The sequence below is a fragment of the Mytilus galloprovincialis genome, chromosome 4 (assembly GCF_965363235.1).
Source record: "Mytilus galloprovincialis chromosome 4, xbMytGall1.hap1.1, whole genome shotgun sequence".
Taxonomy (NCBI): Eukaryota; Metazoa; Mollusca; class Bivalvia; order Mytilida; family Mytilidae; genus Mytilus; species Mytilus galloprovincialis.
In genome coordinates this window covers 84,315,897-84,459,861 of record NC_134841.1, presented here as the reverse complement: position 1 = coordinate 84,459,861, position 143,965 = coordinate 84,315,897, and the positions used below count along the sequence as shown (strand labels likewise).

At 32.0% G+C, this 143,965-nt stretch overlaps 1 protein-coding gene and 2 long non-coding RNA genes across 4 annotated transcripts; 1 reads left to right on the top strand and 2 right to left on the bottom strand.

Annotated features, from left to right (window-relative positions):
- Positions 1-32,186: 32,186 nt before the first annotated feature.
- LOC143073198 (zwei Ig domain protein zig-8-like) lies at positions 32,187-119,632 on the bottom strand. Of its 2 annotated transcripts, XR_012977425.1 has the most exons (10): positions 119,455-119,632; positions 88,160-89,133; positions 67,445-67,569; positions 61,541-61,751; positions 44,315-44,338; positions 42,707-43,009; positions 42,337-42,360; positions 39,620-39,776; positions 34,168-34,233; positions 32,187-33,596 (listed from the first exon to the last, which is right to left on the bottom strand). XR_012977425.1 is itself a non-coding variant. In XM_076248552.1 (9 exons), exons 2-8 carry the CDS (start codon positions 88,254-88,256, stop codon positions 39,631-39,633), a joined length of 930 nt encoding a protein of 309 aa, XP_076104667.1. In that variant the 5' UTR covers positions 88,257-89,133; positions 119,455-119,632; the 3' UTR covers positions 34,242-37,101; positions 39,620-39,630. The 2 variants fall into 2 exon arrangements, 1 of the variants encoding a protein (XP_076104667.1); XM_076248552.1 differs by lacking the exons at positions 32,187-33,596; positions 34,168-34,233 and adding an exon at positions 34,242-37,101.
- Positions 46,730-48,857, bottom strand: LOC143070800 (uncharacterized). Its single transcript, XR_012976710.1, has 2 exons — positions 48,727-48,857; positions 46,730-47,335 (listed from the first exon to the last, which is right to left on the bottom strand). It is a non-coding gene; the product is annotated as an uncharacterized LOC143070800 (long non-coding RNA).
- On the top strand, positions 55,718-58,815 carry LOC143073197 (uncharacterized). Its single transcript, XR_012977424.1, has 3 exons — positions 55,718-55,838; positions 57,931-58,018; positions 58,653-58,815. It is a non-coding gene; the product is annotated as an uncharacterized LOC143073197 (long non-coding RNA).
- Positions 119,633-143,965: the final 24,333 nt, after the last annotated feature.

The window sequence follows — 143,965 nt, the reverse complement described above, 5'->3', positions numbered from 1 at the left end:
CAAAATAAAAAAAAAACATTTTAGATTAAGGATTAATACTCCCTTTTTGCAAAACTTTAATTCCTTGACTAGTTTTTGCTATACTTTTAAACTTTTTGGAGTTGTTAGCTCCTGAATATTTAGATAAGATTAGGAATTTTAAAATATTTTAAAATAGAAGCATTTTGTTTGTCGACATGCACATCTAGGTACCTTTCAAACAAATTTCAATTATCTTCATTCTCGTAATTAATTAGGCCTTTCAAATATTTATAATTCATCTACATTGATGACTACGTTGATAATTACATTATACATGCAAGCCTAAAATCTTCAAAATGTCTCACATCGAAAAAGATGAAATCACAAAAATACTGAACTCCAAGGGAAATTTGAAACGGATAGTCCCTAATCAAATAGTAAAATCAAAAGCTGAATCACATCAATCGAATGGACAGCACATGTCACATTCCTGACTCTGTATAGACCTTTTCTTATGCAGAAAATGGTGGATTAAACCTGGTTTTAAAGCTAGCTAATCCTTTCACTTGTATGACAATCGCAAAAATTCCATTATGTTGACAACAATGTGTGAACAAAACAAGCAAAAATAAAAGGTAAAAATATCAAAAAAATGGATACATCACTATAAAACCTGGTTCAATCTAAAAAGCCTGTACCATGTCAGGAATATGACAGTTGTTGTCCGTTCGTTTGTGATGTGTTTTGTCATTTGATTTTGTCATGTGATAAGGGACATTCCGATTGAATTTTCCTCTTTTGTGACTTTATTTTTTTTATAATCTGAGCCTCTTTAAAGACAAACAAATATATTAACAAACATTCACCATGGCACAATAACACAATATCTCTGATTCTAAACATTGTTATTTAAATGATTAAAATAACAAGTGACTGTCCCAATTATGGCTTGCCAGAAGTGTACACTTTTACAAAAGTGAAAGATTTAGCTATCTATAGAACCAGAATTCATCTACTGTTTTTCTACTTTAGGAAATGACTGTACAGAGTCAGTTATTTTTCCTTCGTTTGATGTGTTTGAGAATTTTCGATTGAAATTTCCTTGGAGTTCGGTATCATTTTTATTTTACTCTTTGCTTGAACTGTGCACTGCCCTCTAAAACCAGAATTAATCTTCTGTTTTCTACTTTAGGAAAAGACTGTAGAGTCAGTTATATGACAGTTGTTTTTCATTCGTTTGATGTGTTTGAGAATTTCCGATTTAAATTTCCTTGGAATTCGATATTTTTGTTATTTTACCCTTTGCTTGAACTGTGCACTGCCCTCTAAAACCAGCTTGCAATATAAAGTGATTGAAAGTATTTAAAGAACATAACATAATAGTCTGAATTATACATTCTTTGATAAGATTTTATGTATCTATTATATACATATTTATAAATTCAATTTGAAAATATCTTTGAAAAATCATTTAATCGGTTATGATTCCATCATATTAATGCCATAGAAAATTTTCTAAATGCATTTTGAATGAATATGCGTTATCAAAAATATATCTTATGTATGATGTTGATTAGTAAGCTTGTACTCCAGTGTCTATTTTAGATTTCACAGAACGTTCACATTGAATTATGCGATACATCTTAATAAAATCAACGGTACCAATTTTGTTGCACCAGATGCGCATTTCGACAATACATGTCTCTTCAGTGATGCTCGTGGCCAAAATATTTGAAATCCAAAGCTTATATAAAAGATGAAGAGCTATAATCCAAAAGGTCCAAAAAGTATAGCCAAATTCGTGAAAGGAATCAGAGCTTTGCATGAGGGAGATACATTCCTTAATTTATAATAATTTTTAATATTGTGTAACAGCAAATTTTAATAACACAAAAAATCCGTATTTTCATGCCAGTACCGAAGTACTGGCTACTGGGCTGGTGATACCCTCGGGGACTAATAGTCCACCAGCAGAGGCATCGACCCAGTGGTAGTAATAAAATCAACGGTACCAATTTTGTTGCACCAGATGCGCATTTCGACAATACATGTCTCTTCAGTGATGCTCGTGGCCAAAATATTTGAAATCCAAAGCTTATATAAAAGATGAAGAGCTATAATCCAAAAGGTCCAAAAAGTATAGCCAAATTCGTGAAAGGAATCAGAGCTTTGCATGAGGGAGATACATTCCTTAATTTATAATAATTTTTAATATTGTGTAACAGCAAATTTTAATAACACAAAAAATCCGTATTTTCATGCCAGTACCGAAGTACTGGCTACTGGGCTGGTGATACCCTCGGGGACTAATAGTCCACCAGCAGAGGCATCGACCCAGTGGTAGTAATAAAATCAACGGTACCAATTTTGTTGCACCAGATGCGCATTTCGACAATACATGTCTCTTCAGTGATGCTCGTGGCCAAAATATTTGAAATCCAAAGCTTATATAAAAGATGAAGAGCTATAATCCAAAAGGTCCAAAAAGTATAGCCAAATTCGTGAAAGGAATCAGAGCTTTGCATGAGGGAGATACATTCCTTAATTTATAATAATTTTTAATATTGTGTAACAGCAAATTTTAATAACACAAAAAATCCGTATTTTCATGCCAGTACCGAAGTACTGGCTACTGGGCTGGTGATACCCTCGGGGACTAATAGTCCACCAGCAGAGGCATCGACCCAGTGGTAGTAATAAAATCAACGGTACCAATTTTGTTGCACCAGATGCGCATTTCGACAATACATGTCTCTTCAGTGATGCTCGTGGCCAAAATATTTGAAATCCAAAGCTTATATAAAAGATGAAGAGCTATAATCCAAAAGGTCCAAAAAGTATAGCCAAATTCGTGAAAGGAATCAGAGCTTTGCATGAGGGAGATACATTCCTTAATTTATAATAATTTTTAATATTGTGTAACAGCAAATTTTAATAACACAAAAAATCCGTATTTTCATGCCAGTACCGAAGTACTGGCTACTGGGCTGGTGATACCCTCGGGGACTAATAGTCCACCAGCAGAGGCATCGACCCAGTGGTAGTAATAAAATCAACGGTACCAATTTTGTTGCACCAGATGCGCATTTCGACAATACATGTCTCTTCAGTGATGCTCGTGGCCAAAATATTTGAAATCCAAAGCTTATATAAAAGATGAAGAGCTATAATCCAAAAGGTCCAAAAAGTATAGCCAAATTCGTGAAAGGAATCAGAGCTTTGCATGAGGGAGATACATTCCTTAATTTATAATAATTTTTAATATTGTGTAACAGCAAATTTTAATAACACAAAAAATCCGTATTTTCATGCCAGTACCGAAGTACTGGCTACTGGGCTGGTGATACCCTCGGGGACTAATAGTCCACCAGCAGAGGCATCGACCCAGTGGTAGTAATAAAATCAACGGTACCAATTTTGTTGCACCAGATGCGCATTTCGACAATACATGTCTCTTCAGTGATGCTCGTGGCCAAAATATTTGAAATCCAAAGCTTATATAAAAGATGAAGAGCTATAATCCAAAAGGTCCAAAAAGTATAGCCAAATTCGTGAAAGGAATCAGAGCTTTGCATGAGGGAGATACATTCCTTAATTTATAATAATTTTTAATATTGTGTAACAGCAAATTTTAATAACACAAAAAATCCGTATTTTCATGCCAGTACCGAAGTACTGGCTACTGGGCTGGTGATACCCTCGGGGACTAATAGTCCACCAGCAGAGGCATCGACCCAGTGGTAGTAATAAAATCAACGGTACCAATTTTGTTGCACCAGATGCGCATTTCGACAATACATGTCTCTTCAGTGATGCTCGTGGCCAAAATATTTGAAATCCAAAGCTTATATAAAAGATGAAGAGCTATAATCCAAAAGGTCCAAAAAGTATAGCCAAATTCGTGAAAGGAATCAGAGCTTTGCATGAGGGAGATACATTCCTTAATTTATAATAATTTTTAATATTGTGTAACAGCAAATTTTAATAACACAAAAAATCCGTATTTTCATGCCAGTACCGAAGTACTGGCTACTGGGCTGGTGATACCCTCGGGGACTAATAGTCCACCAGCAGAGGCATCGACCCAGTGGTAGTAATAAAATCAACGGTACCAATTTTGTTGCACCAGATGCGCATTTCGACAATACATGTCTCTTCAGTGATGCTCGTGGCCAAAATATTTGAAATCCAAAGCTTATATAAAAGATGAAGAGCTATAATCCAAAAGGTCCAAAAAGTATAGCCAAATTCGTGAAAGGAATCAGAGCTTTGCATGAGGGAGATACATTCCTTAATTTATAATAATTTTTAATATTGTGTAACAGCAAATTTTAATAACACAAAAAATCCGTATTTTCATGCCAGTACCGAAGTACTGGCTACTGGGCTGGTGATACCCTCGGGGACTAATAGTCCACCAGCAGAGGCATCGACCCAGTGGTAGTAATAAAATCAACGGTACCAATTTTGTTGCACCAGATGCGCATTTCGACAATACATGTCTCTTCAGTGATGCTCGTGGCCAAAATATTTGAAATCCAAAGCTTATATAAAAGATGAAGAGCTATAATCCAAAAGGTCCAAAAAGTATAGCCAAATTCGTGAAAGGAATCAGAGCTTTGCATGAGGGAGATACATTCCTTAATTTATAATAATTTTTAATATTGTGTAACAGCAAATTTTAATAACACAAAAAATCCGTATTTTCATGCCAGTACCGAAGTACTGGCTACTGGGCTGGTGATACCCTCGGGGACTAATAGTCCACCAGCAGAGGCATCGACCCAGTGGTAGTAATAAAATCAACGGTACCAATTTTGTTGCACCAGATGCGCATTTCGACAATACATGTCTCTTCAGTGATGCTCGTGGCCAAAATATTTGAAATCCAAAGCTTATATAAAAGATGAAGAGCTATAATCCAAAAGGTCCAAAAAGTATAGCCAAATTCGTGAAAGGAATCAGAGCTTTGCATGAGGGAGATACATTCCTTAATTTATAATAATTTTTAATATTGTGTAACAGCAAATTTTAATAACACAAAAAATCCGTATTTTCATGCCAGTACCGAAGTACTGGCTACTGGGCTGGTGATACCCTCGGGGACTAATAGTCCACCAGCAGAGGCATCGACCCAGTGGTAGTAATAAAATCAACGGTACCAATTTTGTTGCACCAGATGCGCATTTCGACAATACATGTCTCTTCAGTGATGCTCGTGGCCAAAATATTTGAAATCCAAAGCTTATATAAAAGATGAAGAGCTATAATCCAAAAGGTCCAAAAAGTATAGCCAAATTCGTGAAAGGAATCAGAGCTTTGCATGAGGGAGATACATTCCTTAATTTATAATAATTTTTAATATTGTGTAACAGCAAATTTTAATAACACAAAAAATCCGTATTTTCATGCCAGTACCGAAGTACTGGCTACTGGGCTGGTGATACCCTCGGGGACTAATAGTCCACCAGCAGAGGCATCGACCCAGTGGTAGTAATAAAATCAACGGTACCAATTTTGTTGCACCAGATGCGCATTTCGACAATACATGTCTCTTCAGTGATGCTCGTGGCCAAAATATTTGAAATCCAAAGCTTATATAAAAGATGAAGAGCTATAATCCAAAAGGTCCAAAAAGTATAGCCAAATTCGTGAAAGGAATCAGAGCTTTGCATGAGGGAGATACATTCCTTAATTTATAATAATTTTTAATATTGTGTAACAGCAAATTTTAATAACACAAAAAATCCGTATTTTCATGCCAGTACCGAAGTACTGGCTACTGGGCTGGTGATACCCTCGGGGACTAATAGTCCACCAGCAGAGGCATCGACCCAGTGGTAGTAATAAAATCAACGGTACCAATTTTGTTGCACCAGATGCGCATTTCGACAATACATGTCTCTTCAGTGATGCTCGTGGCCAAAATATTTGAAATCCAAAGCTTATATAAAAGATGAAGAGCTATAATCCAAAAGGTCCAAAAAGTATAGCCAAATTCGTGAAAGGAATCAGAGCTTTGCATGAGGGAGATACATTCCTTAATTTATAATAATTTTTAATATTGTGTAACAGCAAATTTTAATAACACAAAAAATCCGTATTTTCATGCCAGTACCGAAGTACTGGCTACTGGGCTGGTGATACCCTCGGGGACTAATAGTCCACCAGCAGAGGCATCGACTTAAGATATGTCATATACATTTGTACATCAATACAACCAAAATTCCATTTCATTTGATATTTAAATTGATATTTAGATTTTAAAACAAATTAAACACTCGGGTAGATATCATTCAAAGTGAGGAAATTGGTAATTGCCCAAAATAAAAACTATAACATGTACATAGAGCAGGAAAACATTTCTAAATTACAACGACAGAATGACTTCCTGGATTTATTACACAAGGGGTATTTGGAACCATTATTCTAATTTTTCACATATTAGTATATATGTTACATGCATTTTCTAAATTTTAGAAATTTGTAAAGCCACAAACATATTGGAACAGACATATCTGTAAATGAAATATTAGCCACTAGAAAAAAATCGACCAAAATTCAATTCTGTAAACATAACGTGTGGCGCAGGATCTGCTTATCAGAGGCACATTGGAACAGTCATATCTGTAAATGAAATATTAGCCACTAGAAATAAATCAACCAAAATTCAATTCTGTAAAAATAACGTGTGGCGCAGGATCTGCTTATCCTTCCGGGGCACCTGAGACCACCCCTAGTTTTTGGTTGGGTTCATGTTGCTTATTCTTAAGTTTTCTATGTTTGGTCATGTGTACTATTGTCTGTCTGTTTGTCTTTTTCATTTTTAGCCATGGCGTTGTCAGTTTATTTTCGATTTATGAGTTTGACTGTCCACTGGTATCTTCCGTCCCTCTTTTAAAAACAGACTTACAAAAATGCGTTTGATTTACTCATACGTTTTTAAATTTTATACTATATGTTTAATGATGTTTCGCGCCATTCTGTACAAGTAGCATTTTTTAATATTGAAAATAATAGGTATATTCGAGACACAATTTTTTCTGTGCAAAAACTTGTACAACCCTTTTTTAAATACACATTTGATTAAATAAAGTTTTGTAAGTAGGTCCTCAAGTATGAAACCTTACATCTGTAAAATACATTTTAGGGTTGTTGACTTTTCGCTTGTGTAAATTGGTCGTTTCTAATGTTATTTTAAACATGATGATGTAGACACCATCTACTGCTTGACATTATTAATTATCGACGAGTTATTTGGTATAATGGCATGTGTTTACTGGTGTTTTAATATTTTTTATAATATATGTTATGTTAAACTTCAACTTAACTGGCCAGTAACTGGTACATTATATATATATACATACATACATTTTCAGATGTAAACACTTTGATGATTGAATAAATTAATAATTTGGTTCTAATTGAAATCATTCGAGATACTTTTTAATTAAAAAATGTCCGAAGATTTTGGCAAATACTGGAGCTTCAATGAAAGTTAGTAGTTTTGCTTATCGTAATCTAGTACAACGAAGGATAACTCAAATTAATTTCAATTGTTTGCAACTGATCTTCTAAGAAATATCATAATAACAAATATAATTAAAAACCAATTGTTCAAAGAACAATTGAAGGTCTTTCCACAAGTAAAGATCTATTTTATTATCAAAATATTAAAAATCAATCTAAAATGTCAGTTCCTATGACTTTATAATGTATAAATATGAATTTAAAGCAAAGGTCAAAATCTAGAACGTCCTATTAACCTTTAACCTTGACCTCAATTTCAAAGTCTCCATCCAAGAACCTCAAATAAAAAGACCCTAGGTCTGTAATATGTATGGTAAATGAGTTATATCATTTTAGGCATGATTTTAAATATAAGATGGGCGAAAACTCTTATTTATTGTTTACGCACCCTTCCAACCAAAATTTATAAGTAACAACATGTCGCAACTCACAATTTAGTAAAAATAATTTGTCAATATCTTTCATGGTTGTTGAAAATAAGTGAAAATAAGCCAAAATCAAAATTTAGAATATGACCTTGACCTTTGACCTTGACCTTATTTTCATTTTTTTGGACCAAGGAACTTAAATCCAAAGACCCTAGGCCTATATCACTGATGGTTTACCAGTTAGAAACGCATATCACTTATATCAAATGCATAAGGGGAAATAACTCTCATATGGAGTCTCCGTATAACTTCAGTCCAAATGAATATCCTAATCCTGAAGAAGTAACGAGCAATTTGGTAAAATAAATTTGTCGTAATCTTTTACGGTTGCGAAGGAGTAGTGGCCACAAGAAAAACAGTGTTTGGGGAGATAACTCTTACAACGTAAAGTATTTTGTTACGCAGTTGTAAATTTTTAAAGCGTATAAACTATACGACATCATTTTCCAAATATCTAAGCGACATCTTTTAAAACATCAATACTACGCAAGAAAAAAATTTAGGCGGAAGAAAAAAAAAAAATAATAATAATCAGAACAAATTCAATAGGTCTTTCCACGGAAAAGTGGAAAGACCTAATAAAACCAACAGAAATATGAGAGTATATTATCTAGACGAGCGTACAAAACACTGGGTCGTTTAACGATGTATGAATTTAATTTCATAAGATCATAACCGTTATAATTAGCAAAGTATCAAATAAAGCGGATAAAATTTCTTAATAAACTTGAGAAAACGTATATATTTATTAGATTTATGGACAGATTTATACTCTAGAAAGCACAGACTTCCTGTAAAATGATATATTTGTATCTGTTTTACTGTCGTTATGTAAATAAAGTATTTCAAATGATTGCGCATATTAGACAGAAAATAATAATCATTATGTAATCAATCCTGATGATACATCAGGTTACAATTCTAATAAAGCAAATACAAAATTTGAAGAAACGTCAATATGTCTTCTTTAATTATTTGTTATTACATACTAATAAGGAAATTTGAAGCAAGAATTCCCCATTGTTAATAAAGGCTAATTAAAATTAAAAACCAATTGTTCAGAGAACAATTGTAGGTCTTTCCACTAGAAAAGATCTTTTTTGATATTGAAATATTAAAAATCAGTTTAAAATGTTAGTTCCTATGGCTGTATGATGTATTTATATGAATTTAAAGCAAAGGTCAAAATCTAGAACGTCATATTAACCTATGACCTTGACCTCAATTTCAAGTTCAGCAAAAAATTATGTTTTTTTCTACATTCATGAACATTTGATAAACATGAGTTATTTCTGAATAAAAAATGTATAAATATTAAGGATACTTATAAAATACAAAAATTACAAATTATTTAACAAAAAAAAAACAATTTGTGTTTATCTTTTAAGAGAAAAAGTTATGTCTTTCTTTCGAAAGGGAAAATGCGGCCACAAATCCGAATTTCGAGCAAATATACAAAATTTCTACCTCATTTTACTCAAAAGGTAGCACATGAAGGTATATTTTTTATTACATATTTGATTTAATCAAGTAAAAAATAGTCTATATGGAATTTTTTTTTATCAAAATGTAAATACGGGATCAAAACTGTATCGTATGCCCTTAAACTAATAATTCGTGCTCGCGAAAATAGCATAGGCAAAATCCATAAAACGTCATGTTTCCATTTACATGTGTAACAAAATGTTGATAATTTAGCAAGAGGTACGGTAGTCTTAATCGAAGTAAAAGATAGTGGACACAGGACATGGTTTTACTTCAGAATTACTTTGCTGTTTCATTGCGAGATAGCAAATGTTCTTTGGAATTCTTCAGATTAATTGTTAACTGCAACGAATGGCGGATAGTAAGTTATCAACTATATTCATCATAATGAATGGAATAATCTAGAAGCTATTTCCCACATAGCAAGAAATGATATTTTGAGGGTTGTCATAGTGATTGGTTTTCATAATGGTCGTGTTTTACAATATTGAGATAGACAGTAACCGACCTGTATGGAGCGTATGCCAAACTATTGTTTTAATGGATCCCATGTATCCTTGGTTATTCCTACACGTCATTACAAACATATCAAACTAAATCAGTAAGAGTTTTACAAAAAAAAAAAAACACCAAAAAAAATGGAGAGATCTTAGCGATCTCAAAATATGATAGTTAGCTTACACTTTGAAATTGCAATTATGGCCTGCATATAATGTGTATGCAAAAAGTGATTTTGAACACTAGTACTGATTTACTAATTTCAATCCTTGTATCTATGGTGAGTTTATTTGCTACAAATATAGAAACCTTTACTTTTTTCTCAACTTATTATATCTACTTGCAAAAAAACCTTGAATCTATTTTTCGGAGTGGATATTTTCAAAATATCAGCCCGTTATTTAGGCAAATATCAGCGGAGCGGATCTAAACGTCAACTCGATTGTAGATCATCATTGTAGATTCGCACACTAAAAATCAGTTCAATATGTTTAGGCGTAGTTACAAAAAAAAAAAAACAACAACAACGTTTAAATGTTATCTTCACGAAATTTCAAAATAAGTGGAGCAGAACCACACCCAACTCAATCTGAACTCATCAGAGTAGCACAAAAATGTCGGTATTCACATCAAAACTAACCAAACCTTTAAAAAGATTTACGATACTGTTGTTATTTATTTTGATTCCTTCATAGAGTTTTTGCATTGTAAATACACACATTTACTAAAAACAAGTTGTTTGCTTTTGTTTTTCTCATATACATTTGTATTTCATGATAGTATAATATAACATTCATAACGGTTCGGATTGTGCTTGATTTTGATATGATGAAAACGTAATCTTTCAATCAGTTTAATTGAGACCATGAGCAGCCATCTCAGTAAGGCTAGTAGTCCTTTGTTATTTTTGTATCTTTGAAATTTTGTTACGTATCAATATTTTGAATAAAAGGAGGATACGCTGGCACCCTAAATTTATGCGAACAAACATTTGTTGTTATTGTATTGCAATATTTCTGTCCATTGTATTGTACATTGCATCCTAACACAAAAATATGGCTGATTTACTATGCGGGTATACATGGTATAAAAGATTAACAAATTAAAGTGCCAATATGGTCAGTTTTAGTCAATGCGGTCAAATCATTTTGTAGTACAAGTCAACATGAGGTATCAAAACTACTGAAATTTTGTTAAGTATCAATATTTTGAATAAAAGGAGGATATGCTGGCACCCTAAATTTATGCGAACAAAAATTTGTTGTTATTGTATTGCAATATTGCTGTCCATTGTATTGTACATTGAATCCTAACACAAAAATATGGCTGATTTACTATGTGGGTATACATGGTATATAGATTAACAAATTAAAGTGCACATATGGTCAGTTTTGGTCAATGCGGTCAAATCATTTTGTTGTACAAGTCAACATGAGGTATCAAAACTTCTGAAATTTTGTTACTTATCAATATTTTGAATAAAAGGAGGACATGCTGGCACCCTAAATTTATGCAAAACAAAAATTTGTTGCTATTGTAGAACATGTATTGCAAATTTGCTGTCCATAGTATTATACATTGAATCCTGACATGAAAAATATGGTTGAATTACTATGCGGGTATACTGATTAACAAATTAAAGTGCACATATGGTCAGCTTTGTTCAATGCGGTCAAATCATTTTTGTTGTACAAGTCAGCTTGAGGTATCAAAACTACTGAAATTTTGTTACGTATCAATATTTTGAATAAAAGGAGGACATTCTAGCACCCTAAATGTATGCGAACAAAAATTTGTTGTTATTGTTTTGCAATATTGTTGTCCATTGCATTGTACATTGAATCCTAACACAAAAAAAATATGACTGATTTACTATGCGGGTATACATGGTATATAGATTTACAAATTAAATTGCACATTTGGTCAGTTTTTGTCAATGCGGTCAAATCATTTTGTTGTACAAGTTAACATGAGGTATCAAAACTACTGAAATTTTGCTACGTATCAATATTTTGAATAAAAGGAGGACATGCTGGCACCCTAAATGTATGCGAACAAATATGTGTTGTTCATGTTGTTATTGTATTGCAATATAGCTGTCCATTGTATATACATTGAATCCTGGCATAAAAAATATGGCTGATTTACTATGCAGGTATACATGGTATATAGATTGTACAAAAGAAGGACATACTGGGACTTTCAATTTGTGCAGACAAAATTTTGTAGTCATGTGTTTTAATGATGCTTTCATTTTGTATAATAATTTTTCTCCTGAAATTAAAATATTGTTGATTGTGACTAGTACATAGATCAAGGACGTATAACAAACGTCTAATATACGTCGTTGCATAGATATACATACTATTAAGTGCAAATATGGTTGAATATAATAGGTATTGGAATATATATTCAGTGCCCGTTATCATTGTAACCAAGATCGTTTTTTTTTAATCTATAGATTGGCAGATCACAGATAAATAATTTAATTTGTGTATAAACAAGCAACGTTTTATGCGTAGTTTATTTTCAAATATTTGTATTTAATCCTGTTTATATAACAGAAGTATTAATTTTACTTTATTTTCGATGTTTATCCTACGAAACAAAGATATTAAAAAATATTTTTTAAAAAGTCGATGTAGAGCGGTCCTGACTACAAGTTAACTCAGTGTTGAGCAGAACAGGCAAAAGTTAACTTGGGAACAGGTCTGGTTTTGATCGGATTTGTCAAAGCAAAAGTTAACTTATGTTAACTTTGTGGCAGGACTGGTTTCGAAGTTAACTTATGTTAACTTTACGGCAGAACTGGTTTCTAAGTTACCTTCTGTTAACTTATGACAGGACTGGTTCGAAGTTAACTTATATCAATAGCGGACCTGTTTCCAAGTTAACTTTTTGGCAGATATAAAAACAGTCATAGGACCAAGTCTGCTTTTCAAGTTAACTAGATTTTGGTCCTAGGACTGGTCAGAGCAGTCCTAAATCCGGTCACAGGTTAACTTTGACCAGTCCAAATGACTGGTTATCAAGTTAACTTGCTATACAGGTTAGGACATCACCCATCTGTAGTTTCTTTGTCACCTATTCTGACATCCAACTCGGACTTCTATTAAACAGCTTTTTACTGTGTGTATTGCTGATTGTTTTTGGTGTTTTTGCATTTTTGCTCCTGTCAAAACTCAGGAGTCTCGGACTTTGTTTGTCATGTATGATAATTAATTTTAGTTCATTTATTTGTTTTGGCGTTTATTATGACGTCCATTTTTAATGAACTAGTGCACATTTTTGTTTAGGGCCTATCAGATTCGGTTCGGGATTTACTCGCTGAGTTGAAGACCAATTGGTTGCCTTCGTTCGGGTTGTTGTCTCTTTGACACATTCTCAATTTCGTTTTTCAATTTTTTAGTTGAACGTTCAACAAAGCACAACATGATAAACTACTGTAGCAGACTGAGCTATAATTATCAACTCAACAAAATTCGAGTTGAAACCAGGTGCTTTGGAAGGTTACACAGATCCTGCTCTACATACGGCATCCGTCGAGTTGTTCATGGTAAATACAATCTAGGTATTAATTCTCATTCGGGGATGTTACATTCGAAAACAAAGACCCGAAAATGGCTAGCGATATAGACTATGGATAGTCGGAGTATATCCATGGTAATAAGTGACAAAAATATTTTAATTTACAAATGTCATATAAATCACTAAATAAATATCTGAAAACGTTATAGAACAATGTATATACTATTTTCAATTTGAAAAGGTTAACTTTCCTAAGGACTAACTATATGATGGTACAAATACAAATACAAATACAAATACAAAATACAAATAATTTTATTTTGCAATGAGCGCTCCAAAGGAGCAGAAATATAAATTCCAATAATCGTTTTTCATTTATTTTCATGAACAAAACTCCTTGTGAATAATTGCGAAATTTTCTGTCTTCATCAAAATTTGTTTATATGATGGTGGTTATTTTTATTAATATAAATAAATTAAACAAGCTGTCCGATTAACAAACAAACGATACAAATGAAACTTAGAGTTCATCATTTATATATTCAACTTTCTGGACCTTTATATTATCATCTCCTAATTCTATACATTCATAAATTTCATGAAGGCAAGATTTATTGATGGAGAAAAAGAGGCCATACCGCACAAAACCCATGATACCTTATCACGTTCCCCTTTGTTACTTTCAATATTCTTATTCATCATTATTTTTAGCTCTTAATAAAATGTTCTTTTTGCATTTGAAAATAAATAAATTTGAATAGAAAAAAGTCATTAGTTTCATAATGTTACGTCTTATGCATTGCAAAACGAGCTGCACATAACAATCACCAAGGGTTGAATACATGTTAAGTTACTTTATGTCTGACTAGATTGAAGTGATTAGTTTTAGATACTACTTGTACTTTCTGCTGATGGAAAGTTTAGGTATTGGATATAATTTAAATCAATTCAGCGCTTTCATTGACTGACTTGATGTTCTGAATGCCGATAGTCATTTCAAATTATTTTGTAATGTTACTGTAAATAAAATATTCATTAGCAGCAAGATGATTTCTGATTTAGATTCGATTTTATTATTGCCTTAGGTTTTATGATTATAAGCTATAACGCCATAGAATTTGATGTTATGACAGTCTAGTACAAGACCATAGTTAGATCATAAAATATCTTTAATGGAAGCACGATTAACGTGTAGTAAAAGTTATTCTCTGTCTAGAAGAAAATTATAATTGATTACAAAATTTATATTCACGTAAAATAAGATGAACAGCAAGCTTCCATAGTGCCGTAAAAAGTGACAAAATTATATTAAACCTATAAAACAATAGAACATGACAAACCCACAATTGCCTTAATGGAAGTTGAACACTTTTGGATAATAGTTTGCGTGCAGTACAATGTATAAAGCTGGCTAATCAATGACCTTAAGCTTTGTATCTTTAGAAACAACGTCTTTAAGGAAATATTACTCTTTTTCTTTAAAAAAAAACAAACATCATCCACTTAAAGAAACTAAATTACATTTGTAACGAGTAGACAATGCGTGAAAGCAATTAGAAATTCAATTAAAAATGGATCACTGACCTAAAGCTTTGATTACGTTATTTCACATGGAAACTTTATTTTCAGCTGAGGAAAAATATTTTTAACAGAACGAACAGTCACATTTCAAATTCACCTGTTGTTGTGTTTGTATTATTGTAAACAATTTAATAAGAACGGAACTAGCGTGATTTATTTTATGTAGTCCCAGCGATTAATTTCATGTTATTGATATTGTAGTTATAATAACTGTTATATCAGCAACAATTACTTGGTTATTTTTCTTTCACAGGAGAATGAACCTGTATACTGGATGTTGTGAGCTGTTAATTTGTACGGAAACAAGGACAATCAAAAGATTTAGATAATCTATATCCCTAAAACAGAGTAACGACGAGAAACAGAAAATATTCAAACGCCTCAAGACATTGCCTAGTGTCAGGTACTTCATGATAGTTTAACGGCAGATAATACCTCGCACTTGTCTAATTATATCTATGAGGCACAAATAAATCCAGTATCTCTTTAAGCATACGCATTGTGAGGAAATACACATTGTATCACAAAAGGTTTTCCGTGAGATCATGTCTTCACAACGAAAATCTACTTTACCAACGTGTGTCATAGTTATCATTCCTAATAAGTTTACAAATAGCGATTCATTTCTACACGAGCGGTGCCGACGGATATGTAATAACGTCATATCAAAGGTCAGGGTGATGGTTGTCAATTTCTGATGATCGTGTCAGATTCAGTATTTTATTAACTAGTTGCGGACGCCTAGATTTCATTAAATTATTTTTTTTTACAATGAAAAGACTTCTTATGGTGTTTCAATTACAACCGTATAAGCTCAGCGAAATTGGATATTGATTGTTAACCCTCTCTTTCAGTTGATAGTTGTTATCGTAAATCAAATTGATAGCGATATTATTCACATTTTGTGGACTTCTTCTTGTTTTTCTGTGAAAATTTAATTTTTTAGACTTCATTTTAATTTGAGTGTTTCTGTGTCTATATATATCCAAATACTGATATTTGCACAACTTTCCTGCACAGTGTAGACTTCTATAAAGTAAACATTCCTCTGTTGTAGAAATCATAATGGTTGTATGGTTATTAGAAGTGACTATGCCCCATTTGTAACCAATCATTCATTAACGTCTTCATTTTCTTTCCAATTTCTCTTATGTACATTTATAGAACAGTTGCATGTATGTCCATGACATTTCTACACTGATCCTGATTAAGTTTGTATATGATGAACTGTATAAGAATATAACTTCAGTTAAGTATAAATCTAGTAATTGAGGAGGTAGAAGTGGCCAATGATGAGATTTATCTAAACTCTTGACGAGTTAAAACAGGACTCATTTCCTAGAAAAAGGTCAATTATATGATAGCAGCTAGATTTTTTAGTTGGGTGTCTGATCAATTAAACCCGAGGTTTGGAACGTGTATGAAAAAACAATACACTTGTTTAACTAATGCATAATATAATGTAGACATAAGAATTGGTCATATGAGAGTTATGAAAAAAAACAGAGAACACGAGTACATCCGAAATAGAATGAAATTCAAAACAGTGTAGCTGTGGCCATTGATTGACACATTAAAATCATCCATTGACTGGGACAATTTAGGTGAACGTTTGTATGTAACGACCAATGCTCACTATGTACTTTTTAAAGACACTTAAACTATAGGGTCACCAAAGGTTCTCAACACCTAAATAAAGTAATTCGAAAAATTAATCAGAAATAACACGATATTTTGATTTATATCAATTATATAAATCAAAACACAAAGGTTATTCCTGATTAATTTTTCGAATTATTTTATAATTAAGGCCTTAAGAAACCTTTGGTGACCCCACAGTTTAAATGTCTATCGTAGGTACGTCGTGAACAGTGGTCGTTACAGACAAACGTTCACGTAAATTGTCCCAGTCAATGGATGATTTTAATGTGTCAATCAATGGCCACAGCTACACTGTTTTGAATTTCATTCTATCAGATCTAAATTGATAAAATAACAATAGGAAATGTTGTCAGATGATTTGGACGGAACATTTTTCACTTATAGTTTTATATAATAGATTGTATGAAGTAAATTTCAGAAGCATAAAAGAGGAACGAAATATAGAAGAGGGATAGCCTAACTCATAAATCGAAAATAAACTGACAACGTCATGCCAAAAAATGAAAAAGACAAACCGAAAAACAATAGTACACAACACGCAACATAGAAAATTAAAGAATTAGCAACACAAATCCCACCAAACCCTACGGGTGATATCAGGTGCTCCGGAAGGGTAGGCAGATCCTGCTCCACATGTGGCACCCGTTGTGTTGCTCAGTTAGCACTCCACAGTTATGTGTGTAGTTTCGCATTTTAGCCCCTGTGGATATTTCGAATATGAGAGCTAGTGTGCAAAAAAAAAATTTTTTTTGATAGCTGAGTATTAAAATAGCCTTCGTATTGGGTTTATATGAACATCAAGATTATGTAATGTATGTAATATAGGCTGTTTTCTGTATGACAGTCCCTATTTGCATGTCCATACCATACATTGGTCCGGCTATTATTGTAATGTTTTTTTCCAACTTTTTATCGCACGAACTTTGTGATTAGATTTTACGAAAAAATGAGGCGAAAGACACCCATTTTTTATTTGATCATTAGGAAGATTGAGTTCAACAGTTTCTAAAAAGGTATCACTCAAAGCCAATGAAATTCTAGTTTGATCACAATTTTGGGGTATATGTGACATGTTTACCCCCCTTTTTGCTATATTTTATGGTAAATAAATGCAGAAGGTTGCCATTGATACACATACAAGGAATTATTTTTCACCCGTACTGATAACATACATATGCACATTTACAACACAAACAGTAGTGTTAATGTATTAGAAATCCAGGAATAGGAAGTGATAAAACATTTTGTGGCTCATTTTTAATTTTATTTTCTAACTGTGGAGTGCTACCTTATGACACATGAGAAAGCACAGAAATGCACTTTTTAAGATAAAATTTACCACAAATCTTTAGTCTTTAATGTTCTTGTTTTAGTTCTTAAGGTAAAATATCTGCTAGGATTGCAATTCATGTTTTTTTTTATTGTTTACTGTCCCTAGCAACCAAATATACACATTTTGACACTCAGATATGTTGCGGTCTTAAATTTGTACTCCATTAGCTTCGCCCTTGTATAACCAAAGAATGCGCTTTATATGATATCCTCAGAATGTATCGCTTTATATTTTTAAATGCAAAAAAATTATATAAACATTTTAGCAAGATTTTATATTATAATTTTGTATTAATTAAATTTAATGATGCCAGTACTGTTAGAAAGTTATACCCTGCTTGAGATCTTCTAAAACACGGTTAGGTATGCTTATTGATATGTTACTCTATAGCTAGCTCAAAGTACGTTGATTTTGTTGAACGAGGAATACTGCGTTCTCAAAAGTTGCTAAGACAGGGCTATGAATCAATCGAATTAAGGTCATCACTCAAGAAATTTTACGGTCGCCATCATGAGCTGATTGGCCATTATGACAAAAGTGTGTCAGAAATCATATCTGATATTCTTCCTCAGTCATAATAACCGTCCATCATTACCGAACTGAACAGAGAAATAACACGACGGGTGCAGTATACGGTTCAGGAAATGCTTACCCTTCCGGAGCACCTAATTTCACTCCCGGTTTTTAGTGGAGTTCGTGTTGTTTCTTAATTATTATTTATAACTGTTGATGTAAATGTCCTTTGGTTTTTTGGGTCTTTGTTTTACTCCTTGGTTTTGATTGTTATTGTCTTACAGCACAATTGACCTATGAGTGCTTTCAAAATACTAAAAATTGTATATTGTTTCCTCTTTTAAAGGTAATTTTATGATTTTAAACAGAAAAAAGGGATTTTTTTTAGAAATTTACCCCAAAAATGAGACAGACTTGAAGCTTTTCACTATGATCCAGAATTTATTTTTAAATCACTTTTTGTCGCCCTCAACATCAACTTCTAACCTTCATAAAATCTTTATTACTGAACCAATTTTAAAAACTGTGGTACCATTTTAATCGTAACAGCTAGTAAAACACATAATGTATACTGAAAATAGAGACAGGAGTGGGAAAATTTCACCTTAAGGCACATCAGAAAGCACAGAAATGCACTTTATAAGATAAATTTTACCACAAATCTTTAGTCTTTTATGTTCTTGTTTGAGTTCTAAAGGTAAAATATCGGCTAGGATTGCAATTCATGTTTATTTTATTTGTAACTGTCCTTACCAACCAAATATACACATTTTGACACTCAGACATGTTGCGGTCATAAATTTGTACTCCATTAGCTTCGCCTTACCAAAGATTGCGCTTTATATGATATCCTCAGAATGTATTGCTTTATATTTTTGAATGCGAATAAGTTTTGTAACTTTTGTTACGCTATTTTTTGAATGCGAATAAATAAACATTTTTAGCAGGATTTTATATTATAATTTGGTATTAATTAAATTTAATGATGCCAGTACTGTTAGAAAGTTATATCCTGCTTGAAATCTTCTAAATCAGGTTAGGTATGCTATTGGCAAAATTAACCTATAAGTGCTTTCAAATACCTTAAAATTGTATATGTTTTTCTTCTTTTAAATGTAATTTTATGATTTTAAACAGAAAAAAGGGATTTTTTTAAAAAATTTACCCCAAAAATGAGACAGACTTGAAGTTTTTCACTATGATCCAGAATTTATTTTTAAATCACTTTTTGTCGCGTTCAACCTCAACTGCTACCTTCATTAAATCTTTATTACTGAACCAATTTTAAAAACTGTGGTGCCATTTAAATCGTAGTAGCTAGTAGAACACAGATAATATACTAGAAATTGAGGCAGGAGAGAAATATTTCACCTCAAGATAGCACTCCATAGTTTGGTGTGTAGTTTCGCATTTTGGCCCCTGTGGATTTTTCAAATATGAGAGCTAGTGTGCAATACAATTTATTTTTGGATAGCTGAGTATTAAAATAGCCGTCATTAAAGTTTGCATATTTTGGCGTTGATATTGATTCACTTATAGGGTTTTTGCATCGAAACTAAACACATTTATTTAAAAACCAGTTGTTGGCATGACACGGGTTATGTTCTTCTTATATATGTTATGATGGTATGATACTAAACCCCTAACAAGAAGGATTGGGCCTGATATTCATATGATGAAGACATAATCTTTCAATCAGTTTAATTGCAGTCTGGAGCTGGCATGTCAGATAACTGTTAGTAGTCTGTTGTTATTTATGTATTATTGTCATTTTGTTTATTTTCTATGGTTACATTTTCTAACATCAGACTCGGACAAGTCACAAGTAAGGAGCCTCTGGCCTTTGTCGGTCTTGTATTATTTTTAATTTTAGTTTCTTGTGTACAATTTGGAGTTTAGTATGGCGTTCATTATCACTAAACTAGTATATATACTTGTTTAGGGGCCAGCTGAAGGACGCCTGCGGGTGCGGGAATTTCTCGCTGCATTAAAGACCTGTTGACGACCTTCTGATGTTGTCTGTTCTATGGTAGGGCTGTTGTCTTTTTGAATCATTCCCCATTTCATTCTCAATTTTATTCGTATTGGATTTATATGAATATCAAGATTATGTAATGTATGTAATATAGGCTGTTTTCTTTATGACAGTCCGTATTTGAATGTCCATACCATACATTGATTCGGCAATTATTGTAATGTTTTTTCCAACTTTTTACAAAACATGAGGCGAAATACACCCATTTTTTATTTGATCATTAGGAAGATAGAGTTCAACAGTTTCTAAAAAGGTATCACTCAAATAAACTTATCATAGATACCAGGATTGCAATTTTACATTAACGCCAGACGCAGCCATTAAAATACAGTTTGATCCAAATTTTGAGGGATATGTGACATGTTAAACCCCATTTTTGCTATATTTTATGGTAAATAAATGCAGAATGTTGCCATGGATACACATAAAAGGAATTATGTTTCACCCTTTTGACTTTTTAAAATCAAATCTATGGAAGATACTGATTGCACACATATGCACATGTCCAACACAAACAGTAGGGTTAATGTATTAGAAATCCAGGAAAAGGAGATAATTAAACCTTTTGTGGCTCATTTTTAATTTTATTTTCTAAATGTTGAGTGCTACCTCATGTTATAACAAATCTGGTAAAAAGTCTAATTCGGTAGGTCACATTCATGAAAGGGAATGAGATTGTAGTGCAAAAGCTGGTCGAAGTTAAAGAAACAAATATTTGCCTTGGTTTCCATGTTTACTACTTTACTACTTTTTGGTAGAGTTCATGTTGTTTATTCTTTATTTTTCTATGTTGTGTCATGTGTACTATTGTTCGTCTGTTTGTCTTTTTCAATTTTAGCTATGTCGTTGTCACTTTATTTTCGATTTATGAGTTTGACTGTCCCTTTGGTATCTTTCGTCCCTCTTTTATAGTATGCTGACAGTTTTACTTTCTAAAACATAGACAGCGGTCCTGTTATTTCCAAGTGGTATTCTCAAGCATGGTGAGTGTTACATATAATTCAAAAAATATAACCCGTACATCAATGTTTGCTCAAACCTAGCCTACTACTTGACTTTGATATAAAGATTTCAAGTCTATTTCACGGGGTATTCTCGAAGCCAGTTAGTAAAAACTTGACATATGATTCAAGAGATAACTGAAGGCTTAAGCAAATCAAACTTTTGCCCAAGTTTTCAGTTTATCAATAACAACTGCGAGCTTGACCTTTGACCTATAATTGATCCAAACATCAAAGGTTAAAGGTAAACATATAGTTCATAGATAAAATCTGGTGACATAAATTTTCCTAAGTTTCATTGAATTTCTTTCAATATGTCCAACGTCGTCGCAACTCGGTTAAAAAATGAAAACATTATAATTCAAGTCAGGTATATGACAGTTCTTGTCCATTCGTTTTTTATGTGTTTTGTCATTTGATTTTGCCATGTGATTATGGACTTTGCGATTAGATTTTCCTATGAGTTAAGTATTTTTGTGATTTTACTTTTTTTCACACTTTGTTTGATTTTTTTCATAATGACTATGTTAAAAACTTTACTGGTTTTTTTTTTCGAGTTGCTTTTGCCTGGCCTAACGAACTTAAGTAGGTAGCGGGATCACAATTAACTAATGTATCAATGTTGTAATACAAATTATTTATCCTTAAACGTATCTTTGCTATAGACATCATTTATTTATAGAGTTACTACTTCTAATTTCTTGGATCTAATATAGATTTTGATGAAGGTTTGCAATTCTCAGAGTACATATGGTATAAACTAATTTAATCAAGTTAAAATGCTAATATCACTAAAGTACAATATATTGCTTAATTTCAAGTTAAAACACTCATATCACTAAAGTACAAAAAAGGGCTTTTGTTCAAATCATTTTAATATTAAGAGATTTTTTTTTAAATGTTTAATTTTTCATAGGATGCGTAACTCTGATAATAATGCGACCTTTGTCTCATTAAAAGCCAGAAAATACAAATGTACACATTAAGTAATGATTTAAAGTGCTTGTGATAAGATTAATTCTTACGTTTTAAAAGCAAAAATATTGTTTGAAAAAACTTGAATGGGGAAATAATTTGCCAAACTCCCTTTACTTTTTTCAGAAAAAAGGAGAAAAGTGCTCTATATTTTAATGTACAAAATAGGAAATCTTAGCATTGTAAAAGCGACATTAGTGCTTTGACAAAATCAAACCGATTACGTGTCTAACCTACAAGGTGGCAGAAGACATTATAAATGAAGTGTGTTCAAAATACTTTACTGCATTTGATTATGGATAAAAACGTATTCTTACAGCAGCAAGATAAGATAAACAAACTTTCGGGTTTTTTTTTCTTTGGTTAAAGCTATTCCATTTTCAGGTTAGATAAACGTTTTAAAAACACTAACCTCGTTTGTTTTGTTTACAGCCTTTCACAATTAATGTAAACTTATTTAAGTCATTGAATAGAGTAATAGAACCAGGTTCATATGATTTAACATACAATTTATTTTCTATGCAGAATTTAAGTCTTTTTTTAAAATTAAGTGAATTGCACTCTGACATCGTTACGATATTAGGTTTATATTTATAGCATTAGTTGTCAGGTTATTAAGGATAACGTTAAAATGGAATTCGTTTTTGTTGTAATTATAAAATGTTTAAAAATAAATCGTTATTACTGAAAATAATAGATTTATGTTGATTCTTAAAGGGCAATAATGGATATACATTGTGTCTGTAAGATGTAAACGAATTTTAGGAAGACTGTCTAATTTCCTAGGTTTTTTTTAACTTTGTTTTTAACCATTTACGACATGGTTTTCAATACAAAGTTCCACCAACAAGTTACATCGGAAAGCTGAACTCATGCTAATATACCTTGTCTACATGTGTAGTGAACAATACATTAAGTTTGATCTTTATGCTTAGTGTGGTTTTGCAAATGTTCTTTTTCTAATCAGGATTGGCGAAAGATACCAACATTGTTTTCAAATTCATAAGTCGAAAAACGAAACTAGCGAATACATAAACAGTTCACGAAACACAACAGAGAAAACTTAAGACTGAGCAATACACACTTCCAAAACCCCAGGGCTTATCTCAGGTGCGCAGGAAGGATTGGCTGATCCTGCTCTTCATAAGGCACTCGTTGTGTTGCTAGACGTCTCCTGTACACAGATTTCTAGAACCAGGTCAAGAATATGACAATTGTTCTCAATTCGATTGATGTGTTTGAGCTTTTGAATAGGCCTTTTGATAATGGACTTTCCGTTAAAATTTTCCTTAGTGTTCAGTATTTTTATGCCCCACCTACGATAGTAGAGGGGCATTATGTTTTCTGGACTGTGGCTCCGTTCGTCCGTCCGTCTGTGGTTCAGGTTAAAGTTTTTGGTCAAGGTAGTTTTTGATGAAGCTGAAGTCCAATCAACTTGAAACTTAATACACTTGTTGCTTATGAGATGATCTTTCTAATTTTTAAGCCAAATTAGACTTTTGACCCCAATTTCACGGTCCACTGAACATAGAAAATGGAAGTGGGAGTTACAGGTTAAAGTTTTTGGTCAAGGTAGTTTTTGATGAAGCTGAAGTCCAATCAACTTGAAACTTAGTACACTTGTTGCTTATGATATGATCTTTCTAATTTAAATGCCAAATTAGATAATTACCCAATTTCACGGTCCATGGAACATGGAAAAGGATAGTGCGAGTGGGGCATCCGTGTACTTTGGACACATTCTTGTTGTTATTTTATTTCCTCCGCTTGAAACGTTTGCTTTTTACAGCTGTTTTCAAAGCAGTAACCCTCTATTAAGGAAGTTATGATTAAACAAAGTTGCCATTTTTTAAAATTATTTACTGAGAAGGAATACTCTATACTGCAGAATATATGATTGAAGCTAAAAGCCAGCTACTTTTCATTCGTCCTTAGACGCTCCTCTATGAAGTCAGCATCATATGAATAAACGAACAAGTCGACAAAAAGAGGAGCAAAGCTAGTTCCCTTTGGAATGCAGAATCGCATGTCTTTCGATTGTGTTTTATTTCGATACCTCTTTTCTTATGTAAACGCATGCAAGATGCAAGACGAATGATATGACAAAACCTTCAAATATATTCAATCAATGCATCGAAGGACAAAAGTTCCAGAAAAAGAAACATCAACCATTCGAGTGACAAAAAGTATAACGACGGGTATTTTTGTATTGTTTAACGCATAAGGTATAAGAAAATTTAAACTTCGTTACTATCAGATATATAGTAGCCATTTAGTTAATATCCATTCGTTTGATGTGTTTGAACTTTTGGTTAGGGATTTTACGTTTTGAATTTTCCTCGAAGTTCAGTATTTTTTGTGATTTTACTTTTTACATGTATATGTCTTGGGTTTCCAAGGATACAGGACGAAAAATTAGTCTAAAAACATAAACAAAAAGTAATAATAAACAGAATATGGCAAATACAGTGTGACGAAATATATCACTTATTTTTCAAACATAAGTAATTACTGCATAAACTTTAGCAGTAGTCAATGTGCATTTAGAAAAATAGACATTGTAAGCCAAACGGGAGTCTATTCGGGGTATGGAATTTTCTCACTGTGTTGCAGATCCATTGTTGGCATTGGGCTTTACTGATCGTTGGTAGGGTGTTTGTCTCGTTGACAAATTTTTATTTCCATTCTCAATTTTATTTTATATTGTAATGTCTACCACACTAGGCAAAACTCATAACGTATTGTTACCTATAAAAGCTCTGACAGAATGTAAAATATTTCATACGAGTAAACAAATAGCCTTGTTGATACGGAAAATAATAAGCGAAAAACAAATATGATAGACTTGTCAACGACAACAATTGGATTACTTACAGGCTTCTGACTTATGACATGCACTACCTGCCTTACCAGAGCAAAAGTTATATTACTTTTAAGTTACAACTCAGTATATTCCAATTTGTTTTATTTGTGTCTGAAGAATGAAAAGAGTATTCCCGAGTCTAGTTTTAATATTTTCAGCTCGAAGCGCTTTCAACTGGCGTGATTGTTATACCTTTCATACATTGTATAACTGTTTACAAGAATATTCAAAATTAATTGAGAATCACTTTAGGCTACCGACAGTATTATTTACAAGTAACAATATCGTTTTGAGATGTATTGAAAAAATTTTTAAAAGCCAAAAATAAGGCTACAGACAAAATTATTTACAAGTACAATGTCTTTCTCAAATGTATTGGAGTAATTTTTTAAAACACAAATGAGGTAAGTAATACGGCTTTCTCTGAAAAGGAAGTTGGTTCAAGTAATGTCTAACAAATCGAAATGTATATAATGAACCTACAATAACAACCCTTGAAGGAAATTCATATCTGGTTTCTGATTAATAATGACTAAGAGTGAAATAAGAATAAGATGAATGAAGACATATAAAAAAAATTAAAGATTTCAAAAATAAAGTATCATAATTCTGATGAGTAGTAACCATAGCTTTCAACGTTTTTGTTAAAAATGTTCCTGATGAAGGTGAATCCAGACAACTGAATCGAACGCACCTAATTTATAATGTGTTATCTGTATTTTCGAGCACAAGGAAGATATAACACCTTATGGACTGGTACGTATAGTCGCCGGGGCTCCAGGTGGACTGTCACATATAGTCCATGGGTTATCTGAGGCTTCTTATGGACTGTTACATATAGTCCCCGGGGCTCCTGGTACACTGTTACACAAGAATGTCCAAGGTTATTGTCAGAAAAAAAATGTCAAAATTATGGCATTTCCATGATTTATAACATACCTTTGAATTCCTAACTTCTCCCTTTAAAAAAATAAATATTTTGTTGAAAATGCGTTTTTACACGTGAAAATTGAAATCCTAAATTTTATGGTAATATTGTACTTAAAGCGAGGAAATCACTATGTGATCCGTGTAAACTCATCGAAGATTTAAACAAACTTATAAGTAAAGGTTATCGTACCAATATTGTGATTAGATCTCTGAATATAGTTTACATTGGCACTAATATCGATTTTGTCATTAGCAAATTAAAACATAACTAAATTGTATCTTCTTTTGAGGCAGGATGTATAGAGACACAGACACGTTATTTGTTATCTCTATAGAAGTCGCTCCTCCCTATGCTACTACCTGTCGATACATTTATTTTTGGCATTGCACAAGTCATGTCTTCTCTGACTGTTCATGACGTTAAAATACTAAATCCCTGGGATGTGTTTTAGTTGATTTTAGTCTCTGATGTATGATTTTTTTTATTATTAATTGTTTTTGGCTTTTAACTAGCAGTCTGTCAGTAACTGCGAGTACTCTCAAATCGTATTTTCTTGTTAATTCGACCTGTTGATACTGTTTATAATGCTTTTTGTCATTTTATATTTATATGGATCTTGTCTATATACCATCTTTTATTATTTGGAATATATTCTAAGTTTCACTTCTTCTTACTACATTTGTATAAACTTCAAGATTTACCTGTATTTTTTTAAAACGGTTTTTTTTTAAAGTGAATATTTTCGAAGGGTTAAATATTTCGCAGTGGTGACTTGCCATGGCTTTCTATGGACTTGTTTGTTTGTTTTTCGACCTTGAATGTTTGTCCCTAATATTTTATTAACTGTGCATTTGCATTGAGATATCGCAGATCAAATTTATTCGTATAAAAATAGTGTATTAATGTACGTGTTTTAATTGATTTAAGCCTGTCAATTGATATTTTACCGTGTGTTGTTCTATGTTGTGATGTTATGCTATTGTTTCAGAAAAAGGGAGAAGGTTTGGATCCATTAAAACGTTTAATCCCGCTGCAAATGTTTGCACCTGTCCTAAGTCAGGAATGTTGTCGTTTGTTTATGTAATTTATACGTGTTTCTCGTTTCTCGTTTTTTAAATTTTATATAGATTAGACCGTTGGTTTTCCCGTTTGAATGGTTTTACACTAGTAATTTGGGGGCCCTTTATAGCTTGTTGTTTGGTGCGAGCCAAGGCTCCGTGTTGAAGGCCGTACATTAACCTATGATAGTTTACTTTTTTTAAATTGTTATTTGGATGGAGAGTTGTCTCATTGGCACTCACGTCACATCTTCCTATATCTATTTGATGATTAATTTGCATAATGAGGTATCTTTGATCAGATCACCATTCAAGTATTTATGTATACATCCTTTGCTTTTATATGTTATAGTTTGCATGTTCCTGAAAAAGAAAAGAAAAAAAAAGGCTTTGACGCAACAATTTATGAAGTTTTTTTATTTTTATTTATTTTCAATATGCTGTAAATTATTGGAATTTTTTTTATTGTAAAGTACAGTCATATATTTCCGTTTGAACTAGATGTTTAATTGTGCCAATTTTTAATTTTTATATACACGTATCGCCAAATTTTCGGGACAGTGGTTGGTTACAACATTGCTTCAATGGTAAGGTTCCGATTATATTTCCATAAAGCGTCTTGAGCGCTATTTTCAACTAATTTTATATGGGTTTTTAAAATTTGTTATATATTCTTATATTTAGTAGCAAGCCGTGTGAACATATCAGGGTTTTGAATGTAGAAATATGTCGCCACAGATGATGTAATGTTAATTTAAAACAATGTTTAAAATACCAAAAGTAATTGACTGTTATTGTATGGTAAAAGTACAGACTTAAGTCTGCTTCATGCACTCTTTTCAATGTACTGTAATTCATAGAATTCCATTCCAGTAGCTAAACTGATAATATATAACCTGTAATTGCTTATGTAACTATAATTAAACGAACACAACTGAAATGTACTTTGTCTTTTAAACTTTCAACATCTTTCAGAAAGATCAAATAGACCATATTCCAACGTCTTCAATAGAACTTCCTTTAAAAAGACAAAAGGGTCAGATAATATAAGTTATATGGTTCGCTACTGACCCCATACGGATCCATAGAGGGTTAGTAAAATCCATAGGGGGTGAGGCCGTAGGCCGAGTCCCCTATGAATTTTATTCACCCTCTATGGATCCGTAGGGGGTCAGTAGTTAACCGTACAACGAATTTATCGGACGCTGGACTTTTTCTGCGGCGTTTTGTCGAAAAATAAACAATGAAACACAACAACATTAATAGATGACGTCGCCATTAACGCGTCATGAACCCCATATGAAACTTACTAACCCCATACGGTCTCATAGGGGGTCACCACGTGACGGCATTTAACCAATCACAACGTGATAATTCATCTGTGGTCCGATAAAGTGGCTGGTATGGTACTTGGAACAATAGTTATACGTCTGGCACCCATTATTAATGCACTGAAGCATTACATTGTAAAGATACAAGTAATAACATGATTAATACATATGGAACACATATATGATGCTTTGCCGATACCGAATACTAATAAATTGAAGGGTACCGAAAGACCTTAAACAATGAGAAAAAAACATAACTATTTTACTGTCAGCTATAAAAGGCCCATATATGTAAAATGCAAAAGAATTTAAACTGAAAAACTAGAGGCCTAATTTGTAATTAGTATATGATTGGTTTACAACAAGTTTACAAAGTCAAATGTATTTGAAGGTTTGATAATCTAATCAAGAATTGAATTGTTGACTGTTCTAAATAGTTGGTTTTATAATAAAAAAAAAAGTAATATCACAAAAATACTGAGGAAAATCAATTTGGAAAGAAATTATCTCTGATCGATGGACTACCTTGTGTCATATTTTAAAACATAAACTTTTCGTCAAAAGTACAGCTTACCATCTGTGCAGTTTTATCGCATGCACAAATAGAAGCCTGTCAAATGTACAGTAAACTACTTCCACGTCGGTTCATCAGAGTTATCTTTTACATAATTTTATCTTAACTGAAGGTGATATTTCCAATCATTGATGTGAGACTCTATTGAAAACTTAATTTTAGTTGCTGAAAAGTGCTGTTACATAAGTGTATGTATTCACTTATATAGGATAATAAATGCATGAATCAATTTTGCATTTGCCTTCAAATAGCAAAACATATCCTCTTGTTATATAATACATTTAATAAAATCGATGGAAACTAGAAAGATCATAATGAACATAATGCATGTTCTTGCGTGATTTATTTCTGCCAAATATGTTGATTTAAGAAGCATGTTTAATTTAAAATTATCTTTAATAGAAATGATAGTTTTTGGAAATGTATGACCACAGATAATGCTTTCCCAAGGTATCTGTTTTTCAATTATTTGTCTGAATGAGTTTGCTTTAAACGCGGTACACGTTATGTCATAGATGTTTGGTTTGTCCTGTAATGAAACAGAGATAGTTTGGAATGAAATAAGTCGAATTACTGAAGCGAAATTACTATCCTGGGGAAAAATAAATGTTTCCATTCAAAATGGAGCATCATTAACCGCAAATGTCACGCCCATTATACATGCAAATTCATATCAAGTTTGTTACTACTACATTTGCATCACAATATTGATTTTAAAGACAAAATATAAGTTTTGGCCAAAACATCAGTGAAGAGACTATAATTGTCACATATAAGCATCTGGTACTTAAATAAGTCCAGTTAATGTTATAACTGTATGTCAAGAGTTTTGCGACTGACCATTGATATGTATATGATCGAAACTCAAGTTTTGAAAATAACCGTATGTTATTGATTTCAGTTCAAAGGAAGTCTTTGTGTAATGCCTTTTCCCGGTTCACTGTAAACCAAGCTTTTAGTATTGGAACTTTAAACATCCATGCAATACCGAAGCACCTGAGGTAGCTCCCGGTACCGAAGAACCTGAGGTAACTTCCGGTACCGAAGAACGTGAGGTAACTTCCGGTTTTTGATGTGGTTGGTGTTGCCCAACATTTAGTTTTGTAAACTGTTTTTTTGTGTTTTTTTCGTTTTTCTATTTTCGTAATTACATTGCTAGTTCGAGTTCGGCTTTAGAGTTTTACTTATCCAAATGTATAGTTAAATTCTGAAGCAATAGCTACTTTGCTGATGAATCAAAATTGAAAAAGAAATTAAATTGATTCAAATGTTCTTAATTGGATTTAACTAAACAAATAGCACGTAAACATATATCAGCGTATTCGTTATTGTTAATCATGGCATATTTGAAAGGTAGAAAACTCGATATATGTATTACAAAAAATCAGATTCACATAAAGATACACATATAAAATAGTATGAAATTCAAAACAGTGTAGCTGTGGCCATTGATTGACCCATCAAAATCATCCATTGACTGGGACAATTTACGTGAACGTTTGTCTGTAACAACCACTGTTCATGACGTACCTACGATAGACATTTAAACTGTGGGGTCACCAAAGGTTTCTTAACGTGTTTAATTATAAAATAATTCGAAAAATTAATCAGGAATAACCTTTGTGTTTTGATTTATATAATTGATATAAATCAAAATATCGTGTTATTTCTGATTAATTTTTCGAATTACTTAATTAGGTGTTGAGAACCTTTGGTGACCCCATAGTTTAAGTGTCTTTAAAAGTACATAGTGAGCATTGGTCGTTACATACAAACGTTCACCTAAATTGTCCCAGTCAATGAATGATTTTAATCTGTCAATCAATGGCCACAGCTACACTGTTTTGAATTTCATACTATGATATTTCTGAAGTTTGCCAAAAACAAAAAACTGCCTTATGAAGTCAATGTATTATTTATATCAACTAATATTGCTCAATCTTTAATTTCAAGTAATATATAATACATGTGGATAAATGCTGTTCTTATCGGAAATGTCCATCGTTTTCAGATAGAAAACAAACAAGTGACAGAAAACATAAACACTTACATAAGTAATGGTTGACCAGATTAATCTACTACTAAGACCTAATAATGGTATAGGATACCGGAACAACTATGAAAAGTACATATTATGAGATAAGTTAGCAATATCCTTTTTGACAAAGTAGCCGTAATACAAAACTGTATCCTGAGCTACAATAGTATATCTTACTTTCCACAAATAAAAAATGGCAGTTATGGTTATCAACTCATTATATTTCTTTTATAGATGACAAATACTTCAAGTTAATTCCAGCACGAAATTAAAAAGCCCCATCAAATAGCCATGAAAAGGTTAACAGACAAAACAAATGAGCACAAATTCTTCTTCCAACAGACCAGAGAAACAGTAAAGGACGTTAGAAGAACAGATTATTCCTCCCGCCATAACCACATTATGATGTTGTCTTTATATTGCTCCTCTTATTTCACCATTGTATGTTAACCTCTACCATATAGTTCCTATGTATAAATTGTTTATCTTGTTTTGCATGACAAGCAATGTTTCATGCTTTTCTTTTTAGAATAAAGATTATGTATTATCATTGTAGTATACCTTGTGTACAGAGACAGTTTATACTTAAATGAAGTCAAGAGACATAATATTTTGAATTTAACGCCAATGTATAATCAATGAACATGATGAATGAGTAGACATAATTGCCTTGTTGTACCCTAATTTGCAGACAGCTTTTTTGTAAACTTTAACATACCATATTTTGACAATATAATGACATAAATTATATATGAAATCATTTCATTGTCATTTTAGTGAACACATTTTTCAAAGTCAATCACAATTGTGGGTCACTGTGAGATTTTAAAACAAGTTTCAAACTATGCTAATGTACATATCAAAAATCAGAATAGTCTATTATAAGTTATCAAGTATGTTTTACCAACTTTTATTTCAAAAATAATCATAGAAAAATATAACATAATAATTTTAATTCGTTTGACAATATGCATAGACAATTACGGTAATTATGACATCAGTTTATATGCAAAGCACCTATACAAGGGACACATTTGGTTAAATGTAAGCAAGTGTAATAACGTATGCCATTGGATACATCTATAAAAATTCCTGTTTCAACAATTTGTATAACCTTAGTTATAAACATTTAAAAATTGAAGGTTTATTACAAAATGTAGTCAGGCTATTTATATTGTAATATAAAAATTTATAAAAGGTACCCTAATGTAAAGTTGAGTTTAGGAATGAGGAGATGTGAAGTGATTTCAGTTGAATTTGTGACCCTTGTGAACTTTTTCAACGATTTAAAAGGTATGAACTGTACACGTATTATCTTCGTGATATGTTTGAAATGGACTTGTTATGATCTACAAAAAATTATATTGTTTTGTGTAGGACGAGGTCTCCTCAAAATAAATTTATTACAAAACGGTCTGGAAGGAATTTTATTTGAAGTTTAGAACTTATCGCTTTGATATTACATGAAGCAAGATAAAATATATCAGAATATCTTGTGAATTTTAGCCTAGACGCAATGTAGTTTACCATTGAGATGACCTCCGGAGACTGGCGACTGTCGTATAATTCGATAGAAACATTTATATCTATACCAATATATATATCGAACACGTACAATACAATTGTATAGGTCTGTTTGCTTGCATGTCATATGATAAAAAATCTTTAACAGATATCACTTTAGCTGTATAAGAATGAGTTTTTAATGATCGCATTAGTTAACCATATGGTTTATCGTTTTAACTTTCAGTGCTGACATTGGGTTCCTTTAATATTTTATGCGTAACCAATCTTTAGGTGAACGTTTAAATTAAAGTCACATGAATATTGGTGTCAATTAGGCCAAATTATGCACTTGCAAGTGAATATTCCATAAGCGATGTTTCTTAGCTTATTTCGAGGTGATTGAACCAGACTAGCTTTCAAGGGAACGAGTATTTTACTATTTAACTTTCATTAATATTCAAAAAGAAAAACAATCATGATTCAACATTTGTATAACTCGTGGCGGATGCCCCTTTAATTCAAATCAATTGCAATTTATGTTTCATGTTTCCTTTTTATAAGACATTTTTACAGATACTGTGATACATGTTTATACACAATACATTATAATGTAATACATGGTACATGTTAATGATAAATATATACATGTGTTTGTTATTCAACCGTTTGCCAGCTATTCTGTAATATAATTTATATATACATGTATATATATATACTGATTCAACTGTCAAAGGCAATGTAATGCTTTCATGGAACTAAATGTTTCTGCAATAAATGGAAAAATAATAAGCAAATTGCAATTAGTGAGCAAACTGAGAAACTTGATTTTCTATATAAGAAAGTGACTTCCAAGTCAGGAATGTGACATCTCTTTTTCGTTTGTTTGATGTGTTTGGTATGTTTAAGATTTGGATGTTGCCATTTTATAAACGACTCTCCGTTTTGAATTTTCCTTAAAGTTAGATAATTTTGCTATTTTAAATTTTAATGCTTGGCCATAACTGTAATACTAATTACACTATTACTTCTCTCAAAATACGTGTTTTCATATATATGTTACAATTGGGTTAATTGCTTTGAGAATTGTTTGATAGTTTAACATTTACGTTTATTACTTCATAAAATACTAAATGCTTAGTTCGATATCTATATGCACATCGTAGAATATATCAACTTTCAAATTTGAAAACAGACTAATGACACGAACAATTTTTTGACATTAATGTCTATTGCATAAGTTCTGTAATTTGCCTGCCTTAAAGGGATTGCGAAAACAGATTCTTTAATTATAACATACCATTGTCTGGTATATATTTGTCATATTTATCATACTTACCAATTTAAATGTATACTGTATTTAGTCAAACACTGATGTAATTTAATGTTCCAGTAAACAACGAATCTGCAAAAGTGAACAAAATTTATGTAATTAAGACAATGCACTGAAGGAATTGGACTCTTGATAGAACTTCAACACTTCAGAAAGTACATTCCGATAGTGATGTCTCGTTTCAATATGTAAAAGGTGACATTTGAGTTAATGAACCAATAACTTAGTTTTTTTACGTCTGCAGTTAGTACTTCGGTATTAAAATGATTTATTACAAACCCGTCTTAATGATATTTGAATTTTATATAAAGGAACTACGGTTTAAATTTCATCAAGCAAAGTTTATCTTATATCAATTTGGCTATGATTTTTTGTTTTATTTTGGTCTGATAGCTTTTCAACTGGTTTGATTTTTGTACATCCTTGGGTTTAATATATATTCGGCTTTGAGAGTCCCTAAATTTCAAAAAATGGCATCTGACGAATGAAATTAAAACAAAATCATTCTAATTGTTTTATAGCTATATAGATAAGGGCCTTTTCTACAACGTTTGTGTTGTATGTAATAATGAAATTCCACCGATGAATACAAAAAAAATATAAGAGGACTGAATACATAAATCTAAAAACAAAAATCAAACACAAACACAAATACCAAAACACCAGTATCAAGCGACCAAACGTGAACGCTCAGACCTGAAATCAAAAATCTTGTAATATTTTATAATATATAAACTTTACAATATCTTCAATAACTAGTTTGGATGTTGGGAAAGTTATATTTTAATATGCTGACGTTTTTGTTGAACCAACGAAAAATTAGGAAGGGCAATTTGGTGGAACATTCTATTATTACAGAAACTGATATACCTGTGAAAGTAATACATCGCCGACTACCAATATGCTAACGTACGGAAACAGCGGCCGAGATAGACTAAATGTTGAAAAATTACATAATCGATACCAGTCATTCACTATCTTCAGAACCGAAAGTTTTAGTAGAAAAGTCGGATTCGACGATGCAATACGGTGACGACTATTGTCGCCTAAAGTCAAAACAATTTTCGATAATTTACTGATGACTACTTTACACTTCTCACAAGGAGGATATCTGTTATGAGATGGTTGCAATTACAATGACATGTTACCTAAATATATTTACTTATAATGGTGACCTAGAATGGTTTCTTTTTTAAAATTGTTATTTGGATGGAGAGTTGTCTCAATGGCACTCACACCACATCTTCCCATATCTATTATTTGTATAACGAACGATCATTTTAGAGAACACATATATTTGGAAAAAAAAGAGCCAGGATCGAACCTTTACCACAGTCTTCAGCTATACAGATTTTTTTTCTGGAGAAATGAATTAACAAAAAGGAAAAGAATCAGAAGATACGAAATTGACAATCTTAAATCATGAATTGAAAAAGGCGACCATATTGTAACAAAAGAAAAGAACGATTAAAATACAAATTTAACATTAGTCTAGTTAGAATAGTAAAACACGTCTATTAGCTCACACAGTGTTGAATATGACAAGTACAAAAGAGGGGATATGTCTCATTCGGTGATTGTGTAATAGAGGAAAATATGACATGATTCCGGATACGAAATAAATCCTAAACCTAAATCATAATTGCGGTACGAAAAAAAAATCAAAAGGGGACTTCATTTGTACAACAAGAAACCCCTGATTCAATAGCTTCCTTATGAGCAGCAACCCTTGTAGACCATATATATCTAACTTGATGAGCTGCATGAAAATAGAGTAAATAGATATATATATATATAAAGTATAATTGGCGTAGGTTATTATAAGTACTTTCATTGATTTCGACCTTTCAGAGAACAATACAAACCATCATTTGGTCACTGGTAGGTAATTGTCTCATTGACAATCATAACACTACTTTTTTTCTGTAAGCATGCTGTTCAAATCAACACATTTCATCTCTGATAATTTTTTGGTAAAGTGCCCCACATTCTTGAACGGTGATGACTAAAGTAGCTATAAAAGCTTTTGCACCTGCGTTGACTGTTGTGTCATACACTCATATGCTTCATATTAATGTAAAGTAGCAACATCTCAAATTGTCCTTTAGATTGATGCCTATGACATTTCGAATCAACACAAACTCAAAAAACATTTTATGTTGAAGTGCACAATAATATCGCAATGTAACGTCGAGTTATAATATGAGAACATATTTCATCACCGACGAATAATACTGAACAATGGACTATTTTGTTGAAAAGTCTTTTTATATATCTTGTTTTTCGGACGCATTAAATTAATGAAGTTTGATTTTTAAAGTGTTCAGTAAATACTAGTATCGTATTTCAAGAAAATTTACACTCAAGAGACTGTTATCCAACGATTTATGTTTTCAGTTTTTTACAAGTTATATTAAAGTCAATAATGGATAGTTTTAGACAAAGTTGTACAATGGAAAATCCATTGGTATTTGTACTTGACTCAACATTTTAGAAATTATGTTTTATCCAGTTAACAAGATCAAAGGACATGAATTTTATTAATAAACATATAAATGGTCCAGTAACAGTAACAATCGGTATATCTCCAACAAATAAATTTTTATATCATCTAAAGCCTTTAAACAGGAATTCTACATGATTGTGGAATCAACAAAGTTTCTTAGAGATTGATTAATGATCTGTTAAGGTATCTGACGTAATAGATGCTGTGCCTTGTAATCAAGACAAATATAATGAGACTTTTCCTTTACAGATATAGGTTCGAACTACATACACTAGTGATATATGTACATGTTAGCGTCTATCTTATTAAGGCTAAATTAAAGCTCACACTGTTAATGAATTTTATCTATTTGACCGACTAATTAGCGCGTTCTTACGGAAATGTATTATTAAGCTCCATGAAAAACTTTTATGTCAGCCTCTTCCAACATTTTCCTGAAGAAGAAATAAAAGATAGTTGTTGGGAATATTTCAATAAGACAGCAACTGAAAAACAAAACTGAAGACATGAAAAGGGCAACATATAGTCCACATCAAGAGAACGAGGTAAAAAATAAAACATCACGATTTTGTATCTTAAGTTTATACACAAATTGCACATCAAATCTCTCTCCACTTTAAAGACTTTTATTCAAGGATTTATTTTTCAGTTATAAATGGATAGTTTTTAGACAAAGTTTTACAATGTGAATTTAAGTCTGTTGTAAGTCACACTTGGTCCATAATATCGAATATAATGGGTATCCGGTTATCAAGATCAAAGAAAATTAAGGTTATTAATAAAAACATGAATGGTTCTGTAACATTAACCATCAATAAATGAAGAAACAATAATTTTCAAAAAAAAGTAATGCCTTTTGAGAAAAAATGATATTTCATAGTCGAATCAATATCGTTTCTTAGAAATTGATTAATGAGGTGTAAATGTATCTGACGTAATAAATGTGAAATGTAATCAAGACAATTATAATGAACCTACAGATACAGAGAAAAAAAATATCCTAAGAAGTAATATAAAGGCGCCTTTCATGTTAAAACTCTATAAGTGGTCACAATCTCAATGCGTTTTATTAACCTGGCTGATTAATCTGTGCATTCATCAGTAATGTTATTATAAAACGCGATGACAAACTCTGTTTTACTGTTTTATTTCTTCCAGATAAATTAATACATATGTTTAGGGTAATGTGTCAATTAGACAACAACCCAACAGTAGAAAAAAGACACATATAGGGCAACATACCTTGTTCTGTCAAAATAAACCAGACCGACAATTATCAAGGAAATACTCTTTTCAAGACAATCATCACTTTAAAGAAGGTTGGCTGAAGTTATTTTTATTAGTTTTATAATGAATGATTCTGGACAAAGATTTGGAAGCTTTACCATGAAAAGTATATCGTCAATCATATTTGGCTCATAATATCGGATATTATGGTTAACCCAGTGAACACGATCAAACGAAAATACGGTAATTAATACATACATAAATGGTTCACTTGCATTAACCATCGGTAAATTCTAAACAAAGTATTTTTTAAAGGTTTTAATGCCGTTCAAAAGAGAATTTTGCTTTACTGGGTAATCAATAACGTTTCTTTGAGATTGAACAATGATGTGTAAAGGTATCTGACGTAATAGATGCTGTTTAAAGTAATCAAGACAAATAGTACAGGAAGAACACTACCTAGAATATAAGTCATATATTTATGCGTCTTGTTAAAGCTCTATTACGGTCCAACATGTCAATGTATTTTAATTTTTTGGCTTCGGGTCAACTGGGAATGTTATTATGAAAGATTTTCCTTTTGTGTGGTGTTTGTTTTTTGGTATGCTATTTATTTTATTTTTTTTAAATATTTTGACATTTGAACACAAGTTCAAAATGTATATTGGTTGTACGTCAATTAGACAGAAACCATCAAAAAGACATTACAAGATCAACATGTAGTCTCGAGTTTACAAAAGTAGTGATTCGATAAACAAACAAAAATTAAAAAAAATAATAACACCAAATTTTCAAAATGACAAAATACATGTACATATATGACCTGACTGCTTTCGTACAAAATAATAAACCTGGTGTCTTTGGTGATGCTTTTTCATACAGACCTATCATTCTACGAAGAATCCCACAAATATGTTTACAAAACGACATGACAGATATTTGCAAATTTTGAAAGTATTATGTTTTGTCTGAACGTTTGTTGTTTAAACACTGCAACCATGTATTAAAATGAACATAGCTCTGTCACGTGTCACGGTACTTATCTATCCCAAATTCATGTATTTGGTTTTGATGTTATATTTGTTATTCTCATCGGATTTTATCTAATGCTTAGTCCGTTTCAGTGTGTGTTACATTTTAATGTTGTGTCGTTGTTCTCCTCCTATATTTAATGCGTTTCCTTCAGTTTTTATTTTTTGTCCATCGATTTACGAGTTTTGAACAGTGGTATACTACTGCTGCCTTTATTTATACAACTGATTACAAGGGAAAAGATGATTTTTCCATTAATTCATTAGTACATACCGTCTACGTGGTAAAATGTTGTGCATAATACCATCTCCACCATAACTGGGAACGTTAAAAAAAATAACTGTATTTTTCTTTTAATTAATTAACTACAACGAACCTTAACCGTAATACCAATGAATAACACTGAATAAAAACGGCTATTGCAAAACTTAATTTATTCATGATATTCAATTAAAAAAGAAGTATAACCACAATGTGAGTGTTGTTATCTAACAACTGCCCTAGCGAATATTTTCTTCAAGATTGTCTTCGTCTTATTTTCAAAATGATAACTTTTTGTATAAATTGTTGACCTAGTGCAGAAATCAATGGACACATATTTTAAAAAGTAGGAACTGAAATTCTTATATTAGAATAAAAATTAGTCTTTTTTTATTTTCTGAGAATCTCGATTACTCAAATATAATGTGTTACCTTCTACAAAATTATTGTGCAAAGCACCATGCCACCAAAAACGTGAAAAGATAAGGCATAAAAGCTATTTCTAATCTCCTAGAGGTATTTTCTGTATTCCGAGATGAAGGTCGTCTATTGTCTTTGACTGAATTAACAGAACCATCTGCCATTGTTCCTGAAATAGAAAAAAAAATACAATAATTTAAGATGGGAGAAAAAACTAGTTCTTGCATTGCAAACAAAGTAGACTTAAATAATATCTATAAACTATTGAGTACATTCAGACTTAAAATTGTCACCAGCGAATATTATGTATTTAGACATTGAGATTTTAGAGCACACACATTTGATGTCTTGTCTTGCGATAGTATTTAGTCTGTCAATGCATCGATTTAAACATTTAGTCTTTCTGGGCAATAAACTGAAATTAAATTTAGATAATTCAAGAACTTCTGTCACCCCATTGTCATCAGAACTGAAATAAGGATAAAGGTTCTCTTTCAGATAAAAGTTCATTTCTAGTTCATGCGTACTTTGTATTAATAAATGTTTCGTGTGATGTTTATATTTTGCATTTGTATATATATATATATGAATGCATATGTCATTGCTTTAAATTTGTCATGATAGTGTACTGTCCCTTCTACACTTTACTTTCTTTCCTTTAAAAAAATCAATTAAGGAGTCTCGAGGGTACAAAAATGTCAGCAAAATTTTTAAACATTTTTTTTTTCATCATAGATTTTATTATAACACTTTTAGTTGTTATTTAATGATATGGTACAAAAATCAACCAAACAAATTTATTTGTTTTGGCTCCAAATGACTTTTAAATGTTTATATCATTGAAAAAGCTCGAAGTGATCTCCCTTACATACAGGTGGAAAAATGACAGTTAAGACAATAAGACTGAAATATCTTTTTAAATTCAACGGTGACCTTTATTTTTGATTATCGTTTTAAAATAAGCTTTACTTAAACTAAACAATTGTAAAAATTTAAGTGATTTCTGTAATTCAGTTCTTTTTCTTTTAATTTCAATATTACCTCTATTTCTCCTATTAGTTCAACAGAAAACAAGCACCTTAACAAAAATACATGCTTCTTTCAGACTCAGATTGCGAGCTTGAATGAACGGTGACCCCATTGTTGTATTTTATTTTTCTATTAAGTATATGATAAAGTTCATTTATATTAAAAACAAATAGCGAAATCACGTATGTAAAACAATTTGAGCAAACTATATCGTTTTTAAAAAAAATAACATGAGGTTTGCAAACATTCCGCGGCGTCAGAATAAGTTCTCATATTTGATATCAATGTCCTAATCGGACATTCTTTTTTTACATGTCTGTCAATACGAACGGAAGTAAGTCTTTATCTTAATTATTATGTTATATTTACAATGAGCAAAATAGAAGATTAGAAGTATTCTTTCCCCACTTAGTTTTACCAACAGAAATGTGAAACACGATTGATATGCATTAGTCAAAAGGGACTGATAAGAAATTCAATGAAATAAAATCCTTGATGAAATAACATTTTGATAAAAAAAAATAGTAGATAACATTTTGAAAATAGGAAATCAGTTTGTGCAATTTATTTCTTTTGTGAAATCCATTACACAAATCACAGTAAATATCCGATAGTCATTAGTTATTCTTACTGGTATCGACTTTTACCAAAACGATACGATATATAACACAGTCGTTCTATACATTATTCCTCTTGGTGATTCCTAAACAATACTTTGACACGGAAAAGAACCATTGGTGTACCTGGTTAAAGCGGCAAAACACTACAACTTAAGTGCTATACAGAGGACGAACTATTCAGATTAAGGATAGAAAACAAGAGGAGAAAGATACAAAAGTGATATTCATTTAAAAAAAAAAAAAAAAAAAAAAAAAAAAAAAAACTTACAAAGACATGTGAATGGTTAATTCCTAGTTTGAAATAGGACTATTGTATTTCTATATACATCTATATTACTTTTTTTAACTTATTAAGAGTTGAAGGCAAGTTCTGTGTTGCCGTTAATTGTTGTCTGTCATTATTGGTTACGTTTAATTTTATTAGCATGAATAAAAAGCAAAGTCATTCAAAACGGAAAGTGCCAAATTAAATGGTAAAACCCATCAAACGAATGGATAACAACTGTCATATTCCTGACTTGGTACAGACATTTTCTCGAGAAAATGTAGGATTTAAACCTGGTTAAAAAGCTAGCTAAATCTCTCACTTTTATGACAGCCGCATCAAATTTCATTATATTGACAACGATGAGTGAACAAAACAAACAGGTACAATAGGTGAAAATGTCACAAATAGGTGTACAACAGCAACACGAACTCTACCAAAAATGGGGGTGAACATTGTTTTAATTCTCTCTGTTACTATTTTCGTATTTTGTTATCCAGGATCTCTAGCCAGTTCGATCTTTTTTGTAGGCCGTACAGTTGCCTAAGTTGTTTGGCTTTCTGTTTTATACCTTTTTGTGGATAGTTGTCTCAGTAGCAATAATACCTCAACTTACATTTTTTCAACTCATGACTACTTTTGCATCTAAAACACCTGGATACGTTGTCGGAATTAAAATAACTAATGAAACTCGTCACAGTTTTGTTATTCTGTTAAACTTCCCTGTGGTTTTTGTTATTGCAAATAACGTTGATTTTTTTTAGTTGTCATGCATGTACTTAAATAAAATAAAAACAGATTCTAAAGATACCTACCTCGTTTCGTTTGATTAGAATCGGCTGAAAAAGAAACCAGAATATTAAATCATCATTCTTGTCGGTTACGCAATTAAATGAAATAAATTTATAATGCGTTTCTGTCATTCGTCCACACATGTTGTAAAGATCTTTGTATATATTGTAGATGTTTAATAATTAGTAATGAAGAATATTGCCTGAAATTGTATTTTTATAAACAAATAAGCTTTTTTCTACAAAAAGACTGCCGCGAATCAAATAAGTAGCAGGCCAATTCAAACAATGAAGTTCGATCGTTTCTGTTCAAGGTAAATTCAGGAATATCCTTCCAATGCACGAAGTTAATAAAGTGTGATTTTCTTTTTTTATATTACTATTATTAACTTACCAATTATTACAGATAAGTTATGCTTTGCCACCTTAAGAATGTCATTATAAAATGTTGTTTGGCAAACGTATGTTCCACTATCCTCAGTGTCACTTTTTGTTATACGTAGTTCGCTATATAAAGTATTGACGTCAGATCTAGGATATGTTATTATCCTCACATTATGGTTCAAACCATCATATAAACGCTTGCCACCAATATACCAGTTTATAGCTGTCGGTGACCTGGAATTTCCTGAGGCATTACAAGTTAGTCTTATAGGGTGTCCTTTCTCCACTAAGTGTGGACCATCAATATTTACGTCTGAAACATCAAAAGAAAAATTATTTCTGCAAATGTCAAATTCCTTTGCCTCAATCTCGAATTAGCTGTTTCATAACGGATCAGACCAGGTTTAAGATACTGTGATGAGAACTGCATGAATGGCAACTTACATGTAGATGTACATATATATATTCATGTTTCAACAACAAAACAAGAAAGGCTACATACATATAACATTTCTTATCACAAAAACAATTGTAAATTAGTCAATTCACCACTGTTGTCATAACTGAGATTATGATAGCTGATACTTAGATTAAAGGAACTGAGATTATTATGACTGGTGCTAAGATTTAAAGAAAGTAAAATTAGTACAACTGATTCTGAGATATAAAGAAACAGAGACTACATCGACTGATGCTAATGTTTTAAGAATCTTTGAAAATCTGCTTTAAAATCAAGAACAGTAAGAAGAAATGTCAACGTTAACAACTCTCAAACAATTATACAGTTAATGGCTTAAAGTGAAATGACAATTAAAAAAAACGTTAGCATATTATATTTTGTCAGTGAGTTTCGTATCCTTTGGTGTATGTTCACTCATATACACCTCTTTAAATTATCAGTTATAAAATGTGAACATTTTTTTTTGCGTGAATCTTTGAACTATTATCGGTTGATGCATATATGTAGTTTGTTCTTAATGTCAATGCGCTGTACAATTAAACAGTGTTGTTTTCCTATCTATATGTCATATGCATTCTTAATGTAATCGTTATAGACGGTATGTCACAAAAATTGTTTAAGTAAAATGAGAATTTCCTGTCACATACACAAATTGCCTTGTGAGACAACCTGAACTTTTAAACATAAAGTTTTTGTGCTCTTAAATTTTATAATTAAATTATTTATTCATACGTTTTGTATTAATGAAAATTATTCTCATATTGGTCAAGGAAAACTACAAATGCGCATACATTTACATAAATCTAAATAAAAAATTTGCTCAAATATCAACTGAAACATCGCATGAAGTACATACCAGGAAAATTAATTTGACCGATGTAGACCATTATTCTTCACACACGGTTTTATCAAGTTGGAGTCGAAAATTTACGTCATGAATTTAAACACCATATACCTTCTTTTCCCTTATTTGTACTCGATGATAAATGTATAATGAAAATTGGACCGTGTTTTAATGTTGAGAAAATAAATGCTCTTATAATCTATAACAACTTTTCAGTTTTTATATTTTAGTTTTGTGCTGTCATTTTATATTTGAATTTAATGAATGTAAGGTATAATTATATCATAATTTCATCACTTAATAAATTGACTTACGTTTGCTGTCATGGCCAGGTTCATCTGTAAAAAGAACAATTAACACTGTGCGGGACAAATTTGCCATTCCGGTATCGGCAAATCTGACTTTGTCGGTTTACAAGATATCAAAAAAAAAATTTGCCCAGTGATAGATTATTGAAAAATTAAAAAAATGCCATATGTCCCAACTTGTCACTGTTGTCACTCTTGTCACTGCAGCTGATTAAAAGTACATTTCCCATGGGAAATTTGATAATTCCCATGGGAATATTAGAATTTCCCATGGGAACATTGGAAGTTCCCATGGGAAAAATTACTTTTCCCATGGGAAGTTTAGAGTTCCCATAGGAACTTTAAAGTTCCCATGGGAACATAAGTAAATTGTTTGTTCCCATGGGAAGTTCTAAATTTCCCAAGGGAAACTTTAAATTTCCCAAGGGAACTTTTCTTCCCAAGGGAACTCCTTTTCTTCCCATGGGAAAATACTTTTCCCATGGGAACAATATTTTTTCCCATGGGAACAATATTTTTTCCCATGGGAACAATAATTTTTCCCATGGGAACAATAATTTTTCCCTTGGGAACAATAATTTTTCCCTTGGGAACAATATGTTTTCCCATGGGAACAATAATTGTTCACATGGGAAGTGATATAACTAAAAAGAAAACATAAAAAAATCCTCTAATTGCATGAGTGAAGCAATTTCACAAAACGGACTAAGTTATTATGGGTACAAGTATTTCTTTGAATCTTAATTGTAGAAATATATAATTGTGTGTTCTACGATTTTTGTCTTGGCATGCTTAATTGAAAGTAAATCACTATGTGTCAAAAATTTAACTACTATAAATTCAGAAATTATTGCTGTTTTTATTATTGTGAAAATAGTGACAGGGTTATAATCACAATCATATACACTTGCATATTGAAATTTTTTATGAACTAAACAGGATTATTCTAAATTTTGCACACAAAAAAATGATGAAATTGAGAAAAATCGCACTTACAATTGCTAGCAATAATTTTTGAATTTTCAGTATATAGTTTTGCATATATAGCTTTCACACCATTGTACACAGTGTCTTATGTTTATCCATTTGAATGTTTTTGTGTTTTTTTCATGTAGACATTTAAATGTTGATAGGTCTTGCTCATTGTTGACGGCTGTTCAGTCACTGGCTGAAAATACCTTTATCTCTGGTTTTTAGTTGTCTCATTGGCAATCACATACCATATCCTTACTTAATTTTAACACTTCTTAATTTAATTTATGTACATTTGAGAATATCATTTTCAAAAAGACAAAACATTACAATTGGTATAACAAATAAGGCACTTGTGTTTTAATATTTCATCTTTCACTGAGATAACACCATCAAGTAAAATGTGTGAAACAAAAACAGAAAATTAAACAAACAGCAATAAAATAACTTAAGCAAGTGTCAATAAACCTGCACAAATAACATGAATAATATATCTAAGGTCATAAGCAAGTGACAATAAACATACAGCAATAAAATATCTAAGGTCATAAGCATAAACATGCAGCAATATTATACATTGTATATCTAAGGTCATAAGCAAAAGACAATCAACATACAGCAATAGTATATCTAACATGTCTAAGGTCATAAGCAAAAGACAATCAACATACAGCAATAGTATATCTAAGGTCATAAGCATAAACATGCAGCAATAATATATCTAAGGTCATAAGCAAGTGACAATCAACATACAGCAATAATGTATCTAAGGTCATAAGCATTTTAAAAAAAACATGCAGCAATAATATATTTAAGGTCATAAGCAAGTGACAATCAACATACAGCAATAATGTATCTATGGTCAAAAGTATAAACATGCAGCAATAATATATCTAATTTCATAAGCATAAACATACAGCAATAATATATCTAAGGTCATAAGCATAAACATACAGCATTAATAATATATCTAAGGTCATAAGCAAGAGAAAATAAGCAGGTCTTGTATAAGAATATTAACAGTATCCGGGACAAGTTTGCAATTCCGCTGAGTGCAAAAGTTGTCACCTTAATTTTTGGAGTTAAGTCAAAATGAAGTTGATAACTTGATTGGTATTGGTTCTCTGATATTTGTCCTAAAAATGTTTGACTCTAGCACCACTGTTGAAAAAGTAATGCCCCTTTTTTCAACAATTTCCTCAGAGGAAAAAGAGTTTTCCTCATTTCCTCAAGGGAAAAAGATTTCCCTTAGGGAATTTGCTGCATAATTATTTCCTTTGAGGAAATTCTTTTTCTTTTGAGGAAATTTGCCGCTTCAAATTTTCCTTTGAGGAAATTTCCTCTAAGGAAATCATTGTTCTTCAAATTTCCTCTAAGGAAATTTCTGAACATCAAATTTCCCTTAAGGAAATGTTTTTCCTCTATAAAAATTTCATAACAGTACAAACATTGACAAACAGTATAAATATATTTTCTCCTAGACTGAATTATTGATCATGTTGATACAAAAGATTATATAAAATAAACACTTTTCATGTCAAATTAACTTGTCTTCTGTTTCAGCTGCTGTGTATAATTATTCTACCCCCTACATAACAGTTCAGTGCATAAATAATTCCATTCACAAGACATCTTCCTTCAATTGGTTGAATAAATTTTGGCAACTTGTTCTTCAAACATCTTCTCTGTATATGATGGAGAGCCATGTACATAATATTATGTACATGAATGGATAACGCATGTGTTTATTTCGACAACAAACATGACAAAGATACTATTTTTTTTCTTAATTTCTCCATAATCCATCAGTGAATATGTAGGTTGTTACATTTTACACCATTGTGTCCTTGTGCATCTTTGATAGTACTCCATTTTGTTTATAGCAATTTTGTAGAATTTTTTCTATTTCTTTTTCCAGAAAAACACACAATTGAGTTCATTTCACATTAATTAATCCAATTAGCACATTATGTAGAAAAGTATTAACAAATAAGTTTCCTCTTCAGTATAGACTTGCAGGACCTGACGATGATCATAAAAACCAAGATATCTGACCTATAAATACACAAAATAAAAATAAAAAGTTATAAACATGATAAATGGAGAAAAAAACAGCAATATAAATAGGCTTATTTTATCATGTTTTAATTAAAGTCATAAGAAACCTCAAATTAAAAAAAAATATGTATAATAATTATGTTTTTTATAACTAAATGGATAGTTTTCATTATGCAACTTAAGTACATATACTTTTTTCTGATGAAAATTCTTTAATTTGTCCACATTTAGAAGAAGTTTACTTATTTTTAATTGCTTGCTTCCAGGAAGCAATTCGCCGATACATATTTTCCATATACATAGTGACCCGAGCGTAACCCTCCTCGTAAAAATCTGGTGACCACAATATGCAAGGATCTGTCATTGAAATAAACAAATAGCTGATTATACATGTTAAACACGTGCTCAATACCCATGCTTTTTGTGATTTGTTTACTATAAGGTGGCAATCGGTAAAACTCAGCTTCAAAACACGGCATTTAATGAGCAGCATTATTTGTTAAATCATAACAAATAGAGAGAAAAAAAAATTGACGATTTATATGATATACTTGTGAAAATAATGATAAAATCGTGCACAGAGGACTAAGTTTATGATGTATACATGCATTGGTTCAAAAGTTGGACAAACTTTATTTTTCATCATTACTCGTTTCATATGACTTTAACATTTGAGAAACTTTCATTTGATATTCTTACTTGTCATGCTTTATATGAGTTCTCTTATTTCAGTGCTTTGTGTCCAACATTTAATATTCGTTGTTTAGTGCCTTGCAGTGATATTTAAAGTTTAGCCACTTGCAAAAGTTGTTATAGAATGTTCATATACTGTGTTATTTGAACCACTGTCCTATAGTATGGTCAGGTAAGAGGTTGAGTGCTCACAGACATGATATTTTTTTATTAATTGTTATTGTTTTTGAACATGTTGAACTAAATTGGATTGTTTAAATCTTTTCATGTTGGGATCTTTATTGGCCGACCTATAAAGGAAGTGTTGTCTCATTATTGAAGGCCAGCCCATCATTGGCCTTTAATTTCTTGCATCCACTTCTTTGAACTCTGGTGGATAAGTCACTCATTTACCATACCACATCTTCTTATTTTTATAAGAGTCATCATTCAAAGGCAATTACTTTTATCATGTTTATTACTGTAATTCAGAAATTATCCAGAGGTTTTTAGTAATGCAATTAATGTGACTGGGTGAGCATCACAAAAATAAGAAATCATATTTTGATAACAGAAACATATATATATCATGTATATATAATTGATGCAGATTTTTTTTGTAATCACAATAAGTTGTCCATTCCCTGAAAAATCACAATAATAAATGCAAGCAATAATTTCTGAATTTACAGTATATTATATAGAAGTGGTCTTACCATTTAGGCCTTGTTGTATTCTGTTTATCTTGTTTAGTCGCTCATTTCTATTGAAACTGTTTATATTTTTCATTATTTTTCTATATTTCTTGTCCTATAAAACATAAAAAGGGTAAAAACTATTATTAAACATCAGTATTTTCTTTATATACAATAATATTTAATAAAATTGGATATATTTGTGCTATTTCATTTCACAAACTTTTTGTCAGTCATGACTTTCAAAGACTTTCACCCTGGTCAATAGTTTAAAAAACAAACATTCCCATACTTTTTCTTGGTGTTCGTACTAATTTTTCATTGGACAACAAAAACATGATTCAACTATTCTTCTATGATTTGTTTTGCTTGACTACGTTAAACTCTGAAATATTGTTAACAGTATAATCTGTATGTGTCTCACTCGTCAAAATTTCAAATTAATATATAAATAACCAATAAGAAAGCTATGCATGGCTCAGCTTGATACAAACGTATACTTTAAACCCTTTAAACTACATTGAAGACCTGTTGGTGACCTTCTGCTGTTGTTTTTTTATTTGGTCGGGTTGTTGTCTCTTTGACAAATTCCCCATTTCCATTCTCAATTTTATGGATACAACTCTGAATTGTAAATTTGGATTGTGATTCAATAGTTGATGCAGCATAGGTTTCTGACATTGAATGAATGTGGTCCAAGTACTTAAAAATTTTAAATTGACAATTAACATGATTAACCTCTAAAATGGTCCAATATTCAAAATCTTAATACATGGTTAGATGCAGCATATCAACATGATCAAAGAACCCAAATAATTCATTATTTGATGAAATCAAATAAAGTTCAATTTTGGACCCTTTAGATCTCAATGTGGACCAATTTGTTAACGGGCCAAAATATCAAAAATCTAAATGAATGGTTAGATTCGGCATATCAAAGAACCCCATATATTCAATTTTTTTTAAATCAAACAAAGTAAAATATTAGACCCCAATTTGGACCAACTTGAAATTTGGGCCCATACTAAAAATCTAAGTAAATATTCAGATTCAGCATATTAACATGATTAAAGAACACCAAGAATTTAAATATTATTAAAATCAAAATAAGTTTAATTTTGGACCCTTTGAACCTTAAGATAGACCAATTTAAACAAGACCAAAAAACTAGGAATCTAAATACACAGTTAGATTTGGAATATATATATATCAAAGAACCCCAATAATTCAATTTTCTATAAAATCAAACAAAGTTTTATATTGGCCCCTTTTGGCCCCTAATTCGTGTAATTTCTAAACTCTGGACAAAAACTCTGGTCACAAACCCTGTGTTTGAGTTTCATAGATTTCTGTTAACTTATGCTAAAAGTAATTATGCGAAAACCAAGTGTCTTCGGACTACGACGACTACATGATAAAATTGAGAATGGGAATGGGGAATGTGTCAAAGATCCCCCTTTTTTGGACTATCAATGCATTTGAATGGGGACATGTAATTACCCCCCCCCCCCTTTTTTTGTCCTGGGTTAGGAAACCCCTTTTTAAAATGACTGGATCCGCCCCTGAAGGGTCTATCATTAAGTTTGACAACTTCAGACATACTACTTTACCAAAAAAATTGACACATTTCATCCAATTTAATTTCATTCTTTACTTGCTATTTCATCCATAATATTTTAAAGAAAGAAATTTGGAAGGAGTATGATTTTAATTTGCAAGTTATACACTATCCAAACTAGAGACCTAATAGAGTAGATATATACTTGACTAAGGGAGCTACCATTTGATTTTTAGGGGGGGGGGGGGGGGCTAGGATGAAAAATTTTATCCTGCATAATCTCTGTCCTGCCTTTTTATTTTATTCACTCTGTTCGTTCCTGTCTTTCTTTTTTTAGTTTATCCTGACTTTTTTTACCTAAATTGTCGTCCTGACTTTTTTTTTTGCTAGTGTCTCATCCTGCCTTTTTTTTCTCTCAAAACTCCTGTTCTGCCTATTTTTTTCAAATTTCATAATAGCCCCCCATAAAAATCAAATGGTAGCTCCCTAATTTAAATCAAACTTGGGGTGACTGGGGACAAAGATTTAAGGGAATAGATGATAGTCTACCTACAATGATCTAGCTTCATGGCAATGGCATACATTACAGACTACATCATGTACATGGTCATTCTTAATTGTGTTTAAACTTTGGGAGTTCATTTTTTTAATGTTTAAAGCTAACAATTTCAACTACATACATTTATCAAGATTTGATTCTACATTTATATATAATTGTGTATGTCACATGTATGTACATGATGTATTTTAATGTAAAGCATCTGAAAACTCATTAGCCGTTTCATATTTATTTCAGTTCTTCAAAAGGCAAATTTATATGAGCCTATGCCTGAAAACAGAGATTTCTTATTAAGGAGAAAGCCCCGCCCCCCCCCTTTTTGGTGTGAAATATTTTGTTGATTATATAGGGAATCACTGAAGCATGACTGGAGCAAGCATCCCCCTCTGCCCCCCCCCCCCCCCCAAAAAAAAAACAAACAACAAAAAATTAAAAAAATGGAAATTTCTGGATCTGCCCATGTCAACCTTTCACTCAGGTCATTGGTGAAGAGTTGTCACACAAAATAAATGATATCAAATGTTCATATGTATATGTTTTAGCTCGTGTAGGTGTAAGGAGGCAACCATTTGATTTGTAGGGCGAAAAGGGTGAATAATCTTGCCTTGTAAAACTTGTGCTATAAATAAAAATTAATACATTTCCATTTAAAAATCCGTCAGCTCAATCTCATCCAGTGAAATAGATTATTATCTGTTTTCGAAATTATATGGAAGTACTTAGTAGTTCAGACGCATTGCAAGGCATTTTTTCTAAGGAGACGTTTAGACTCATTTAATTGGGGGAATGGAACCAATAAATTGATAGGATCCGATATGATCTTCCCAGTACGGAGCACCTATTTTTTTTAGGTAATTATTATTAGTGTCGGTGATCTCACAAGTAAATCAGAGAAAATATTGCATGCAAATTAATAAGCAGAGAAGAGACAATAATCAACTTGTGTATTATTCATTTTCTCGCAGTTATTTACGGTAAATTAACTATATGTATATATATCCCAAAACAGGTGTTCGGTTCTAGTACTATACAATTTAGTAAAACTGCTATATTTTGGGGCCGAAAAGGGGTCTTACTGAACCTACTCCTTTATAAATCTTAAGTAGGAATGCGTGGGTTCCATTTCATGAGACCTACACGGATTTTTTTATAAAATAAATTTAAAAATTATAAATACAGTTTTCAATTCTTTCCCGGCATAGATAAAAAAAAATATGAAAATAAATAATCTTTTGAAAATAATACGATATGGTTTAATTATTTCACTTCATTATAATGATAAATCCTTTAGATCTGAAATGTTTAATTAAAACGAATTTATCATTTTGATCTACCGATAAACTTTAAATTGAAGTGACATGGTCAGTTAAGTAACCTGATTAGTTGCATGGCTGAATACCATCTTACAGGTGACCCAGTAATTTTCCATATGACACGTCTAGCGTGTACCCTCGGGGTGTGTATAACTTATTTTTTGGGGAACATCCTGTCCACGTGTAATACTTAGCATATATTGCAACATTTGACATTAAACAAATTTTCTTTGTAGCATCGGAGGCAATTTCATGTTCAACCACACAGAGAATTTCACAAAAAAAATATGATAAAATCATAAGAAAAAGAATAAGAAATACCTGAGACTTCTATAAAATAGTAGTCTCAGGAAATACTAACAAATAAATTTGGCATTAATAAAACGGGGATTCGTGTATTCAAGAGCTTATTTTCAGTGGACAACAACAAATGGAAGTTTTTAACGACCTTGACTGGCTATAATATATATATTATCGTTCCAGTGCAGACATATTTCATACCAGATAACTTATTCTTTTTATATATATGACAATTATTGTTCAATCTGATACACGTACCTATAATGTACAGTATTTTGAACAGCTTCAAATATATGGGGTCCGTAGTAATACCGCAAAGGACCCCCTTAGTGCACTAAGAACAAAAATGTGCACTAAGGACCTGATGGAATGATACAACTGTTACAAAGGACATGGAATATAAAAATAGACTTTGTAAAAATTCATAATTTTAAATTTTACAATTATACCTTTTTTAATTAGAAAGTTATCTAATGTGTATTCGACACGTGCCTCAAAAAATTGATTGTCACCTTTTTAGTGTAATAGGTAGAAATTCACGTTCGCTCAACCTTGACCCGTTCATAATCTGCTAGTATACTGTTTAAACATGTATATATGGTATTTCAAATTGTTCTCTATTTTTTTCCCATTTGTTTGTTTCTGCCGTATTTATTCTGTCTGTTATAATTTTTACTTCTAAAGTAATAAAGTATTTTCAACTCTTTTCAGTTTGGTAATTTTTAATCCTTTTAATTTTAAAAAGACAAATAATTGTGAACACTTCACGGAAAAGTGAGGATTTATATTTGGTTGCTTAACGTCCAGTTGCCAATACTTCATTCATTTTTCTGATGTCAGGGACCATGCCTCACAGCAAGGTTTTATAAGGATAGAACATAGGCAAATGCAAATAGATTCTATTGACTATATCTTTGCTGCTTTGGTCTCTGCATGTATAATGATTCATTATGTTTTATGGGATACTTAACTTCTGTTCTACAAATTTTATATTAAAATATATTCTGATTTTTCATTTTTAATCTTTACTATATATTGAATAGGGTGACACGTTGTCGCTACATAATAACTAGATAAAATGGATCTTGTTTATACAAAAAATATTTCAAGATTGTGGTTTCTAAAACATATGGGAGTCACACAATTTTCTTAATAAAGAATGGTTAAAAACTGTCATAAAGCAGAGATTGCTACTAGATCAATATATTCAGAACTGGAATTCCCTCATTCAAAATTCGTCAAAAGGTATAAACTACAAAATTTTTAAGAAAAACTTGCAATTGAAATTGAAGAATATTTTAATATTTTGGACTTCAAAGACGCTATTGTTTTTTGTCGATTTCAATCGACTAATACTAAGTTGCCGATTGAAACAGGAAGATGGCAAAACGTAATCAGAGAAAACCGCTTTTGCAGTCTATGTAACAATCGACAAATAGGTGACGAATATCATTTTATATTTGAATGCAAATTTTTCAATCAAAAACGAAAAGAGTTTTTAACTGCATATTTTACAAAACGGCAAAATACAGTTAAATTCTCTGAAGTTATGTCAAGTACAAGAAAACCAGTTCTGAAGAAGCTTTGTTTTTTTTTATAGAAAATATAAATACTTGTGTTTGTCGGCCCGTGCTTGTACTCCTGGCTTGTAACTTTTGTAACCTCTCTCGCTTGTTTTGTACATATTGTAAATATTTATTGTTGCATTTGTTATCTCTGTACCGATGTAATGCATTTGCTTTATGAGAATAACGATATATATAGTAACTTCTTTAAATATACACAAGTCATAATTACATTGGCCAGAGGGTAACTTGATGATAAGTAGAGGATCAAAGGATTTAATTAAGACAATCCAAGACTGCTACCTCTATATTTTATTATACATATCTTTATTAGCCTCATTTAGGGTGATACAGCAATTGCAAAACGGGTAGATACGATCTGTAATCAAATAATTAAACCAGAGACATATAATACAATGTCATATTATATGTCTCTGATTAAACTAATCAAAAGTTTTTTAGAGTAACCATATGCCGGATGAACAAAAGTTTGCCATTTATTGAAAAACATATGGTTTTATATAACAAGAAAACTTCTCTAGTATTCTAAACATTTATCACGTACCCCCTCCCCCAAACCTCCGCTTCAAGCTCTAGATTCGCGCCTGCACATTGTGAATTATATTTCTTACATCACGATGCTTATTACATTATAAAATAAAATGGTATTCATCTTCAATTGTTGAAATAAAGATGAATTGTTAAAAAAAGCATTGACATCAGTTTTAGAGTTAATGTTCATAGGAGACAGTTATGATTTATAGTCTCTTTTTAAAACGTAATATAATTTTACCTCTTGGAGTTTTTCTATATTACTTCTGTAATCGGATTTTGAAGAACCCCACGGACACCACATACTCTCATGCATATGTCACTCATTCATGGTATAATGATAATATATGTAAACTCTTGTGTTGTTAACAAGGAAACGAAATCTCAAAAGCATTTTTGTCTCAATTTGTATCTCAAAATAGGGTTCTTTAATTTTAAAGAAAGCTTGCATAGCAATTTCCTTAAAAACAAAATATAACAAAGGCAAAGTTTTAAAACAAAAAAATTTTTTTTTTTTTTTTCTTTCATAAACTTGAAATTTTACCACGCTAAACCGTTAGGTTTATTCAACAACAACCATTAATTAATCAATAAGTAACGATAAAAAGACAATTGTGTATTGGGTTGATTGAACATGATGATTAGTGAATTTGCAATAAGCCATTGGTCACGTGCCGAGTGGCACGCGTTGATTAAAAAGTCATTTAACTTCAAAATTACAATATCTATTGATACCTAACTTTACAGATATGAGGTATTTAATCATATCCTCCTATATATCCATATTCTCTGTGATCTTAAAACATCGTTTTAGTGTCCTTAATGCAAAAACTTTCTTCTTAGTCAGCGCCATTAAGAATTCCTTTGCGGTATTTCTACACACCGAAATATATGGCCTTATTCTGTTATTGGTAAAGTACCGTGAAAATACCACAGTACTTAGTGTCACTAATAGTCAAATTATTGTGCCGTGAAAACTGGAAAAGAAGTTTAGCGGGACATAGGAAATTACAAAAATATTAGAATTGTTTACTTACATAGTGTAAGCGGGATGCGGGAATCTAAAAAAAATAAATAGTAACTAGTCTATAAAGCGAGATCCGTGAACAGAACCCCCAATGAGACCCCATTAGTTGTGGCTTATTTTTGGTCTTTTTAGCTAGTTTCCTTCCCCTACATTACTTGTAAGTTGATCGTTTTTGTAAAGCAGCACTCGAGGTCTAACAGTATATTACCAAGAAATGCACAAAATATTGAAAAAGAAGGTTTAGAAAATTTAAATAATGGTATGCACACACACTCCCCTGTCAGCACAGACAATTATATTTTTGTAAACGCGCCAAACTCATTTCTTCCACAGTGAGACAAGCTTTACAATGTTGATGGTGGTGAAAATCTAGTCCAAATAATTATGACGTCTTGCAAGGATATTTTATTTCTGGAACGCTTTCCTCTGACGAAGCCGAAATGTGAAACCAAATCAACAAGAAGTCTAACATTTATAATAGAACTTAATATAAAATCGAAATGTAAATGGGGAATGTATCAAAAGACCAAAGAGCAGATAGCAGCCAAAGGGCACCAATGGGTCTTCAATGCAACGAGAAAATCCCACAACCCGAGGAGGGGTTCCTAACCAAAGACAAATATGGGGGGGGGGGGGTCCAACTACATGTCCCCATTCAATACAATACAATACAATATGCTTTATTTGAAAAACACTCCGTCACATTGACATGTGAAACAAGAGGTAAATTACAAAATACAATCACATACAATTAAAAAAAAAAAAAAACAAATTAGAAATAAAATATATGGAAAATTACTTTATATTATAATATTTTAACATTATAATATTTTAGTTAACTTTGAAATGAATATAGACACATTTTTAAATCATAAGTTAATATTTGTCAATGACAGTTAGTCCTTTCATTTTTGCTTAATTCTGATATTTCTCGAGGATATTTCACATAGTACTCTGGAATATGCTGATTTCTGATATTTTTTAACTAATAAAGAATTGCATTCAAATAAATAATGGAATTCATTGCCAATTGCAGTTAAACACAGATTGCATGTCCTTTCTTCTTTTGGAATGACTTATACCATCTTCCCAGCTCTACTGGGATTTTACATAGCAGCATCTTAATTTTGAAATATATTTACGTTCGAATGGTGTTAATTTTAAAATTCAAATGCATTGATCGTCCAATAAAGAACAATGTAGAAAGGGGGGTTCCAACATGTCAAACCCTCAGACCCTCCTGGATCCCTGCCTGTGAGGCATGCTTTAGCTTGCCATTAAACAAAAATGTATACTAGTTGAGTGATAATGGACGTCATATTAAACTCTTTGATATTAAAAAAGAAACCAAAATAAAAATCATACAAAGGTCACAAAGGCCATAACTTCTGGCTCCTGACGTGGGAAAAGTACAAAATGCAGTGGGGATGAAAGCCTTTACTGTAAATTCCTTAAATTACAATTATATAAATCATCTCACATCTTTGCGCATTTCTTAAAATTGGTCATATTGATAAATGCATGCAATATTTTCAGAAAATTTCAATAGGCTTTTTTTTAAAAGTCAATCTTGTGCATGATTTATCAATGATTATACTTGCACAATTAACACATGTTGTTCTCAAAACTAAGAGGTGTCTATGCTATTTATGACAAGTTTCATGGTTCAGTGGTTATAGTTAAGTTTTTGTGTTTTGGTCTGTTTTTCTCATACTATATGCAATAGGTCTACTATATTTGTTGTATGAAATGATTGTAAGGTGTACATGTCTAGTGGGATGATGTCATCTGACCTTGACCTCGTTTTCATGGTTCAGTGGTCAAAATTAAGTTTTTGAGTTTTGTCTTTATCTATTAAATACTATAAGCCATAGGTCAACTGTATTTGGTGTATAGAAATATTTTATGATCTATATGTCAGTGGCACAGGTTTTATTTGACCTTGATCTCATTTTCACGGTTCATTGATCAGTGTTTTTTGTGATTTGGTCTATTTTTCTAAAACTATAAGTAATGGGTCAACTATAATTGTTGCATTGAAGCCTTGTTAGCTGTATATGTCTGCCTGGCATGGTTCATCTGACATTGACCTCATTCTCATGGTTCATTAGTCTTTATTTATTTATCTTGGTTAATGTTAAGTTTATGTGACAGTTGTGATCATGGTGATAAAGCTTTATACTTAGGACTATCAACATATTATCAATGATTAGTAAAGGAAGGCGAGACATTTCAGCGTGTGCACTCTTCTTATTAAACATACATTAATATACATCATGTACATTAAACAGCAAAAAAAAATATTGATGCAAGATGCCATTCAATAATAACTTTTACTCTTTTATGTATAGGACAAGAACTATAGAAGATACAGAGAAATTATAAACAGCAGAAATGATAGGCAATTTAAAATTTGCAGAAGCAAACTAAACCTAAATGGTAAGGCCACTTTTATTTATTTTTTAAAGTTGTTGAACTTGAAAGATGATAATCATGATTACTATAAAAATTAAAAGATGTGGTATATTAAATATGAAAACTATCATGGCTTTAAGAAAGCAATTGTAGGCCTGTGACGACCTTCAATAATGAGAAAATCCATACCCTATAGTCAAAGTAGGCAGCTAAAACCCAAAGATGAAAAATTGAAACAATCCAACATGTCCAAACTGTAAAACTAATTGCCTAGTTTATTACAAAATAAATTACAAAAAATAAATATAATCGGTATGAAACAACAACATGAACAACAACAACAACCACTAAATTTTAGTGTCAGACTAAACTTACAAAAACTACAGGCTCTGAACTTTGGACAGGCACAATAGGAATATGGCAACCTATGATGTAAATTTCCTGAAAACACAGACTGGACTAATGTAAATCAACTAATTTTTCGCGACTACTTTATTTTGCGTTTTATACTTTCTAGTCTACATCACAGCTAATTATTTTTCGCAAGGTTCAAGTTTACTTAATGAATTTTAATAAAGAAAGATACATATGAAAAACATTTATTGCTGTTTCTCTCTCCATTTATAACATTTTATTTGTTTATTTTGTGTATTTATAGGTGATCAGACATCTTGGTTTTCATGATCAATAGGTCATTACTGAAGAGGAAACTTAAAGTTGAAATTTATTTACAAAGTGCATAATTGGATTAATTTGAACTGGAATGTGTGCTTTCCTGCAAAAAAGAAACAGGAAATTTCATCATTATCACATGATAATGCCAATAAACAAAATGGAGTTCTATCAAAGATACACAAAAACACTATTGCATAAAAGCAACAACATATTATATATATTATTCGAAAGAAAGGAGAATGCAGAACAAATACTATTTTGTTGTTGAAAAAAGGAACACCAGTTTTATCCACTCATTTACATCGCTCCCTCATATCAAATATACGGAAGAAGATCATTGAAGAACAATTTGCAAAAATGTTTTCTCTTAGAATTGAAGGAAAATGTTAAATGAATGGAATAATGTATTCACTGAATTCTTACGTAGTGGATTGAAGCTGAAACAGAAGAAAATTTTAATTTAAAATAACATGAAAAGTGTATATTTTATTATTTAATCTGCAAATATATAAACAAATTCTTTAGAACACCACAAATGGTATGACATTCAAATTGGTTGCTTATTAATGTATTGCATTGAAACAATTACAGAATCATTTGCTATAAAAAAAATTTATAAATCATAGTTAAATTTTATAAAAAGTATGAACAATACCTATATCTTAACAGTCAGACTTTATCAATTTTCAATGTCATGAAAATGTTGAGTCAAACATTTATGAAAGTTTTGAATATCATTTGCATCAACTATACAGTCTTGTAATAATTATATTCATACTGTTTGTATACATGGTATAGCGAAGAAATGTTTAACAAGAACAAATAAGGGAAATTTGATGTTCAGAAATTTCTTTAGAGGAAATTTGAAGAACAATGATTTCATTAGAGGAAATTTGTTGTCTTGAAGGAAATCTTTTTCCCTTGAAAAAACAATTTCCCTTGAGGAAAAAACAATTTCCCTTTGAGGAAAAATCTTTTTCCTTTAAGGAAATTGTTGAAAAAAGGGGCATAACTTTTTCAACAGTGGTGCTAGAGCCAAACAATTTTAGGACAAATATCAGGGAACCAATACCAACCAAGTTATAAACTTCATTTTGACTTAACTCCAAAAATTAAGGTGAACAACTTTTGCACTCAGCGGAATTTCAAACTTGTCCCGGAGACAAATCTGCTTTTCTGAGATGTTTTACAAGGTTCCAAAAATGTGTTATGCCCTACAGCTTTCCATCCAGCTAAGGCAGAAGTATATTCTCTTTTATTCTCATATATCCAGTATTTGCAACAAATTGTAATTTTTCTGAAGAAAAAAATTCAAATGTTAAATAATGTTTGTATTGTAATATAGTATGTTCCCATGGGAAGAAAAAATTTTCCTATGTGAAAAAAAAATTGTTCCCATGGGAAGAAAAATTGTTCCCATGGGAAGAAGATTTGTTCCCATGGGAAGAAATATTGTTCCCATGGGAAGAAAAATTGTTCCCATGGGAAGAAAATTTGTTCCCATGGGAAGAATTAATTCCCATGGGAACTTTTTGTATTCATCTTTTCCCATGGGAACTTTAAAGTTCCTATGGGAACTCTAAACTTCCCATGGGAAAAGTAATTTTTCCCATGGGAACTTCCAATGTTCCCATGGGAAATTCTAATATTCCCATGGGAATTATCAAATTTCCCATGGGAAATGTACTTTTAATCAGCTGCAGTGACAAGAGTGACAACAGTGACAAGTTGGGACATATGGCATTTTTTTAATTTTTCAATAATCTATCACTGGGCAAATTTTTTTTTTGATATCTTGTAAACCGACAAAGTCAGATTTGCCGATACCGGAATGGCAAATTTGTCCCGCACAGTGTTAATTATCTAAACTAGTATTGTTTTCAATCATCTCTATTGATTACGTTTAAATCACACAAACATTTAATAATATTTCATATCTTTTACAACCTAAAGAATAATTAAATACTTTAAACTTCAAACAGTTCTGACAAATGCGTTGGTTGTTTTGCTCGGCAAGCATGGCAATTATTTCGAAGGATAGTCTTCCTGGCATATTGCACGCACAGCTTCCTGTTACGCATACCCAATAGCGCTTTTATTTTCATAATGAAACTTTGTACCATATATAATTGAGATGAGATATAAGATCAGCTGTACCATATATAATTGAGATGAGATATAAGATCAGCTGTACCAAATATAATTGAGATGAGATATAAGATCAGCTCTACCATATATAATTGAGATGAGATATAAGATCAGCTGTACCATATATAATTGTGATGAGATATAAGATCAGCTGTACCATATATAATTGAGATGAGATATAAGATCAGCTGTACCATATATAATTGAGATGAGATATAAGATCAGCTGTACCATATATAATTAAGATGAGATATAAGATCATTCATTCAACTTTGTTTGCATCATCAACAATTTTGTGTGGATTTTTTTAATGAGATAATTTTATCCGTTTATGAGTTTATGTTATTGACTATTCCCGCCCAAATATACCTCTTATATAACTTTATGTATACATGTTCAACTTGATGGTACTTTTCAAGTATATATGATGCCAATATTGTATATTTTCTGTTGTTTAAAAACCATCTTACATACTATCTTTATGTAGAAAGAAATTAAAGGTACTATACAAAAGAAAATTGAAGCTATCTTTACAACTTGTAATACAAGCTATAGTTACTGACAAACTCCATGTATATTTCCCAACACGATTGATATAGAGGAATAACTCGGTAAAAATAATGGACAAAATACCAAAGCAATAGTAAAACCGTGCACAGCAAAAAACCGTACGTAATTATGACGTTGGTGTATTATTTCCTTTAGAATGGTCTTAATACTTACTTATTACATTCAGGTCAACATATCTGACAATATCATCTTTTGTGCTTATTTGACATTCATAACGACCGGAATGTTTTGGCTCCACGTGATCTATAATTAGATTCCATTCATCTCGGAATGGAATGTATTTAACACTAAATTTCGGATCACTAACAAAAGCAAATTCGCCTACTGTCAACACATGTGGCTCATCTATTCTCTTCCATACGACCTATTAAAGAAAATTGAAAGTGAATTCATAATTCAAAGAACAAGTAAAAGAAAACAAATAGTTTGAAGTAATTAAAAGTGGACTAATCAAACCATCTCTGGTACATGAACAATAACACTATTTAATTGTTCTCGTTACAAATAACGTAGCAGTTTTAACATTTAGATTTAACTCACCATTTCTTCGGAAAATGCCTGTACCAAGTCAGGATTATGATAGCTGTTATATTTACTCGGTCAGTTGATTGACAACTTTTTATTTTTGTAAACTTTTATGGAATTCCTCTTTTTAAATATGTATTTGAGATCAGTATTTTTGTTTTACTATTTTTCATGGTCGGAAACAACTTTACTTTTTATAAAGTTTTGTTGTCAATACCATTTATTAATCTTCGTCCTTGGTCTCTAGATCTAAAACTCATTCTATTGGTTGTTAGAATCTCGTTTCTTATTTAGATTACTGTCGTAGACACATTTACAGCACATCGACATAATGAAGGCTAAGTAATGTTAAAAGATTTGTTTTAGAAAGAACGTCAATTCAAAATTAGACGTGGTAGGAACTTCTATCATGAAAAAGGCGTAGAACGCTGATTCTTTGGATTATAGATGTAACATGATATATATAATTATAGTATAACTAATCGCCGTATTTGAATATCAAAAATAAGACAACGCGTGACCGAACGACGCATGGATTAAACGAGTGCGCAGCACGAGTTTAATCCATAGCGGCGTTCGGTCACAAGTTGTCTTATTTTTGATATTCAAATACGGCGATTAGTTATTCTTTTTATTACATTGGTAAATGGCTTTTTTTTATGAAATTAATGAAGAAAATGTAAGGAACTATATCTTTTTCCTACGCATTCACAATTTGTTTTGATCCGACGTTATCGACGTCTTCACAACGCCTATTGTTGTATGACGTCAGAGAGTGAAATAACCACGTTTATTTCACATGTGAAATTATCGGTTTTTATCTAACTGGGAAATCAATGTAATTCATTGCAACCAATGTAATAAATATAAATATATACGTTATTGCCAATTCACAGAATATCCACAAAGAACTTTTGTTTCAGGTTACAATACACCATTAGATTTTATGGGCGCAGCCATTTTATGAGCACAACATGGTATTCAGAATTAAGAGTATGGCTAATCCTGATTGGTCGATATGTGCGCCCGTTATTTTTTATTTTTGGAGACTTCGTGCACTCTGCTTTATACAAAAGGCAAAATAAAAATTATTCCGTAGCCCTAAAGGCACTGAGATGACTTTTCAACGCTAGGACAAGACACGTATTTTTATGGGTAAAATTGATAGGCATGGGAGATAAGTACAAAATACGCTAAGAAAAGCAACGCGAACCTATATTTTTGGGACCAAAAAATACTGTCCTAATAACTTTTCTTTGATTCTAGCAAGGTTTCGTTAAAAAAATCAACTTTTTAAAGTCTGTATCTCGAAAAAGGCTACCATTGTCGCCAATGGGGAAATTAATTGTTTATTTCAATCTTCAAGGTGAATACTAAAAAACATTATTTTGATCTAATCTCTTCATTATCCTAGTTTGAATTTCCATATATAGAAGTGGAAGTAAACAAATAAAAAATCTACATCATAATGTAACATAATATACAATAACTTTAGCAATTAATCTGAAATAGGTCATGGATAAACATTACTTTTCAATTTAATTCTGTTCCGATCTTAAAAAAAACACTCATTAGAAATTAAGCACTGTATTGACAATGCCTGTAAGTTTGATGCATCATACTGATAACATCAACAAAGCCTGTATTCTCATTTATATTACGGGTACTAGGATTTGAGAACATCTATAGTTCTGATAGGTAATTCGTCATCGTGAGATCGTTGCCTTTTTCATTATGTGTCAAAATGTAAGCGAAGGATACACTGGCTATATTGTCAACAATTTATACAATTGTATCGAAATCATATTGCGTAATATTAACAGCTATGATTACGTTAAACGCAACCATTTTGAAGTGGCAATTGGGCGTGAAAATAATAATTTAGAAAAGCATATCTTCTGTGACATCGGTTAAACGGGTTTAATTTATTGACACTATAAAAGTAATCTAGTTATTAACTTCAAAAACTAAATGTCAAGGATTTAATTTTGATAAATAAAAAACAAAAACAAATATAAATGTATTTCACAAGTAATAACTCAGTATGACATCCCTACGCAAAGTGTCAGGCTGTCAGATTAGAATTTCATACATGGCTGCATTATGGATTCCAGAAGATGCAATCAGGTTTTCAAACTGATTATTAGTTGATAACCGAGGATTTTTCAGTGATTCTATGCCATGAAACATTATATCATTTTACAGTTAGACGGGCTATACATTTTTAAACTTCATTACTGAATGAAGAGTCTACAAAAAGAGTCAACAAGTTAAAATTTGTATTTTCAACTAAAATTTAATAGTTTCATTTTGGACAAACCCCTATATCATACACACACACACAAACTTTTACAACGTTAACTCAATACAATAACATGTTCTGAAGCCACATTGACACATACCTGGACATTTACGGAATATCTCACGTTTGAATCTACTTTTCTTCAAAACATTCAGTCAATTCATATCTTTAGCATATAGGTTAGAAAGGGCAGTTCGAATCGAGTTTTCTTGTTTTAACCTTAACAAAATATGAAAATCCCGTACCCCTAAAAAAGTTCTGCTCTCTGGGGAAGGGTATATAGCCAGTGATAGGGTAGGCCAATTGTCTTCCCATTCAGCTTTTGTATTCACAACCACTTTGAAACATGATGAACCCATCCTGCTCCTTAAGCTATTCGGGGTGTACTTTGCATATAACACGGGCCGTTTGTCATATTCGCACCCTATACATCACACATTTGCATCGGCTCCTCCTCAATTCCCTTATCAGCATTAAATGATATATCTTTTATATTGATCATATAATCCCACTGGACATCGGCTATTTTGTTTATAATTCGATTTTGTTTTGATAGTAGGGGCTCCCTAAACAGATCATAGACTTTTCATTGCTATATACTGGATCGAAAGGTAACATACTGAAAGTACTGTGCTCAGGTCATGTAGCGTTATTAAAAGAGGTGGGAGAGGGATAAAAAAAAATACACGTCATTGTATAATATTGTAAATCTAGGAACAACATTTTTACCTCAAATGAACTTAGTTACCAAAAAAAATCACATTCAGTCGATATTAAGCCACAGTTTTTAATTGATAAATTCAACTATATAAAGAAAAATCATAGATATATAGATGTTAATGCAAAGATGAGTGGTTATTGAAGTTATTAATGGCTTCAAATAAAGGCAACATTAGTATATCGCTGTTCGAAACTCATAAATCGATTGAGAGAAAACAAATCCGGGTTACAAATTAAACCGAGGGAAAAACATCAACTATAAGAGGAAAACAATGAAACAACAGAAACACTGAAATACAACAAAAAACGTTGTCAAATGCGTCCTGCGACCATGTGGAGTTTGGCGCCCGACTAAGCGACATAACGTCTCATTTAAAAGGACATTTAACTTTTAAAAATGTTCGAAACCGAGAAACAATCATTTCCTTTCCGACAGGACGTTGCTTATTTCAGTAAGATTTGTTGTTTGTGTGTAAAAACCCAACAACGCAGAATAAAATCAACATCCAATAGTCCAAGAAATGCACCAATAAACATTTAAAAAGGACAAGATACCAAGGTGACAAGCAAAACCATACATCGAAGAAAATCACGTTATGGTCAACAGAAAGCTAAGGCAAACAGAAAACTTTACTAACAAATTTAAACTATTATTATTAATATATAATGATAAAATGCAACCACAAATTAGGTTTTGTAATCGTTGCTGATCATAACACGGAAAATTCGGGCGGGGGTTAAACAGGTTTCTTTAGATCTAAATATGGTCCTTTTGATCTCAATCAATGTAATGGCAAATGGCACATACAAAGAACACACAAAGAAAAAAATAAAGAGAAGCACTTCACTCTATATTACCAGTATGAAAGATCATAACAAAAACAAGAATACACAAATTAACAAGCACTTATTGTCTTGTTAATTATATTTTACCAAAGCCACACATTACTATTTTGTTTGTTTGTTAGATATACATTATTAACAATTAAAGGTGTCTGATCTCATGACTATTAGATCATTTATATTAATGAAGCTGTAAATCATTATAGCTTATTCCTTATGCATAACATAAGACAAATTATTGTCTGTGGTAACTAGTTTGATATGCTAGTATGTTGGAATGGGTATAAAATAGCATGATTATGAACGTATGATGCAAGTTTCAGTGAGCATACTTAAAATAACACGACTGTTTTCATAGAGTTACCGTTGTCAAATAAAAAAAATGACAGTCACAAATATTCAAACACGGTACTTTCATTCCTTTTTTCATGCAATACTCATGAATGTTCAAAATAAAACATGTGAAATGTCAGGGAAAAAACTATTGTAATTCCTCAGTGTCGTTGCCAATCTCTCGACCATCAACCGTGTAATAGACGACATCTAATCAAATATGTCGTTACATTGGATCATATTAATATTTGTTGAAAGACTGTTATGGACTATCGAGACCAAAAGTTTGAGAAATCATAATAAAACAATTGGAAGAGTTCAAAACCAAAAGGAACTTCATCGAACAACAAAACAACAACTTACTAAGATCTGATTGCATTTACATGTTGTATGTTGTTCTAAATATGTTTTGGGGCATATACCCATATGATGCTTCTGTGGCACAGTTTAAAAGATGCTACATGAATACAGATTAGGACCAAAAGGAAGGTGTCCATATATTGCAGAATGAATTTGTTGTACATACATATTCGGGACGAGAACACGCAAACAATTTCTTTCTCACAAGACATGTATGCATCAAAGAACTTCGACACAATATCATGTTCGAAAAAAAATCTTTTGCTCAAATTTGCTTCACGCTGACCTTGCAGAAACACCCAATACCTATTGTATTATGGTTGGTGTAATTTCAAGTAAAAAAAATAGACGTTTTACATACATTTGCCTTTATTATGGCGGAAGGAGATAGGCGTCAAGTCATTTAAATGATTTAGTAAATCGAATAAATCAATGGGTTTTGAAATAAGATTGCAGGTTACGAATTCAACATTTAAAATATAATAAAACGCTAGATCAATGAATACAGACAAACTTGTGATAAAATAAGATATAATCAAAGTCAATGAAATAAATGTTTTCTGGAGGATCTCTTGTATATCTGAAAGAAGCCTGTTCCCCTGAGATAAGCTATAATCAATAACTTACTGACAAACAACTAAATATTTAGTACATGTAAGACAATTAGTGAATTATTGTTTTTTTTTCATAAAATTAAACAAAAAGGCATGTTCTGAATTATAAGTCATAGAAGAACAATGATTGAAGATTTGGTTCTAGTAAATTTCGTTGACTTTGACATCTGTTATTTATAATCAAATTCGGTTGTAAAGCTGAACAAATTTGTACTTTGAAGAAACTAACATGTTGTTATCTTCACCAATTTGCTATTTATTAAACACAAAACAGAAAAGGTAAATAACTCCTATCAAATTTCAGAGACACATTTGAGCTTTTTAAAATTACTAAAAAAAGGGCTGTAATGCTATACTTACACTACTGGAGCCCAGATTACTAACAGAACATGGTAAAGTCGCTGTTTCGCCACGGTAAAATGTTACATTAACTGGAGTTTTATTGAAAACAGGTTTTATTGTCGCCATTGATGTGACACTCCACACTGAAAAGAGAACAATAATGTCAATGTGATAAATCAATGAACTTACCCTCTGCGTCTGAAATTGGTAATACGTAGTAACCAACAATATAAACACTCGAAAAATGTTTGTAATAAATACACATGTGAAGATAATAAATTATTACATATTCAAAGTTGTGCACTTCAATTTACAGAAATTTATGTATCGAAATAAAAATGAAATGAATATTGGCAAACATCTTGTTTGCTTGTGTCAATTTCATAACCGTTTCTTAATCAGTTGTATATGGGCGTATGGTAATCTTAAATTGTAACGAACGTCTTGTGGTTCTTTCCCAAAATACGTTTTCAAATGGAATATCGTTTCTGTTTCAAATATATAGAAAAAAGTTGACTTGGGAAATGATAGCAGAGCTCAGCTTATATGTTGTTATACTTGATAAAAAAAACAAATCACCGTAAAATCGAGACGATCACTGATGATTTATTCATGGTCCTAATTTCTTAAGACCTAAGAGGTGATCTATATCTGTACATAAAATAATTAGAAATTGCGTAAAACTAAATTAATCATCTCCACCCATACATAATTGAATATATCATGTTTTTTCTGTGTTTTTTTAACTCAGTTATTAGCTTAAGAAACGAGGAAGTAGACAACTCAAAATTAAGTTTTATTTACCTGTTTAAGTTTGTTTTTGAGACGCGTTGGTTGTCTTCTAAGAAATCATTCAATTAGTCTATTTATTTAACTGTTATCATAGTTTCTGTAAATATCAGCCCTTATTACCATTTTAATTTTCAGAAAGTTTAATTTGATCTAGCTGTCATATGCATCAATAATTGCTGTAATACATTGTACTTAAGCCCCGGTCACAACAGACCGTACGATTTTTTGTCGTAGGAGATCTATAAAATAGTTGTCGTGGCACTGTCGTGCAAAATGTCAAAACAATATTTCGAGTGATCACATCAGTTACGACATGTCAACGATGGTTCCACGATAGGTACAAGTCAGAAAAAAAGAATTGTAATTGTACTGTCGTGGGTTTGTCGCAAGTCGGTCGTGTGACAGTCGTGCGATAATCGTGCGACAATCGTCAGTTGTTTGGAGCTATTTTTCAGGTTTCCATGTCATGGGATGGGCGTTTTACTGTCGTGTCACTGTCGTATGACTGTTGTGTCACTGTGATGCGACTCTCAGAGAAAGCTCTTGAAACATGCCAAGCTCCATATGTATGAATACAACGAAATCACCGGCAGATTCCCGCTACAACTCTTGTATCAGTGTACTTTACTGCACAAACATCAGGCGCCGTTCGATCCATGGCTTACCAAACCAACTTCGGGCGTCTCACTGGTTCCTTTACTGTTCACGGGCTTGAATCAACGCTTACTGAACCATATTTTGACCTTGTTGGAGTCCTGGAAGGCGGCTATTCAGCAGTGCCAAGCATAATCGTTCTGATGGAATAGCCATCCCCTTTAAACGGTAGACGGTATGATTTTCCAAACATTCATTCCCCCGAATTGTATTCTTCTAAATAAACGGAAATATGTTGGCCAACAAACGTACCACTGTCGTACGACAGAAAATCAATGTTGTGCGAGCATCGTACGAAATTTTGTATTCGTGAGACAATCGTGCGCCTGTATCACGAGTGTCTTGCGACAGTCGTGAGCTTGCCATACGACAGTCGTGCGACGATTGTTTGATTAAAATGGCTTATGTTGATACTCACGACCATGTGTTTATCGCACGACGGTTGTAAGACACTTTCACGACAGCCACAAGACAGTGACACGACAAAAAATCGTAGAGCAAAAAAGGTGCATGTTCAATTTTCGTACCACGACACACGACAACGCCACAATGCTCAAAATATCGTGCGACTGTCGTACGATTGTCTTACGAAGACCACAGATGACCCGCGATTTGACCAAATTTCATGTCATGGCGCTGCATCGATGTGTTGTGGGTTCGTTGTGACCAGGGCTTAAGGTACAGTGTCTAATATTTCGAGCATATTTGGAATAAAACAAGGTTCTAACAAAACATCAGTTAACATGGAGCATGTCCTAAATAGCGGAATACAAAAGATACAGGTAAGTAGATGACTCTCATAGAATAATGAGAGTACACGTGCACGTTGTACCTGACAAAAAATGAATTAAACCGCTCTTTTGTTGTTGCGAATTTGACAATATAAGAAAAGAGGTTTTCGGATGCAAACGACACACAGGTGTTACATTTATCTATGCAATTGTGCAACCTCGAACAGCACTAAGATATCCATTATCATATTAACTGAACCGAAGAGGAATCATAAAAATATCACCATGGTTCACATAAAAACTAACAAATAAATTGTCGTATTACAATCAAATTGTGGTACATAAGTTACATAACTAATGACATATTAAATGAAATTCAGTCTAAAACGGGAAGCACGCTATTAAAAGAAATTCAGTCTGAAACGGGAATGCTAATTTGAACAATATGCAAATAAAGTCTGAAGTATATTACATTATCTAAATAAAGATTTGTGAATGTATTGATGTGGAATCCCGTCCAACATATTAAGAACGTGACTAAGTTTCATGAATGTTACTCGTTTCCAAGTATGTTCATGTAATGACAATGATATTTAGATTACATTTTTTATAATTTAAATATGATACATTTTTTAAATAGAGTATTAACTCGAGTTATGGAAATTTGTGATTGTACAGCTCTTTGTACAGCTGTCCCAGTTTTAACTGTATACTTAATTCGGATATGCACAAAGAAACAGTAAGATTTAAACACAGCCTTGGCATATATAACACGAATTAAAGACGGGTTTACCACAAAATGTACAAGTATTGTGTTTTATTAAGCAAATGTAAATCTTGGATCGGTACATATAAATGTACTGAATATACCCCTAACACAAAAAAACAGAAACAAAAACAGAAACAAGGGTAAACACGATGTTAGAAGTTACATTAACACCAGTTAATCGTTCGTTTTGGCTGACAGTCGTTATTTGACTGAAGCTAATATAATAAATCTTTCAGTACCTGTGATTGTACGGTTCCAATCACTGACGACTATCTTCTACAAAAAATATGTATTGTTAATTAACCAAAACAAAGACTACTACCAACCTATATTACCTGGTTATTTCACTTGGCACAAGTAGTGAAAAAAAGAATGGAAAATGACTTCTGTGAGATTAATCAGTAATCATAGTACATGTTTACAACTCATTTTGACACTATGTTGTTTGTCTCGTGCAATAAGGCATTGTTTGTTAAGAGTATCAGTAGTGGAAAGGCACATTTTTGGCATATCTTTGGTTTTTAGATTGATTATAGTACAAGATAAATTGTCAATGCAGACATGTAGAGATTTCAGACAACATAGTTAACTGGCGTTTTCTGATTCCTGAGTGACAAAAAATTAATGTTGTATAACTTCTGGATAGACAACACATTAGTTTAACAATTATTACTATTGTAGTTACAATTGCAAAGGTGTGTTGCAGTACTCACTCTACTGACCACAGAACTATAACAAGAATGTCTTGGAATATGGGCATTAAAATACTTTTAAAAGTGTAACACATGCTTATTCTTCTAACATTGATGCACTAATTACATCAATTCGAATTATGTAACTTAATATAACTATAATAACTAATATTACGGATTACAAATGTGTCGAGGTTTGTGATTGGATAAAAACACAGAGATGTCAGTATATATTCAGGAAACTGCCGGGGTATATACGACGTTGTTGTCCCCAATTGGAACCTCAAAAACGTCATCATAACACCGGTTGCTATGTGACGTAGTCAAAAGCTATCAGACTGTCGGAGGCTCACAGAGGGAAAATAATGACGTGCTTCAGTCAATAATACATTTTTGATACAAAATCACGCAATTAACACTTTTGATACTTAAATTTAATGTTAAAAGTGTTATTATAAATTATTACATACACGATAAAATTATGTTCACAGCAAATTAGAAAATCCTTCACGTATGCCGAACATATCAGGATGGGTTTTTCAACTTATATATATGTTGTCAACAAATACCTGCACTGGAAAATAACATTAAGTCAGGGGTAATCCGTAATATATGTGTAATTCAGGTCTCAGAAAGGGTATATACTGTGACATTCCCGGCTTAGGGCTTATATCCCCTTCGCCTTCGGCTCAGGGGATATAAACTCTAAGCCGGGAATGTCACAGTATATACCCTGTCTGAGACCTGAATAACATATAATATGCATTGCACAAAAAGACGTAATTCAACACTTCTCGATATATATATAGTGTTTAAAGTCAGTTTTTAAATTCTATGTTATTGGAGATCAAATAAAGTACCGTTCACATGTGTTTACATGCAGTCTATCAAGTTATGTTTAAAACAGTGTCAGACAATCCAGTATTTATTGTTTGGTATTTATTTTATCAATACATTGTAACAACTTCTGAAATCTAAATTGACTAGCAGACGAGATGTTTGAATATTACTTAATTTACTGTATTGAATATGTCTGAAGATTGACAGAATGATTGAACATTCCCAATTAATTTATAGATCAGTGTAAACAAACTATTAAAAAGAACAGTTTATATCAAATGGTCATTTTGGTCCTAAATAAGTGGGTGTGATACATGCATACAATTATATTCTTTTTAATCAGTATTCTATCAAACCATTGTATACGAAGGTGTGTGGCTGTTAAGTGTGTCTTATTAAAATATTTTAATGTTTGTCACATGGAATTTAGCAGTGTATTTTGTAAGTTGGTTGATGTTGTACGCTATTTAGACACATGTGCAGTGTATTTTGTAAGTTGGTTGATGTTGTACGCTATTTAGACACATGTAAGAAGAAACTAAGCAACTATCAGGATTAAACTTGTTTGTATCGATATATACTTCTGAAAATAAGGAGATAAGATATGACAACAACTGTATATCCACCAATGTTCAAACGAAGTAGATGTATAAAGGCAACCGTACATCCTTCAACAAAGACTCGGTTTACATAGTTTTATATTCGTCCCAGGAGTAGCCAAGGTTGGAGACAAGATTCCGAATGAAACCATTGATAGTGTTTCGGGGTTAATATTTAAATTAGCTATTTTACAACACGCTGACGCTATCTTTTACTCAGATAATAAAACCTGGTTTATTCATTTTTTAATCTGTCACGAAATATTTTCTCAACTTGTAACACTGTTGTGCTTAATTTTTGTTATCTGTTATTTAAACTTTTATACCATATCAGCAGACTTCGTCTTAGGTATTGCAATATTTGTTTCTTGTAATGGCTATATTAAGACGAAAGTCTATGAATTGTGAGAAGCATTTAATTACAAATCGTTAGAAAGACGCTGATAAACTTATTTACAAGTATGCAGGGTTGTTTCATATTTTAAAATAATTGATATATACAATTTATATTTAATGAAAACCCTTCTCAAATGCTTTTGGTTTTATGAATTATTTCAACTTTAGTTTATCTTGATTCGTCTTTATGGAAAACAATGATTACAATTGTTATAACGAGTTTCGACATGAAACAAACTGAAATAATAGTTATCACATAACAGTCAAATACAAGTATAGTACCCCAGATCATGATAGTGCATTATTCAAATTTAATATTCTTAATTGCATTTACAAAAAACTGGAAGTTAAGTTAATTTATCGCTGTTTTGAATTTCATTTTAGCTTGATAACTTTACCCTTGACGCAATAATCTTAAAAGATAAATCATTATAGACAAATTGATGTTAGATCGAACAAAATATTAAAACAACATTTCGCAGAATAATGCATTTAAAGTTTGTTCTAAATTATGTCGTGTCTATGTTTGAGGGGACTTCCTGAATGTGTTAAAATCTGCGTCTGCCTATTGAAACAGGCAGATGACAAAATATACCGAGGCATGATAGAATATGATTTTTGTGTAGGAGTAATATTGGTAACGAATTTCATTTGTTATTTAAATGTACTGATCAAATTATTGTTGTATGAAGGGAAAAGTTTCTAACCATACTTAACTAATATGTAATGTACAACTGTATAAACGACTTTCTGTATTTATCAAAAACATTACAAATATGTTCTAAAAATGTTGAAAAACATATTTGTAAAATATTGTTACATATATATGCTATAATATCTATATTATTGATACTCATGGTTACTCCGTCATGTTTATATAATGCTGTTAGTAATGACCCGATGTTACACATGTATTTGCGCATGTCTGAGTTTTCAAATAAAATCATTGAATCTTGAAATCTTTCAAAACGTCATTTTGAATACAAATGTCAACCTGAGCTAGAATTACAAGAATTCTTTGTTGGAGTGTGATTCAGCTCTGGTAATACCAATTCCTCTTCTTACACATTTTAAAATTATGCAATGAATTGCACTTTACAGTTTTACCCCCATGAGACACTTCACTTTCCACACTAAGATAATCAAAAGATCTATTGTATGTTTTTGTTTAAAATAGCAGTTTATTTATTTTTTTTTATTTTTTTGCTTTCCTTAACTGAAACCATGAATCCCGTATAACTAATTGTTGTGCATACATGTATATAGAAATAGTCTGCATTTTAGCAGCATGGCAAAACGTGCACTGTATAAAATGTCTGAATCTTTGAACATAACGAGTTAAAAAAAAAAGAAGACACTAACTCTAATAAAATGCTTGTTATCCCTTTTTCATTACGCGACATAACTTTCTTCGAATTTAAGATTCATTTACATGTAAAAAAGGGACGAAAGATACCAGAGGGACAGTCAAACTCATAAATCGAAAATAAACTGACAACGCCATTGCTAAAAATGAAAAAGACAAACTGGCAGTACACATGACATAACATAGAAAACTAAAGATTAAGCAACACGAACCCCACCAAAAACTGGGGGTGATCTCAGGTGCTCCGGAAGGGTAAGCAGATCCTGCTCCACATGTGGCACCCGTCGTGTTGCTTATGTGATAACAAATCCGGTTAATTGTCTAATTCGGTAGGTCATATTCATGAAAGGGAAGGGGATTGTAGTAACGACGGAAGGAACATATCCGATGATATCATTTTTGAAACGGTTATTCCATAAATATACCTTATGACTATCGGGCTTTAGCTTAAAAGTGCAACTTTGTAAAGAGGATTATAATTGAGAAGTTTTTTTTTCAATCAAAACATATAATATCCATAGTAAATCCCCTTTTAGTACAGAAGACACTTACAATTGATTGACACACATATATATATATAAACGTCTAAAAAAGTGTCCACAACAACACCAAAAAATAGAAAAGGTAACTGTAAATGTAATTATAAACATTTCGGATAACAGATATCCTTCCTCAGTAGGATCAGATCTTACTGAGGATATCTGTTATCCGAAATATTTATAAATAATTACATTTATAGTTATTTTTGTTTGTTTTTGGTGTTGTACACTTTTTTAGGCGTTTATATAATTTATTTATTGTGTACATGTATCGTTACTCCTTACGATCCAGCGCCCTCGTGGGGAAAATCTTGGTTGACTATTATTCAGACGTTTTATATATATATATACAACTCGTCTAAGCATCAACCCAACGATGTTAGATCTGTAAATTCGCTTTCGCCAAGTTTTTGTTCTTTCCTCGCCGGGTTTCGAACCCATTCTTCTGAGATATCGTGACACCAAATCGCCTTCACTGTTAACCGGCGCACTAGACCACACGACCACCTGGGCTTCATAAAATGAAGCTTTCGGTGGTCGGGTGTTACCTTTCCACGATAGTTTTAATCTAGCCTCGTACTACGGTACATGCTATATAAGGCATGAAGATGTTATTTTTAGAAATCAGCTAAATTAATATCTATAGTAAAGGATCCTACAAATTAATGCAAGATACAGTCACAGTAATAATTATATTTATAAGTACGTCTGAACCAGTGACAACTCTACAACAGATTTATCCATGGGATCACCAGCAGTGATGGTGATACAGTCATGGCTGTGTACATTCTGTATATACAACTCGTCTAAACATCAACCCAACAATGTTAGATCTGTAAATTTTCTTTCGCAATTTTTTTGTTCTTCCCTCGTCGGGATTCGAACTCATGCTACTGAAATATCGTGATATTCTTTTAATTCATGTACTTGATTTCTCCACTCCCTTAGAGTGTAATATCATAGTAGTAGCTTTCCCAATGCAAGGGTCATATACAGGACTTTGATATCTATTTCAGCAAGTTCTGTCTTTTTCAATCATTGTATATCCGTCCTTGTTACTGACATGCAGGAACTACAGTCTGTTAGCCTTGGGAAGGGATTACTTTGTAGTATATGTCGATTCCTACTCGCGGAAATAGGATGAATGTTTGATGGATGTGGATGACAATTAATCTGTTAAAGTGACACAAACTGTTTAGTTATAAATGGAGTGAAATAGGCTTGCTCTTTTATTATGTCGGAAATAAATGCAGATAAGTTTCCTAACACACCCAATGTACGTACTCATTATTTTACAGCCGATTCTATATGAGCAGTTCTAAAGCAAAAATCCAAACAATAATGAAGGTAAAAAAGCAAAATAATCCTAAAAAGAAAAAACAAACAAAAAAAAAAACAAAACAAAACTTAAAAATATACGGATAATGGACAAATTTCTTGATTTAAAGACAATTACAAGATATATTTACTGCTTCTTCGCTACATACACGTTATGTAAATGAAGAAGAAAGACCAAAGACGAGTTCGCAATACTACGACATATCTACAGCGAACTGTTATGCTATATATATCTTATGAACTAGCACGTGTAATGCCGATTCCTTATGTTATATAATTGGTGTTGTACATAGATTTGTTTTGTACATGTATTGTAACATATTTGCATGTCAGTTAAAATATCAACGTCCCAAAAGAGATTGAACTTAAAGAGAACTTTTAAACATGTCTACGCAGTACAAAGAACTTTTACCATCGGTCACACGTTATGTATATGTAATCTAAAATTGAAAAATTGAATTTTCTTAAAAAAATTAACGGTATCCATGACCTTTTCAATTCTAAAAATTCATTCAAGTGAAGAACGGATATTAAAATAATCTGTTGTAAATTTTAGATTCAATTTGATGCCATTTGTATGCTTTATGTATTTTAATTATTGTCTGCATATAAGCATTAGTGACAAATGTCACACGAATGATTTGATATTAAAATGTTGAACATAATTGAAGAAACAAACAGAATAAACAGATTTGGGAATAATTTGTCACATAAGTGTCCATGTTCAATGAACAGCGAAATCGTAGTCAAGCAAATGCCTCACATTGCTTTATTTTTCATGTCGAAATAATTATTTTAATATAGAATGAAATTCAAAACAGTGTAGCTATGGCCATTGATTGACACATTAAAATCATCCATTGACTGGGACAATTTACGTGAACGTTTGTCTGTAACGACCACTGTTCCTACGATAGACATTTAAACTGTGGGGTCACCAAAGGTTTCTTAACGCCTTTAATTATAAAATAATTCGAAAAATTAACCAGGAATAACCTTTGTGTTTTGATTTTTATAATTGATATAAATCAAAATATCGTGTTATTTCTGATTAATTTTTCGAATTACTTTATTTAGGTGTTGAGAACCTTTGGTGACCCCATAGTTTAAGTGTATTTAAAAAGTACATAGTGAGCATTGGTCGTTACATACAAACGTTCACGTAAATTGTCCCAGTCAATGGATGATTTTAATGTGTCAATCAATGGCCACAGCTACACTGTTTTGAATTTCATACTATAAAAACTCATCGCCGAAGAGAAAACTACCGTTGCGTTGTGGCTAAAAAACGAAAAAAAGCAAGAATATACAAACAAGTACACAAATCACTGCATAACAAAACTAAGCAACACTAACATCATCGAACAAAACAGAGTGATCTCCGGTGCTTCGGAAGGGTTATGAGATCCTTCTACATATCTGACACTTTGGTAATGATTATCTTAACAAAAAAACTATTTGCCAAATCCTCATGTTGAAAAGCGTCCTTCAACTGACGAAACCGATTTTGAATTTGTGACACTGGAGCCTCATATTGGTGAAGTGAATTTATCTCCCTACTAGAATATGCTCATGGGATTCCATAAACAAGTGCTTTAATTTTGTAACTGCTCGTATCAGATCTATATAAGTTTTAAAACTGCAATGATTTTCGCTCATACTATTATATTGTCGACTAACACACAAAAATCGCTCAATTTCTGTCAGATTGGTATCTTTAAAAAATCATTTTCAGCATATGAATGATAACTGACATGAAAATATTTTTCATTCCTCTTTAGACTTAACGTCCGATATGCGGTCAAATTCATGTTACACGCCAGTTTGCATTTCATCTAAATACCAATAAGATTTAAAGATTAGCTTTTAAACAGAATAATGTGCGACAGCTACAATCCAATTACTATTCCAGCGTCTTCTTCGTGTTAAGAAGACGGCGTTATCTTTGTCAAGTAAATTCTATTGATATTGAGCGGTGCAAGTTATCAGGGTTAGATCTTCGCTATATCCTTTAAAATAAATGAGTATGACAATTTTGGTTTAGTTTTTTGTATCCTCGATTTTATAGACTCTGCTTGGTAATTGTCTCATTGGCAATCATACCTCTCTCTCTCCTTATCTATACATGCACATCCATTGTACATTCCGTTACTGTTATGAAGTATGATAATCTGGTTTAAAAAAAGGTCAAAGAGGCTATACAAGAATATCACCTAAGTCAATAGAAATAATCAAGTCAAGGACCACTATAGCATCAAAGAATACAAAAAACGGTGGTTTGACATAATTGTGCTGTAAGTTATGGCACTAATATCGTGAACATTAAACGCATTTGGCGTCCGTCGTCGTCATCGTCGTCGTTGTTGTCGTCGTTAATTTTACAAACACTTTCTCCTCTGAAGAGTTTATGAGCTTCGGTCATTGCTTGGAAGTTGCTAAAACTAAGCATAATTGAATCAAAGTTGGCCCCATTACATTAGTGTCCGACGACCTCTCCTGCCAACCAAGACAGAGTACAAGGCAAAAGATAAAACATGCACTTTTTTTAGCTCACTTTAACTTCACTTTTTTCATCACTTGGTGTTCGTGGTCCTTCGTCTGTTAACTTTTTACAGTTTGAACTTCTACTAGAGAACCAATAATGGAATTGAACCAAACATGGCGTGAATGTTCATTATGAGGTGCTGACCAAGGGTTGCTAATTTGTAGCTGAATCATCATCCAAAATGGGTGATTAGCGGGGGAATTAGTTTTTAAAAATACCTTTTTGAATCACATGCAAAAACATTTCTTTTTTGAAGAACCACCGAACAGAATGAACATTGCATGAATGTTCCTAATAAAATGCTGATCAATTATTGTTACTTTTTAGCCAACCAATCATCCAAGATGGCTGCCAGCTGGGAACTTAGTTTTAAAAAAGGACCCTATTTGAAATACATACAAAAGTCTTCTTTTGAAGAACCACCGAATGGAACGAAACCAAACAAGGCATGACACTTCCTTATGAGGTGCTGACCAAGTATTGTATGACTTAGTTTATTTTTGATGCTAATGTCCGTTGATACAAATGTACACAATTTAGTAAAAAATAAGTGCATGGCAGCTTTTCTTTACATTAGAGCACATTTTGTTACAGGTAAATATGTACAGGAAAGTACAAGTAGATTATTCTTATTTATTCAACTTTTATGTTAGTGCAGTATAAGCCCGACTCATTATGCACAAGCACTTAGTCCTAGAAATAAATACAGATAAAAATGTAAAATAAAATTGAGAATGCAAATGGGGAATGTTTAAAAGAGACAACAACTCGACCAAAGAGCAGACTACCTATCACATTAAAGGATTAAAAGTACTGATTTTTAAATGTCGTAAAGTTCTGAATATATGCAGCCCTTTTGCTATAAAAACACAAAAAAATACTTTAAATACATAGATATGCAAATGTAATGCGCCCATTTAAATTTCAGTACATTGTAGATTGAAACATCTTTCAGATTTGACAAACAAATGCTAAGGAAACAGTATATCTGTTTTAATACTTTTGAGGCGTTTTTAACAAGTGCAAAACAGCAGTGTGCAATATTTTCTCATTATCATTCCAATTTAATGTTCTAACACATCCGTTTCCAACTGTTGCTTTCAGCTGACATGACAGAATCTAAAGCAGATGATATTGAGACAATATCCGAACACAATTAAAACTTTTAAGAAAGCAGATACAATTCTAGGTGTCTATATTAACTCTGAATGTGTCAACAGTTGAAAAATCAATCCTATTATCTATTTTAGTGGATCGATGTTACATTTCCTAGGTATGTGTTGTCATTTAATTCAATATAAGTGGCCAGCCTGTTGAAAACTCTACAATGCCGGTTTTTAGATTGTGTGTTTTACTTTTACGTGACATGCAAAACGAGAGGTTTGTGCATGCGTAACACTGATTTTACCCAAACATGTTTTGTGTCTGAGCGAAGACAGGACCATCTGTACCATATAATGTTCGTTGTTATTGTTTTCTTTGTTTGAACGTGTATTCATTTGGAGGGGCTACATGTAGGTAAGGGTTGATGTTTAAACTTTCAATTGGTTAGTAGCACTGTTAGAATAAAAAAGATGGTAACTCTTATTAATATCTTCAATGACATTGTACGTAAGGGAAGATGTTTCTTTTGGTGATATATTATATTGAATAAACCAAAACAATAACGTTATACCACTTCCATTTTGTTCATAGACCTAAACACTACAACATTTTTAAACATACATGTATCAAAAATTACAAATTAAAGTTGGGATGGTTTGGTTTTGTTTTATTTGTTTTTTTGTTGGTTTTGTGTGTGGAGGGAGCGGGTGTATTGCGGTTCTTTTTACGGGTTTCTTTTTACGATAGTGTGGCGTTTTGTTTTTATTTTATCCATTTTTCATTGTTCTGTTTGATTGTTTGTGTACTTAATGATGACGTCATTTTGAAGTAGAAACTGAAATAAAATAAAAGGTTTATTGAGAAGGTTATTCAAGATGTATCGATTGGTACATTTTGTACATGTATTGAACTCGAAAAATTTAGGAACTAAACACAATTTCAGCTCTGTTTGATGAAGAGTTAAAAAAGTCGTACAATTGCTGCAATTAAACAACAGTGATTATTCAGTCAATAAAACATTCCTTTCCAGATAATTCATATAACATCTACTTTACTCAATAAAATCTGCAATGCATTTTCACTTGTCAAAAGTATCAATAAGCAGATGGACAAAGTACAATATACCTCTCATTTCTGGCTTTGATGTAACAATTAGATCTTTTTGCAAGAGAGAACCAAGCATTCAATTGTGCTCTATTGATACTTAGCGTCATTGACATGATAATGATCAAGTACATGTTAACCCTGTTGGCACAAAACTTGTACATCATTTGCTTGTTAAAAGTCAAGTTAATCCCTATCAAGAAACCATTATACTTAAGGAATTATAGTAAAAGTACACACGTTAAGTCACAAACAATTTTGTGTAGCTTCAGGAGCTAACATTTGATTAAATTTTCCACTAAGTGTTTCCATTCATTAAATGAGAGGTTTTTTCTGGTTTCATTATTGACATAAAAATATGGAGATGTGGTATGATTGGCAATGATACATCTACCCACAAGAGTCGAATGACGTTAATGTAAGACAATATGGTTTAACAATGAGCAAAATTCAATGGTATAGTAAGCTATAAAATGACCCCGCGATTTTGTACTAGTTTTACTTTTATTTTAAAATACCATGTATAATAACAAGTAGCAAGTACATGTTAACCATACTTGATCATAAATACCATCTTTGCTAGACAAAGGCAATCCAGTCCACTCCTTTTTCGTAGATCGTAATCGCTTTGGCTAGCGAAGATGTCTAAATACTTGATCATGACAATAATGTTTTGAATTCACATTTGTTGTTGTTTTTCTCTAAATTAGTCAAATATTGAAGCATTTCAGGAATATGGACACTTTATAATTTTATTGTAAACATACGGATGTAGTTGGATTTATTTGGATCGGGAAATTGATTAGCTTCACGTGTATACTAGTAGATAATTTACGGAACATATGACACAACTGTCAGAAATAATAACAAAAATTTCTTAAATGGAATTTTATAAGTCCATAGAGATTTCACTGTTCTATTAATGGCCATTTGCTTTAGCTGGTATATAATTCAATTTGGGTCTCAGATGTATCATTTTCTTTCATAGAAATTTTGACAGTTTGGCAGAAATGGAATAAATAATTAGAATATCTGACTGCACTTTCGTAATAATCCAATTCCAATTTTATCAGCTGTGAATAAATGACTTTTATTTTTTTGCAATTAATTGTCTTTAGATTTTTACAATCGTTTTCAAAATTGTTTTGTTGAAGGCAAATAATTGTATGTTTACCTCTAAGGAAAGATAAAATGTGGAAATAAATATGTAATCAGTTCTGAACATCAATTTCAATCCCTCCGTGGTATGATTATATCTATTTGATTCAATCAAAACAATTCTATGATAGCACTTGCATCATGTCATAGAACACGACATTTCCGCCAGGGTAGTTAAAGTGTCTGTGTACATTTGTACTACAGCGATCGAAGTGCAACTCTTATCTACATATAAGGGAAAAACATAACATGTTAAATTTTTTAGGGATTAGTCGAAACCAAGTCTTTAACTTTTACAACCATAATTCAAAGACTTGAAAATATGAGAATGCATACAAATGTAGAGGTTAAAAAATTTATGACGCTGAGGCATAAACTCAGCACTGTGACTTCTACATGAAGCTATAGGTAACAAAGTCCCTGTATTATATCTTCTGATAGTTAATAAAAAATAGACAAAAACATGCTTTCTCTAAAATATAGATCATGCAACTATTTTGGGGATTTTTTGGTGGGTTAATTGTAAGTTTGTTTAAAATATGATTTTTTTTCCAGCAGCATAAGTAATAGCTTAATTACATGTATTACTGTATGAATCAAACAAGAGGACAATTTTAAGAACAAGACAGATCAAAAGCAGTAATTACGACAATTAAAAAAAAACCAAGGTCACTCTATGCTGACAACAAACGGAAATACTATTAATTTTATGTACCGAAGCACTTTATGGATCAATATGGAAAATAAAAATTAAACCTTGAGTAGGAGGAAAATGTTAAAACACAAAACACAATAAAAAGGTTAAGCATTTTTAACTATTTGAAGTAAGAACGGACTGAGCGAAAGTTTATTATGTAACTAATCTATTGTATATTAACTTTAAAACTCGATAGTGCGTACTGTATAATCAGCATTCAATATTCATACAACAGCATTATGCCTAATTTTCCTTTCTATATTTTCTTCCGAAAGAAAGAAAAGCAATTTTCATAATTTTGATTTTAGAGTTAATCAATAGCGAATTTATTGGCTGGGTTTGCCCAAGCAACATAAATCATTCGTGCTTTCTCAATTCACTGTCAATAAAAATCATGTTACTTTGTGTGTGAGCTGTTGTCTATCGAAATTGGCTAAAAGATCTAACGCATCCGTTCTATTCTTCTTTCCTGTTTTTTTTTAACGGTATGATAATATTATTGTAAAATTTACGACATGTTTGATAACAAGGAAATACACCATTCATTTTAAATGACAAGCTTTAGTAAATTTAAAACCAATTAACGAAAACATCGACAATTTACTCGTCCATAGATATCATGTCTTGAAATGAAAGCTTACTTGTTTATATATTTCATTGCAAAAGACATGTTTAATATTCATGTAGACACCCAGCAAAAGTCTACCAAATAAAAACAAAATGCTACATGGATTTATAATTTTTTATTACATGGTCAAATGTATATATTATATGTAAAACTGACACTTATCTAGATTTATATCCGGTAACATGAAGTATAAATTAACGAAATCATGTTTAGAAGGGAGATTACTCAACGAATGATGTTATGCAACAAAAGATGAGACGCACAAGAAAAGTCAAGATTTACATTGCCCGCCAAATGAAAAATTTGCGTATACTATAAAATAGCGTATGGTCATTTAAAATAATTGTAATTGCTATTTTCGCGCTATTTTTTAGTTAAATTAACCTATTTTGTTTATTGAAATGGTTAAATCAGAGACATATATACATATCTCTGGTTAAATTTAGAGTACGAAATTAATTCATAAATTGTTTTTCTAGCATATGAGCACCTATTGGACGTTTCAATCATTGAATAGGAAATTAAGGTCACAAAGAAAAAAAAAACACCCATTAAAAACGCACTTTTCTATACTTTTAGATAGTCAATTTTGCTAAAACCAACAAAAATTTCCATGTAACAATGCCAACCTTTTAAATTAAGGTGAAATCTGATTAAAGGCAAAAAACAGAGCAAAAGGTGATAGTACCTGACAAAAAAATGACATCGTACTTCAAAATTCGCTGAATTATTACATTCATAATAGAGTATTGAAAATAGTGATGATGTTTTAGATTTGTGTGCTTGTAACTCCTATTGGTTCATTATATTCTAGGGTATATACAATGTATCAATTTAAACAAACTAAATGTGGGCATGTTAAACAAGTTTAAAACATTTTAAAAAGGTAATTAATTGAAAGATAATGCGTTTGATCGATCAGTACCATAATAGATAAACTTAAATTGCGTTAGAAGTTTAGTCTATTAACCAATATTTAACATGTACAAATCGAATAAACCTTAAAAGACTCGATATCAAGAAAAGACATGATCCAATCTTTTGCTATTGCACCATATTGACATTCGTAACACTTTATTGTTCATCAATCATAATATTGTTAATCAAGTTTCCTAGCTACTCAGCCTGTGGAAAATTAATGGTACTGGTAGTAAATGAATTTATTTTAAAAGGAAGCATCATGTCGAGAACAGCCTCGAACTGGCTCCTAGTACCTAATCATAACGGATGACGTATCAAAGTGAATAAAAGGCCAGTCATTGATCAGAATTACCGTAGTAAGTGTTTATAGCATTTATTTCTCGTAAGGTAATCAGCAGTAAGATTTCAATCCTATATTCTAAGGAGTATTACTGAGTAAGTGCTGTTTTGGCTTTGTCCATTTCAAACCAAGAATAACAAAGTTTACTACAGTGGTATAATTTTCTTGCTAAATGCGTGTACTTTTATGGTCTGTTTGACTAGCTAGACTGTAAGACATATGTTATATTAAAAATACATTCACATGAAAACACATTTGAATGTGAGCCTTGTAAGTTTACTTTTGGAAAATAAACGCATACGATTTTGTAAAGGTAAACTACATTTAGGAGAGAGCAGAATCTGATGTTCAAAATCAAGTAGGCAAGTCGTGGTAAGCAATTACTAGTCCGTCAAATATGTCATCTCACATCTCACACTTAATCATTAACGTTTAGTGTCAAATATTACATGTATATGGTGTAGCATTCAATTGTTTTCATTGGATATGACGATCACGTGTTTCAAAGTTTATTTTACGTATCTAACGCCTCGTTTCTATTTTTACGTATATTGACGCTATGTTTCTGTTTATAAGTATATTAGTGGTCAATATTAAAATGTTACTAAATTTAGATGTATGACGTCATACATAATAACCAGAGGAAGCGCCGCACCAGAAAAGAACATTTGCAAGTTTATCAGGAGCTTTCAAGAATTTTATGTTAAATGCAGAAGATAAGAAAACAAGAATGCTAATGCATCAAGCTATGAAGTTTTTAAAAAAATGACATTTCAATAACATATTAAAGTTCTTGCAAAATACAATTAAAAAAATCAGAAAGAATATTGAAAGTAATTTTCCAAATACTCTATTTACATATGTAATATAGAAATTAAGGACTTTCACTCAGTCAATACACTATATATTGACCTGTCACATTATATTGACACTCGGACTTCATCCTAGGTCAATATGATCTTAACAGGTCCATATATAACGTATTGACCTCGTCAAAAGTCCATAATTGATAAATATTTCATGCATATTCAGGACGAGAGAAAAAATTAACAATGAAATATTAAAGCTAGATACTGCAAGGTATGTCGGTCTGATTAAAGGTCGGAAATTAAGCCGGCCACTGGAAAATTAGGGTAAATTTGATACAGGCAGACAAATGACCTCGAAACAACCACATACGTTCCCATCATAGAGTTTTTACATGACGTTTTCACGTTCACAAAGCGTAGCACCTAACATAACCAGGGCATCGGAGTTAAATTCACTATTTTGATCAAATGGCCTTGCAAATAAACCAAAAAAAAATCTCCGTATTTAACAGAAAGTTTTTACTTGAAGTTGGTCTATTTCTTACGTTGACTTACACCTAGAAATCGATAGAGATTTTAAGTCGATAGAGAACTTAATTATACGACAAAAGAGATTACCTCAACTTTCAATTATGAACTTTTCATTTTAAATTGCAACATTTGGGCAACAGATGCATATAGAGTACATATATCCCAGTATTGATAGGACAATGAAGGAGCTTGCGTAATCCTTGATAGAGAGTTTCCGCTTACAAGAGACCTACTTAACAAGGGGATTACATGGAATCGTCTAAGTCGTCGCTTCAAAACTTTAACAGGCACCATTTTAACTTTAATGGACCTCATATTATGGGATACACATGCCCCAGATGACCACAGAAATACATCATTTACAAAAGGGACATTCCCATTTTTCTTTCTTTCTTTCTTTCATTCTTTGTCATTGAATATAAATTAATAGCAAAATACTTCATGCGCACCGTATAACACAGTAACCTTTTTTGGGTGTGCAGCAGACCCTGTATTTTTGAGTGGTTCATTCAATCTTAATTTGTTTTTGTTTTCTGTTTGGTATTTATTGATATTTTACATTCAAACGTCTGCGTATAAAAATTGTTTCTATTGGTAACAGAACTTTTTGTATCCCTTTAGTCTGAAAACATTTTTTTTTTTCGATTCAAAGGACCATAAACATTGTTATTCTTCCTTTCGTACGATAAATGGTAAATTTACTTGTAGAAACAAGCATTGAGTAAATTGAGTAAATAGTATACAATTACTGTCTTTTGATGAGGTAAATATGCGGTTTTATTGACTTTTGAAAAAATGATATTCACTGAGGCCGACGACCGAAGTGAATATCAGTTTTTCAAAAGTCAATAAAACCCCATATTTACCGAAACAAAAGACAGTAATTGTTTTATTCCATATAGTCCGAGAGAAGAAAATGAATCTAATGACAAACATATACCAATTTTTTTTTTACATGAAACATTTTACCATAACGTTGCATGTAAAAGCGCGTGACGTTTAGCGCGGTGAATAACACTTTCTCAGGTGAATATGCTTTTTTATTCAAAATCCAATTCATATAGAGAAACCTACTAAAATAATACCAATATGGAATAATCTAAATTATCTTTTTATTAACGTTAAGACTCACTATATATAGTATGGTCATGAGAATATGTGTTTTTTTTTTTAACAAAATCAACCCAACAAAATCAGAGAAAAACATTTTATAGGGTGTTATGTATCATTGCTGTTAATATAGTATCTATGGTCTGGTTGTCTGTAACACTGATATATTATGTTATTAATAAGTTTTTTTCTTGTGTGGTTTTTCTTGTGTGTTTCAGTCTGTGTTGTCTTATAATAACTACAGGTTCGAATATATATAAAAAAAAAAGAAGATGTAATATGATTGCCAATGAGACAACTATCCACAAAAGACCAAAATGACACAAAAATTAACAACTATAGGTAACCGTACGGCCTTCAACAATGAGCAACGCCCATCGAAGTCATGTATAAAGTTATTGGGCATCTTTGTCTATTGTACTTTTTAAATTTACATATTATATTCACTGTCATTGATGAATTCGTCAAACAGTTGTTTCAAGTAAGATTAAGAATTTGCTCTACCGCAAGCGATTGCGCGATTTCAACGATTGTTAATGCTGAAATGTAGATGGCTACTTTTTGTGAACTTGATTTGTTTGGTTGATGTACCATTCACGCTAAAACCAATGCATGATATATAATGAATACATGAAATGTGATCATGAAATAAGACAACAATTATGGATCTAGATACTTCGAACACATTACTCACGTTACATTTACAATGTTAGGCCGGAAACCAGCACATGTTGAGCTATTTACTTATTTATTTAATGTATGTTTATTGGTATATTAAAAAATAAACACCCCATAATAGTATTACACGGTGAAATAGCTTAGAAGTTTTCGTGTTAATGTGTGTAGCAGCTCAATAGAAAATGATGCTAACATTTTTATAACCAGTAGTCTTCGCATAAAAATAGCGAACGCAGCCATTAAGTGGTGCTTAATCAGGTTTACAATTTAACTGTCAAAGAAAAACAAGTTTAATTTTTAATGCCATAATTACTCTTATGTGTGGTTAATCTCTATGATGTGTGAAGATAATTACCAGACTATGTGATGTGGATAATATACAAATTACTTACCACAGCAAAATAAAAGTTGAATCAATAACGCATCATAGAACGACCTCCAAATTATCCAAAGTCCAACGTCATTAAATCTACACTTCATTCTTGTCATGATTGCTGAGAAAACTTTTTAATATTAATCTTCAGGCACAATGTAATTTTCATTTCACATAAATTCCAGAAGAGATGAAAAATTCACAACAATAGTAAAAATATTATTTGTAAATCATAAGATGTGACCTTACTTCAGCACTGTTCCGAATGGACGCATACTTATGTCACAGAAAGTAATACCTTCACATATCATCAGTGCTAATTAGATCTTTTCTTATGTAAATAATTAGAAACACATTTATATCTATTGAAAACGGTTGTTATATATAACTACAATCTTATAGAATAAACAGACCATTTTTTTTTTCAATACTGTTTAAGCCTCTACTGTTACTGTTTGTAGTATTTTTCTTGAGCTTTTTCAAACTTGACAGCAATACAAACGCTTTGATTATTTTTACAAAATTACTACCAATACATGATAGGCAATCGAAACTCCAGACTTAATTTTCTTCTTTGTCTATAATTCACTTCTATGTTGGCGTTTACACTATTAATAAGCACATAAATCGCTTCTTCTCTTCCTAGAGCAGAAAAATCATCAAATATATCGCTTTCTACTTTATTCTCTTTTCGATTTACCTTTTCTGTAGAAAAAAATCTGACATTTACTGCGGGCGCATATTTTTCTAATTCTTCCAGAATCTAAAATAATATCAATATGGCTGTTTGTTTTACAAATAGAGACAATCCATTAAGTGGTCAACAGAGAATCTAATGTAATTGCGTTATTGTCAGTACTCCTAAGTTTGTCTAGAAACACGTCCTGACTCCAAATCCTTTACGAAGTTGCGATGAATATTAAACGAAGCTTTCTCCAACGATCTTCATACAGCGATCGAGTTGGTGTAACTTGTTTAAAGTCATGAGTAAGTCTGAAAAGAGTAATAAAAAAACCTGTTAAGTGAGTCCTGGGGTTTACAATTGATTAATCCATAGACAAGTACCTATCATATCGGAATAAAGATAAAAGCCTCAATCAATAATAATTCCATTGGAGTATATCTATGAAATGTTGACACTGGAAATCCTTGATTGGCTTTTTATGATATATTTAGCAAGGGTGAATAAACATCAATTGAAAATTACATCAAATTGGACAAACATAAATATTCCAATATTTGCCGATTTTTGTTCGAATACTTAGGATTGCTATAATGACACTGAATATACTTTTCCAAACGTGCTAAATATCTGTTTTATAAAGACTTATCAAAACCATCTTCATCACTCTTAATGTCTACATTCGCATAGAACATGGAAGTATTTATAGTTGAATTCATACAAGCATTTGAATTTTAAATAATGGACATAGTTGTAACATGGCAAGAAGAAAGATCGATTTCAAGTTTTCAATGAATTGCCTTTGTTAAAATGAAATCTCCCAGTCATACGAATATAATAGAGTCTTTAACATAATTTGTTATTCTTTAGGTACAAAGTTGATATTGTATGGGAAGTGAAGTACCAATGAAAACAGACACAATACACATCGTTTTTGATTGAAATAATATGTTGCCGCCACATTTCGCCAACTATATTTACCGCGTTTATACAAGTCAAAGAGATCTATAGTACTTCATACGAAATGTATATTTTATATTGCGTATATGACATTTCCATCAAAATATATATATACAGTGATTGCTACATTCTTTACTTTTGATAATGAAATACAGTAAAAATAGATCCTAAAGTCCTAGCTAATACAACCATACATGTTCGGTGATAAAATTAAGTGCTTGTCAGCCGAAAACAACATTGATGTAAATATAATGATAAATAAGGATGTGGAATAACAATAGCATGATAAATACTCGTTCGGGAGAAAGAGTGTCATATTTGACTCAAATAGAATATAATAATTCGTCAAAATGCATGTTGGTTGCCAAAATAAATTGAGACGTCATTGTATATCAGTCAGATTAATATACTGTATGGTGAAGGATATAAAGATTGTTATCCGGAAAGATCTTCTGACTTTTGTATTCATTGTATCAAGGAATATTATTGTATATTCAAATATACAATTCCTTGATTGTATTCATTATAAGAATTTTCAATTTTAACTTTCTTTTGTGCTGTATAACACTTTTTAAGCAATATTTGATAGAGGATCTCATATGGCTTTTTTTTTCAATCTAACATCAGTATCAACTCGAAACACCAGTATGGTTGATAGTGCTCTGATTGAGAAATCGTATTGATTGAGGATTTATACCGTGTGTAATATTTGAAATGTATTTAAAAACAGCCATATGGTATTCTTGCATAAGATGTATTTGAAATACTAGAACTGACTAGCATTGCTGTAAATATGTCGTTTTATTCACTTAAAAAGCTCAGTTATATTCACTGAGGCCAACGGCTAAAATGAGTAACAGTTATTTATGTTCACATTGCTCCCAAAACAGAAATTAAATTCAATCTGCACAAACATCACCTACATCACCTCCTGCTCGCTATCCTGTACTATAAACAAATTGTTCAAATGGATATATGCAAATCATTCAGTTACGTTTGTACCAGAACACCTCTATTTGGAAATAGCCTAATGTTATTGTATTGCCTTATAACGAATGAAATTAATGCTTCTTTTGAATGGAATATGTTTTTTGCAGTTTTTCTCAGCAAAAAAAAAACCAGCTCTCTTGATATTTTATCAGATAAAACAAGTAATGCTTTATCAGAACATCTGTGTTTTCTCTTCATCAAATGCAGTGATATCAGAATATATTGAATTATGTCATCATAGGTTTCGTGCATGTATCTGTTATAAATATTGATACCGATTTCGGTAAAGACTCGATAAAGCATATGAAACAATTCCATCTACGCGGTAACCACTTGTGTGTGGTAGGTTACCGTTTCCTATTTGCCTTCTATCAATAAGATTAAAGTTATAATTACATATTTATGATTGTTTTGATTCGTTTTGGTTATTTTGGATTATACTGGTAAACACTTGGTGTTTAAGTTTGGTAATGACTAGAAACCTAATTTTTGTATGAATTCTTGAGAAAGCAAAACATTAAGAAAGAGCTGGCGATTGTATTTCAGAATAAAAAGAAATATATGAGAGCAAAATAGCGATATTATTTGAAAATTAAATCAATTACATGTATACTCTTCAAATATGAAGGAATGGAAAAAAAAGGGAATAAGTAGAACACACACGACGTGTTTCAGAAGATCAAAAATAACACATATAGCATCTTTCAACACGAAAAAGATATATTACATGCACAACCCATCATGCCCACCAGATTGAAATATCAATAATTAAAGATTCCAAAAACCTTTTCCTTGCTCAGACCTTGTAAATTATAAGCAACGTAATAGACGGTAAGAAGATTAAGGTAAATAAGTAATGCAATTTGCTGTTGCATAGACATCGCTTTCTCGTCAAATTATTGCATATATTAATAAGATGTACAATGCGCATGTCTACAACCATTTGCTTATTGTTTTCAATGATTTTTCTTGCAAAGTTGCAGAAATGTTTAACGATACAAATTTGACTACATGAGCTGCGCTTTTTTGAAAATTAATGACTCTTCTGTGATATTGGAGGCATAATGGAAAATTCTAACCTAAAAATTCATTATATTTTTATTACATTGACATAAGAAGATGTGGCATGAGTGCCAATGGGACAACTTTCAATCCAAGTCACAATTTGTAAAAGTAAACCATACACTACATGTAGCATATAGAATAATGTAAAATGCAGAACACAAACGTTCCTATTATAAACAACCCTTTTCACGTATATGAACATCTGAATAACAAATACCATAATAACTAGACCTTTCAAGACACAGCTGTTTAATGACATTAGACTATTCTCAAATGCAACAGTACACAAGTGTATGTAATTGTTAAAATTCCAAACAGTGGTAAGATCTTATATAACTCTTCATCCTAATCAGAAAGCTTTAAATTGTTGTTTTATTGTTGCTGGCATGACACCCAGTGTCAATTATTTCATGTTTATATAGAACTAGAAACGGATAACAAGTAATATGTAGATTCTGCCTGAGGGTTGACAAGGATGAAGGATGGGAAATGTAAACAATTTTAACTATGCCAGATAGGAGCAGCAAGTCAACTACAGACGCCTCTAATATAACTGAACATTCCAATAATAATTTGCATAGTGTGACACTCTCTTGACACAGCTAGGGCATTGGGTTCTACTCTCAATTTTGACCTAATGTAGTTTTAAAATTATGATTTACTGACAAGTCTTTAAATCCCAGTATCACTCTCTTTTTAGTATGGTTAATTAATAACATACTAGATTTAAAAAAAAGTAAGTCATACGGTAAAGTATGCACTCTCTTAAATAAATCCTCGTGAACATGTTGAAGTGATTGTTTCACGGACATAACTATATCAAAGATTCTAGTAACTTTTTCGATTGGTAGTAGTTCTATCTAGACACTTATGGTTTTATGGCCTCAAAGTTTTTCTATTGACTGTTCAAACAAATTGTCACGAGCGTACTTGTTAGTGGTTATTTAAAACACGTGTTGTGCGTACATTAATATTTTTTCAAACTATCTATGACTGGTTGCCAAGAAATGATCATTGTTTGCTTTCTACTAATTCTTCTGTATTATGATGTTATTTGTAATTCAAAGTTTAAAGACGGTGAGTAAGACTTTATGGAAAGAAAATCTAGTTATAAAAGTTATAATCATATTATAACAAATCAGGACTAAGCTGTCTGATATGTTGTGACCTTTAAAGTACAAGAAACAAAGGCAGCCAGTATAAAGAGATGTATAATTATGATATATAGTTAATTAGATGACTACCTAACAGAACAGAAAAGAAAGGATATGGGTACCCATTCATGACACACAATTAGTTAATAAACAACAAAAACTTGAAAAGCAAATAAACAGCACTTGTGTTATATTTCCTATTTTGCATATTTTGAAATTCCGAACTTGCAAAATAGGAAATATAACACTTGTATTGGGATTCTTCATCTTAAAGTCACAGAGAGGATTTCAACACGGAGCAAAAATATAGCTCTAATCTCACTGCATGTCTATGGCGGTTCAAAGAACCGGTTTGAGCCAAAATATTTGCAAACTAACGATTACGCAACACCTGTGAAGAAAGTTGTAGCAATGGAGTGATATCAGTTTATTAAATTGTGGAAGAAATCCAACATGAACTGTCATAATTTAGCCCAACAATCACACCGAAGCGTCAAGTGTCGTAGATTGTATTCAACTAGCCAAAACATCCAAGACTTTAAAAAATAAAAATAAAATAAGTTACTTGAATGTATATAGCTAAAATAGCAGTTTGAATATGTTTTGTTCTCTTCAAAAATTGAGACTATGAAAATGGGGAATGTGTCAAAGAGACTACAACCCGAAAAAGAGTAGTCAACAGCCAAAGGCCAACCATGGGTCTTCAATTCAGCGAGAAACTCATGTTTGTATTGTCCACGACAAATAAAAATTGTAATCCTTTCAAATAAAATTCGCGCGGTAACTGATACCGGTAATTTGTTCAAGGTATTATAGAAAGCATTGTAATAGAAAATAAGGTCTTTTTTGTATACAACATAAACCATTATGTTCAAGGAGGAAAACTTAAAATAATTAACCTATAAACTAAATTTAATTCCCATTTTCATTTTATACGTTGTAACATATCAATCCATTGAAGAAGCTTTAAATTAATTAATCAATTTGTGGTTCATTACAGATTGTGTTTTACAGCCGATGTCGCAGAAAATGATCCATTAACTAACAAGTCGAGGTATTAGAAGAAGATAAAGTATTGATAAGTCATCTAATGCAATAAAATCTCTCCTGTCATTCTTCTATTTATTGACACGGTTCTTAGCATAGAAACATCTATACACCTCAATATTGAATTTCTTTGTCATTTGCAATGCTCGTTATCGCTAAATACAATATGTCTTTTGTTGTTTAGTGTTTTCTGTATGCTCTGTAATAGAATGCTGTATTATAGATAGAAGAGATGATATAGATGTAATAGTTGGGAACTAAATATTGAGTCATTTGAATTGAAATTGGATGCAATCGAAAATAATTTAATTTTGGATGTAACGCATCTTTTGATTGGCTGACGTTATTTTGTTATGAGCCCATAGACATAATTTAGTCATGTGACCGTGACGTCATTAACGTTTTTTCAGGGTTTTCTACGGTTTAAAATGGAATTTAGCATTAAATTATAAGAAATGACTGTAATATTTTTTCTGTCTATTCGAAAAAACATAAAAAATGTGGTGCACGCTGTTAAATAACCCGCTACGCGCGTTATTCAGTGTGCACCACATTTTTTATGTTATTTCTTCATAGACAGAAAAAATATTACAGTCATTCCTTAATTAATTCAAATTAAATAATGACTTAGTCTAGATGGTTAAATAAATAATTTGTTTAATAATGGTTTCCCTTTATGACAGTAGCGCTATGTTTCTTAAAATTTCGGTTCCGAACAAAAAGAGGTCAGAATCAAAGAATTTTTGTATTAAATTCAAATGTAACAAGCATAGTAGTCAGCAATTTCATTCGAATCAACACAACATATTTTTATTTTGTCCAAATATCGAGATCAAAAAATTGTTTTATACGATTTGAAAAAAGAAAAAAAAATTCTGAACAACCAAGCAATAAACAAAGCAACAATACTGAAACTATAAGTAGAACAGTCTCAAATAAAATCGCAATGATAATATCAAAGAAACATATCTATATAATAGACTGAAGGACGCCTCCGGGTGCGGGAATTTCTCGCTACATTGATGACCTGTTGGTGACCTTCTGCTGTTTTTCTTTTTTTTTTTTTTTTCTATGGTCGGGTTGTTGTCTCTTTGGCACATTCCCAATTTCCATTCTCAATTTTATTAATTATTAAAGTCATAAATAATTTTCATTTTTATCGATTTCTATTTTTAACTTTATTATGATCAACCTTGTGAAACAATTTTCATGTGTTTTCCCCATTTTATTTCAAAAATTTCATTGTAATTCATTTGGTGTTTAAATAAACCTGAGACCCTTATTAATTTCAGTAGGAGGTAGAGTACGACCAAAGAAATATAGTACAAACATTCTAATAGAGACAAAACACAAAATTATGCAATGTCTACTAGTGAAACACAGAGTATGTAGATAAATGCATAATTGAATCGCAATTGAATTCGGTCAGTCTTAAATAACAACGAAACTATTATGTGTAGGAACTCATAACCATAGAATTTTTATACGTATCTCTCAACGTAACTATGTAAAATGAGTTCGATGAGCTGTATCTTAAAATATTATATGTAGCCGAAAGGTAATTGTTGTAATTGGTCTGGACATGGTTGTCGGACATCGATGAGTATAACAGCGTGGTTGCACCAAACACCTTACAATGATTTGACATTGAGATAGGATACAATCAGGGTAACTGACCTTGTATATGAGATCGATGATAATTGGCTAGGGATACAGTGTGTATTACCTTTGTCATACTACATTATCGTTCCTATGAGGTGCAATTTATTGGTTAATTAGCGGAGAACTTTATCAGACCCACTGTAATGTATAATAAATACATAAATATGACAAGTTACTGTGTTATTTTGATGTCTTGATTCATAACATCTGTGTACGATATTTCTTCATTACATCCGATTTTATTACAACTTGTTTGTGACTATGATGTCACTGTCAGAAAGAATGTGATAACAATTTATTGTCAATATTACGAAAGAAAAGCGAACATTTTCTTAAAAAAAGTCAACTATGGAATTCACTGAGAAACAAAAAAGTAATATAAGCAAAAATGTTTATTGTATGTAATTCCAAGGAAAATGGCAAAATCTAATGCTCGAACGAATGGAAAACAACAGTTACTGACATATTTCTGACTTGGTACAGGCATTTCCTTTTGTAGAAAATGATGGATTAAACCTCTTTTTATAGCTAGCTAAACCTCTCACAATCATAGTTGCAACGTCTTGACATTCATGGTTAGTTTGAATGTAGTATTAGCGTACTTCTTATGAAATTTCGGGGATAGTGTCCCAAGTGTGGTCAGTGTATAACTTGCAAATTTTGTTCTTGCAATCACTTATTTTATTTTTCCATATGTTATGCCTAAAATAGAAAGTTGGAGGAAGGAATAACGTGTAACAAAAAAAATGGGCATGATTTTTTAGGGAAAGTAGTCATTTGGTCCAGTTTTGAAATGTACACAAATGTCAAACTGAATGCCAGTTCCCCTTAGCATAAAATTATCCATATTTTGAGTAAAAATTGATAATTTATACTTTTCTATAATTTTTATATAATTTGTCCCAAAAGTAGTACACTACTCTTTAATAATCTTTTTTTGACAGAGCAGGAGCGATTTTTTCATTTGCAATTTTTCGTCTAAAAGAAAATGGACGACGAAATAATGAAGCTGTTTTAAACTTTTTGTGTTATAAACTCAAACCTGTATTAACTCTATCTTGCTCGAAATCCTACCTCATCCTCCCCGTGTTAAGCAGGGGTAACTTATTATATCTCGCGAAGAGAAGAGGTTAACTTTCACCATTCTTATTATTTTTCCCTCAAATGCGCACAAACATCCTTTTTTATCGCTAAAAAGCCATTGCCATACGTATATATGCTCCCCAATGTTATTTGGTCACAGGGTGATTTAATCAGTTGTTTGAAAAGTCAACTGTTCCGCAGACAAAATTGTCTTAATTTTTGTTACAAATCTGTAGAGCCCATAATAGTTATCAAAGGTACCAGGGGTGGTGTTCTCGAAGCTATCTTAGGATTAGGACGTGTCCTAAGACCATCTTAGGACAAGTCTTTGTCCTAAGTCGTGTTCTCGAAGCTCTCTTAACTTAGGATATATCGCATTTTTCGTCCTAACTTTAGGACACCTAATTATGTGTCTTAAGACCATCCTATCTTTATCCTAACTTAATAAAGTTTGGATTTCGCTTTTTGATAATTATTTTACGTGAAAATGAACACGAAATGAAACGGACCATCGGTTTTTACCTGGTATATAAAGAAAAAGTGCATGATTTTAAACTTTGAACTTCGTGTTTCACGATACGATGACATTACACATTCAATTATCATTTCAGTTTAAAGTGTAATCCTTTTTTTATATAATTTTATAATCATGATAATTACATTTGAAATCATGCATTTTGATCTTTACATGTAATTATAAAATTCGTAAACAATTTTTTTTATTGGTTTCATCATTGAAAAATGTTTGATCAAAATAATACTTAAACGATTTGAAATTTTTCACTTAGGATAAGTTTAGGACGTCCTAACATAAGATGCGTCTTAGATAGCTTCGAGACACAACTTAAGAGTGTCCTAAATTGATCCTAAGTCCATCCTAAAGTTGGTCTTATCTATGACTTAGGACGAATCTTAGGATACTTTCGAGAACACCACCCCAGGATTATAATTTAGTACGTAATTCGTCAATAACATTGAAACTAATGATGTCTCTTATCGAGGACTGTAGAGTATCTAACAAACATGCACAACATATATAACAGAAAAATATATAAGAATTTAACAAGTTACGCAATCACCTAATGGACCACACAATAAATAACTTTGACGTAAAATATTAACAGTTTACACAAGATTTTATTTGTTTAGATTGGAACTTCAGATCTTGATATGTCAATATTAACAGACAAGGTAAATTGATATTATAGCTAAACAAAATCAAGAAAAAACATTAATAGTCTCAGGCTAGAATAAAACGGTCAACAACCAATGTGCAATATCCATTACCATATTTAAAGTAATATATCGAAGGCCCTCGTTTAAAAAAAAACACAAAACATCACAAAAGATAAGACAACATGGCCTGATTCAATTAAACTACACAAATAGAAAACTAACAAGAACATAACGACAAGTTGTCTGCAGGTTCCTAATAACAACTCATGACTAAGTTTGATTAAAATCCATATAGAATGAAATTCAAAACAGTGTAGCTGTGGCCATTGATTGACACATTAAAATCATCCATTGACTGGGACAATTTAGGTGAACGTTTGTATGTAACGACCAATGCTCACTATGTACTTTTTAAAGACACTTAAACTATGGGGTCACCAAAGGTTCTCAACACCTAAATAAAGTAATTCGAAAAATTAATCAGAAATAACACGATATTTTGATTTAATCAATTATATAAATCAAAATACAAAGGTTATTCCTGATTAATTTTTCGAATTATTTTATAATTAAAGGCGTTAAGAAACCTTTGGTGACCCCACAGTTTAAATGTCTATCGTAGGTACGTCGTGAACAGTGGTCGTTACAGACAAACGTTCACGTAAATTGTCCCAGTCAATGGATGATTTTAATGTGTCAATCAATGGCCACAGCTACACTGTTTTGAATTTCATTCTATTAGTAAGTTCTGTAGGTTTCAGAGGAGTTGTGATGACAAGAACAGGACTGAGGGACTTAAAGACACATGGACGGACGGACGGAGGTACAGACGGACAGATTAAAACTTGTACCGCAACTTTGTTGCAATGGGTATAAAACAAACATTTTGAATGTAAGCCAATTCAGATTTTGGACGAGTTTCTTACATTTTGTTCAATCCGGCGGTAGTCAAGGCATGTCAAATTACACTTTTGTATTTGTATTAGATGTCGTTTATTGGAACGACAAACCCATTACTATCACAATGCTGCGAACAACACTCGTTAGCACCTCGTCAAAACACCTGATTCCTTGAACAATTGGCCTACTGCCGGTGTATTTAGGTGATCACTTTCTTGACTTAAATTGTTGGTACCAAACATCATAATGTCTTCCTATCGTTAGAATGAAATTCAAAACAGTGTGGCTGTGGCCATTGATTGACACATTAAAATCATCCATTGACTGGGACAATTTACGTGAACGTTTGTCTGTAACGACCACTGTTCACGACGTACCTACGATAGACATTTAAACTGTGGGGTCACCAAAGGTTTCTTAGCGCCTTTAATTATAAAATAATTCGAAAAATTAATCAGGAATAACCTTTATGTTTTGATTTATATAATTGATATAAATCAAAACATCGTGTTATTTCTGATTAATTTTTCGAATTACTTTATTAAGGTGTTGAGAACCTTTGGTGACCCCATAGTTTAAGTGTCTTTAAAAAGTACATAGTGAGCAGTGGTCGTTACATACAAACGTTCACCTAAATTGTCCCAGTCAATGGATGAATTTAATGTGTCAATCAATGGCCACAGCCACACTGTTTTGAATTTCATTCTAACAGATTAGATTACTATTTCAGTTACGATAATAAACAAGTTTTGATATACAATATAAATTTATGATATATAATGATCACTGTTAAAGACAATTATAATTGACTTAGTTATCCAGAATGATTTTTGAAATGCATAGTAAACAAGATTGTTTATTTCTAAAAATATTATATAACAAGATCTGAATTTACGTATGAACCATAAAACGGGAGAAACGATAACTTGAAATATATAGAAGTGTTCGATATACCCAAAATACGAAATCTATAAAGAGAAACAAAGTATCCCACATTAAGTCTGTAACCTGCGGATAAGAAATTGGTTTCTCAAAATATGTTTCACTGGTCAAATTGTATCAGTTACACTATAAACTGCTAATAAATATGTCTAGACATATATTTTTTCTTTATTTTCTTAAGTATTATCGATCAGTTCGAACCATCTTTTTGATGACCCATCATAACTCACCCTTTGTATTATAAAGTTAAAAGTATGGTCAGATTATAGAACTTTAAAAACAAAAACGATTGTAAAAGATTTTTTTATTGTTGATACCATTTTATGAAAATATATTTTTACATCAATTTTAATGATGGATAAATTTATCCACAACGTTTTAGGTCCATAAAAGGTTCACATTTACGAGGGGAAGCCTTTATTAAGAACTATCTTCAAATATAATTATAATCCTGGTACCTTTGATAACTATTCGAAGAATTAAAACACTAACATTTTATATTGTATATGGCTTAAATTCAATATAGAACCATATGGCTTCCTCATAAAGTCTCAGTATGTCAATAAGAATAAGAACATAAAAAGAAATAATCAGATGCCAAAGTTGAAAACACAGGCGGATCACTCATACCAAAAACAAAACGACGGTACTTATCCAAACGACACTACAAAAAAAATTGCAGACTTAACAACATGATACCCCCACCACGAACAAATGTAAACTCAGGTGCTGAGAAATTGGATAGTTTCCCTTGAAAATTTTAGCAACTGCGAGAAATATAAGCAAATGCAGTCAATTCTTAAAATTTGCTTTGCACCAATTCACAATCTGAAAATCGAAACCTTCACTTCGTTGCTTTGAAATTAATGTCTCAACTGATCCTCATTGTATTAAAGTGAATATAAGAAATAGACATAATTGCAAATGTTGTATCCTTTATGTTTTAAGATTCGATTAACAAATTCATTAAACTTTGAAGAATATTATAAACTTGTAAATTAATGATAATACCAGCTTCTTTCCATTCATCTACAAAAGCTCCTGAATGAAGTCTACTTCACAACGTTCAACATGTGTAAGAACTACTTGTGTAATGGTTAAAGAATTCAAGAGTTTGTTTATGCTACAGCACGAGGAGAGGGAATCATATTGTATGTAGCCTTACAAAAGTTTAGATTGATTAGTTGAAACTAAAATGAGATCGGACATGTCAATGTTCAGAATTTCCTTTTTAGTAAATTCGTTGAAGTATTCTATATTGTGATTCAAGTTTGATATTCAATACATAATACCCGTATTTATAAACATTTTGCATAATATGATTAACAAAAAAAAATGATGTTCTTATAAAGGTCTTTCCTATATAAGAAGTATACTTTTAAATAAAAGCAACAATTAAGTCTTTGAATAAAGACGTATAACAAGAGAGACAATTAAATGCTTTTATTTCTGATGTGTATCAACGACTTCTTTCGAGAGGAGCTCTATCTAACTCTTGTCATGTTTCCCATTGTCAGTTAAACTTATCGATTCAATCTTTTTAAGTATTTGAAAGTTTTGCAATCGGCCTATGGATTCAACCTCATGATATCATGCTATTTAAGCTAGGTTCACACTGCCGATCAGATCAACTAGATGATCCCGATTGTCCAAATTTCCACAACCAAGCTCAACCAAATTCTTGATCGGGCCTGTTTACGACTTCTACCCGACCGCCATCTGACTGTACACGACCTTTACTCGACCATTCACGACTCCTTAACGACTCCATCCCGACTCCATCCCGACAACAAAATGAATACTTATTCGATAATTCCGATCAATTTACGATGTTTACACGATCTTTACTCGACTAGCTAGACCAAATCAACTATTCACGATCTCAGCCTGATCTCGACCAGACCAGATCGACCTGATCGTATACGGGTCGTAGGGATAATCGGGAATTGGTCGGGTATACACATTTGTAGTATAAAAACGTCCGATTTTTTTATTCCCTGCCGCTTCGGAGTGTGCATTAAATGTTACCCGTGTCCGTCCGTACGCATGCACGTACGTCCCAACATGACCCTTTATAATGTTATAGATGTTAGCTGGGGCATTATTGGTGTCCCATGGACACATTCTCCGTTTATTTGGTTATATTCAGTAGAAGGTCAGAGTAAAATCATACATTTAATATATCTACATAGAAATGAAGCAGTTGGATTTGTGAGTAAAGTGGTAAGAGTTCATAGAGACAGATTAATAGCTGCGACGGAGCTTGTAGAGTGCATAGAAAACGAAGAAGATGGTGTAGACATCAACAGGCGCCGGGAAATCTAGGTGAGGCAGTGGCTGACACGACGACCACTGTGTGGGCAGTTTGAGAGATTTGAACTCAATAAAGAGGAACACAATGCTTATAAAAACTTCTTCATAGTGGACACTGATATATATGTAATGGTAGTTTTATTGCTCTTTTTTGGAAATGACACCACAAAATGAGATTTGTCACTGGATTAGTACTAATGTTAGATAGCAATAAACATAAACTTTACCATCCCCATTTACTTGCTTTCTTACAAATAAAAGCGTATTGTTTGTCAAATAAATGTTCATAAGTATGTAATCAGTATTTTAAATAGATTTGATATCCAGTAGTTGAATGGTTAAAGATGTTTTTTTCGTTTTGCTGTATGGCAACAACCTGTATGTATTTGCCAAAAAATATAGCAAAAAGAGGGCAAAGATGTCACATATTTTCCCAAAATTTTACCCAAAGTAGAATTCCAATCCCCTGGAGTAATACCTTTTCTAAAACAGTTTACAACTTTACATATATCTATCAAGAGATGAAGAGTGCATTTCTTTCTAACCAAAGTTTGATATACGCTGTGTGCCGTTTGTTATAGTTTGTTAAACGTAACAGAAGTAGAAACAAATGCATCGTTTGGTTAGTGGGGATTGAAATTTTGAGTAATTTTAGACAATGTCTTGAAGCAAGAACACGTTTAGATAATCAATTTAATGTTAACGTTGGAAAGAAATGCTTCTTTTGAACTAACAAACGACGAACGACAAACTGTAGACGCATTTACAGCGAGTGTATAGTTTGTTAAAACGTTTGCAAACTTGCAAAAGTATATTAGAAGAAACAAATGATGGAAACTTGTGCTCGCTGAACAGTTTGTATCGGTTACTGCTAGAAAGAAATTCGCACCATATAAAAGATATTTGTCTTTCGTCTCATTTTGTGTGAAATTACGTCAAAAAGTTCGAATGGAAAAAAAATATGACTGTAAGGTGACCTATAGTTGTTATGGATAATTTCTGTGTAATTTAGTGTTCTGTAAAGAGCTGTCGCATTAGCAATTGTTCCACATCTTCTTTTTTTTTGTGCTACAAACATTTCTGGACAGACAGACAAAACAGAAAAAAGTCCACACAACAGGTAAAAGATAATCTTGATGTTCTTATAAACCAACTTTGAAAGATAACTTAGTCATCAGCAGTCTAACAATGAATATTATTGCACAATTACTTTAATTTTTGAAAAATCCACCAGTGCCAACATTGGATGAATTTCTTTCCTTCCAGAACATCTGAGATCATCCCAGGTTTTGTTGGGTTACGTGTTGCTATTTTTTTAATTTTCTATGTTATGTGGACTGCTGTTTGTCTCGGTTAACGTTTTTCGCTATGGCTGTGTCGGTTTGTTTTCGACCTCTGAGTTTGATAGTTCCTTTGGTGTCTTTTGTCTCTCTTTAAAATGTTACCTCTTCTTGCAAAAGTAAAGAGACGTACTGTACATGGAGGAATTTTGGTACAGCCAAAAAAAAATGTTGCCAATATAATCCGATCAATTCGACCGCTACTCGACAAATTCTCGATCTCTTCTCGAGTGACTTGCTTCTCGATCCTTACTCGAAAGTTTTTGACCTGTCAAAAACTCTCGGGTAGAAAGTTAGATTGATGACGAGCTAGGTAGACTATCCCGAACATTCTTGTCGATTGAGTCAGACCAGTCTGCCGATCGGACTTGATCGAGTTGATCTGATCGGCAGTATGAACCTAGCTTTACCTAACACATTTAAGAGAGAAGTGTTGTTGGCAACATTACGATCGCACCCGATACTAGTTGTGTAACTTTTGAAACACAAACATGCACACACACATGCAAGAATAACACATAGCCATTGCAATGTACATTCTCATTTACTTATACCTCGCATCTTCCTTTTCATGATATCTTTTATGTGACAAGTGGAAAGTAAAGATGTATTACAAAATTCGACTTTATTGCCTTTATATGTACTAGTGCGTTTAATGCTTGTTAGAAAGTAATGATGAATCCTTACATTTGCAAATGATCCTTTACTGATTGTAAACATTTTAACTTATACCAAAGTATCAAAGTTCTTTAGTATACTTTTACTGCTTAGTATGCAGATCTCATTGTGAATTTCAAATGTTTCGCTTTAAATTAATTAATCAAGCTGTGCAATCCATTCTTAATTCAATTTCTGTAATTATGTAAATAAAAGGTACTGATTAAGATTACGAAATTAAAACTGTTTTATTGTTTAGAAGACTAAATGCTTTATATGACGCATTCAAAACTTATCATTGAAAACGAAAACATTCAAAGTTCTATGATATATCAGGTCATAAAGAATCAGTGACATTAATTCTGGTAGAAATTATTGCATACATAATAATGTTAAATGGTTTTCTTTTGTTACAGTATTTTCAACTTACGCTTCGATATGATATGTCGAACTCAATAAATCTCATAAACAATCATTGAAGGTTAGTCATTTGTTTGAAATTGAAACAGAGGTTTTGTTATAAAAGAGAAATTTACAAGGGATCAGGACATACAAGAGTATCTATATTTGTCTTTGCTTATCGTCCATCAACGGGCACATTGGTAGTGTCTGTGTTCCAAAATAAAAATTTTAAAATTGAAGTAATACCATAAGTGACTTAGGAGAAATTTTAAGAAAGGTTTCCATGTTAAAACATTAATAGGATTACACAAAGTTGAGTCGCCGAAATGTTTACAACTGAACATGTTTATCAATTGCAAAAGAAACGGAAAACTGGTAAAAATCCAGCCCAATAACGTAGTGTTAATAGGTTTATGTACCCTTATGACTTCATATTTGAGTAAGAAAATCGATAATTACAATAATGACGCCATGTTTAAAAGGAATTATCCAACATAAAACAAAATAAATTCGTTGGTGTCGAATAACTGTTTTGCCTTTACTTTCATCAGGAAAACTCTAACCCAATAAATGAACGTCAACATACTTAAATACTTGAGAGCCTATATGACCAATGGAGAGCACAAAAGGAATAACCGAGTCTACCTCTGGTCCACTTTGCGTTTACCTTCACCAAGAAAGCTCAAACGTAAAATTTAAATAGCCAGGAATGTATAGATTTGAAAATGGAAATGGAAACAACCCGACCAAAAAGTAGAAAACAGCCGAGATCCATCAATGGGGCTTCAACACAACAAGAAAATTCGGAGGCATGCTCCAGCTGACTCCTGAATGTGATCAGTGAAAATGGACGCCATACTTACAACAATACATATAATTCAACTAAGCTTGAAATTATTTGTTCAGCTATATGATCAAAACTGACCTAAATATAAATACCCACCCACATAAGGATCGTATTGCCTGAGGGACTGGTAACAACTCATCATATTATACTAACAGCTGTGTTGTGTATGCTTGATGTGCAGTTCATCAACATAAGAATAATCATTGACGTCACTCAATAAATATTTTGATACGAGCGTCACTGATGGGTCTTATGGAGACGAAACGCGCGTCTGGCGTACTACATTATAATCCTGGTACCTTTGATAACAGAATAAGAACAGTTGCAAGAGAATTGACCCTTTTCGAAGGGCAACAATCTGCTCTATCAACCTCTCAGCTTTGTGTTATTAATATAATGCTGAACTTTCTATTATTTGTTGTAAAGGTTAACTATATGTTTACGAAGTTATCTGATATAACAGTCTAATAAATTGAAAGGAGTTTGTGTGGTGAAAACTTTAAGGAATATCAAAGATTAAAAAAAAATATCACAGAAAAACACAAACAGGTCACAAAACTGACTACTATAATTGAAATCAAATGAATTAATCTTTAACAAACTGTAGTAGGAAATTTGATTAAAGTAATACTGTCCTTACCCAGTTCATTATCATGATTATGGTATTCCTTAAAGCAAATTTCATTAAAACTAAGTATTGTCTGGATGATTCAAAAGAGGGATCAAATTACTAAACAAATATACTTATAATCATGTCAGTACTATAAAGCTGATGAAACCCTGCGGTACTAGTAGTCCGTCATCAACTGCATCGATCCATTTCAATAAAGTTAAAATAACTCTTAATACATTAGGTGCGTCTGACCCGCTTTAAAAACTTTTAGTCACTAATGACAAACAATGGTGGAAAATTGTTTCAACGAGAACAGATATTGATAAAAAAAAAATGCGATTAACTCTCAAGTTGTAGTTTGAAACCTTTTTTTAAATGCAACAACGTAATGTGGCAACCATATTGGACCTTTGTGGTAAAACTATCTTCGCTAGCCAAGGATTACGACCCAGTACCCTCCTATCCTTCTTAGCTGATTAAGATAAAATTTAGTATCCACGTGGTAATGATTTCAAAACAGGTCGACAGAGTCAGCGTGTCTTGCATCATCCGTCATGTGATTCCAAACTCCGTTAAAATGTAACCATAGGTAATTATACAACTCGGTAGATAAATTAACAGACATGACTACCATTCTGGTTTTTAAGATAAACAACTTAAAAAAAAAATGTCGCTATTAAGTTAATCCATACCACGTCGTTTATATTAACCAAATCGTTATGGTGCCCGACAATCTTATGTAGTGTCGATTACAATCTTTAATGTCTTCCTCATAACACTTCTGAAACAATTGTGGTGTATTGTAGCACCTGTCATGTTATTCATGTAAGTACAAACCCGGGGCTAAATCTTATTTGGTTGGTCCCATTCGGAAAAAGGGACCAGGATTGTAGTTACGACAATTAAGACATGTGTATCGTCATCTGTGAAACAAATTTTTAGTACGGGCAACCAATTCGTAATGGCGTCTGTAAAATTTCCAAAGGATGGATTTCAACTTCACCACATGGAACTCTCGGTATGATAGCTTCCTTCTGAACAGCAATTCTCTATCAAAGAAATTATTATAGCATAGGAAATACGTGCCCTGGTTTATCGTATCAACTGAGAAATATACTCGTTATGCAGGCGCTGTTGGAATGTTGCTACATTGAAATGGAAATTGGGAAGCTGAACTCATCTGTTTTGTCGTAAAGTTTTGTTTTCAGCCCTCATCGATCATTAGATATGAGGCAGATATAACCAACCTGTATCTTAAGTTTGATAGGATAGCTGCCTAATTTCAACATGGTCAATAAATTATGAAGTTTCCAATGTAAGTTAATATTTAAGGTATTAAATTCCATATGCTCATGCAGAATATATATACTGCTTGGTAATGGAAAGATAGGAAGCTTACGTTTTATTTTCAGTAGTATCCTTGAATACAAATTCAATTGGGTATATGGGGTGTACGTACGCACTTACGTGAGGGAAATTGAGTGACTGGACATTATCATTATATCTGATCGTGAAAGGTGAAAAACATCGACAAGGTGCTTTTTCTAATTGCCTTTAAGAATGTTTTGTATGAATTCGGCTTCAAATCAGTACAAAACAGGTTAGTCTGTAGGAGTGGACAAACTATATCACTTGGAAACACTTTTTTTGTGAAATATCAATTTCAGATTTTTTATTTTGAATCAAGGATGTTTGTGATTAATTGTGATTCCCAAGCTTGTAGATTGCAATTTCATTTGTTAAGCAATTAAAAGAACATGTTTCCCAAACCCGTTTTGTACATAGAATATCATTGAATTGAAACAGCTGCCATTTGGAAAACCCACTTATGATGTGAAGCTTCAGTTTTAGATATCATTGTGATTCCTCTTGACACTGATGTACAAGAAAAAAAACCACTATAATGTCATTAAATGACATTCTTATGGAATTTAAATCAAACAAGCTTTGTTAGGGCTTCACTCACTTTTAACACACAAAAAAAAAAAGGAAAACAAATACATTTCAGAGATGGATTCCTTCGTTTACAATGGAATTCCTAGTAAATACCAAAAATGTCAAAAATTAACATTGAACTGACTGAAATAAAAGCGTAATAAAACATGATAGAAGTGTGTTGTTTTAGTTTTTACAAGTATACTTGTCATGGTTGAAATTTCAATAAAGGGCAAATACTCAGTATAATCTTTTTAATATATTGAATAATGAATGAAATTATGTAGTCTGAAATGCTATTGTGAAAATTACATTTTTTTCGTTATAAATATGTCTCACCGACTTTAGGTATTCCCTTGATACATATATATATTCTAAATGAATTTAAAGGTAAAAACATTGGTAATCAAACATTTGCAGATATTGTTGAAAGTATCTTATAAGAACGATTCTATAACGTGTACAAACAAATGTTTTTAGAATAACGTTCATTTTGTACGCTCGAAACAAAAAGTTTTCAAAACAAAATATAAACACTAAATAAATGTATCTGTATGTTTTCGTTTTGAATATATACTGAACCGCAAAAGAAACTTCGCAGTAATTTAAGGCAAACATAATGAAAGAATAAATGCTATATTTTTTTTTATTGAATGGGCGTATAAATACCCCTGTTATTTCACATTTTTTTCATCATTTCAGTTCATTTACTGTTCATTGATACAGGTTTTTTTTACCACCATATCACAGATTTAATTAATTCAGGTCACCATAAGCATTGAGTACGTGAACGGTCATTTGTACTGTTTGTTGCATTGTGGCGTTCATGTAGAAGTTGTGTGGTGCGTACATTGCAGTTAAATGCATTTGCAACGACTTGAGGTCGCTATACAGCATTTAATGTCCTATTGCCTGTTCTCTTTATCGTGGGTTAAATCGTGGCATCAGTACTGCATCAAACAGATTAAGATGACACAAAAACTTCGCACCTCTAAAACACCCTTATAGAGGCACAGATTCAACGTGCATCTCATCATCATGCATGAAATTTGACTGCAAAACGTGTTCCACGGACCCAGCGAAACCACTATTCATGAACGCAGTCAGCCGTAACGGAGATTTAAACATAATCCTAGCATCATTTGAAGGTAATTTACATAAACCACAATAAATAAATATTTTTTTCAATGCATTTGAAAATTTGAGTTTTCGAAAAATACGACGTTTCTTTTGCGGTTCAGTATATGTTTATATATAAAGTAGTAAACAATGAGACATAGAGTCTTCATACGTTCTGTCTTTCAATCACATTTTTTGGTTTGAAGCTTTCCTTTGACATTGAAGTCTTTTCAATTTCTTAACTGTTTACGTTCGAAAATAAAGACAATTATCAGAAACTAAGGAGTAATATATGCAAATATAGGTTGAATGTGTGTCAGCCAGATTAAATTTCTCATTAAAAATCTTTGTATATGTTATTATCCCATCATTGTTCAATTACGAAAGTATTTGCAAAACGGGATAAATAGATTTAAACAGTGGAGCAAATTTGCAAAATTCTATTTCAATTCACTAGTCTTCGTTCATTAAGTCATGAATGTCATTACTCAAATGTGTGCATTTGTTGACAGGTTAATGATTCTCACGTTTTGTTCTAGTTATTTAAGACTTTATGAAATGAACTTTAATTAAGTAAACAACTGTACTCTCCAATCATTTCAGCTCACGTTGTCTCACACTCAAATACTTTCATTTGACACACCATCACTTATGTGAGAATTTCAGCGGGTTTATTTATTCAAACTTTAGGATTACTGTGTGACATTTTTAAAGGGAACTCCGATATTTCATATAAGAGGGGATGCAAAGGGATTTCACTATATTTTGAGTTTATGTGTTTTAAAGTAAACAAAGTATTCAGTATGTAAAACGTTTTAAAAACAATTTGAACGACACATAGCAATAAATGCAAATGCTCTTCATTGCAGTACACCAGTGCAACCATCACGAGTTTCACAAATGATATCGGATATGTTCCTTACGTCGTAACTACAATCCCCTTCCCTTTCATGAATGTGACCTACCGAATTAAACAGTTTACCGGATTCGTTATCACATAAGCAACATGACGGGTGCCGCATGTGGATCAGGATTTGCTTACCCTTCCGGAGCACCTGAGATCACCCCTAGTTTTTTGTGGGGTTCGTGTTGCTTATTCTTTAGTTTTCTATGTTGTGTCATGTGTACTATTTTTGTCTGTTTGTCTTTTTTCAGTTTTATCCATGGCGTTGTCAGTTTATTTTCGATTTATAAGTTTGACTGTCCCTATGGTATCTTTCGTCCCTCTTTTTTAACTCTCACATTGTAAGATTTTCAAATTTAAGGAAAGGTTGCCATGCGTTCTTTAATCACATAAAATACCTACGTAAAGCATGCAAAACAACCTATGGTCCATATTACTCAGTGACAAAAAAAGGTTACTGAAAATTATGAGACTTTTTATGTGTAATACAACAAAATCATAGTACGACATCTCCGGCTGCATTCGAAAAAGAGACGTAAAAAAATATCCCCTTGAATTTGATAGTTGTAGGTAATTAACTTACATTTCATTGCAGTAAAATAATTCTAGGTCATATACATATATCTTGGGTATTCAAAAGCTCCATTAGATTTTTATTGATGGTTTCTATAGAGTATCTTGGAAACTTGAGCATACATGGTTACTAAAACTTGCAAACAGATAAAAAGAAAAAATGAGGTAAAAATTTGATAAGGTAACGTCCAATGATGGATGATTTCTTACATGCAATGAAATGTGATGTGAAATTTTGTCTATTGTACTGGACAGGATTAAGCCTTACTTATGCCAAGTATTTCTTTATTTGAAACAAAGATAAATTCTGCACAATTTTTTGAAAATTTGCAAATTTAACAATGACTTAATATTTGAAAACAAAATCAATGGTGGGATTACACCTTGATGTAATTTTTAATCAAACTGTTTAATAACTTGTGAGGTTATTGTCTCATTACGTTTTTGTGAAGGAGACTCCAATCATACTTTTTTCATGCATGTCAGTTAACTTATCGGATTATGTAATTCGGGCAATATTTCTGTCGCCATTGTAATTAGATAAACGTGAAATTGTCAATCTTTGGGTAACGTATGAAACTTGCTTCCGAATAGGTTTGATTTCTTTGATATCAATGAATGTTTGACTTTGCACATTGTTTTGGAACTATTATTCACATTTTGTGTCAATTTCATTATTTTAATTTTATTTAATCCAATTAATATAATTTTTCATCTATGATTGTACAGTAACACATAAAAAAAAAAAAATTAATATAAAGCACTTGTTACGAACTATAAACTTACGTTGTGTTCACATTTTCATGTCTTATTGATTTTTAGATGTTCACCGTAAACCTTTCGTGGAAGAAGTTTGGGAAACTATTATACTATATTGCAACTTAAAAATAAAATATTTCATTCCCCTGTCTATGTAAACTAGTTTGATAATGATCGGCGATATTGTGCTACATGGAAGAGTCTTAAAATGTTTCATAGTGTGATGCTGTTACATTGTACCTCGGCCTTAAAATATATTCTGATGAGGTATTATGTTGAAAGGATGACATTATGTTCTATCCAACATATGGATGGATGAACTAAATAAATTCAACATAGATATCAGGATTAAATTTTGTATATACGCCAGACGCGCGTTTCGTCTACAAAAGACTCATCAGTGACGCTCGAATCCAAAAAAGTTAAAAAGGCCAACCGTTACTTTAGTCCACTATAGTTTGTTCCGCAATTCAGGAATAAAAATATATTTTATAAACAACTGTTCATATATGATACTAAAACGCAATGAAAGACTGACCATCAAATTTACATCCCAGCTCCTTTGTTCTAACAGGGGTGATCTGAACCGCATCACCCCTACCAGATCACACTAGTTTGAGTTTCTTTGTTATGCATGCTTTCCTTTGTTCTGTAACATTTTGGCGGGAATGTCAAATCCACTATAAAACTTATAATTAAATATACAAATATACGGAACAGACTATATATCAAAATTCACGTAGAAAAAATCCAGTGTATTTAATAGTTATCCCATAAGGACGCGGTGTGTCAGTGTAAGATCATCCCGATGGCCGGAGGCTAGAGGGTGATCTTACACTGACACACCAAGTCCGAATGGGATAACTATTTTACATCCCAGCTGATTAAGAATAGACGAAAAACCATTTACAATTCATAAAATGTAGTTTAGAACGCCACACAACCATTATAATATACTTTATATTTTACTATATGATGTATACCCTTTATGACCCCCAAACACGATGAGTAGATATCAAATAATGTAAACTCGCCCCACTGGCCAATCGGCCCACACTATATCGCCACTTTATGAAAAAATCGCCCCACTCTTGTAACCGACTCGCCCAACTTTAAAAAAGTGTAAAATCAAATTGAACAATCAGTCTGACAACTCATTTATTTAACGAAAAGGGTTTAAACCCCACTGAGTAAAGGTCTGTCAACTCGCCCCAGTTATAAAAATATCTTGCTTCCTTAAAGTATGTTAAATTTCTGATAGTTCGTATCCAGTCGTCCTGGTGTAGTGGTATGTGTCGTGGCTTGATATGCTAAAGGTCTTGAGTTCGAACCCCAGCATATACACTGGTTTTTTTCTACGTGAATTTTGATAGATAGTCAATTATAATTAATTATAAGTTTTATACTGGATTTGTCATTCCCGCCAAAATGTTACAGAACAAAGGAAAGCATGCATAACAAAGAAACTTAAACTGGAGTGATCTGGTAGGGGTGATCCGGCTCAGATCACCCCAGTTAGAACAAAGGAGCTGGGATGTAAATGCTGGGATTCGAACTCAAGACCTTTAGTATATCAAGCCACAACACAACCACTACACCAGGACGACTGGATACGAACTATCTGTAATTTAACATACTTAAAGGAAGCAAGATGTTTTTTTTATAAGTGGGGCGAGTTGGCAGACATGTATTCAATGGGGTTTAAACCCTTTTCGTTAATAAGTGAATTGTCAGTGATTGTTCAGTTTGATTTTACACTTTTCAAAAGTGGGGAGAGTCGGTAAACAAGAGTGTGGAGATTTTTTTCATATAGGTTGGGCCAATTGGCCAGTGGGGCTAGTTGCCATTGTTTGATATCTACTCATCGTGTTCGGGGGTCAAAAAGGGTATAAATCATATAGTAATGTATAAAGTATATTATAAAGGTTGTGTGGTGTTTTAAACTAGATTTTATGAATTGTAAATGGTTTTTCGTCTAATCTAAAACAGCTGGGATGTAAAATGGTTATCCCACTCGGACTTGGTGTGTCAGTGTTAGATTACCCTCTGGCCTCCGGCCATCGGGGTGATCTTACACTGACACACCGCGTCATCGTGGGTTGTACGACTTTGCCCCCCGCAGAGCTATAGAAAAACAGTACATTAACGGGTGTTACACGGACTCTTTTTAGACGATACACGGACTCTTTTTAGTTGTTACACGGACACTTTTTATGAATAGAATCACTCGTGCATGATAAGTGAGTTCATGGGCACTTTAACTTTCAATTAGATTTGAACTTTTTGGTTCACCGACTTATTTCCTGTCTTTTTATTGAACAACATATTTACGTTAGCATCAATATCTTTTTTCCAGTAAAATCTATTCATATCAGTACACTAAGGGGTTTAGACATTTAACTTCAAAAAAAGGGGGGGTATGGTTTCTCCTAAAAAAGATATTTTGATCCCAAATTTTACGAGAAAAAAATTATTATGGTCAACAATGGTCAAGCAGATGACAAATTAATGTTTTGCATGATTCCTGATTTTCCGAATACCGTAAATACTGCTAATTTAAGCAAAAACATTTGGGTGGTAGCGTTGAAAAGTATATTGTTAATATACTCAAAAAAGAACATACCGCCCCCGGGCCCTTCATGAAGCAAAATATTCGGTCAATAAATGTTTTCTTCAATATATGGACATGAATAGTATTTTGGACAACACTGAGAGTAAAGATATGATGATAATGACGTGTATATTTCAATAAAAATAAGACAGGAAATAGATAAATAAAAATCAAATCTTATCAAAAGATAAAATCCCTATCAACTCACCAATGCACGATTGATCCTATAAACAAAAAGTGTTCATGTAATGCACGTCCAAATAAGCAGCAAATCTAGAAGAAAATCATTCAACTTATGTCATCAACTTTTGGGCGGTAATTTAAGCTGCGATTGGATCATAATGTAACACGTGTTTAATCCCGATCAAAACACGCAGATCTAGAGACGAGCATGAATTTAAAAAAAATATTAAAGTATATGCCTGAATCTATATAATATTTAGACAAAATCCATTTTTTCATAAATTTATACATTTCATTCACTTATGAAGTAGGAAATTCATTCTTTTGATACATTTATATTGTTATCGAATTTATATTAGTGGCGGGTCCAGGTCCAAATCCCGGACAAATAAGAGAGGGGGGCAACTTTATGTCCCCATTTAAATGCATTAATCATAAAAAAGGGTTGTTCCAAACCCCGGGAACCCCCACCACTGAATGTTAAATTCGTGTATTTGGCAACAAACGATCGATTTTTACGATTTTTTAAGGGGGATGGGGGGGGGGTATTTTAAAATGAATTAGCCCCCCCTCCTTTTCCCCCGCTTTCCTTTTCATCCATAAAAATTAAACGTTATCCTTCTTACCGCTAAATTATTTCTTAAATAACTTACTTTTTTACGAAGTTGCATTCTAAAAAGTCTTAATGTGTACAACATTCATCTTTTACTTGAAATGGTTCTTTTTTTTTTTTTTTATCAAATTATAAGATTCCTGATTTTTTTTCTTGAACACGGTTGAAGGTAAATGAAAAAAATAAAGGAGTTTATACTGTAACTATCTAAGTTTCTCAAATGTTTAGTCTTGTAAAATGTATTATTACTTTCTTGAAACGTCGTACAAGTCAGATAAAAAACAAAAGTAACAAAAGAAACAGGCCGGTAACAACCAGCCGAATAGTTTTTCTGCACTTGTAGTCAGGTCAAGGTCCTCGGCTATCGCCTCGGACCTTGACCTGACTACTCGTGCAGAAAAAATATCCGGCAACGGTTGTTACCGGCCTGTTTCTTTGTTACCTTTGTATTTTATCTAATACTTGACTATTAAGGATTGTTATATAATATAACAACTTTTGTATAACACGATAACATTGCTCACAATTCAACGGTCAATTGATCATCAATACATGCCTTCTGATGAAATTGTTTTCTAACAAATGATATTCAAAACTTGTATATTTTTTATCTGGCTTCCTTTTTTTATTTAAGATTAATTTGATCTTCGACAAAATAAGTGTTCGACTATGTTTCCGTTAAAACAAAAATTTGATGACAATACAAATTATTTCAGAGGATTTTTTTCTAATGAATATAAACATTTGAGGCATGCTCAGATTTATATTCTGAACAAGCTTTAAAAACTATATCTTCCTTTTTGTCCACCAAAACTTCAATCCTCAACAATTGAAAACTATATATAGATAGATGAAAAAATAATTGACTATTACTATGACAAGCATAGTGCCCATTATTATCGTTTCAAAGGAATTGTTTTCTTTACAGAAAACTAACAAACAGATGAAGAAGATTTGAGACTAATGTATGCTTGTTTAAAACGTATTATTATCTCTTTTCAGTTACAGTGTAGTATGACCTATATTCGAGTCATAACCATTCCACAATAACATTGGTTCTATCCGCAGTTCCTGATATAAACACAAGACGATTTTTGTATGATTGCTAAATAGAAAGATTAAACTACCATAGGATAAAGGAAATGGATACAACATACAGGTCAACGTTCGGTCTTGAACAATGAGCAATTTGGCTGTTTTTCTACAACCCTGCGGCATAAATAAAACTCTTCTACTCGTTAAAACATCTATTTTGTCTTTACAACTTACTTTTCTAGACAGAAAGTTCAATTAATAAAAGCATACGGCTGTAATTTAGTAGAAGTAATAAAAAAAACTAATCAGTACTAATGAAAAGGTTATATTTTGGCCTTCAAAAATACGTTAATCACTTGTTCGGCAATATTTTTTTTTTATCTCATCCGTGTCTTTGGCTTTCAAATGGTTTCACATAAAGCTTTATATGTAAATTAAAGGGGAAAAGGAAAATATGTTAAATTGTAAGCATGTTTCAGCTTAATTTGTCTTTAAATTTATTATTTTACAAGTAAAATTGGAAAATTAGTGTCACTGAGCTGAAATAGTCTATATTAAATGCATTTGAAAAATCCTTTTGGAACATTTGATTCAATTTAATCGCCTTCAGTCAAATCAATTAGCTGCAGTATCAATGAAGCACACCTCGCGTCTTTCTCGTGTACAAACTTACACAAGTTTGTCTTGACGGTTTTTTTAAACGAAAAGATGACATATAGATATAGGAAGATGTTGTATTGGCGCCAGTAAGACAACTCTCCATCCGAGTCACAATTTATAAATATGAACCATTATAGGTCAAGCTATATTACAAACGGGAAATGACTGATAATTGTTAGCATCTATACCCAGAAGTAAAGGTTAGCTATAACTAACCTTTAGAGATGAAAATTTGATTTTTTTCAATGACAATTTCGGTTTTGATGGCTATTGCAGATTGAGAACTATGATGCTCTGCATCGTGTTGAATAAATGTCATTGCGGAAGCGATTCCGGTTCATGTAAGTACATTTTGGCGGAAGTGATTCGGGTTAATGTAAGTACATTTTGGCGGAAGCGATTCGGGTTAATGTAAGTACATTTATTTCATATTATTCATTATATTTACAACCTCTCACTATTCGAAGTCGTCTCATGCCACACTCTTGTTTAGAGATAATTAGTTTGTAGTAGTCCTTTGTGGGTATTCTGCAATAGTAATTTGAGGTTTGTAAAAGCATGTAATAACATTTCAACAATGAATGTCCTGACATCAAAGTACAAAAAAGGAAATGTGAACTTTGCAAACTCAGCAAATAATTAATAGCACTACATTCGCGGATTCCCAAGCTGTTGGTCCTGTTTTATGTCTTTTGAATGAAATTAAAGGAACGAACCATGCATGCTTTAAACTGTATCTAAATACGTCGTTATCTTAATACTTTCATGACTCAAGTTGTTACAAATAATAAACAATACGTACTAGTACAACAAATATAAACGAGGGACGAAAGACACCAGAGGGACAGTCAAACTCATAAATTCAAAATAAACTGACAACGCCATGGCTAAAAATGAAAAAGACAAACAAACAATAGTACACATGACACAACATATAAAAATAAAGAATAAACCACCCTAACCCTAACTCTAACCCTATTATTAGTAACCCTAATAGATTACACATTTAAAAAATTGAAATTCAGAAATTTATTCTATTTTCCTCACTATAGAATTGGTCTATTTTGTATATGCAGTGTTGGTAATTGCTCATAACCTTATTAGTCAAAAATACACCAGTAACACAATTTGTATCTAAATCGGTCATACTGATATGAAAAGCTCTTTAAAAACTGAATAATGAATTTTTAAGCCATTGTCAGTATCTCAGTCAAACTTCAGACTACATTACTACGGTAAGGTCGGTACTATTAAGACAGTTCGTTTGTTTTACTTGATGTAACAACCACAGATTTAAGATGATTCAACTAAAATGTACACATGTGGAAAAAATGTATAATTTCAGATATAGTAAAATTAGGAATCTAAAGGGATAGACTATTGATATTTGATTCTGATTTTTTTCCTATGTCCAAATATAAATTTCGAGCAACTGCCTTCATTTGCAATAAATTAAATAACAATAATATGACATCGGTGTTTAAAAAGGGGAAGTTTAAGAATCTTAATTTTTTATTTGTTCTTTATTTCTGCCGAGGTATATTTTTCTTAATGTTTCTTTTAAATTCTATACAATCTTCTTGCTTTGTACTATTAGCATCCTGCACGCATGAAGATGACGATGAATGGTTACATAACAGGGATATATTATTCTGACTCCGACCCGACTCGTTAATGCTGCGTGGTAAGCGGAGAAGCAACACATACTATGTTTTAAAGTTTTAAGTTTGACGAAGTCATGACTCGAACCTACGACTGCCGGCACTCGAGGCGAACACACTCCAACAAGACCTCCGATACGGTCCACCAACTTACAAGAAAAATAGAAAAAAAGTCTTACATTCGGTTGAACCTCTTATTTATTAAAAAATTGTTTTTTAATTATAATTCAACTTTGTATCAATATTATCATTATTGATAATTTTGAATTTATGTGTATATCTAGAAAAGGCTTATATGTTTATAATTTCATTACTATTTATATTATCTCATCATCTCGCTTAACCCACAAGGCAAGTGCGAGTAAAAGTTATTATGTATACTTGGTGTCAATCGTCTTTAAACTTCAAAAACTTTTTTGAATTCTTAAAATAAACTAGAACATTTCAAGCTTGTATTTACGCATCAATTGCTGATAAGGGGTTTAATATCCGTTAACCGAATTACTACATGCAATGGTTTATAATATATTAAAAAGCTTAAAATCCTAAGGATGACTACCATTTTCTGAATATCATTTTATTATTTTCTCTATTCAAACAACCAGAGGCTAAAAAACAGCCTGCGTCGCTCACCTGTGTGTTCATTTTCAACAATGTACTGTCTATCACATTGTGGACAAGAATAGAATTTACAAAAAAAACTATTTTTGTGTAATCTTGTATTGCTGATATTGTTCTGCTAACAGTTTCACCTTATCTTCTTTAGTTTTTGCCCAAAACTTTTTTAAAAATGTTAACACATTTTCATTTAAGGACAATAACTCTAACTAAGAATCTACTAATGATTTCGGCATTATTCGACTCACGTGTAGACCTTGTATTGTTGATAACTTTTAATATTTCAAAGTCTATCTTTTATAGTTTGTAAGATGAAAGGTAAAAGCTAAACAAAAGTGTAAAATTTGTTATTCCAAAGCAAAATTCGAATAAGGAGTTGACTAACAATTTTGACCATGTTTACATTTTGCTATTTAAAGTGTTTTATCTATCTATTAAAGTTTCCATGATAATAGACTTAAAGATATCAAACCAAAACGCAAAACATAGGGTACAAATCCTCATTATATGTAGATTTTGTGTTACTGATAATTTTAACTATGTAAAGTTTTTCTCTCTATATATATATATATCAATTTTGAAGATAATAAACAAAATTAGTTAGCTATGGGTATAAATATAAATATATTTATAACAAAAGAAATATGTCAAAAAGTACATTAATAATATCCTACAGGTTTTAAAAGGAGTTCAACGGCAATAGACAATTATAGATTAGTATTCCAAACGTAATTATACAACTTCACCCGGATTGTTGAAATTGCAAAAGCTGACTGAATGTTTGTATTCACTAGATTTGAAATAACTTACCTTTCAGTAAATGTACCACCTACAGTGATGATCAATTTCAGTTTGATTTAGACATTGGTATTAATTTAGATTATTTATTTAATGCTCCATATATCCGGGTTAGTATTATTTGATAAAAGTCCATAAAGGTTTAAAATGGACTTAATCTTTAACTTTGAATACACAGATTTAATCTTTCCCCTGATTCTGTAAGCCAGTAATTAAATTGCTGACAGGTAACTTCCGATACTATCTAAAAACCGAATAGATTAGGTTACGTCCCTTTGATTCATTTAGAATACATTTTAATTTTGCAAATTGACCAATGTCAGTCAATCAAGAGATGTACCGAATAATAACATTGAACTGACTGTCACCTCTAATCAATACTAATATTTCGTATACACGTAATATTATGATTTGTGAATGTTATGAGGTTGGCAATGATTAGAAATTATAACAGTTTTGTATAATAAACATCATGGCATTATTAAGAATAGTAAAGTCATGTTTTATTCATTATCCTGTTCAAAAACAGCGTATATGATCATTCATTGTTAGAAAACTAATAACAGTGAGTGATGTATGAATACATGTATAAATAAGCCTGAATCGCTGACTTGTATATTATCCTCTCAAAATGCACTGTGGAATTAAGCAATTTTTCGTGTAAATCTTAAATTGATTTCTTACAGGCGTCCAAATGAGTAACTTTTGAAGTAATTTCAATTTATATGCTTTGTACAATTCAGCAATAATTTCTGAATATAATATAAACACTGGTTATTTGATAGAACTTATTTTAAAATTGAGAAAATTTCATTCTTTAACGTCTTTCATAATTAACTTGACCATGTCAACTATTGGAGCAGCTAGTGTGTCGTCCGTAATCAGCACGTTCATAGCAAATCAAAACAAAGTGATTGAATAAAATAAATTGGGATAAGTTGAACGAAAAACTATACATAGCACTATTTGCAAATGCATTTTGTAGTATATGTAGCATGTTGTAAATCATTTACACAAACTTTTTTAGTTAAAGTTGCTTAATATGTGTCATTATAGAATTTTAATAACAATTTGATTTTAAATATCTATTAATAAAAAAAACAAAAACAACACGTTATAAGTTCTATGCGTTCGAAGCGCTTTTTTATTTATCGTCATCAGGAACGCCCAAAGTCAAATATTTGAAAGTCACGAATGTATCAGTATTAAACAGTTGCAGAGCTATATGACAAAAAAGTCCTAAATAAATAGCCTAATCCGTCAAAATAAATATTTAAGGGGTTTGTTGATGTAGTGCTCCGTGTCAACACACATTTTTCATAAAAATATATTGTATCTAATTTCGTTCAAACAGTATTTTATTCAAAACAATTTGAATTGGATTGGGCAATAGGCAAAGCCTTTGTAAGCCCTCTTAAATAGGGATGCTTCAGGGGATTCCTTATTCAAGATACTAGTAATTGTTTTTGTAAATGCATTTTACATAGATATAGGGAGATGTGGTGTAAGTGCCAATAAGACAACTCTCCATCCAAATAACAATTTATAAAAGTAAACCATTATAGGTCAAGTACACTAGTACACGACAGGGATACAAATGCTACAAATAACATCCATCTCATTTTATTTATTTTTTTTTTTTTTTTTGTGAAACAAGTGTTAGTGTTTAGCATCATGCAAAATTGGTTTGCACTTTAAACTGAAACACAGAGCGTCACATTAAACTGCATTTACTCTTCTTTTAATGAAGCATTTCAATTAAACTTCTGATGATCTTGTTTACACTAGTTTTGGAACAGATGGAAGATAAACGATTGAAGATAATCGACAACAGTTTCATCCTTTAGAATATAATCCTTGTAATCAACCAATAAAAAATATCATTTAAGTTTGTTTCCGGCAAATTGATACTTCATCTGTTAACTCTTTAAAAATATCAAATAACGAAGGCCAATGGACCTGAAATCACTCATTCACACTGTAATCTTGTAAAACAATTGTTGCCAGAAGACAATATGTCGATAACACCATTGAGCATTATCATCTCTCAAAAGGATACGATTGCTGCATTCCCAAATGAGCATAGTTAATAGACTTTTATGAATATTATACTCGTGAGTGTTACAAAAAATCACTTATTTATCATGAACATTATATTCCAATCGACAACGATCCATAAATAATTTCTATTACCTTGTTATTGTTTAACATTTGCGATATGGAACCTAGATATTTTGTTTTCAGTTGTAGTTTATAGTCTATGTTATATCGGTAAGTTTCATGTGTACTCTGAATATATCAAAACTCATCGTAATGAACTACAACGGGCATGGCTTCAGTATCCTTATTAAACTTTTTATACCATTTATAAATACTGATAATTAGAACTTATATTTAGATTAGAGTTTCTTATTTTGATGATCATCACACAATGGCATTACATTATGATATATTAGTTGATTTATTGGCCACGTGGTTGACTAGGAAACAAAAAAAAATTCACTTCCTTGACTTGGGTATAGATATATGGTCCTTTTGAAGAGTAATATCAACATTGATTTTCAACTATTAGTCTTTATTAAATTAGCACTGTTAAAAAATGTGAAGAATTTATCTATAATCAAATGAATAAATACTTGGCATCAGTGAGGTTTTGTCCTGTCCCGTACTACAGACAACATTTCACATTACATTTCACAGCATATAAGATAATAACTATCACTGCAAGATAACAATTACTCCGTTGGGGTTTTAAACAAGCTGTAGTAACCATGTAACCTCAAGTCCCAACATATTTTATAGAAACATCAAATAAAAAATGGTGCTTTGAAACAACCAAGAATAAATATTATGACTCAGAATGTTTTTCTTTTGCAATGAATTGCAAGAATTTTACAACCATTCAAGTTCAAAGAAATATTGTTTTACCCTTTTTTGTATAAAACCGGACGTGACGTACTGTGATCTAGTTGTATAACAGTTTGACATAACATCTGAAATAAATGCTGTGGAGATGTAAAGTGTTATTGTTCAAACTATATAAGAAAGACTAATATACAGCAATTCCAGTCGGTGTTGGAGGGTTAAATTAAAAAAATATCAATATACATTATTATGTTTGTAGTCTTATACATAGAACAATATACACATTCATATAATCACATTACATAAAACAGTTAATTACATTCGAATTTGTTTTAGAGTTCAAATGGAATTCAGGAACCTATGTACGTCTCTTTAATTCATTGAACTTTTAAAAACAGTACAGCCCGTAACAGAGTAGTGATCGAATTCGCGTTTCTTTACCGTCAGAATAAGTTACGTTATCGACAAACTTATTTCAGAAGTGACATAATTTAATTTTCTTCATCGACAAAATATTTTATGTCCAACGTGTAAGTTTTCATTGTTTAAGTCGAAGTTTTTTTTAACACAGTAAAACATTTTTTATACTCAACCTCTGTCATTGGCATTTTCCTTTTAACGGTAAAGGATCAAATACGGGATCTCCGAAAATTCTATCATTTGTTACGAGGAAATTTTTATTGTTGAAACGATGACTGCGACTCAGATAAATTCATTATGAAGAGCATAAATACTCATTGATTGAATGACATTGATCATGACTTTATCGGGGTCGCATCAATCGTTTCTACAATAAACATGACCTCATCGATTTGCTCAATGTAGATATTATAATACTGCTTACACTGTGAATATTTATGGGATTCAACACTGTAATAGTTTTTCTTTCGTCTGATACAGAATACCCCATATCTTTTCTTTTTCATACCTATCTGTTTATTATGTCCCCGGGATTATGTCAATCATACATTGTTGCAATACCGACATGCTTGTACTTTGTCACAGAAAAAAAATGAAATAAATTTCCTTCAAATCGAAGTAAAAAATACAAATGTACCCTTTAACATTTGAAATGTTGAAGACAAAATTGCTCTATATCTTAAGTTATTGACGAATATTTGAAATTTAAACCTCTATAAGATGTGATGTACGGCATTTCATTTTATCATTGGTAATGATCCATATCTGACAGAGAAGAAATATTCATAATTCTCAGAAAGGTTTCATAAATATTGTTAAATACCACTAATCGTTCCAACAATCAAAACAACAGAGACAAACAGGGGAAAAAATATGAAAATGAAAAGGTATGACCTAAGTGTTAGCATGTTCAGGGAGACGGCACTCAAATTACAAAAAAATAATTGATGTTTTAAGGAACTGTAGAGGTCTCCACAGGTTTTCAACACGGGTAGAATTCAGAACCTTGAATATGAGAGCCTCGAAATCCATGATACTTTTTCTGTGCGGTAGTTATATCTACAAAATCCAATCATGTACACGACATATAATATATATTTATATATTGGGAATTTATTTTTATTTCCAAACAGAATTATAAGGTTATGTATAAGTGGTTCACTGCACAATTGTAAATTGTCTTCCTAAAGACCAGCAAAAATAAATGGCACAAGTTCATGTAGTCGTAAAAAAAGTCGTATAATTTACGTTATCGAACAACTAGAGGCTCTAAAGAGCCTGTGTCGCTCACCTTGGTCTATGTGCATATTAAACAAAGGACACAAATGGATTCATGATAAAATTGTATTTTGGTGATGGTGATGTGTTTGAAGTTCTTACTTTACTGAACGATTTTGCTTCTTACAATTATATCTATCATGAACTTTGCCCATTAGTAACAGAGAACTATATTTGGTAAAAATTTACATAAATTTACCAAATTAATGAAAATTGTTAAAAATTGACTATAAAGGGCAATAACTCCTTAAGGGGTCAATTGACCATTTAGGTCATGCTGACTTATTTGTAGATCTTACTTTGCTGAACATTATTGCTGTTTACAGTTTATCGCTATCTATAATAGTATTCAAGATAACCAAAAACGGCAAAATTTCTTTAAAAATTACCAATTGGAGGGCAGCAACCCAACAACCAGTTGTCCAATTCATCTGAAAAATTCAGGGCAGATAGATATTGACTTGATTAACAATTTAACTTCTTGTCAGATTTGCTCTAGATGCTTTGGTTTCATAGTTATAAGCAAAAAACTGCATTTTACCCCTATGTTCTATTTTTAGCCGTGGCGGCCATCTTGGTTGAATGGCCAGGTCATCGGACACATTTTTCAAACTAGATACCTCAAAGATGATTGTGGCCTAGTAGTTTCAGTGGAGATTTTGTAAAAGATTACTTAGATTTATGAAAAATGGTTAAAGATTGACTATAAAGGGCAATAACTCCTAAAGGGGTCAACTGACCATTTTGGTCATGTTGACTTATTTGTAGATCTTACTTTGCTGAACATTATTGCTGTTTACAATTTATCTCTATCTATAATAATATTCAAGATAATAACCAAAAACAGCAAAATTTCCTCAAAATTACCAATTCAGGGGCAGCAACCCAACAACCGATTGACCGATTCATCTGAAAATTTCAGGGCAGATAGTTCTTGACCTGATAAACATTTTTATCCCATGTCAGATTTCCTCAAAATGCTTTGGTTTTTGAGTTATAAGCCAAAAACTGCATTTTACCCCTATGTTCTATTTTTAGCGGTGGCGGCCATCTTGGTTGGTTGACCAGGTCACGCCACACATTTTTTAAACTAGATACCCCAAAGATGATTGTGGCCAAGTTGGATTAATTTGGCCAAGTAGTTTCAGAGGAGAAGATTTTTGTAAAAGATTACTTTAATTAACGAAAAATGGTTAAAAATTGACTATAAAGGGCAATAACTCCTAAACGGATCAATTGACCATTTTGGTCATGTTGACTTATTTGTAGATCTTACTTTGCTGAACATTATTGCTGTTTACAGTTTATCTCTAACTATAACAATATTCAAGATAATAACCAAAAACAGCAAAATTTCTTCAAAATTACCAATTCAGGGGCAGCAACCCAACAACCGATTGACCGATTCATCTGAAAATTTCAGGGCAGATAGATCTTGACCTGATAAACATTTTTACTCCATGTCAGATTTGCTCTAAATGCTTTGGTTTTTGAGTTATAAGCCAAAAACTGCATTTTACCCCTATGTTCTATTTTTAGCCGTGGCGGCCATCTTGGTTGGTTGACCGAGTCACGCCACACATTTTTTAAACTAGATACCCCAATGATGATTGTGGCCAAGTTTGGTTTGATTTGGCCCAGTAGTTTCAGAGGAGAAGATTTTTGTAAAAGTTAACGACGACGGACGCAGGACGACGACGGACGACGGACGCAGGACGACGGACGCCGGACGCAAAGTGATGGGAAAAGCTCACTTGGCCCTTCGGGCCAGGTGAGCTAAAAAATCAGAAATACGGAATATTATATGTGAATGGTTATCCGTTTCCCCTACATGTTTTTAAAGTCAAAGAAAAATGTTTTCCCTGATACAAACGTTTTAAGAACCAGCTTTGTGTAACCTATAGACAAATTCGACTGGATATAAGGAAGTTAATATGTTTACTCTGATTTGAAATTATCTTTTAGAACTTTTTTTAGTAATTGAGAACCTATTTTGTTTATAGGTAATAGGTGAAATGTTGCATGATCCCTCAAAATGACAGCAAGCGCAGTTTTCCGGACGATTTTCATGTTTACACTGCTAAAACCTGTCAGGTCCTGGCCATGGTATATTTTGGAGAAATTTTTTTTTTACTGATTTTTACCAAAAAAAACATATTCTCTGTGTGTGCCATTGCAAGAAATAGTTTTGCTCGTTATTTTGTCATATTAAAAAAAATTCTCAACAAAATTTTCCCGTTTAAACTTTACTACAAAAAAGTTTGGCATGTGAAACGGACGAGGACACATTCTAAAAGAAGTACAAATACCAGTCCTCCCTTTTGTGTATACGTATGAGAAACATTTCAAAGTTATTGATTGAATTCAAATCCATCACACATACGGTACACATTATTAAAATAAAGGACTTCATTCCTATCAAACACCTTTTTAATTGTTTACCAGTATATTTCTTTTAGTTTTGGGTAAAATTGTAAAGGAAATAATACTATCAAGACGTCCTTCCATAAATCTTTTTTTTCTGTTCTGACTTTGAAGAAATGACTACCATTTTTTCGCCCAATTGAAATGGTGCATGGACATATTTTGTTTCATATTATTAGAAATATTTTCAATATTATCGGTATTAAACTTGATTATCGACACATGAAAGTTTGTCAGCATTGTCAATCTTTTTAACGTTAAAGTATCAATAGTTCGGTCACTACTCAATTAAGTTTGTCGATAACGTAGCTAATTTTGACGGTAAAGAAACATCAATTCGATCACTTCTCTGTTACGGGCTGTATACTTAAATTTTACCTAAATGAGATGTCAAACGTAAGTATTTCTGTTTTTTTTCATGTACTATTCAAATGTTCAGACATTATCCGAGATTCTATACAACCTAGGGGATAATCTATTAATGGTAAGAATTTGTCCTACACCGCTTTAAAGTCGATTAAGATATTCACCTCTTTAAATTTTTTTGCAGTTAATTGTAATGTAATTTCGTCACTCTTTTAAACTTTGAATAAGTTCATTCATCAAATTAATTGATCTAGTTGCATAATTCTACTTTTCTGGTCAATAAAACCATTAAAAGCAGTACCAGACTATCATTACCGTTATCAAAACTATCCATTATCTAAGCTTTAAGAATGTATAATGGTTTTGATTCCCTTGGAAGTATAATGAAATAGCGACTTAATTTTAACCTTTATCACCATTTATAAATCCTAATTTTCTTGCTGATCAGTTTTCAATATTGTCATTATTAAGCACTTTATAACGAAACGGTAGACTGGCATATAGTTTAATCTAATGCGGATCTTTAATCTTCACTATCAAAATGGAAAGTTGCTTTAGCCTTATCAAATGTATAGGCCAGTCAATAATAGAAAAAAACTCATCAAAGATACCGAGAAGGACTTCTACAACAATCTAACGTGCATACATGATAGCAAAACAACTACCACTGAATAACAGAAACATACAGACTATGTTTGGGTTTCTACATATTTACGGTCGGCCAACTCCCCTTAACCTGAGACAGTGAGGTAACAGTTCAAAATAAGAACAAACTAGAGTTTATAGATTTTGAGTACTGACGTTGTTTATCATCTTAATTACGTGTTATATTATCCTTTTATTTGTCTTGATTAATATTACTTTTACTGTTGTCTGTTTTTAGAGATATCCTTTTGACGTAACTCTGTGCTTATGTATCCCATCATACTTTGAACGACAAAATTATTTTATGATGTGACTCTGTACCTATGTATCTTGTCATACTTTGAATGACAAAATTATTTTATGATATGACTCTGTACCTATGTATCTTGTCATACTTTGAATGACAAAATTATTTTATTCATTAATATTACTTTTACTGTTAACCTACTTTTTTTGTGATATACATTTTACGTGACTCTGTACTTATGTATAACGTCATACTTTGAACCACACTATTATTTTATTTATTATTATTACTTTAACTGCTATTAAGTCAGTGTTTGTTATATCTATTTTGCGTGACTGTATTTATGCATCCCGTCATACTTTGAACGACAAAATTATTTCATGTCTACCTGTGCGAATTTCAAACGCGCAATTTTACACCAGTACCCATACCCTCCTTCCTTGATGGGTGCATTTTACATAGACAAATATAATCGTATAATATAATGAAAATGAGGATGTTAATTTGATGTGTGCCTTTTTGTGCTTCTTCGTTACATTTGTTGTTTTTATAGTGATTAAGATGATAACACAATGTTGACTGCTGTACCCCTATTTTTGACATTTTTACCTATTATGTCTGTTTGTTTTGTTCACGCATCGGTGACTATATAACGGAATTTGATGCGACTGTCATACAAGTGAGAGGTTTAGCTAGCTATAAAACCAGGTTCAATCCACCATTTTCTACATTTGAAAATGCCTGTACCAAGTCAGGAATATGACAGTTCTTGTCCATTCGTTTTTGATGCGTTTTGTTATTTGATTTTGCCATGTGATTATGGACTTTCCGAATTGATTTTCCTCTGAGTTCAGTATTTTTGTGATTTTACTTTTTTTTTTATATTTTAGTCTTACAATGCATGTTTTTTATGAGTTGTTTTTGGCTTTGAACTACATGTCAGTAACTACGGGTACTCTCAGATCTATATTTACTGTCTTGTTTGTTATAAGGGATTTTAGATTGATAAATACCCTGCATCATTCGGTCTGTGTTTTTTTTTTTAATTTTGTATCGGTCTAGTGAATTCAGTTTTTTTCAACTGATTTGTATAGTTTATTTTTATGTTGTGTTGTTACTAGTTATCAAAGGTACCAGGCTTATGATGTGATACGTCAGACGCGCGTTTTGTCTATATAAGACTCACCAGTGACGTTCAGATCAGAACAGTAAGAAATACAAACAAGTATAATGTTGAAGAGCGTTGAGTACTCAAAATTCCAAACAGCTTAGTCAAATACGGTTAAAGTAATCTATATCTGGGATGAGAAAATCATAAGTTTTTCGAATAGTTCATACTTTTACAAACAGTTAATTTACAAAAACTGCCTGTCCCAAGTCAGGAGCTGTAGTTAAATGGTTATCTTTAATCCATGTCTGTCACATTTGGTTTCCCTAAATTGTTTGTTATAGATAAGGATTTAGTTTGTTGAATTGAATTCTTTCATGTTTTTCATATTGGGGACTTTTATATTCTTTTATATTTTGGTATGGACTTTTCCATTTGTTGTAGGCCGTAGAGTTATCTATAATTATTTACATCCACTTCATGTGCACTATGGTAAGTAGTTGTCTCATTCGTTATCATACCACATCTCCTTAGATTTATATAATACTAGAAATTGCACGCAAAATCGTGGTACAATTGGGCAAGTGTTGAAACAAGGAGTTTTTAAATTTTTATAATTGGCGTTTTCTGTGAGAAAAAGATGTTGTATTAAATACAATTTTAGAAAGTACAAAACACTACATTTATACGTCATATTACAAATATTTCCGACTTTGTGTGGTTTCAGAGGAGATGTTGCTCATGTAAATGCAGTTGAAAGCGGCTTTACTCATCCGACCGATACAAAGCACACATTAACTAACAAAATCAAAATAGACACTAAAGAAAAAAGTACTAGTCTGAGACTTCTTACAGTTAATGCAAGCTAGTCCAAAACAATCAACAGGTAATTGATAAAACCATGTACTGGTATCTAAGACTACCATATCAACCAGTAGTGTGAAGACTTCTTGAACAGTCAGAGAACACAGGATCTTGTGTAATGCAAAAATAAAGGTATCGACAGAATTTAGGACTGTGAATGTAAATTATCATTCGATTTTGCAATTTGATTAGGGACTTTCCGTTTTGAATTTTTCTCGGAGTTCAGTATTTCTGTAATTTTACTTTTTATTCCAAGTTTATAATTAAGTAATTGTGCTACCTAGGCTGCGATTAAATACTATACCCAATATTAGAATGCTTATAATACATTAATACGTTACTCTCGTTTATATTACACTAATACGTTACTCTCGTTACCTAATTAACATGATTGTGTTGTTTACAAAAATGAATTTAGGGAGCATGACTCAAAATGACCATACATAAAGTTTTAAGTCACTATCTCGAATTTGTTGACCGAAAAGAGCGACGAGTCTGTGATTGAGTTCACTCGAGCGTCATATTTTCGCGGTCTTAGATCTTCAGAAATAAAAATAGCGGTCTTTTCTGAAATGTTAACTTTTGTGCCATATATCCGATTGTGACTGAATCACATTTCAATCGATACATGCAGAACAGAAAATGCTCTTAAATGTTGATGAACCAATTCTCGACCATTTTGGGCTTTATGATATAAAAACACTAATTTATAGCCCATTGCTTTCTATGTTGAATTCTGCAATTTCAAGCATTTATGGCTACTTTGTCTTAAGTTCAAATAAAGTGACAGTTAGTTCATGTCAAAACAGTACCTTATCCAGACTTGTGGTGAAAAAATCAACATACCTTTATTTGCATTTTAGAGCGTACTGGTTCCCGGAAGTTCTATAGTACAAAAACAGGAACTTCTGATCTGATCTGAACAAATGTGCTCTCCGATTAAAATTTCATATTCTTCTTTATCATTCAAGTAAAACTTTCAACAAGGGTTCTACTGTGATTCCAAGTCCCCAAGCTTTCATTTGATACCAAAACTACCCAAATATTCCCACTATTGACAAAGATGCAGCTATGCGTAGGAACTATTTTGTTTAAAATATGTATTACTTTCTTGTGTTCTTTTCGACCGGGCCTGAATAAGTGGTTCTATACCTTATGCAATTCCTTCGGATTTCATTTGTAACCGTCATTTGAATATTCTTAATCAATTGATGAGAATATAACAAAAAACTACGGTCACATAATTTATAGTTAGATCGATATTTTGTGTCTTTTGTATTTTTGTTACTAATTATAAATTCAGCGTTTTCTCTCTCCAAAATGAATTAACAGTTATTTTTAGTGTTACACCACTGCTCAATGGAAGGGAAGTATTGAGTTTTCGTATACATGTGAAACCCCATTACATTCTGTATATTTCGGACACAAGCCAGAAGCCTGTTATGCAGTGGTTGTCGTGATTTTTTGTTTGCAATATTTATTTTTTGGTTATTGTTAATTTTTAAAATAAGGTTTATCAGGCAGATCATTTCATTATTTCATTATTTTACATTTATTCATCTTTGTGCTATTTATAGACAGCGATTAGTTAATTTTAATAGCTGGTTTTGGTGGTAATCATTATCTCATGTTTTCTTCCTTTTTAACAATAAAAGCTGTGCAATTATGTTTTCATTGATTGATTAATTAATTAAAATCTCTATTTTTGTATGATGTTTAAAACAATGGCTTGTTTTTATCCATCTCCATTCAAATAATCATAATTGCTTCAAGACAATTCAAACAAAATATGAAAGGGCGTCCTTGGTTGTGATTGATGCTGGTGTTATAGGCAGTCATCAACTCATGTTGATTTAGCTTTTAAAGATTGTTACAGTTTACGCCTAATTCGTTTTTACAATTGAGTAGACTTTTAAAAATGATTATAATTATTTCTTACTTAATGACTACTCCTTTTTTACAATTTCCGAAACAGTTCTGTTTTTCTGTTGTAAACAACATTAACATGCCTATCATATGAGTAGTATAAAATGCATTAGCAATGATTGATAATTTTCAAATTTGAATTCTCTTTTGAGTGATGCAGAAATGCCTATTTTAGGTTTGTGACATTTTAAAATCTCTTTCACACTGGATGCGTTTAACACATTACACATCCCTTAAACTACCATAATGCCATTTATTAAGTAATCGATATTATCATATTTACAATTAAAATCAAAATTTTAAAACTTCGCATATTACAATTTAAACAATGACCCATGACTTATCCCAAATAGATTTCCTGTGAAAAAAAAACGGTGTACCATGAGTTCCATGAGTAGATACTGAAATCGTAAGTATGAGATGTTGGCTCATTTAATTTTAGGGTGTTAGGCATCTGATTTATAGGGAAGTAATAAAGAAATACTTTATCATTTGTCTGGTTTAAAACGGACATTATGTTTGATAAAATGGAAAAGTGACATTATCTCAAATTTTCCAAATGCTGGAACACTTTCAGAAGATGTTTTTTTCTGTTGTTATGGATTTAGATTAAAATCTTAATTGCGTCGAGTTTTTTTTCTGTCATCAAATTGATACTTTATCACTGCTTTGTACAACAATATAAATCCCGGTACTATCATGTCTTTTTTCTGGTTTAATTGTCAAAACCTGAACCTATTGCTGATAAATTTTATGTTAATTGTTTTGCAGGTACATTTTTAACACATAAACATTAGACAATAAACCATAAAACAGAATTTTGCAGTAAGATATTATTAACTTAACAGTAAATAATCAAGCTTGTCGTCTGCTACAGGATAGAAGTTTGCTCAGATTGTTATCTGCGACTCGAGGGAAAAGAGGAACAATCCAATTGTAACAGTATTTTAAAAACTTTTATATAAGTTCAGACTAGGAATCAATGCGTTGTTTCTGTATAATAACAACCCTAACGATATATTTAACGATAGTACATATGTATTATCATAACTTATAAATGTGTTACATATACATGTATCAAATTACCAGATAAACCTTTAAAAAGAAGAATACATAGACTTATCTGTTGTAAACAAGTGATCTCAATAGTCAAAAGTTAACTTACAAAAAAAAAACTCCGAGGAAAATTCAAAACGGAAAGTCCCTAATCATATGGTAATACCGAACTTATAGCTAACTTAACCTCTCACTCGTATGATAGTGGCATCAAATTCCATTAAACTGACAACGATGTCAATTGATTACAAAGATTTAATGAAATGTTGTGCATCGGGTACTGTTGTTTATTTTTTAATTTTATTTCTGTTTTTGTCATGGCATTGTCAGTTTGTTTTCGACTTATGAGTTTGCATATCCCCTTGCAATCTTTCGCCTCTTTCATGCTATGATTATACTTTAAATCATTAAGGTCACTTTTTGTGATACTATCGATAGATTAACCATTCATTCACTATTTTAAATGTGAACAGATATTATGAACTAACGAGCAATTTGCTAAAAAATCCATACATGTAGGTATTTATCTTGAAACTTAAAGCATAATCCATATATTACATATCCTTTTACATTAGATCAAGATTCTCTAAATATTATGTGTTACTATTTTGCACTGTGACATTTGGTTTTTGTTTTGTTTGTTCCTTCCAACATTTCTTAAAGATATTACGAGCTGAGATGGAAAAACTAATAAAAACTAATTTAGGATTAAACATGGATGACCCAGAGGTTAAAAACCAGGTGTAGTATTCTTGGTCATTATTCATTCGGTGAAAGTTGAAGCTCAGTAATCTGACTTAAATAATATACTGTAATATCTATAGTAGGAGTTGTGTAGTGTATAACACAGCTAGTTGAGAACGTAAACAAATTTTAAATGGCAATTTAAAAACGCGAAATAGATTATGATATATTTTTATGTTATGTATAACTGTTATTGATAAGAGCTTTGATAAAAAGTCACTATCAGCTTATTATTAATTCTAATCTGAAATTATTATAAAACTAAGGTTTCAACTCCCTCAGGCAAAGTTGGCTCTAGATGAATTTGGCTATTTATTTTAGGTATTTTTGACATATAGCTCTTCAACGATTTTCGGTACTTATCCATCTTCAGATTTCAAATGTTTGGCCTGGAGCGTTCCTGATGAAGGTAAATCCAGAAAAGCGCTTCGGACGCAATAAATTATCAAACGTGTTGTTTTCCATTTTTTTTTTCAAATATATTAATTAAATCATGAGTCTATTGCCAAAATATTTTATCAACACTTTTTCATACTTTAACTGCAAAAATAAAATTAAATTTTAAAGAAGTAAAAACAAATATTATCAGCATGTCTTCCACCATCCCCCCCTCCAAAAAAAAAAAATTAAAAAAACTCTTTCTGATTTATCATTCTGATACAGTCGTCTTTTAAAAAGAAATCAATTTCGTAAAATATTGATCCTGTTGAAAAAGCGAGTTCATGTCTATTTTTTTTTTTTTTTTTTTTTTTTTTTTATGAAGACAATATGAAGACACAATTTATGTATTCACAACTAACACCTACTGTTTTAACAATCAAAACTTCTTTCAAAATCATCACGTTTTAGCACTTTTTAGGGGTTCATATTTATTGTGTATATTCTTTTTATGATTTCTTACAACTGTATCGTTGGGATCTTTTTTGGTTATTAACTAATTGATAACTAAAATGGTTTTGCTTACCCCTAAGACGAGGGAAGGTTTAGATCTACTTCACAACCTCAAAACTTCTTCAATGTTCATAGAGTCAGAAACCTCGTTCGTGTTCATATCGATATAAACTGTCATTTTGGGGGAATTTGATGTTGATGGTACATGTATAGATTTTATAGTTCTTTTAAATTTTCACAATTTTTCTCGATAAAGACATATAAGAACTTGAAATGCATATAGATAGACAGACCCAGTTAATGGTGGAATACTGTATGTTTACTTTAAATCTCTGTAATAGTTTTTCGTCGTTGGGTTGTAGTTGCATTTGTTATGTTCGCTTGTTGACCGCATTAACTTTTATGTACTGTAGAACATTGGTTGGAATTGCTTTTCTTCAGTGATCCGAAACTCTTACAGACATAACTTAAACAATATTGATTGCACTCTGAATATTCGATGGCGATGGAAGCAGTGGTTTTGTTACTAAAGATAGTTTAAAAAAAAATACTATGACAACATGTTATAGATAATTACATTTTCTTTTCCTTTGACGAGTTGTACACCGTCCAATTCTGAATGAGATTTTGATGTGTAAACAATATGTTCCTCCTACTGTATACACTGTTTTCAAAGTAGTTTTTGTAGGTCATAGATAATTAACTTGCCCAACCAACTATAGAAATTAAAGAAACAGACACTAAAATGTAACACCCGCGTTGCTATGCATTTTACCATACTTTCATACATTTTAAGTGAAAACTATGTTTAAGACATGTAACAAACAAATCAGAACTTATATTGTGCGCATCATATACACAAATCTAGATGAAGACAAAATGTAACATAATTGATATCATGACATTTTTCAACGTTGGGTTTCGAGATGAGAGATTTTCCATGGATTTCCTTTACCCATTGAGTTAAATAAATACATTAATTCGTTTAGAGATACTTACGGTTACTTTTGTTCGACTATGCTGCAACGTATAACGAAATAACTTCATTGTTATTGCTGTTTTGGGGGTCAACGACGTCTATTATAATATATATATATATATATATATATATATATACAACTCGTCTAAACATCAACCCAACAATGTTAGATCTGTAAATTTGCTTTCGCAAATTTTTGGTTCTTCCCTCGCCGGGATTCGAACCCATGCTACTGTGATATCGTGACACCAAATCGCCTGCACTGCAGCCGTCCCGCTAGACCACACGACCACCTGGGCTCTCTATAAAAGAGCTTTCGCTGGCCGTGTGTTACCTTTCCTCGTCAGTTTTAATCTAGCGGCGTACTACAGTACATGATATATAAGGCATGAAGATGTTATTGTTACAGATCAGCTAAATTATCTATAGTAAAGGATCCTACAAATTAATGTAATATACAGTCACAGAAAATAATTATATTTATAAGTACGTCTGAGTCAGTGACAACTCTACAACAGATGTATCCATCGGATCGCCATCAATGATGGTGATACATGGCTGTGTACATAATGTATATACAACTCGTCTAAACATCAACCCAACAATGTTAGATCTGTAAATTTGCTTTCGCAAATTTTTGGTTCTTCCCTCGCCGGGATTCGAACCCATGCTACTGTGATATCGTGACACCAAATCGCCTGCACTGCAGCCGTCCCGCTAGACCACACGACCACCTGACCACCTCTCAATAAAAGAGCTTTCGCTGGCCGTGTGTTACCTTTCCTCGTCAGTTTTAATCTAGCGGCGTACTACAGTACATGATATATAAGGCATGAAGATGTTATTGTTACAGATCAGCTAAATTATCTATAGTAAAGGATCCTACAAATTAATGTAATATACAGTCACAGAAAATAATTATATTTATAAGTACGTCTGAGTCAGTGACAACTCTACAACAGATGTATCCATCGGATCGCCATCAATGATGGTGATACATGGCTGTGTACATAATGTATATACAACTCGTCTAAACATCAACCCAACAATGTTAGATCTGTAAATTTGCTTTCGCAAATTTTTGGTTCTTCCCTCGCCGGGATTCGAACCCATGCTACTGTGATATCGTGACACCAAATCGCCTGCACTGCAGCCGTCCCGCTAGACCACACGACCACCTGGGCTCTCTATAAAAGAGCTTTCGCTGGCTGTGTGTTACCTTTCCTCGTCAGTTTTAATCTAGCGGCGTACTACAGTACATGATATATAAGGCATGAAGATGTTATTGTTACAGATCAGCTAAATTATCTATAGTAAAGGATCCTACAAATTAATGTAATATACAGTCACAGAAAATAATTATATTTATAAGTACGTCTGAGTCAGTGACAACTCTACAACAGATGTATCCATCGGATCGCCATCAATGATGGTGATACATGGCTGTGTACATAATGTATATACAACTCGTCTAAACATCAACCCAACAATGTTAGATCTGTAAATTTGCTTTCGCAAATTTTTGGTTCTTCCCTCGCCGGGATTCGAACCCATGCTACTGTGATATCGTGACCCCAAATCGCCTGCACTGCAGCCGTCTATATATATAAATAATTATTTTTCTCCAACGGGTATTTGTTTTTCTTCAATTCACGTGTTTTACGTGAAAATATACTTTCGGTATTTTTGATACTTTACTTTATGTGGGATTGCTTGAGAACAACTCTTGCTATCTAATTTTAATAATACCAAAAAACTCGATTATAACAACTATATTCAAATTCTTTTGGTTGTATTATCTTCTCTTGTATTTTTCCGAATATTGTCCAGTTCGTCTTCTAGTGTTGTGATTCGATTCCGCATATGTTCTTTATCGCGCTGTAATTGGTATTGCTTGTCGATAGCTTCACATCTGTCATAGTAAATCCGAAGATTAGTTTCTTTAAGACCAGTAATGCTGTCCTGTAATTTTTCAATTTCTTTTGGTCGTCTGCGTTTTGTTTGTGAAATTTTTCTACATTGCGAAACACACTCTTATGTTCTTGTTTCAGCTCTTTGAATTTCTTTTCAGGCGTAATGAACACTTTTGATTTCAAATTTGACTCTCCCTGAATTCACTCGGTCGTGCCTGATTCTAACGTTATCTATAAATTCCCTATCATAATTTAAGGTTGGAAAGAAGTCCATCAGTTCTATTGTATTCAGTTGCGCACAGGGAAAAATTGACATTGCTTTTTGTTCTTTGAATATCTTCATCCTTTCTGCGTCACGGCGTAACTTGGATTTAGATTTAACTTTAACAACTTTCACGTCCGATTGTCTGTGAAAGTTACACATTCTGGCGTAATGTCCAAAACTTCTGCACTTATAGCAAAAAGACGTTTTTGCTATAATTGTTCAAAATGAAATTGGTTGTTAACAGTTTTCCCACAAAACTTACATAGGCAGTTGTCCATATGTGGTGAATTTCTGGTCTGAAAGGTAGTTCCATTATCAGACAGCTGGTTTCTCCAGTCTCGGCCAAAATTTCTGGTTCTCCGCGTATCCATTTTTCTGTTTGCTGGGGTCAGCTTCACAGGTAGAACAAGGTATCCGATAGATGCGTTGCCCGTATGTCCTAACACCAGATCTAGCCGGGTGAAATGTCGTTCCAGCTAAATGTAAATCAAGAAGGAAGATTTCCTCCTTAAACTTTTATTTTAGTAGTCCGGCAAGACCGAACAATAAACTCCAAACTAAATGTCCAGTCACATACAAACAATAACAATATATATAAGCACAAGCAATTAAAGGATTAAGTATATTAACAGATGACAAATTAGAAACAACAATAGATTAAAAGAGTAATTAGTGTCCGACACGTATTTGTAAATTATAGTCCAAACTGTCACAGAGAATAAATAAATGAGATAAATAGAGTAAATGCATTTAAGACCTTTGTCCAAGATTATGACACATAAACCGTGTAAAACAATTATGCCTAAATTTACGACAAAGTCTAGAATAATAAAATTTTCATTGCACTGTCCAAATAGTCCGTTCATATAATTATTCGATACCGAGGACGTCACAACCATAGAAGAAACTTCCGGAATAATTTTAGATGAATAGTAAGACCCGGGACGTGTCTTCAGGGGCCGCGGGAAATATATGACCGGACTATTTGGACAGTGCAATGAAAATTTTATTATTCTAGACTTTGTCGTAAATTTAGGCATAATTGTTTTACACGGATTATGTGTCATAATCTTGGACAAAGGTCTTAAATGCATTTACTCTATGTATTTCATTATTTATTCTCTGTGACAGTTTGGACTATAATTTACAAATACGTGTCGGACACTAATTACTCTTTTAATCTATTGTTGTTTCTAATTTGCCATCTGTTAATCTACTTAATCCTTTAATTGCTTGTGCTTATATATATTGTTATTGTTTGTATGTGACTGGACATTTAGTTTGGAGTTTATTGTTCGGTCTTGCCGGACTACTAAAATAAAAGTTTAAGGAGCGAAATCTTCCTTCTTGATTTACATTTAGTCGAATAGCCATTTTACCCGGCTATAGTATCACACGACATCCAATTTTCACCTGTTAGGAAACCTTAATATAAAAAAGAAGATGTGGTATGATTGCCAATGAGACAACCGTCCACAAGACACCAAAATGACACAGAAATTAACAACTATAGGTCACCGTAACACCTTCCACAATGAGCAAAGCCCATCCTGCATAGTCAGCTATAAAAGGCCGCGAAATCACAATGTAAAACAATTCAAACGAAAAGACTAACGGACTTATCTATTAAAAAAAAATGAACGAAAAACAAATATGTAACACCTAAACAAACGACAACCATTGAATTACAGGCTTCTGACTTTGGACAGGCACATACATACATAATATGGAGGGGTTGAACATGTTAGTGGTATCCCAACCCTCCTCCTAACCTGGGACAGTGGTATAACAGTACAACATAAGAACGAACTATAAAAATCAGTTGAAAAAGGCTTGACTCGTCAGATGGACAAAAATACAAGTGGACGTGGCCGGGTACTTGTATATTCCGACAACAAAAAGACACTAGGAACAAATCTGAGGGTACTCGCAATTATCTGACAGCTTAGCCTAGTTCAAAGCCACTAAAAACTAATTAAAATATCATGCATCTAAAACTAAATTATCAATCCGTACACATCCAACATCCAATGGATTTAGTGTAAAGACATCATAAACAGTCAGCGAAAACCATGACCTTGTGCAATGCCAAGTTTACAGATATCGACAGATTGTAGATCCATGAATGTGTATATGTATATAACATACTAGTAATATTTAGTTTGCTTTTAAATTACTGATAACAAAATCAATATTTATGCCAATAAAAACAATATTCAATGATCTTATTACAGCGTTAAATTGGTAACCTTTTAGAATAAATTTATTTAAAGGAGCGATAAGTTTACAAGGATCATTTCTAAATTTCCGGGCACGGTTAACAACATTTCCGTAAACATGAGGATGTGCTATCCCGTTTGAAATCAGTTTTCTACAGGTACAACCAAACTTCAAAATCAAATCTTTATATTTATGGGAAAATTTAGTAAAGGCTTCAAGTAATTTATGGTAACGACATCCCTGGTTTAATCATTTACCAGTAATAGACTACATAGATTGCGTTCGTTAAAATCAAAAACGTCAAAACAGACACGGGCATAGCGAACGAGTTGTGAAATATAAACACTGTAAGATGCTGCCAAAAGAACTGGCACCATCTAAAAATGGAAAATTAATAATAGGGAACGAAAAATCGTCCCTTTTGTAGTAAATTTTAGTGTGGAGTTTCCCGTTTAAAACCGAAATATCTAAATCCAGAAAAGGACAGTTATTACCGTTTAATGTATATATAATTTTCCTCACTACTATTATTTCGTTTTGTCTTCACTTTAAAAACTCTCATACATTGGCCACTAGCCGGCATTGTCTGTGATTTTTACAACAATCTCATAGTAAGCTGTTGAATATATTTTGTTGGTTCCTAAAAGTTTTTCATTGACTCAAATTGCAGACAAACACGCCATTTGTCCAAGTTCAATTCTCAATGGAGAGCAACTGAATGTGAAAAATAACTTAGCGGACTGACAGATTTACAAACGTTAACATGACCACCAATAATAAGTTTTGTAAAGTCATTAAAAATTAAAAAAAAAATGACTTGAAATATCTGAATAGGTATTGTGTCCATGTATATACCATTACAGTATGTTAAGATGTTAATACAAAGTTGATAAATTATGAAAATTACTTCACAAACTCAGTTTTCAAATCCTGTGGAAAGTTGTTGACACAAATCCATGATACCCATTTTGTGGAAATTCACCCAATGAAATGATCTAAATTCTATTATGTGCAAATTTAATGTTTGCCGAATATATCTCAATTACTTTAGTCACAATCTAGACAATATCTTGTCGTTGAGGAAAACAATAACCATATCTTGCACTACGCAAATTTAAAGAGATGTGGTATGATGGGCACTGAGATGGTTATCAATCAGCGACCAAATGATGTAAAAGCTACCAACTATAATAGGTCACAGTACGGATTCAATAATGAACAAAACCCATACTGCCGAGCAACATATAAAAGACCACTGCATGACAACACGTAAAAAATCAAACGATAAACCCAACGGTTTACCATTAACAAGAAGTTATTGTTACAGATTATGCGTATACGACTCAAAGGGCTCACTCTGACTGTGTAATTCACTTTATGATGCATTTACCAATTAATGTTTGCCATTCTTTCTTTAACAGTGACAATAAAGTCTTTGGTTATCTTTTTTAGTTTTTGGAATTCGTATTCATACTATCTGAAATATATGAATTAATGCCTAAACTATAAGCTAAGAAAAAGGTCATGATAAAAGTACAAAGAACTTATTCCAGCTATTAAGCAATTATTCAATAATGTATTAGGCAATTTAATCGGATAAATAAAGTGAAATTCCATTGACGTTATCTGGCGTTATTTGTAAATGGTCTACATTGGTTGATGCAAAACAAAAGAAATTTAACCATATATTCCATCGTTAATTCTTATTTACAATAAGTTTTTACAATCCCTCATGTGTTATTAATTTGTTTGTGCATCTTTTATTAAATTTACATCGATCCTTAACAAACTTTTTTTTTTAAATGACGACTTATGAGTTACTGAAAAGTACATTGTAATACGAAATGTGCACTACATCATTACGTCATTGATGCTACGATAACGTATTGTTGTTGATTTCAAGTATAAATATATTCACTACCGAAGCACCGACTACTAAACTGGTGATACCTTTAAGAATTAGCAGTTCACAAGCAGAGGTGTCGTCCCAGTGATAACATATCCTCTTAATCTGAATGACAATGTCATGGGACAGTGGAAAATAAAATCACGAAAAGTACTGAACTGATAAAACACATCAACCGAATGGGGATAACAACTGTTATATACCTGACATGGTACAAGTATTTTCTTAATGAGAAATGGTTGACTAAACCTGGTTTTATAACTAGCTAAACCTCTCATTTGTATGACAGTTGCAACAAATTCTATAATATTGACAACAATGTATGATCAAAACAAATATGATGAGTTAAACCTGGTTTTATAGCTAGCTAATCCTCCCGCTTGTATGAAAGTTGTTTATAACTCCCTTATATTGACAGAAATTGAATAACAACCCATACAGCTATGATAAGTTAATATGACAATAATTAGGACCAAGCAGCCAAAACTGTGTAAACATATACATCACAGACAAGCAAGCGTGTTTTAAGTACTTAAACTGTGTTGATATGATTTAACCTGGACAATATATATGTACCTTTCAGCATTAAGTTTTATCGACATGATGTAGGTTTTCCTAAATGCTCCTATCCCCAAGTAAGAAATTGTTTTACTAGAAATAACTGTCCCCTTTTTGTGTATTATGAGTGTTGTTTTGGATTGTTTAAAAGCTTTTACTTTGATTCTGCCATGAAAGTATCTATACTATTAAACGAGAAGACCTCATTTTATGTGTCGCTTCTCTTCCTTTCACAATAAATCAATCATCATGCCTCTATGTCCTATAGGTAACATGCATAGTCGCATTTGTCATCCATTCTTATGATTATTCAGATTGAGTTATTTTGGGAGAAAATCGACAAAAAAGGAGTCATCAGACTGAATTTTAGTCATAAATAAGACTTCCGGTTTGAAACATGCACAAACACAACCAATCGTATGATAGATAACAAAAATGAAAAATAAATAAGCCAATCAGAGCGTTCTCAATATCATGGTGTTTAGATCGCAAGAACCACAACTATTATACCTCCTTATAGAGGACAATTATTTTTCGCGTTTATCTACATGTAAACTACGATTATACTACTTCAATATATAGAGACTCTCTGTATTCTGTCTACTGTTTTCTTTGAAATGTTAACGTTTACTATCTAAGGGGTCATACCAGTTGAATATATATTAAAATAAGTAAAACATGTGACACAAGTACAACCAATCGTATGATAGATAACAAAAATGAAAAATAAATAAGTCATTCAGAGCGTTCTCCATATCATGGTGTTTAGATTGCAGGAATCACAACTATTACATGTAAACTACGATTATACTACTTTAATATATAGAGACTCTCTGTATTCTGTCAGGGACTTTCTATGTTAGTATAGAAATTCCCTGATTCTGTCTACTGTTTTCTTTGAAATGTTTACTATTTAAGGGGTCATACCACTTGCATAATTAATAAATAAAACAAGCTCAACTTCATTTAAAACTATCTCGACCAAAAACTTTAACCTGAAGTGGGACAGACGGACGGACGACAGAACGAACGAACGAACGCACGGATGCACAGACTAGAAAACATAATGTCCATAAATGGGACATAAAAATTTATGGTTGAAAGGGAAAATAGTGATTTGGAAAAAATTAAGTAAGGTAGAGATTAGAGGGAGACAGGACCTTTTTCGGGGCGTCGGGATCGGGTGTTTTTAAGCTCGGGATTTGGGTATTGATCCTTACGGAATCCAGGATTATATTTTTCGATTCAAGATTTCGGGATATGAATTTCTTTAAATTCTGCATCTCTGTATTTCATGATTTTAAGCCCGGGATTTCGGGATCAGAACCCCTCCGACCACCCCTCAAATAAGCCTAAGTCGGTCTTAGTCATTTATACATGATTCATATCCTACCATCGGTATATGTTAATAAGGCTCTCAAAAGAAAAGACACTCATGGATTGTCCTACAATGTAGAAGCATATTTTATTATACTAATAATGGTCTATATATAAGCAGTTACATTTATTTCATGTTTGAAACGGTGCAAATTTTTAATTTGATTTGACTTTTACCAAAAGAAGCATTGTAGCAAAGGAGAAGAATAATTGTGGTAGGCCAGCAACACGACTATAATTGAATTTAACAGAAAAGGAACAAATATCGGACTTTGGAAAAAGGGAGAGGGCTTTTGATACCTTTTATTAAATTCTTCATACATAATATCTTTTACAAAAAATCATCCTACAACAGTTCACAAGCTGTATATGCCCGCGATTTCGCGGGTGTGTTCTAGTAATATTTGAATCAGTAACTGTACTTCCATGATTATACTATGTTGTGGTCACTTAAATTATCAAATTAGTAAA

Excerpts from the sequence above, each read along its gene's own strand:
- LOC143073198 (XM_076248552.1), bottom strand. The coding sequence starts at position 88,256 with ATGACAAGAATGAAGTGTAGATTTAATGACGTTGGACTTTGGATAATT. Across the intron at positions 44,339-61,540 it reads TGTTGACCTGAATGTAATAA|ATGAACCTGGCCATGACAGC; the intron begins GTAAGTATTAAG and ends TTCTTTTTACAG. Across the intron at positions 42,361-42,706 it reads TAACTTATCTGTAATAATTG|CCGATTCTAATCAAACGAAA; the intron begins GTAAGTTAATAA and ends TTTCTTTTTCAG.